General features: G+C 41.5%; 4 protein-coding genes across 4 annotated transcripts; 1 reads left to right on the forward strand and 3 right to left on the reverse strand.

The window, feature by feature from the left end:
• Nucleotides 1-7,140: 7,140 nt before the first annotated feature.
• On the reverse strand, nucleotides 7,141-15,025 carry LOC149282307 (tRNA wybutosine-synthesizing protein 2 homolog). Its single transcript, XM_089498368.1, has 7 exons — nucleotides 14,952-15,025; nucleotides 12,496-12,664; nucleotides 11,581-11,779; nucleotides 11,320-11,470; nucleotides 11,132-11,241; nucleotides 10,229-10,386; nucleotides 7,141-7,512 (listed from the first exon to the last, which is right to left on the reverse strand). The coding sequence occupies exons 1-7, from the start codon at nucleotides 15,023-15,025 to the stop codon at nucleotides 7,141-7,143; spliced, it is 1,233 nt and encodes a 410-aa protein (XP_089354494.1).
• Nucleotides 15,026-15,630: 605 nt separating this feature from the next.
• Nucleotides 15,631-30,330, forward strand: LOC149282308 (cleavage stimulation factor subunit 2-like). Its single transcript, XM_089498360.1, has 14 exons — nucleotides 15,631-15,688; nucleotides 16,393-16,471; nucleotides 17,165-17,334; nucleotides 17,509-17,645; nucleotides 18,724-18,843; nucleotides 20,288-20,404; nucleotides 21,175-21,283; nucleotides 21,769-21,855; nucleotides 24,357-24,416; nucleotides 26,734-26,875; nucleotides 27,831-28,000; nucleotides 28,929-29,059; nucleotides 29,869-29,946; nucleotides 30,208-30,330. The coding sequence occupies exons 1-14, from the start codon at nucleotides 15,631-15,633 to the stop codon at nucleotides 30,328-30,330; spliced, it is 1,581 nt and encodes a 526-aa protein (XP_089354486.1).
• Nucleotides 30,331-41,016: 10,686 nt separating this feature from the next.
• NOX1 (NADPH oxidase 1) lies at nucleotides 41,017-52,830 on the reverse strand. The gene is made up of 13 exons (XM_089498354.1): nucleotides 52,786-52,830; nucleotides 49,923-50,018; nucleotides 49,643-49,753; nucleotides 48,941-49,025; nucleotides 46,594-46,736; nucleotides 45,377-45,558; nucleotides 45,071-45,239; nucleotides 44,458-44,550; nucleotides 43,807-44,042; nucleotides 42,959-43,121; nucleotides 42,338-42,484; nucleotides 41,909-42,033; nucleotides 41,017-41,143 (listed from the first exon to the last, which is right to left on the reverse strand). The coding sequence occupies exons 1-13, from the start codon at nucleotides 52,828-52,830 to the stop codon at nucleotides 41,017-41,019; spliced, it is 1,722 nt and encodes a 573-aa protein (XP_089354480.1).
• A 7,349-nt stretch (nucleotides 52,831-60,179) lies between these two features.
• Nucleotides 60,180-70,850, reverse strand: LOC149282310 (XK-related protein 2-like). Its single transcript, XM_089498369.1, has 3 exons — nucleotides 70,531-70,850; nucleotides 62,112-62,374; nucleotides 60,180-60,907 (listed from the first exon to the last, which is right to left on the reverse strand). Exons 1-3 carry the CDS (start codon nucleotides 70,848-70,850, stop codon nucleotides 60,180-60,182), a joined length of 1,311 nt encoding a protein of 436 aa, XP_089354495.1.
• Nucleotides 70,851-144,179: the final 73,329 nt, after the last annotated feature.

Consider the following 144,179-nt stretch of genomic DNA (forward strand, 5'->3'; position numbering starts at 1 on the left):
TGTGCATGCAAAGAGTTAAAATACCAGCATTTAAAATACCCTGGGGTGTCTAGTTTTCAAAAATATATGGTTTTGTTGGGCACACTGAAATGGCCCGGCTCAAAGATGTACCAAATAGGGCATGGGCAGTGGATCCCCAAATGCCAAAGTTCAACATTGAAAAATGCGCATGTCCCAAATGTGGCCCCTTTTCCCCCAAACAGCCAGGCAAAATCATTCATGTGAGGTATCGCTGTACTCAGGAGATGTTGCTAAACACATATTGTGGTGTTTTGTGATAGTGACATATACGAGAACCTTTTAATTCATACCTGAAGTAAAATGCGTGTGACAAAACAAATGCAAAAAAATGACTACCACAAAGTTTGACAAAGACTGGTGGTAGATATGGTGCATGGAAAGAGTTAAAATACTAGCATTTGAAATACCCTGGGGTGTCTAGTTTTCAAAAATATATGGCTTTATTGGGCATACTGAAATGGCCCAGCTCAAAGATGTACCAAATAGGGCATGGGCAGTGGATCCCCAAATGCCAAAGTTCAACATTGAAAAATGCGCATGTCCCAAATGTGGCCCTTTTTCCCCCAAACAGCCAGGCAAAATCATTCATGTGAGGTATCGCTGTACTCAGGAGATGTTGCTAAACACATATTGGGGTGTTTTATGATACTGACATATACCAGAACCTGTTTATTCATACCTAAAGTAAAATGTGTGTGAAAAAACAAATGCAAAAAAATTACTACTATACAGTTTGACAAAGGCTAATGGTAGAATTAGTGCTTGGAAAGGGTTAAAATACTAGCATTTGGAATACCCTGGGCTGTCTAGTTTTCAAAAATATATGACTTGATGGGGTAAATTGCATTGGCCGGCTTCAAAGATACCCGAAATGGCACATGGGGGGAAGAATTACCAGATTTGGAAAAAATGGCTTTGAAATAGCAAGACGCTACCTGTACTTATTGCCCCATAATGTGTAGAAAAAAGCAAAAAAACATAAAAACATTGGGTATTTCTAAACTCAGGACAAATAGTAGAATCTATTTAGCAGGTTTTTTCATTACCTTTTATAGATGAGTAAAAGATTTTTCAACTAAAAGTTAGAAACAGTCATTTTTTCTAAATTTTTCACCATATTTTATACTTTTTTTAATAGTAAATAATATGATATATATATAAAAAATATATTTTTGTGAGCAAGTCCTAAAATTAGCACATTAGCTTAAAACAATTCTCGCATGGAAAGAGGTAAAATACTGGCATATTAAATGCCCATGGGGTGTCTACTTTTAAAAAATGTATGATTTGATGGGGTAAATTGAATTGGCCGGATTCAACAATGTCCCAATTAACACGGGGGGGAAGGATGGCCACACATCTAATTTCCAATTAGAAAAATGCACACGTACCAAATGTGGCCTTTTAGTTCCCCCCAAAAATGACAAACCCATGCATGTGGGGTATCACTGTACTCAGGAGATGTTGCTGAACACATATTGGGGTGTCGTGTGACAGCGGCATATACCAGGAGCTGTAAATTCATACATAAAGTAGGTGTGTGTGGGAAAAATACACACACAAAAATACTACTGCAAACTTTGAAAAAATGCTGGTGGTAAAATGTGTGCATGCAAAGAGTTAAAATACTAGCATTTGAAATACCCTGGGGTGTCTAGTTTTCAAAAATATATGGTTTTGTTGGGCACACTGAAATGGCCCGGCTCAAAGATGTACCAAATAGGGCATGGGCAGTGGATCCCCAAATGCCAAAGTTCAACATTGAAAATGTGCATGCCCCAAATGTGACCCTTTTGCCCCCAAACAGCCAGGCAAAATCATTCATGTGAGGTATCGCTGTACTCAGGAGATGTTGCTAAACACTTATTGGGGTGTTTTATGATAGTGACATATACCAGAACCTGTTTATTCATACCTAAAGTAAAATGTGTGTGAAAAAACAAATGCAAAAAAAATGACTACCATAAAGTTTTTACAAAGGCTTGATGGTAGAATTAGTGCTTGGAAAGGGTTAAAAAACTAGCACTTGGAATACCCTGGGCTGTCTAGTTTTCAAAAATATATGACTTGATGGGGTAAATTGCATTGGCCGGCTTCAAAGATACCCGAAATGGCACATGGGGGGAAGAATTACCAGATTGGGAAAAAAAGGCTTTGAAATAGCAAAACGCTACCTGTACTTTTTGCCCCATAATAAGCAAAAAAACATAAAAACATTGGGTATTTCTAAACTCAAGACAAATAGTAGAATCTATTTAGCAGGTTTTTTCATTACCTTTTATAGATGAGTAAAAGATTTTTCAACTAAAAGTTAGAAACAGTCATTTTTTTCTAAATTTTTCACCTTTTTTTAATAGTAAATAATATGATACAATCAAAACAATGTCATCTAAAGAAAGCCCTTCTTGTCCTGAAAAAAACAATATCTAATGTGTGTGGGTTCAGTAAACGGGAAAGAAGAAAATTACAACTAAACACGAGCAGCGCAGAAATGTTAAAACGGCCATTGTCACGAAGGGTACAAAAAGTAAAATCAGCCTTTGTCACGAAGGGGTTAAAAAAGCACCTAACTTTTAGGGTGCGGCCTATACTCGAGCCAATACGGTATGTCACAGAGCTGGATAGTCCGACCGACTACCTCTGCAGGGGACCTGGATTCCCCTCACTGTCGGCCGGTCTCTCACTTCCGTCTCTCTCCCCCTCCCATACACCCCTCTGACTCCTCCCCCCTCCCATGCATCACTCTGCCTCTCTACCCGGCTCCGTTACTGACATCATAGAAGCCTCAGCGTAAGTGAAGGGCAGTAACGGAGGCTGTCTGTGCGCATCGTTTAGACCCCCACCGGCTGACAGAGGATCATCCTCTCTGTCAGCCGGTGGGGGTCTGCATCGCACAGACAGCCTCCGTTACTCACCTTCACTTACGCTGAGGCTTCTATGAAGCTGCAGTGAAAGTTCCTGTCAGTAACTTTGCCGGGTAGAGAGGCAGAGCGGTGTATGGGAGGGGGGAGGAGTCAGAGGGGTGTATGGGAGCCACCCTCCCATACACCACTCTGGCTCCTCCCCCTCCCATACGGCACTCTGCCTCTCTACCCGGCTCCCTGGTGTCTTGTAAACCTCCGTGGCTGACAGGAGGCAGAGTGGAGTATGGGAGGGGGGAGGAGGCAAAGTGATGTATGGGAGGGGGAGGGGCCAAAGTGATGTATGGGAGGGGGAGGAGGCAGAGTGGAGTATGGGAGGGGCAAAGTGGTATATGGGAGGGGGAGGAGGCAAAGTGATGTATGGGAGGGGGAGGGGCCAAAGTGATGTATGGGAGGGGGAGGAGGCAGAGTGGTGTATGGGATGGGGGAGGAGCCAGAGTGGTGTATGGGAGGGGGAGGAGCCAGATGGTGTATGGGAGGGGAGGAGCCAGAGTGGTGTATGGGTGAGTTATAGTGGTGTATGGGGGGTATTATGAATTTCAGGGCATATAGGGGGTATAAGGCATATCGATATTAGGCATATCAGGGGGGCATAAAACATATCTGGGGGTAAAAGGTATATCAGGGGGCTCAGTTGCATATCACTGGCATATAAGAGGTATAAGGCATATATGGGGGCAGAGTGGCAAGCTGGGGGTCAGATGTGCATAACTGGGGGCAGTTTGGTAAATAAAAAAAATGTAAATAAGGCTTTTTTTCTCATAGTTTTTATTAAATATGAAAAATAGTTAACATATGAATTAATATTTACTAATAAGTTTGTATTAAAACCTAGTTTGAGAAACACAGTGTTTGGGTTCTTGTAACATTATTATGTCAGTAAAATAAGAAGGTGAATAGAGAGAGGCCATTGCAATAAAGAGATGAAATTTTTTTATCCGATTAATCGAAAAAATAATCGGCCAACTAGTCGATTATTAAAATAATCGTTAGTTGCAGCCCTAGTTCCGTCACAACATATATGATGATATTGGGACTCCCTACATCTAGAGCAACCATATAAGGTCATATTACCTTGGTTTATTCTAATTCACTTATAAGAGGCACAGCCACGTTATGGTTTTGTTTTAAGACAATTGTGAAGTTTGTCTGTGTTTTTTATGCACTTTATATCATTTGTGTTTATATTGGTTTCACTGCGCATCACCCACTTCTGTATTTTTTTTTTATTCTACTATTTGTCCTGACTTTAGAAATATCCAATGCTTTTCTGTTTTTTTGCATGTTATGGGGCAATAAGTACAATAACGTTTTGCTATTTCAAAACCATTTTTTCCACATCTGGTAATTCTGCCCCTTGTGCTAGGGCCACATTTGGGGCATGCACATTTTTCAATGTTAAAGTTTGACATTTGGTGATCCTGTGCCCATGCCCTATTTGGTACATCTTTGAGCCTGGCCAATTCAATGCGCCCAATAAAACCATGTTTTTGAAAACTAGACACCCCAGGGTATTTTTACTCTTCCCATGCACTAATTCTACCACCAGTCTTTGTCAAACCTTGTGGTAGTAATTATTTCGTGTTATTTTTTTCCACACACATTTTACTTCAGGTATGAATTTACAGGTCACACCACACCCCAATATGTGTTCAGCAACATCAGTGATACCCCACATGCATGGGTTTGCCAGATTGTTTGGGGGCTAAAAGGCCACATTTGGGACATGTATATTTTTTAAATTGGAAACTTGACATGTGGTCATCATTCCCCCCTGTGTTAATTAGGAGAATGTTGAACACAGCCAATTCAATTTACCACATGAAATCATACATTTTTTAAAAGTAGAAACCCCATGAGCATTTAACTCTTTCCATGCAAGAATTGTTTGAAGATATAGCGCTAATTTTAGGACTTGCTCATAAAAAAATATATACCGTATTTGCCCGATTTAAGACGAGGTTTTATAATCTAGGTCATCTTCTAATCAGATCTCAAATAGAGGTCTGACTATGAGACTAAGATCGGTGAAAGCGTGGTCAGCAGCGGAGGTTGTTTACGCGCGTACCTTTCCCGGGGAAGCAGAGTCGGTTGGGGAGATCATTGATCTCTCTGTGACTGGAGGAGGCGGGGCCTAGCGGGGTCACACAGCGTCATTGCATAATCCTGTGGGAGCTGCAGTAAGGGCCTGCTGAAGCATCGCAGTGAGTGAAATGCCTTAGTTGCTTGAGCGCGTGTCTTGGTTTGGAAGTGTGTCTGAGCGGGTATGTTAATGTCTGGGTAGGTGTCAGAGTGGGTAGGTAAGTGTGTATATTAGAGGCAGAGTGGCATATAGGGGGTTAAAAGGCATCTCATGGGGCAGAGTGGCATATAGGAGGGTAAAAGCCATATCAGGGAGGCAGAAAAAATTGTTTACATTAATATTTACTAATAAAACTTTTTTCCTATAGGGTCGTCTTATAATCAGGCTTTTTCTTTTATCCTAAATTAATATTCAGATTTTTGGGGTTGTCTTATAATCGAGCAAATACAGTATATATACACACGTTACCATTTTTCTATTTTTTTTTCTTATTATTTATTTTACTAATCACATTGTGATTAGAAAGCTGGTCTCCACTGACTTGCATGGTTGAGTGCAGTACCTATATTCAACCTGCAAGGAGAGTCCTCATAACTTCTTAATTTTTAAAGTACGCGCTATCTTGCGAGTGGCAAAATCTTTTAAGTGGCAAAGTCTCGCAGGGACAGTTGTGACTGTTGATCGCCTCCTAAAAAACCTTGGATATACAGTATATATAAAAACTACATGAACAGCTGAATTTTGGAAAGAGACTTACTTATTGGCTCTGCTGGCCCACTAATTACACAAAGAGAGGCTGCAAAATAAGGGGAGAAATTTAAGGTTTGGACTAACTACCTGGAGATAAATTTTTTTGGAAAACAGACTCCGAAGAGCAATAGAAAGAATGAAGGAGAGAAGCAAGAAAAAACCAAAGCAATAAATATATATTTACTCCTCGAAAGCTTTAACTAAATCGCAGAGAACTTCCCTTTCAACAACCACACAAGAAACACTCCGTTCCAGAATATCCGAGGGGAAAAGAACCTCCTATACTGGAATTGTCTCAATTCTGAATTCCTTCAGAATTGAAAAATTACGTTTCGTTGATCAAGGACAAGATATACAGACCTTAGAAAAACCGAAACAAAGCTAAAATTACTCCAACACAAAATACTACCCTTAAAAATCAACAACAACATTTGGAAATGAAAATAACAGAAATAGAAGACAGGTCAAGAAGAAGAAAACTTCAACTTAAAGGGATCTTGGAAGACACTATTACGGATAAAATTGAAACATACCTTACAAATTATTTATTACTATTTCAGAACCAACAACAAATAGGCCTGACACCATTTGAAAGCTGGCATACGCGCTAAAAGCCGACACGTTACAGACTCCGAACCTCAGGATGTGATAGTTTGTTAGAGATGCTTTGACTCAAAAAGTCAGATATAACAAACCTAAAGAAGCCTAAACTTTAACGGAATCACAGTCTATTCAGACCTCTTAATTGCTACTAGGATTAATCGTACTCCTTAAGAAAAATGAAATCCCCTATAGATGGATTTCCAACCAAACTGTTAGTGTTTTACAAAGGGAAAACAGTAATTGTTACTGATCAGTCTGAAAATCTGATGAAATTAGGAATTCCCATCAATCTAGAATAAATTCCTCTAAAGGGGAGGGAAATTTTTTTGGAAGTTACTGAGATGATATTTTTTATTTTTTGCTATTTGAGAAAATGAGAATGAAAGTAACATATAAGAAGCACAAGACATGAGAATGCACAAATAAATACAGACAATAACTGAAACAGTAGAATAAGCATCAGGACATAATAGTATGCACCCAGGTCATTTTAATCTGTAGTATTCTTATGGGTATTTGCTAAATAGAGCAGTAGCAATCTATAAATATGCTGGAACATGACTGCTAAAACAACTCTGTATCTAAGGTTATATTATGGTCTATATCAAGATTTCCAAAAAATGGGTAATATGTCCAACATATTTTTCTTGTGGCCAACTAAAATGTTGCTGAAAAACTATGCACAAAAAAACCAGTAGGTTTCTGTGGATCTATATACATACAAGAAACTTTTTTTAGCCTCTATGAAAATTTGGCTACTATTCATGGTTCAACCAAGGGGCCACATTCTAAGTCCAAAACAACATGGTCTATATGAGGGGCATAAGACTTAACTTTGTCTACACGTAAAATATTTGTTTGCCATGGGCTCCCCTTGATCTCTACTAGCAAGGCACGGACCTGAGCCTCAACGGCCTCTGCCCATTGAATCCAAGCCATTCTTCTTTGCTTTCTGGAATCCTCTTCGGTATCACATCTATTCTCTGCCATATGTTTAGTGAAGCTCTCCACATTGTGGTGAATATGTAGTATTCCTCCACTATCCTTCAAAACTCTGCAAGCCACCGGATATCCTGCTTCTGAGGAGGGGATAAGGCCCAGGTTTACTCTGTCAGCCACACCTTGCAACAACAACTAAAGAGAAATAAAGATGTTTTGTTTTTTCTTACTGACTTTACTCACACAAGTATGTTTTTAAATTAAGATATTCCAATAGAACAGTAACAGTAGTAAATATTGCATGGAGTACATTTTTGGACAGTTTTGCCATAAAAAGATAACAAAAAAGGACACACTTTTTGTAGACCACAGCTCAACTATGAAGGTTCTGTCATTGGTGAACAAGAGAAATGACCCCTTGGTAACCAGACCGTTGATGCAGATGACATCAAATTGTGAAGCACTATACATTTAGTTTACGATGGCAGAACGGTTTGTCATGCGTATCATTCATTTCAGGCCTTTTTTTAAGAGCTTGAGCAAGCTCCCATCGCTTTAGGGAGGAATGAACTTCTCTTGAGATGCATATGTTGGCACCCTGTGTATCTGGAGGCCTGTCACATTGAGTTACTTTTTCTTTCTGTACTTACCTTAAGGGTGTTTTTGCCCATTAACTGCAGGAATTGCTGCTGTGAGGTAGCCTAAACTTTTCATGGCATGTCAGATTCTGCAAACGTGAGACTGCCATAACTTCCAGACTTCCAATTTATATAAATCTTATTCTTTTTTGAGACATATGAATTTTCTTTGAGATAGAATTTAAAATCATGCCTAAAATTTGAGTCTCTCTTATAGACTAAAGATTTGATTTTCCCAATTTCTTAGCTAACCATGGAGAAATTGAATGTTTCTTAATGGTGCTTTTATGAGCCAGTTGTCAAGGTATACATGCATACCTTTGCCTTTTCAGCTTTGCTGCTAATACAATGATCAGAAACACACACACACAAACACCACAGGTGATGGATACCTAGAATCTAATAACCTCCTAAATAGTAAATCCAGCACTCTGCTGGGAGCTCATGCAGCACTCCTATCATAAACAAAATTGGGAACCAATTACATGAAGAGAAAAATATAAATAACAATAGTGTAATATCGTGACAGCAAAATATATCAAGGGGGAGTGATATTTATGCATTCACAAGTTTCCAGGATCAAACAGGGTTATCAAAAAAAGTTTCTTTAACTCTATGTTTCTAAAAATAAACAATAAAAACCCATTGGCGCTGTATCACTGAATATACACAATGATATTAAGACGAGACGCTTACACAATATATCGCACTCTAAAAAGTGCAAAATGCGCAAAATAGCAGCAGAACATCTGTAGAGCTGGAACAAATAAGAGTCCACCATTCAGAAATGGCAGTTTTCCATCCCTGAAAGCATTTCCCTAAATTGGCCCGCTTCTTCAGGAGGAAATTTTCAAAGTGTTCCACACAAATAAGCAATCTTCTGGTCCTCTGTCTTAATCATCACGGATGGAGTGCGGTGAGTCAAAATGGTAATACCATGAAATGAAGATGTAGTTTTTCTTTATCCAATAGGTGAAGCGAAGGAACTTTATGTCATTTTCCTGAACATGTAAATATGCATCATTTAGATGCAGAAGACCATCCAATATCTTTTGTTGATAGAAGGGCTGTGCGCCGAATAGACTATATACTTGAGAAAACTGTTACAAACAAATCATAGCTCCAAAATTGGTCTGAAGCTGCCATTTGATTTTCGAAGTGGAACTTTTCCTGGAAAACTTACCTTGACCTTGTTCTATCAGTGAAACAGGTTTCCCCAACAACTTTTTTGATAGGTTGTTCTACTGTTTGGAGCAATGCTCTATTTTGGTGGTCTAGGCTTGAAATGATAAACCTTGGGACTGAAGGCTTTAGCAATTTTATCGTATAACCATCTCTTATTGATTCAATCACCAACTTGTCTGTTGTTGTAGTTTTCCAGTCTAAAAAAAAAGACGACAATCTTCCTCCTACCGGTTGTAAATATCTGGCATCAGAAACATCTTGTTTTATCCTGGACCGGTGCCACCAAAATAAAATTGTTCTGTGGCGGTGCTATTTCATTATCTTTTTCAGTAAGATATCTAAATGTGATCAGCACAATGCTCTTTCTACAAAAGGAATGTTACAAGGGCTGCTCCTGGAAGTTGAATCAGCTGACAGCTTTGATTAGCTTGGTCACTTCCTCATCATGGAACACAGCCAATGCATCCTAAGGATGTTCATCCTTTGGGGATTTAGTATAATCCAAAACAACATATTCATCCTCACCAATATCAGAAGCAGATGAGACTTCCATAATTCTAGAGACTTTTTGCTTCATGGGGCAAGGGGGGCATATGATATCAGCTTGCTATCCTGAAAGGCTTTTTGCACAGTGCCCTGAAATGCAGAGCCATATCATGACCATTTCCCCTGGTGCATTTAAAAGAGGCAGCCCAGAATCAAGTAAAGGTGACATATATCACTTCATATCCTAAAAATAACCTCCTCTGCTCCATATGTTTACTGAACAGCATAAAAAAAAATAAAAAAACAGAAAATATAGATCCCGGTCCCGACAATAAACCAAGTTTGTGGAGACAAGGCCTGTCCTTCAGGATAGAAAAAAACACAGTGAGTAAAGGGAAGGGGTCCTCTTTTATAGTAAGTCATTATTGATTAATCGCAGACACCTAACTTGTAAGGGTGCCACATGGAGGCTAAGGAAATTGGTATTTCAACATGAGACAGTAACATAACCCAAAAAATAAAGTGGCAAGGGTGTGTAACAGAGAAACTTTTAAGTGTCTAAGAACACATCTTTAGCTAACAAGTCTGGCAGTAATTGTTACCTGTCTGTTATCACCCTCGTGGATCTGGCATTTCTCAGCCACCCCATTAAGCACCAGATTTTGCTTTAAAGCTTTTACAGCATGTGGATTCCACTCACAAGCATGGACAAAAGAGGCACCAGCATGGACTAGATAAGGCAGGGTAAAATATCCAATACCTAAAAAAAGAGGGTAGACAAAAGATTTGTTCTTAATATAACCAGTATTTTAAAATCCAAGTATTAATATCACTTTTAACTCCAACTCACTTCTCTCCAGTCTATTCATGGGGCGCACTTGTGACGCACAGCAAGGGGCATGGCAGGCTAGGCGCCAGGTTTAAAAAAACAAACAAAAAAAACCAACTGCTACGCACAGACACCCTTGTGTGGTCCTGCTTATCGTAAATTCTATATCCGTTCCTGAAATTTGATTCCAGGCTTGTCTTACTACTCCCTGCCTTAAGAATTTGTACTTTGCTGACCTGATTTGTGTACCAGACCTGGCTATCCTGACTACCCGCTCTGTCTGATTACCTCGTTTAGTGTGCCAAGCTCAGCATTGGCTAACTACCAGCTCTGCGCACCTGTCCTGGCATTCACCTGCAGATTACTTGTACATGTATCTGGCTACTCTTGTAGTGCTACCTAAAATCAGACTATTTACACCTGCCTATACATAAGCCTCCTCACTGTTGGGATAATCTAAGTCCATGTCTGCTTATTTTAGGACTCAACCCTTTGCTAGGTGCGTCAGGGTGAAGAACTTCTGCTGTCAGCAGTCCTGAATCACGGCAGTTGTGACCAAGATGTGATGATGCTAATATTTAGTTTGGCATGGCTCCATTCAGACTTTTTGTGTTATCCATAAAAACTTAATTCAATATTCTGCTGTCCCAGTTTCCTAATAGAGAACATACCTCACCTGCATAGAGATCCACCACTACTTCACCAGAGCAATCAAAAGACGAAACCCTCTGCTTCTCTACTATGTTCCCCGCAGAAAACATGCACTTGGTGACATCAAATGTATACCTGTTAATAGTGACATATGCCATTGGAGGATATACATGAGGAAATCGTTAATACCTGCTTATAACTCACACAACTCACCTAATTCCATTGTCAATATGCTCCACCCATTCACTATCGCCAAGTAGCAAGGTTACATTGGGAGATCTCACACCATCGTTCAGAACGCGGCCTTCTTTTGCTAAGCGTCTAACGCCCATTGAGGATGCCACATTCATCCAAAGCTCAGAGCCTTGCAAACAAAAGATACAAAAAGTAAGAGGTTGCTTACTTCTTGTTATAATCAGCAATACACAACTGCATTGTGCATAATACATAATTCTTAGATCTTAACATACACACCAAGTTGTTTCCAAAAAGGGTCGCTGAAGCAGTCTTCATTGAGAACAACCAGGTCCCCATGCACCTGCCATGCGTGAGGTAGGTCCCGCTCAAGCTCTCGTCCCCAGGCAAAACCATGGCTTTCTACAAGCTCATACAAGTCCTTACGCAACTTCTGGCCTGGTGACTTAATCCGGGCCCGCTTCGATAGCACCGGATTCTGAAAGTCATAGCCAAAAAATAAACACTACTGACTTCCTTAAACAGGGAAATGCTGTTACGGTGTAAATCTCATCCTGAAAATCCTCATCATCATTTCTTTTTGATTGACATTCTTTATTCTTTTAAATATAACAATGTTCTCATGAAGTATGCTTACCAATCACAGGGGGAATAGCTGCAGTTGGCGCACGGTTATCAGAAATAGACAAATGTCATTTATATATAATGGGGCCCCAATGAAGTACTCATAACATCATCAAGAGCCCCATCTAGTTGCACAGGAGATCCCTTGAGTCTATGCATGTTTTGGTGCATGTGTGACTTTGGTGGATGGTATTTAAACCGTTTTCAGTGATTCCTATGCAGCCGTGTGATTAATTCCATCTGTGGACACAATGTGTCACATCAGCCAATGTTGTAACTCTTGTGTGGTGGACTTTTAACACGTATTTATGAATCTGAATAAAGGTTTAGTTCAATTTGATGCTAGCCCAGCCTGTGCTTGTCTACCCTACAGGAGTTGCTGTGAGGGCATCTAAGCTTTTCTTACCAAAAAATTTCACTTAAAGCCTAATTTGTATTTAAATATCAGCATCTGCACCTGAAATGATATCCCATGTACAAGTTATTCTGCTTCTCACATAAAAATGTGAGTGAAACTGTGTTGGCTTCCACTGCTTAATCTCTACTACAAAATAAGCAGAGTGTTCTTACTTTTATCAGTGTTTCCTTGCATGAACTCCCAGGAGCTACAACTGTCATAAGCTCGTCCTGTATAGATGTGCTGAGTTTCTCTTTGATTACTGGAAGGGCCACGGTACCCTCTGTGAGTTTTTGTGCTCTGTAGCGTCCATCCAGAATTCCCGTCTTTTCTAGATGCTCTCTTAGAAAAACAAGATAGGGTATTTTTTTCTGTATTTTAGTCACATTAAATAGCATTAATTTACCACTAAGAGGTGTTCTATAATCCAGCCACACACTTAATAGCAAAAAGGTAATTTCATATTTAACAACACTCAGTGGCGTCGCTACAGGGGGGCAATCCTTGCCCCCCCTGTTGCCCCCCTGCCGAATTTGGAATAAAGTCGCAATGCGACTTTAAATCCCGTCTTTTATTTATTTTTTAATGCGGAGGAGAGAGAGGGTGCGGCCCGCGTAAGATCGGCAGCCAGGGCAACCGATCTTACGCGGGCCGCACCTCGAGCCCTGCTACTTACCTGTGGGAGGGTCTTCTGTACTGCATAGAGGAAGCGGAACCTAGCAGAGTTCACGTGACATCACATGACTCTGCTCCAGTCCTGCTTCCTGTGTGCAGTACCAGAGAACGCAGAGGGAGGCCGCGCCCTCTGCTGATGTCTGTGAGTGGTATCGAGGAGCTGCAGTGAAGGTAAGGGGGTGGGGAGGGTGTTTGAATGAGTATGCGTGATTGAGGGAATTAATCTGTGAATGAATGAGTATATGAATGAATGAATGAGTGTGTGTGTGATAGCATGGATGTGTAAGTGCTGGAACCTAGGCATGATGGGACTGTGATTGCTGTTAGCAATCACACTCCTATCATGCGAAGTCAGCCAGTACATGCTGAAACCTAGCTAGCTGCCCCCCTTGTGTATTGATGCTGCCAGCAGTATGGGGTCTACACATCACTTACAGCCACCCTGTACCAGCATGTACTGGCTGACCTGGCATGATAGGAGTGTGATTGCTAACAGCAATCACAGTCCCATCATGCCTAGGTACCAGCATTTACGTTGCCTAGGAGTGTGATTGCTGTGTGGGCAGTGTGGACGCCAGGGCTGGCTTTGGGGTGTGCAACCTGTGATCTATGCCTGTAATTTAGGGGGTTTTAAATATACCTTTTAATGACGTGTTTTTATGTGAATTCCAATTGATCTATACCTGCAAAGCTGGGTTTTTGCGTTATTCTGTAGATCCATATCTATATATTTCCATACATTATTTATGTATACCTGCAAATACAGTATTTGTATGTCTTATTCAGTTGATTAATACCTGCAATGCTGTTTCCATGTATTTATTTGATCTATACCTGCAATGCTACGTTTCATATACTATTGTATACCTGCAGATACAGGATTTGTATGTCTGATTCTGTTTATTTGATATATACCTTCAGTGCTGAGATCACAAGTGAATTTCAGTTGATCTATACATGCAAAGCTTGGTTTGTGTGTTAATGTGTTGATCTATACCTGCTATCGGCAACTGGGGCTAATATTAATATATATGGGCAGCAGGGGCATCAATACACAAGGGGCAAAAACACTAAGAGGGGTATAAACGACAATGCAGTGTGAAAAATCCATCCTGATGTAGACGTCTGTGACGTAGATTGTGTCCTGCTGTTTGTGTGTTTTTGGTTATCAGTGTAGCAGAGCCTGTCCTCGGGTGTGTGTGTGTGTGTGTATAGGTGTTGGTGTGGCAGAGCCTGTCCTGGTGTGTGTGTGTTCAGTTGTCAGTGTGGCAGAACCTGTCCTAGGGCATGTGTTTGGGTGTCAGTGTGTCAGAGCCTGTTCGGTTGTGTGTGTGTGTTTGGATGTGGGTGTAGCAGAGCCTGTCCTGATGTGTGTGGGTGTCTGTGTGGCAGAGCCTGTCCTGGTGTGTGTGTTTGGTTGTCGGTGTGGCAGAACCTGTCCTGGTGCGTGTGTCTGGGCATCGGTGTGACAGAGCCTGTGTTGGTGTGTGTGTTTAGTCATGTTTCCTGGCACTTACAGTAGGAGTTGTACTGACTTCAGGGGACAAAACGTTCAAGGCCCTGAAATCATTTAGTGGAAAAGTTATTTATTGTGTTATAATATTTATTTATTTCAAGGATTAGTCGCACTCAATTGTGGCTTCAGGCTTCCCATGTTGAATGATCAAGTATTATTTTAGCCCAATAACAAAAGTATAATTCCATAGCACATTACTTTTGGAAATTATGAATGCCCCCCCCAGTTTGACTGTGGTATCTTGTGTTCCCCCCTATATATTGTTTCTATGAGTCGCCACTGACAACACTAGTATATTGTTCAGTACATTTTACAGTCAATAAGCAATGATCTACAGTTTCTGCAACCCCATTGGCATGTTTGAGGAAAGTCCTGCTTACAGCCTAGACTGCAGTTTTATATTTAGATTTTACAAAAGAATTGAATCTGGTATTTTACCTGTATCTCTGTGAAAAGGCGGCTTCTGTGAGGACAGCTGGGATCTCTGACTCTCGGTTTTCTTCCGCCTCCATGACCCACCTGGCATTACATTGAGAACAAATCACAAATATATGAATGGCACATAATTGGAGTTATGTGATCACATATATCAGGAATCAAAACTCAGGAGTCACGTGTTTTAGTTTGCATTCTCATCAGCAATCACAGGAACGTTTTAACAATGCCTACATCGTGTGACTTCCTATTAATTCCTACATGGTTGGACTGCACTGCGCATAGTTTCTTGTGTAATTGATGTTGATTTCTGTAATATTTCCCATTTTGTCTTGTAAGCTTCATATAACCTTGTTGATTCCTACTCGCCTTTCATAACTCAAGCATTTATTTCCTGCCGATGTAAAAACAAAGGGGTTGTCTACAAATGGGGAAAATAACATACCCGCCTAAAGAGGAGAAGGAGCTATGGTATGTGTCAAAGAAAAAGAAATAACTCTCCAAAATTAAACGTATAAAACAAACACTTCGCTACTAAGAAAGCCTTTTTTTTTTATCCGACCGGAAGTCCACCAAAAGGAACTCAAAATGATGGCTATCGGGGAATTATAACGCAGCTGGACCGGAAAGAGAGTTTGAAGGGAAGGATTTGTAAAACGGGCATGAGTGTTTGTGTGTTGTGATGGCGGGTCTTGGTGTGCGAGATCCGGCGGTCGATAGATCCCTGCGATCTGTATTCGGTATGAAATTCAGTGAGATGTTTTGGTCACAAAAAATTACACCTCTTTATTTGTATGAGATAAGATAACCGCAATAAATAATTTCGAAGACGAGGCAAGATAGTACGAGTCTTAGTAAAACCGAATGTGCCTTTTAAATCTTGTGATCGGATTAGCGTGTGTGCCGTGTGCATACTAATATTAATTTTGTGGTTATTGATATGTGGAACAGCCTTCCAGCAGAGGTTAGTATAGTGGGAGTATTTAAGGGTGGGCATGAGGTTGTACTGAATCTGTATTCCAGATTAGACACGGATCAAATAAAGTTAAAGGTTTTTACAGCAGGATTTAGCAGACTAGATGGGGTGAATAGTTTGTTTGCTGTCAAAGTTACTTTTTATTTTTAGAATGCCAGCCGATGCGTTGTCTTTATAAATGATAATATTTACCAACAACATTAAGTTGATAAATCAATGACATGCTTGCATGTTTCTTTCTATATTGGTATGAACATACAGTACTTACAGCGCGGGTGATATAAAGGTAGGCGTCAAGCGCCTGATAACCATGTACTGGTTCCGTAATAATGTTTCATACCAATGTTTTATATGTGTCCCATCTGATGTGCTTAACCAAGAATCCAATACCTATTGTATAACATATCTATTCTAAAGCAATTTATATATTATGTATTCTGATTCTTGACTTGTATGCTATATCTTTAGTGGGAAACATACCATATGAAGCCACAGAGGAACAGCTAAAGGATATCTTCTCTGAAGTGGGGCCTGTTGTCAGTTTTAGGTAAGACTAGCTTACTTTTCTCTTCCCAATTCATGTTTTTATTTTCTTGTATGACCTCCTGGTAAAACACACACGCGCATACATACATACATACATATATATATATATATATATATATATATATATATATATATATATATATATATTACACAGACACATAGACGCGCACACACACAGAATCTGACCAGTATCAATGTTTTTGGCTTAGATTGGTGTTTTTGAATGGTTTTCACTGGGTATGCACTGAATTGCTTCAGTATACCAGTAGCCATGTAACCCTATCAATGTAAATCAGCAAACCACCAACCATAAAGCCACCCCTCTAGTCTTATGGTAAATTATATGTTGCTGATTTAGGAGTTACTTAGTTTTATATATGAACACCATGGTTTCAGATGCCTTGCCTATACTCGTGTGCCACCAAGTTTTAGCTGGCTGTCTGGGATTGTAAAAGAAAGGCTGTTGAATGAAGGAAAAAGCACGCAAGAAAATAGGCTGGAATAGAGATGCCTACGTAGGGGCCCAGTGTTACATTCTCACAAACACTATATGTGCATTAGAAGTCATTGGATTTATTTTTGCACATCAACATGCTGTGCACTTTTATTTTGTGTATTTTTTCCCCTTCCTGTATAGCTGCACAAATGTTTTGAGTGCTACTGGTTTTTAGTATGCATGTGTCTCTCTCATTAGGCTTGTATATGATAGAGAGACTGGGAAACCTAAGGGCTATGGCTTCTGTGAGTACCAGGACCAGGAAACTGCGCTGAGTGCCATGCGCAACCTAAATGGCCGGGAATTTAGTGGAAGAGCTCTAAGGGTGGACAATGCAGCAAGCGAGAAAAACAAGGAAGAACTAAAAAGTAAGAATTTTACTTGTTTATATAAACTGATCTTCTATTACGAAGAAGCGTTAGAGGGTAAATGTGTACTTTATGGATGACACTGCATTATTAAAGTCTGATATACTGCTAACGTTGTCCAAATGGAGGTGACAATTTTTTGGGTGTGTTTTTATTTATTTTTCTTCATTACAGGTCTGGGAACTGGTGCCCCAATTATAGAGTCCCCGTATGGTGATCCAGTGTCCCCTGAGGATGCACCAGAATCTATCAGCAGAGCTGTGGCCAGTCTACCTCCAGAACAGATGTTTGAGCTTATGAAACAGATGAAGGTATTGGCTTGCACAGGGCACTTTCCTTGTTTCCTGATAAACATGAGGAACAATCCCTTCAGGTTGACGGTTGCATTTGACTTATCAGATTCAGACATTATTATTTATCTTTGGGATATGGTGCCACCATTTGTCTTCTCATGATTTTTTCTCAATTTGTGAAAGTCGCTCCGATTTTTGCACTGAGCGACTTTCCTGCTAGTTTCCTGCTTCTAGGACATCAACTTTGATGACAAAATGTTAATTTGCTGCGTAATATATCCCACCCCATGACAGGTGACATAACAAGATTATCAGTGTTATTCACTTCACCTGTCAGTGGTCAGAATGTTCTGGCTGATTGGTGTATAACACCCATACACAAGTTTACATTAATATATTATCGTAGTATAGTGTGGACTGTAAGCTCGTTTGAGCAGGGCTTTCCTCACCTGTTGTCTCTGTTAGTCAATTTGTTATATTACATGCTACTTGTTATGTCCTGTCTACCCATTGTACAGTGCTACGGAATTTGATTGCGCTATATAGAACAATAAATAATAATACGTTAGCTCTTGTGGATTACAACTACCATGATCCTCAGCCAGAATGGGTGTCCTCTAAGCTGTAACCTAAACTTGTTCTGCATGCGTTTTAAAACAATACATGTTTGATGAATTCACTTCTAATGAAAGAGTCGGACCTTTTTAAGAAAAAAGTTACCTATTTTTCCTTATTTTGACTATTTGGTTTACCATATTATTGAAGATATCTATTTTGCATTAGTAACATTTTATTTCATTACCCTCATGAAGATTAAATGCCCATTGGCTCATCTAGTCTATAAGCTGTACCCCTTTCCTCTTTTATTAGATCTCAAACCTTTACTCGAACCTTATCTTATGTTCAGGAGACCCTTAATGCCCAACATGGCTTGTCTTGCATGTTTCAGTTGCTAAAGTTATAATCTCTTAGATGAAGTCTGATGAAGTTTTGTTTGTCATTGCTGCTATAAATCTGCCATGTATTGCTGAGTTTGCTTCTCTTTGCCTTTGATCTGTAGCACTGAAATGAATAATGTATATTTTGCTCCATGCAGCTGTGTGTGCAGAACAGTCCTCAGGAGGCTCGAAATATGTTATTGCAGAATCCTCAGTTAGCCTATGCCCTGCTACAAGCTCAAGTAGTTATGAGGATTGTAGATCCAGAAATTGCTGTGGTAAGTGCTCAATTTATTAAAGTGACAAAAATAAGAGCAGTAGTAAGATTGTGTCCTAGATCCACTATAAAAAAAACAAAACAACAAATATTTGACCATTAATAAACTAGTGTTTTTTTTATTTTATTTTTGACATTCAGTAGCTGAGGCTTTTTTTGTTTTTCAAGCATACTACTATGGAATTTTTCATTTGGTGCAGTGAAACAAGGTTAAGTTCATCAATTTCAATCAAGTAAAAACTATTACCGTATTGGCTCGGATATAGGCCGCCCCCGTATATAGGCCGCACCCTAAAAGTTTGGTGCTTTTTTTAAAGAAAGTTTTTTTTCTTTAAAGCACCAAAAAAACATGTTGCCACTCTGTCTCCCCCCCCCCCCGAGATATGCTGCCACTGTCCTCCTCCTCCGAGTGCTGGCAGGGGAGGCTGTCTGAGCGTATCAGAGAGTAGGATGCAGGTCCTCTGCACCGCTGCGGGGGATCTGTATCCTAACCCCGCTGCCTGCCCGGCGCTAGACCCCGAATATAGGCCGCACCCCCACTTTAAAGACTTAAAGTGGGGGGGGAAAGTGCGGCCTATATTCGAGCCAATAAGGTATGTTGTAACACTTCCTTGGTGTTTAGTTTTAGTTGATGTGTTTTTCTAACACTCTTCCATGGTATACACAAATTGCTTGTACATGGTCGTGCTTTGTAGATTTTCCATGAGCTCGTGTTTTTTTTTTGGGGTTTTTTTTGTTTTTGGTTTTTACGAAGTACTTATTTCATGTGACCACAACGTGTACTGTGACATGTTCATTAACTTGATTCTTGATATTTGGTTGGATAAATATTTCTTTAAGTCTCTTATTACATAATGTCCCACTTTACTTGGTGACCATTATAAAGCTTTCCCACTCTGGTCCCTTGCCGTGCATTCCTTTAAAAAACAATACAGATGGATGCAGGCCTGAAGAGCAACTAATCAGTACTTTAATGTTATATTAAAAGAGATTCTCTTGTGCTTATTGTGTTTTAGGTAGCTATGCAATTAATCTTTTTAGCATCATCTAAAAAATCTCATGTGGAAAATGTGGCATTAAAAGACCCTTGGACTAAGCCCCCGTTATGTGACACCATACTTGTAAAGCCTGATTATGTCAATAGATGCCTGGGGACATCCCCCAGACAGACCTCTTTCAGGGGATGACTTTTTTTTTTTTTTTTTGGATCCACATCCCTGAGACCCTTTATTTATTTTTTTTTTTTTTCTTTTTTTTTTATACCTCCAGTTTGTTGCCTGAAGACTGGAGAAAAGATTTGTAAATTACCTTTTCTTTTAGTCTTTGTAAGGTGCCATACTTAAGAATAGGGCTCTGCCTCAAAAAATTAGCATTAGACTACAATCTGTTATTTGTGAGTAAAAATAAGAAATTAATGTTGAAATATACTTTACTTCTGTATTCAGAAAATATTGCACCGCCCCACAATTGTCCCCCCTTTGGTGCCTGGTAGTCAACAAGTTCAAGGACCTAATGTACCCCATAATCCACAGAATGTCCCCGGTGGCCCACCGCAACCAGTGGTAAGTCCAGAGCCTTTGGGCAAATTCTGTTACCATACACTCTTTTAGAAATCATTAAACAATGCCATATTCATACCCAAATGGATACGCTGTATAGAGCTGCAACTAACAATTATTTTCATAATCGATTAGTTGGCTGATTTTTTTAAATTTTTTTTTTTATCATATAAAAAAATAAATGTAAATTTTCTGTTTATTTAAAATAATGTAATGAACAAACTGGATGTTAAAAACAAGCAGCGGAATAAAAAACTGAGGAAAAAAAACATTTCTTGTTTTTATTTCCAACCTTCCTCCCACCAGGTCCTCTGCAGAGCTGCGGCGGATCCTCCTTTCTGGCAGACGGCGGACGTTGCGCAATGCGCACAGACAACCTCGGCTGCTGCTCTCTGGTATTCTGTCGGGGCTTCTATGGTGGAGCACCGGAAGGACATGTCATGCTGGTGCTCTGTCACGTAAGCCCCAGCGGAAGCGGAGGACACTAGTGGAGGATGTCTGCGTGCATCGCACAGACGCCCACCAGCTGTCAGAGTGGAGGGTCCAGGTCCTCTGCAGCCCTGCGGGGGATCTGCATCTTAGTGTTATAGTCCGACCTCTATTTGAGGCCGGATTATAAAATGAGGGCTGTTTTTCAGAGCATTTTCTCTGAAAAAACCCTGATCTTATATTTGATAAAATCGATTCAACTTATCGATAATGAAATTCGTTGGCAACAATTTATTTGTAAATGATTAGCACTTACTGATCTTTTTTGCATGTCTTGTTGTTAGGGTGCAATGCACGTGAATGGAGCTCCCCCTATGATGCAGTCAATGCCTATACAGGGTGGTGTTCCTACACCCATGGGGAATCCCGGACAAGGATCTGTCCTACAAGGAGGTGTGTGACTTAGAGTATTGATGGTCCTTAAACTCTTATCGTAATGCTATCTGAACTGAGGTCTTCAGCCTAAACAAATGTTCGTAGTAACTGCAAGTGCATCATGTTTTCTTTTAATATATAAAAAAAAGTATTTTTTTTGGGGGGGGGGGGGCATTCACATTCTACACCAAAATAACATACATATAAAATACATACATATATATGTGAGTATGTAAATGTTCTGCAAGAATAGCTGAGCACGCAATGCATAATGCATAGTTGGTGCGGTGTCCGCTTAAGAAATCTTGCTGATTTAAATATGCTTGGGGCAGAAGCTCACTGTGTTCAGCCCTTGGTAATGCCAGTGAGATGAAACTGCAACTGTGCAACGTCCTCTTTATTAAATACACACCAAAATCCCTTGCTAAATATGTGTTTGCTGCTGGTGCTCCAATATCTGTAGACTACATATGGAATTATTACAGTTTTGGGAGAATGCCAAGATCCAATACCCGTCTTATGTTCTTCAGTTTTACAGCCACAGGTTGGAATGCCACCAGGAGGAGCCATGCCTTTGGAGAGATCTCAAGGTAATACCATATGTGGATAATGTTTCCAGAATATCACTTAACACTTGTGAATGATCATAGTAGTGATGTTTTCAGACATTAATATATTTACACATATATATAGATATCATACAGTTATAATGTACCCACTAGCTATATTTGAGCAATTTTTTTTAATTAAAAGTTCTTGACATAATTGGACTATATTTGGAGTACATTTCAAAAAATGTTACCATTCTAGCTTCTATGATGCAGAAAGTAAAGTCCCCCCCCCCCCCCCATTGTATCAAATCTACTGCAATATTTATAGCTATCTTTTTGGTATATGATAAAATACAATCCATAGTAATTAATGTAAATATGAAGGGACTCTGAGAGATTACTCTGAAGTATAATAGCAGATGTAATAAGCAGTACATGAAAGCATTTATTAACTTAATGGACAAGAAAAAAACTATTTAGATCCAAAGAACAGAAACCTAAATGCACGTATACACACACAATGTGAGTTTACTACACATATACATCTTTAACCTACATTATGTAGGCTTGGTGGGCTGAGCTTTTAAAAGTATGATACATGAAGTGACAAATTGACTTTTATTTTTGAATAGTGTGTGTATATACAGGAGCAATTCTAAATTCTTCTTCTCCTTTGGGTTTCACCAGTATCATTGCATGGAATGAAGTGTCTCCATTTAACAGTTTTAGTAACACAAATATAATTTGTTAATGGTTTAAGGGGAGGTCCATGGAAATAGAAATTATAATTTCAGCCTTAATATGTTGTATAGGTAGTCATTTGATGTGAGTGGAATTTGCCAGACTGAGGTGATGGTTTGTGGCAGTGCTACTGAAGTCCTGGTGTCTGATGTACTTTCCTAATTAGACTAAATCAAAGACGTTGGACTTGGTTAAACGGGTATGGTGTACTTTTCCCCATTAACCAGATCAGAGAGGACATAATGTGGCGAAATCACTAGTTTTACTAGGGTTGTTTCTGTGAGGGTGCTACTGTGAGATACAATATAAAAGTTTAAATACTTTGTATATGAAGTGTGATGTACTTCGTACATATGAGTGTTGCTGTGATATACCGTATTTGCCCGATTATAAGACAAGGTTTTTTCCAGATGCTCTGAAAAATACCCCTCGTCTTATAACCGGGGTCGTCTTATAATCAGACCTCAAATAGGTCTGACTAAGATCCAGATCCCCCGCAGCGATGCAGGAGACCTGGATCTTCCTCCTGTGTTATGCCCCCCCCAACTTACCGGTGCTTCTGAGTCCCCGGGGCTTAGTCCGGGCAGTGGGTAGAGCTCTACGCGATTCGTGTAGAGCTCTACACGCTGCCCGGACTAAGCACCGGGGACTCAGATGCAGGGGACCTGGATTCTCCTGTGTTACCCCCCCCCCCCCCAACTTACCAGTGCTTCTGAGTCCCCGGTGCTTAGTCCGGGCAGCGGGCGATTCACGTAGACAACTTCCTCTCAAGCGCGTAGAGCTCTACACCCTGCCCGGACTAAGCACCGGGGACTCAGAAGCACCGGTAAGTTTGGAGGAGGGAGGGAGTGTTAAATGGGGGGCATAAGGCATTTCTGGTGGCAGAGTGCTCTTTCAAATGCCTGTTAACCCCCTTAATGCCACTCTGCCTCCAGAAATGCCTTTTAACCCTCTATGCACCACTCTGCCCCCTGAAATGCCTTATACTCCCATATATGCCACTCTGCCCCATAATATGCCTTTTAACCCCCTAAATGCCAGAGTGGCATATAGGGTATAAGGCAATTCTGGAGGCAGAGTGGCACATAGGGGGGTCAAAAGGCATATCATGGGGCACAGTGGCATTTAGAGGGTATAAGGCATTTCTGGGGCAGAGTGGCAAGCCTTGGGGCGGATGTGCATAACTGGGGGGGCAGGTTGAAAAAAGGAAATAAAAACATATTTTTCTCAATCATAGCTTTTATTAACAAACAATTGTTCACATAGTTTACATGAACTAACATTTACTGGTAAAACTTTTTTCCTATAGGGTCGTCTTATATTCAGGCTTTTTCTTTTTTTTCCATAAATTAATATTCAGATTTTGGGGGGTCGTTTTATAATCAGGGTCGTGTTATAATTCGAGCAAATACGGTACATCTGTCTTTGTATATTTGTAAGAAAATTAATCTGATCTTTATCTTAAGCGGAAATAAATTTACGTTCAGTGCCCAGTGCAATAAATCCTGTCTGACAGAGCCTTTGTTGTGATACATAGTGCCTGGACATAATGTAGATGCCAGAATGAGACAAAAGTGCATGTATTTGTTTATACTGAAGTAATAGCTAAGTAGTTAGTGATTGTCTTTTCCTGCTTTTTTTTTTTTTTTTTTACTCTTAAATGTTTAACGCTTCTCATAATCAATGACCTCTTGTGTTTTCTGAATAATATGATATGAAATATTACTGACTAGTCTTTTTTTTCTTTTCAACCTTTTTTCTCTTTTATTTTTGTTTTTCTTCCATGCTGCCTGTTGAAGGGAGCCTACAACACTCTCCTGTGCCCACTCCAGTGCCTGCTCCAATAGAGCGAGTACCAGGTACCCCTTTTGCAAAACCACTTAAATGGGTACCATACTACTTTAGTCCAATTAACCATTTTTAATACCTTTTTATATATTGTAGCGGAAGTTTCTGATTCATGCGCATGCCATATTTTTTTTGGTGTCCTTTTGTCTGCTCTTAAGCCTTATTGCATGCTAAGTACCTGAATGCCCCTGAATTGGAATAGAGTGGATATAGCGTGAAGTATAGGATATAGTGAGACAGAGGACCAATTGCCATTGGAAACTATTGGAATGCTTCTGCTGATTGCTCTATATTTGCCAACATTTACTGAATACCAAATTAGATCCATAAATATAAATTATGCCCAAATAAATGGTTCAGGTCATATACCAAAATCACTATAGCTGACTCAGGTGTTTAAGGTGTTGTTCCACTTAGACAATATGTTGAGCTCCTTGGCATGATACGCAAACAAACCTTAACAAATCTGTATCTTTTTTTCTGTGCTCTGAATACATTATCAAACAGAAATTTTATCCTTTTTCAGCTTCTACCAGTGTCCCCTTTTATGTCATGACAAGCATTACATGATAACGTGGATCCCATCAGCCTTTTCGCAGTACGGGGGGGGGGGTGTTTGTAATGCTGTACACAGTATAAAAAAAAAATGTTTTCAGGTAGTAGATGGAACAGTATATTTAACCCCTACAGGGCCTGTGACATACCTGGTATGTCATATGTCAAGGGTTAAAATCGCTCCCACTTTGCCACGATCCATGCAATTGTGAGGGCATCGTTGCTGACAGCTTTACGTGGTCTGCTTACAGTTGACCACTTACATCTTGGTATGTGTGATTCCTTCTCTGCCTCACGGTAGTCCCAGACAAAGTGGCACCCCAGGCAAGAATAGAATCTTGTGCCTCCCTCATTTGTTTGCATAGCATATATATTTTTAAAGCCTAGCAGGATTGAACAGTGAAGAAGCTGTACCCAACAGAGCAAATGAGTTCCTGTGCAGGGACAGCTGTGCCTGGTACACAGACAGGACATGGATCTGACTCTATTCTATACAGCTTTGTCAGTGCTTTACTCCCTCCATATCACTTTGCGCACCACATTCTTGGCTCACACCAAATGCTAACAAACACACAGTCTAGAACTGTACACTGACACTTCACACACTCATTCTTACAATGTACACTCACTTCACATACACTCACTCATTCCAACACTGATACACACGCATAAGCAGACAACCCTGTGCACGCACACACACGCACGTTTCCCCTGCTACACACAGCTGCCTACTATGTGTGTAGCCTTTCTTCAGAGCAGGTCTTACAAGCTGCTGCACTTCTACTGTCATGTAATGCAATATTGCATGACCTGAACCGGTTTTGTGATCAATTCAGATGGATTAAGGGGCACCTGGATACAGAACAGGATGTTGTAATATATATTATATTATACTCGGGAGCCTGGTGGCTGTTTGGGGCAGCTGGATCAGAGGGGCCCTGCAGTGCCCAAGTGCATACAGAGTACTAAGACCGGCCCTGCTCTGCCTCCCTCAACCTGCTCTGATTGTGAGTTGGACGGGATTGTAAGAATAGTGACTTTGGGGACAGTGTTTGCCTGTGTCCCAAGTCGGGGGTTTATGCATTTTTATTTGATTTTCTATTTTTAGTTAGAGTGGCGAGTCATTAATTATAATAAATAGAATTCATATACAATTTGTCCGGATCAGACAAGTTAAATATATTTGATATTTTGTCCTATTTGCACTAGCTGTGTGTAAGTTATATACCTATAAAACGGTGTATATATGATTTTTTTAATATATACATTTTTATTCATACAACACGTTTACCATGTATGAATATGATACCCATGCTGGGGGAAAAAACAGTATAGAAATTGTGTTTGAGAGACATAGCAAAAACAAAAAAAATTCCCCTGGTCCTGAAGTGGTTAAAGCTTAAAAGATGCTTGTGGTGTAGAAAGTTTCACTTAAATAAGTTGACCATTCATAATGCTAATTTAGTGCAATGAAAACTAAGCATTCCTCTGTATAGAATGAGATTATATGACAATCTTGTCCATGCATCCAAATACATGCCATTTTTAATAAGTACGAATGAATTGCTTGATGCATTTTTCATTGGAATTTCTATACACACCTTAAACATATGTGCCCATAATTTAGGGTATGCGCTTACTAAAATGGTATTGCTAAGGTAAGTAACGTTTTTACTACATGATATTTGTTACTGGCTTGAGAGTGATCTAATCTGCTAAATTTTGGGTTTTTTTTCTGTGTTAATAAAAATGCGTGTTTCACATTTGTTGCAGTTCCAATTTCTGACCCCCGAGGCCCGGTTCAACGAGGCCCTCCAGCACCCAATGTCCCACCACGTGGGCTTCTTGGAGATGGCCCCAATGACCCACGTGGAGGAACTCTTCTCACAGTAACAAGTGATGAACAGCCTCCAAGGTAGCGCTGTAGTACTAAAAAGCCCATGATTTAGTTTTCCTTTTTCTCCACAGTGCTTACTAATCTAATATCAAGAAGATCAATGTAAGTACTATATGAGAAATGTAGCTGTGGTACAATTATTATTATTATTATTATTATTATCCTTTATTTATATAGCGCCAACAGTTTACGCAGCGCTTAATACAATACATAAATTCAAGGGATATGACAAGACAAGAATTGACAGACTAAGACAAACCGATACATTTGGTGGAGAGAGCCCTGCTCGCAAGCTTACAATCTAGAGGGAAATGGGGTGACAAACATAAGGCATAGAGAAAGGGTGAGAGGTATTGTGGGGGTTGTATCGATGACAAGGAAGTTCTAGCAGCTAAGATGGTATGCTTCTCTGAAGAAGTGGGTTTTTAGATGTTTCTTGAAAGTTGGGAGGGAGGGAGAATGCTGAAGGTTCCTTGGGAGTAGATTCCAGAGATATGGGGCAGCTCGAGTGAAGTCTTGTAGACGGGAAAAGGAAGAGGTGATGAGTGAGGAGGAGAGCCTTAGCCCATGGGAGGAACGTAGGGATCGAGTAGGAGAGTATTTGCTATTGAGGTCAGAAATGTATGGAGGAGCAGTATTATGGATGGCCTTATATGTCAGTACCAGGATCTTAAATTTAATTCTAAAGGTAATTGGGAGCCAGTGGAGGGTTTCACAGAGGGGGGAAGAAGAAGAGGAGCCTAGCAGCGGCATTTAGGATAGACAATAAGGGTTCCCCAGCACTGTAAATGTGTTAAAACTTTACCTGTAGCACATATTCTACGAGAGAAACATGAACGGCATTGTTGATATCGGGGAATATTTGGAAAAAACAAAGTGTGGGCTTTAAAGCAACATTACTGTATGAATGTGGCTCTATTCTATGTTTTGGAGGTCTCGAAATGATTTGTCACTGATCTTATTTCTCCATCAGTCGTGGATACATGGTACCCCCTATTCAGAGTGGTCCTCATCTACACCATGATCGAGGCCCGCCACCCCATGATATTAGAGGACCGATGGGAGAACCATCACGGTCCATGATTGGAGATGCCAGAGTTGGACCTATAATAGATCCCAGAGGGCCCCCCATGGATGCACGAGGTGAGCCGTTCTCACAGAGGTGCTCTGCTATTTCTTAAGCAGGTTTCAACAAAAGCGTATGGCATCATCTTACTGTGGATGCTTATTTTAACCATTGTTGTTTGAGACAAGCTCTATATCTCTGTCCCAAGGAATATTTAGATACAGGACCCAGATACAGGATCTTTTTTTCTCAACCACCACCGTAAAGATCAACATGGCAGCATTTACCTAAGTGAACTATATCATTATCTTTGGGTTAAAGAACATTATATTAGTGGAAGCATGAACTGTCGCCATTAAATTGTTGTTGTTTTTATCAATAACTTGCAGTTCTATTTAGAATTCTGTATTCCAGCTGGTAAAATTCACCTTGCCTCTTGAAGAGCAGTGGCTTAGAGGGGCCTAGTGCACATACTTAATAATCACAGGTCCTAGTTTTCACCAGACCATGCAAGAAGTCCTCCACAGGGTGCATGCACCATGCTCTCTCTCTAGTAATTTTTTTAGTCTTCTGCATCCCTGTATGCTGCATTATGGGCATTTACATGACCTTTTTTTGTTTTGTTTTTTTGCACGCTGAAGTAACCTTTGATATTGCACATTATTCAGTAGCATCATCTTGATAAAGACCTTGATAAATATACTTTTTTCTGTTTGTGTGTGGGCATTAAAACACCTCACAACCTGAAGTACTGAGCCTTTGTCTGTATCTTTGTCATTAAGGGCCCTGGGGGAGCCCGGCACGTGCACCTGTTTATTTTTTTGGTGCTGCTGACCACCTCTATTATTGCTACTTGTTTTGCATTCGACGTCTAAGGTCAGGTGAACGTTGACCATTACGTTTTCTATTTTGTCATAAATATGCGACACACTTTAACACAATAACATGATTTTATACTTTTTCTGTAATACATGAAATGTTACAACCCATTATTTAATTCTTTAGGTGGTAGAGATCCCAGAGGAATGGAGCCTCGACCGATGGAAGCCAGAGGGCCTGTTCCTGGCCCAGCTCCCAGAGGTCCTATGCCTGGGATGCAAGGCCCAGGATCTGTAGGACCTCAGCCACCAAGACAGGTCTGGAAACACATGCAATTTTCTCTTGGTTCTACATGGTAGATGAAACATAAAAAAGGCTATAACTGAATTCAGTTTAGTCAGCCTTAACTTGCCGTGTAAATGACATAATTAGTTATATGAAGTGAAAATATATATATATAATATATGTGTGTGTGGACTAGATGTGTCCAAAGAGAATGGTTCAGGAGAAGCTGCAAAGTTATCTGATGCAGTACCCGTTAAGTGTACCATCACCTTCTAGGTTGTAAATTAATTTGAGCCAACAACAATATATTTGTAAAGTATGCCCACTAGTGATGCTTCTGTGCATTACTTGGTGGGTTTAAGTTGTTAAATCTCCAGGTATCAAGAGGCTTGGCTAGTTTGTAAGGGCTATCGAGTTATCAGTACTCTCGTGAGCTGCTAAGTGATGCAAGTCACCAAGATGTGACTTTAGAATGATGTAGTTCACACAACACACTGGAGTACTGATAGATAGGCCCTAAGAGCCACAAAAATCTGCTTTAAACACTAGATCCCCCCCCTTGTGCATTAGAAATAGGTATGTGTGATTATATTGAGTTAAAGGGGCAGATATACCTTTTCTATTATTATTCTAAACATTTATTTTTATATTCTGTTATTGTGAAAATAATTCTTCTTAGTGACAGGTCAGTCGGTTATTGCAGTATATGAAATAGCATTTTTCCCCCCTCAAGTGCTAGTCTCAAACTTGATAATTCGCCATTGATTTTCCTGCTTTGTCTTGGATTAGGCCTTTATTCTAAATAAGTAAGAAATTGTTTTTTGCTTTTTTTTTTTTCCAGGTTCCTGGTATTCAAGCATCAACCCAAGGGGGATTCAGCCCAGGACAGAACCAAGTCACACCCCAGGACCATGAGAAGGTGAGTTTGTGTCTGGTAGATGGTTAATCTGCACAGTTAACATGGTAACGAGGACAAGTGGTATATATCCTACCAGATGCCAAGTTGGAAAAACATAAAACATTTTTGCAGTATTGCTTATGTTACTAAAAAATTTGCCCTTTTAATATTATTGGGTTTTTTTATATTTCGCCATCATATTCCAATTAACTACAAACATCTATGATTTGACCTTTTTTTTTTTATTTTTTTTTTTTTTATCCCCCCCCCCTTCCCATCTAGGCTGCACTTATAATGCAGGTTCTGCAACTAACTCCAGATCAAATTGCAATGCTACCACCAGAGCAAAGACAGAGCATTCTTATTTTAAAAGAACAGATCCAGAAGTCTACTGGTGCTCCGTAATGGTAAGTTTGCTTTTGGAGGTCCTTCCATGAGGTTGTGAGGTATGGGATTCCATACTAGCAAACATGAGACATTTCTCCAAATGCACATGAAGCAATGATGGTCATTCATTTAGAACCAATATGCATCATTCGTTGACTTTATTTGTTTCACTCTGCTTGCAAATGTTTTAACCATTTGCAGTCCTATGTCGGAATATATCCAACAAAATATTTTAGAGCTTGTGGTCTGCTGTCGGATTTACTAGTTGACTGCTAGGTGACGCTATTATAAGGAAGAATTAGCCATATAAGACGACTCCCCAAAATTTGAAAATTAATTTAGGTAAAGAGAGCCTGAATGTAAGACTACCCTGTAGGAAAAAAGTTTTACTAGTAAAGATTAATGTAAACACATTAAACTTTTTTTATGTTTAATAAAAACTATGATTAAGAAAAATAGCATTTTTTGTTTCCATTTATTTGCCACTCTGCCTCCCACATATGCCTTATATCCCCCTATATGGCATTATGCCTTCCTTATATGCCACTCTGCGCCCCCCGACTTAGCAATGCATCCTCAGACTTGTCCCCCGTGTTTCAGACTCCCTGGTGTCTAGTGGGGGCAGCCGGTGGACGTCTGCACGATGCGCGTAGACCACCTCTGCTTCTGCCAGGGCTAGTATGACTAAGCACTGGAAGGTCATGTGACACAGGCACTCCGTCATAAAAGCCCCAACGGAAGTTCCGGGCTGCAGTTGAGGTTGTCTGGCAGCTTGTGAACGTCTATGCGATGCGTGCAGACAGGAGGGGATCCTCCTCTCAGGCAGCTGGTGAATGTCTGCGTGATGCGTGCAGACAACCTCCGCAGCAGCCCCAAACTTCCGCACGGGCTTCTATGGCGGAGCCTCGGAAGGTCATGTCAGGCCGGTACACCATCATAGAAGCCCCGGCAGAAATGCATCGTGCAGACATTCCCCGGCTGCCAGACAGGAGGATCCAGGTCCCCTGCAGGGCTGTGGGAGATCTGGATCTTAGTCTTATAGTGAGACCTCTAGTTGATGTCTGATTATAAGACGACCTTGCAAATAAGACTAATATAAAACCTTGTCTTATATTCGAGCCAAAACGGTATTAGTGCATAGTAATTCTAAATGTGATTTTAGTGATGATTATATATAAAAAAAAAAATTTAGACTAACATAATGGTTTTAAAATAGCATTAATTGCTTTGTATAAGAAAATATAACTGTTTTATAAAAGTATGTTCTGTAAAATTAAAAGCGTGTTTTTTTTCCTGAAAATTAAATTGGACCTGCTTGGTGCATTTAGTGAAAAATATATTGGACCGCAAAGGGTTAAACCCCCTAAGCCTTCACACCAACTTTAATTGGCGCAGTATTAGAGTTACTTATTTGGTGTGCAAGTTGACTACTTGTTCTTTTGTGAACATAGTAATTTTCTGTTTACTTGTGAGTATGTGCTTTTCAATGTGTAAGTGTAATAATTAAATTATTACATGTATTTGCATTTTTTTTTTTTATGTAAGTGCTGATAACAGATGTACCCTATATTCTCTTACAGTGCTGCGGAATCAGCTGGCACTATATAAATAAATGTAATGTAATTCTTTTATGGGTACCATTTTTATTAAGGTTTTACCTTTGGTCTTTTCATAAACTAATGGAAAACATCTTGCATAATTCTGAAAACGGTACATGTTATACATGTAGGTTAATTGTTGCAATTTCTGTTTGATCGATACAGTAATTGATAAGACATTAGATACAGCAATGTTCTGGTCCTTGTTAAATATACACATTCCATTATTCAAAAAAATAACCATTTAATGTTTTCTGGTAATTGTTAATTTTTGTTTTTATGTTTAATTTTGTTTTGTGTCTGCAGGTCAGTGCCACGCAGAAGCCATTCCTCCAGTTTCCCCTGATTTGCAAATTGATATCAAACAAGAAAAATCCTACTGTTATGTGTTGTATTTGGCAAAGTTCAATGTTCTAAATAAACTTCATGATTTCTTTGTGTAATGTTTTTTATATATATTCTGTTTACCATTTCTGTCCAGATTGATTCAGTAGAGAACACTGCCTGTTGTTTTCAGCGGCTACCTTTTGATGTCAGGGTATCCTGTAGAAAATGCAGCAAGCTATTTATACTCCTACTCTATTTCCCTTTTAATAATGAAATCAAGGTCATGCTCTACACATATTGAGAAGTTTAGGCACTAAACTTGATATTTCTAATAGAAACTCTAAACTGTAGTACATGACTATTCCTGTAAAGGAGAACAATCCGCAGTTTAACTGTAGGAAGATGTAATTTAGTGAGGAGAAATAACCTTGCAGATCTTGAGAAATGGCAGTTAAGATAGCTGGCCCCGTAGTATATGATTAAAATAATACTTAATAGGGCTTTATTTAGTGCACAATATTACAATTTAGTGTTTGAAAAGAGAGACAGACTCTATTTAACACCTTAAGGGCTAAAGGGATTTTCAATTTTACACAGCACTGTAGGGTTTATAACAATTTTGCTATCTTGTTTTCAATCACAATTTCCCTATGTCTCATTTAGTTTACAAGCACACATTTTACGTATTTTGTTCCCCCAATAAATGTTTTCCACAAGATTTTGAAGTCTGCCTGTGGAAATGTACACTCATTCAGCCAAGAGAGTGTCTGTACAGTCAAGTACAGATGTTAAACGAGAAGGCATGGCTCCAAGTTGGTGTTTAGCGGTGACAAGGTCAGGTCCCTGTGCAGGCCACTCCAGTGCCTCCACACCAAACTTGTCAAACCACATCATTATGGACCTTGCTTCATGCACAGGGGCATTGTCATATACTGGATGTAGTCTACCACTTTGTGTCTAAATGGTTACCCATCGATGCTTCCACTTTACAATAATAGCCTTTACAGTGGACCAGGGCAGATCTAGCAGGGCACAATTTTCACAAACTGCTTGTGGCAAAGGTGGCATCCTACGGCAACGCCACATTTAAAGAGCTATTCAGTAAATCTAATCTACTGCCAGTGTTTGCTATAAAGATGGCATGCCTATTGTGCTTGTTTTTTTATACATGCGTTAACAGTAAGTGTGGCCAGGCCCGGACTGGCCATCGGAACACCGGGCATTTGTTCTGGTGGGCTGGGCTCTCCAGGGCTGGATTGACGTAGGGGCTGATGGAGCGGCAGCTCCAGGCCTCCTACCTTAAAATCGGCCCAGTCAGGACTGGACTGACTGGGACTATGTGGCCTCTACGACTGCATTAACACAGGGCAAAAGGGGCACCTGCCCCTTAAGCCCGCAGCAACTGTGACCGGGCCCGCCACTCTAGGGGTGGGACAGTCCTGATTTTGCCTATTTCTACCTCTGTCCCGCTTTGCAGGGGCGGAGGAAGGGTGAGGCGAGAGCAGTACTCACCTCGGGAGCAGCTGCGAGGGGGCACACAGCCACCCGATCAGCAGCTGAAGCCTGCGGGGCTAGTTGGGAGATCACAATCTCCCTCTAGTCGGCTCAACATTAGGGAGCGCGAGGTCTGTCACTACGCGCCAAATGTCGATGTACCCCCGCGCTCTGCATCAATAGCTGGCGCGTATGGAGGAAGAGGTAAGAGATGGGGAGAAAGGGGTGTAAGGGCAGTGTATGTGTATATAGTAAATGTGTGTGTTTGTAAGCTTGTGTGTAAGGGCAGTGCACGTGTATATGTGTGTTCATGGGCAGGTGTGTGAAAAGGCAGGTAAGGGTCCTGTTGACTACTCTTCCAATGATACTCAGCAGCATTATGGTGGACACCTGGCTGGCTGAGCATCATGGGAATTGTAATTCACAGCTAACATCTACTGCACTTCCCATGATGCTCAGCCAGCATCATGGAAGTAGTATGTCTGGCTGAGCCTCATGGGAATTCAATTCAATGTGTTGGTTATTTTTAATATGCATGACTGTGCTGACAAAAATTAAGCGTTTTTTTTAGTGGCAATGCAAGCGCGACATTGTAAACTGCAATTGCTTGTATTGGTGAATTCTGTGAGAGCGATTTAAAAAAAAATAAAAAAATCCCTCTCACATTTTTAAATGTTGGGAGGTATGCCATGGTAATGCATTATATAAAAATCTGAGTTGTAATCAATAATTAGGGAGTGTAGGGGTACTTTTGGTCATGTAGTGGATGTAAATCATCATTTGGTAGAGGAACAAAAATAGTAGGAAATATTAATAAAAATCAGCATTTGGTGGGGAAACATAAAAAAAAAAAAACCCCTGTGTTTTTCTTGCTTTTCCTGCTAAAAACTATACAGTTGTATGTGCAATGTACAGAAACAACCTTTGATTTGTATTCACATTCCCCAAAAATACAGTGCCTTGCAAAAGTATTAGCACCCTTGGCATGTTTTCTATTTTGTTGCATTACAACCTGGAATTAAAATGTATTTGTTGGGGGTTTGTATTATTTTATTTACACAACATGCCTACTAGACTTGTGCAAATGGGCCAAAAACGATTCAGATGGATTTTTGGCCTACTCGTTTTCAGGCAACAAATTTCGTTCCTTGCCCATTCGGTACCCCGCATGCAAGTTTCATATATAAAATACATGGGACCTTTTTAGTGTGTTTTTTTGTGATAGTTATTTCCTTTAAACTGAGATATCATGTGCCCGGTTATCGGTCCCTCAACTGACCCTGTATTTATGACAAGGCAAACTGTCTCACCTTCAGTATTAAATAGACACTATTTATATAATAATGTTAAGAATCCCAGCAAAAATAAATGAGAAAATGCCTCATTTTCTTCCTAGGCCTTTGTGACTAACGTCCTGAACAAGATCAGTTTCTACATATTGACATACCTGGGAACTTTTGGGCTACCCTTGCGGGTTGCGGCCAGGACTGCCCACTGGCGTTAGTGAGCCATCCTGCTGACGTCGGTGGGCCTTCCAGCTGTTAGTGGGTGTTTTTGACATTGTGGGAAACACCCCCTTTTAAGGGGGAAATGGGTGAGAGGGGTGAGAGGGGCGTGTCAGGATCCCCCTCCCTCGTCCAGGAGGGTTCTGTGCTTCTCCCGGCTTACTGCAGGCCAAACCCAGAGAGTTCCGCATATTGTACACTGTGACAAACCCTGTAGCACAAGGGCCATAAACATCACAGTTAGGGGTCTTAAGCACAGTCCTCTAGGGCAATCAGAGTCAGGAACAACAGATTGAAGCAAAACAGTGTTTTATTTTTAATCGCTCAAACCCCAAAACCAAATCATAAAAACAAAACCTAGCTCCCAATTGGAGCCCTCTCTAACTAAACTATGCTAGTCCAGACTGACCAGCATAATCACCCACTAACTCAACCTCCCAGCCAGACCCAGCTACGCCAGGCTCTGGAAAACCTCCCCAGACAGCACACAAAATGTCCAGGCAGGTATTGCCTCACTTGGCTCCGGGATGGTCCTCTTGTGTAGGGCCTCTCCTTGCCCTGGGAGCTCAGGGAAACTTCCTCTTCCCCCAACAGTCTGAGTATCAGGCTCCAGGGGTTTTTAATGCCCAGCACCTGTGCCTGACGCCGGCCCCATAGGAATCCCGGACAGGATCCTGCGGACTTCTTGCCTCCTGGAAAACCCGGCATGGAATTTCCACAAAATGGGGAAACGGAGCATTGGCCCACCCTGCTCTCCAATTGCTCCACCACAGGGACCCATATTTAAGATGTGGATAGCACCTGTACCCAAATGCCACACTAAGCATCTCCCTGGGGTTTACACAGTCACAACACCCAGAAGTGGTCCTATACATACTCAGAAACTTGTCGGATTTGGCCTGGGGTCTCCGGGTGAAACACTGCTACCTGGCATACTGTGCCTGCTTCTTTAATCTTTGGGCAGGGGAGTGATATTTGATCAAACCCAGTTTCCCCCATGCTGCTTGCTTACAAAAGTCTAGTTGGGACTAGCATTGTTGTGGTTCAGCTAGTCAAACCACCACCTCAGATGAGTGAGGGCATGCCCCAGGAAATTCTAGGCTATGATACTACCTGGTATATAATCACTTAATAACATAGTAATTGAGGTTGAAAATATACCATCAAGTTCAACCCTGAGCTATCTTTCCTGCTTTTGGTCAAAAAGAGGAAAAAACAAACTCAATTAAGCTATTTTTCTAATTCTGCTACATAGGGGAAAGCTATAAATTACCCCATTCCTCTACTTCCCACGTGTTTTTCCTGCCCTACCAGGTTGGGAGCAGGTTCTCTTTACCCTGCTTTTTATTTTTCTGGCCCTCGGGTGAGGACTGTATTAAAGCCCTAGAGCACTCTCGGAAAGGTGCGGGCTGTGCGCTCTTGCTCACTATACCCCAGGTGGGGTAGAGAAGAGTAGGGGCTTACCTGCTATCCAATATGGCAGTGGAAACAGCCATAGTTTCTCATTGAAGATGCGTCTAGCGTTGCCATGGTGATGCTGGGCATGCCATTTCTGGGATTTTGGCGCCAAATTGAAACTTCTGAACGCTGGTAAGGTTCTTTGTGGTGGTTTGCTATCCTTTACTTAGCATTTGTTTTCTGCTTTCTGGAGTTGGATCCTCTTCTGCTGCTTTACTCTCTGCAGTACCCCAAGTAAGTTTGCTATTTTGTCCTCTTGGGATATTGGCAGTAGGAACTGTTTAATTGCTCTGAGCCTGCAAAACATTTTGTTTTGCCTCATACCTTCCCTAAAATGCACATTAAGTTGTATACTTTCGGCATGTCCACTGACCGGAAGACCCTGGAGGTTGCTTCGGAGGACATACCTAAAAAGGACTTCTGCTAAGACAAAGCATGCAGCTACTCTTCATTGTGTAAAAACACCCTCTATGATCCGAAGAGATCTCTCTGTTCCTCGTGTACAATGGCTAAGGAAGTGGCAAATGATTGAAAGGAAGTTATGACAGCCAGGTCTTCTGCTCTTAACGTACTGGGCAGTAAGAGTAAATTATAGTCCATGCCCTTCTTGGGCAAAGACCTCTTTGAATCAGAACCGGAATCCTTGCTGAAGAGGACTACTGGAGACAAATTCTGGCTGCCCCATAGAAGAAGGTTTCCAAAAAAAAAAGAACATCTCCTTCCGTGGTTTCAGGCAGGAGCATCAGCATTGTTCAAGGTCTTCAAGAGGGAAGAACTACACGTTTAGGGGATGTGAGGCTCATGGTAGAGGGAGAGGTAGTGACAGGACCACTTTTCATAAGTTCTGACACCAGGTTCATTCCAGTTGGGGGGTCACCTGACTTTCTTCTGAGAGCCAGAATTTTCTCAGAAGATACAGAGGGACAGAGCTTTGGTGATCTTGAATGCCCCATATTCGCCAAGGAGACTCTGGTACTCGGAACTGGTCAGGTTCAACCATCACCATTTCCTCTGCCGGTGTGCTCAAATCTCATAACCCAAGGCCCAGTATCTAATCCAGAGTTTAAAACTGATGGCGACTGACACTTTGACCAAACCGGCTCACCGTTTAATCTTTCGAATTTGCACGGCTGTCCGTCTGAAGCTAAAGTTTGGGACATCCTCAAGTTAGAAAAAATTACCGCATATTTACATAACACGTCGCACCTATTTTACCTCACCTGGGATCCCCCGTCGCTATATCTTGGCTGTGAGAGTCGTCATTCCCTTTTTTTCTTTTCTCTTCCCTCTCTTCTTCCCTTTTCCCTCTCTATCTCTCTTTCTCCTTTTCTTTCTCTCTGTATCCGCGGATTTCCATTGTTATGTTATGCTCTGCGACAGTACCGGATGCGAACAGCATTCTATTGGCCTTCTCGTCTCTGTTCTGTATTATGCAATCGATGTTTATGTATCTTGTATTTCCCCATTATGTGGTTGTCACAGTCCGAGCTATGTCTGTTTTCGTCATATGACACATGATTGTTTACTATTCTTGTCATCCGATTTGATGTACTCATGTTATGTCAGCCGTGTTATGCCTCTGGTCACAGCTGCTCTGGAAATCTTGCCATGTTTTTCTGATATATATTAAAATAAAATAAAATACTGATGGCGTCTGAAAGGAACTTGCTAATTCAACAAGGCATATCTAAAAAGATTGTATACACCCTTTCTTACAGGAAGATCTTTGTTCCTCCACTGTGTTTTTGAATAGAAGACTTGCAATACATCCACGTGTCATTTGTTTTCTTAAGACTGTCCGCCAAATTCATCCTAGAAAGACGTCCCTTTTTTAGAAAGAAGTTTTCACATGGGATATAAAACTGGTCTTAGGAGTTTAACAGGCCCCCCTTTAGAGCCTTTGCAGAAGATCGCTGCCAAATTCCTGATTCTTTATATGGTTTTCTTGGCGGCCATCACATTGGCAAGAAGGCTGAATGAACTGCAAGCCCTATCTATTAGGGAGCCCTTTTTGAGGATCTCAGAAGACAGTTTCCTTTTCTCTTCCTCCAGAATTTCCACCCAAGGCGACATCAGATTTTTTACAAAAGACAGGAAATTTATGAAATTTATTTATGACAATTTGTACAGCAACCTTTTGTGTTGAACTTTATCAATTCCCTTAGCACAGTCCAAATAGATCAGAACTACTGCAACACCTATATCTATATTTTAACTTAATTCATAATTTGCAGAATGGTATATGTAATATCTGGACATTTTATAGTTAATCATAAAAGCAACTGTGCATTTTCTTCTGGTTTCTAACAGTCTTGACAGACTGGTTATTGTTTATAATCACTGCTTCCCTTTATCCATTTTTCACAAATCCTCCTGAGAAAGTGGGCAGCTAGTCAAATCAAATTTACAATAAATATACTGAGAAATACTATACATCATCAGAAAAAGGTGCAACTAACAACAGGCAGATTATACTTGCGAGGCAAACAGTGTATTGCAAGAATGGGTATGAGGCATGGAGGGCGACACACGGACATACTTATAATGCCCACACTGAACCTGAGAATTAAGATAACAACGCCTACTCCCAAAGTTTCGGGTGTCGTCAGAGGGATCACCTAATACCTGAACGGCCACCCAACTGAGGAACTCCCTAACAGGCAAACAGGACGTGTGGTCAATGTTCATATTGCAGGTGGAAGAGTGTACCAATTACCCACGGCCTTTGTATATTTGGATTGGGGACACGGGAATAATCCTCTCATTAACAGGCTAAGATTGCTCAAGACCTAACTCTATCCCATTACCTTGACAGTGCAGAGACTGGAGAAGTAGGTTCTGATAACATAATTTGGCAGAATGCTCTTATACAGTATCCCTGGCTTAGTAAAATAAAAATGGTGTTCCTAGGGCAAGAAAAACCTGAAATATATAGTTTGCAAAAAACATGGCCATGCCTAACCCTTTGACAATAAGTACATTGTGCTATATTGAAAGATAAACAGGAATATCCATGAGTGCCATTACAAAGAATGCTTTGTAGGAGGAAATGATCATAGTAAAATGATCATGGTAAAAGCTTAATCCATTACAACCAAGCTTAACAATGTACAAGGTAAATAGAACAGTAAAGCTATACATAATCTAGTGTAATGATATTTGAACAAATGAGTAAAAAAACAGATGAAGGAAGTTCAAAAGACATACATTTGCACTTTACCCCGTTGTGCAAGGTAACCCCCTTCTGGATTGTAAGCTTTTCAGCAGGGCCATCCTCATCCTTTGGTTCTATAAGTAAATATTGTTATGCCAAGCACTACGTGTTATATCCTGCTGATCCATTGTACATCTTTGATAATATGGTGGTACTATTTAAATCAACAAATTATAATAATATATAGAATTATATAACCTTTGTAACTGTATCTATTAAAAAAAATTCCATATATGTTAAAGGGTCAGTTTTTTTAAGCATTCTGATTATATACTGCACACAGGGTAGGTGCAATACATCACTTTATTAACATTTATAAAACAGTGGGACAAAATACATATTTATTTATAAATTATGTGTATAATGTGTTACAGTACAGATATTACCTGGTAAACATTTAATAATTTGCTTTACCAAACAAAAGTATGCAAGTAATCTTGTTAGAGTCTACAGTGTTATCAATATACTACCCACAAGTGTTTACATGTGCACAAAAAAATGTAAGTGTGACTGACCTCCTAATGCATTATATAATAATCAGTGGAATTGACCATGTTCATGGAAGTTAGTCTCATTTAAAAATCAATGTATTCATGCATTGATTTTTTTTAAATCTCATCTAGTGAATTAAAAATAACAATGGGTTCAATGGGGTTGAAGGAAAGGAAATTGGATTATCCACATAAACATTTCTACACAATCCCATTCATTTTTTTGTATTTGCATTCCTCTGTTTCCTTAATTTGCTTAATCCAGTCTCCAACCCATCACTGTGTTTAACCCTCTTCATCAAAAGGGAAGAGGCAGAATTGAGAAAGCACCAGTAATCAGTTCCACACGTCAGTTCCTGGGGGCACATGGTGAGTCCTGACAGGTGAGTCCAGCTTAGCCTGTGCAATGTTTGGCATGCAAAGCAAGGGGTCTGGCACCGTTATGATAAGTCATTTTATCATATTGTAGATTGTTTATCTAATGTCTTATTCTTGTTAAACAATGGTTTTAATGTATTAGACCCCATCTAAAGTTTCACATATGGTAGGTATGTTTCCATGTTTCAAGCTCCTGTGGCACAGTAGTCCTTTATTTGCCCATGTAATATCATTGCAGCTCAGAAGTTTTCCTTATTAAAATAGAATTGTACTTTTCTTGGGTCCAAGCTAGAGAACTGGTGACAACATTGTTGCAGATTTGTTGCCAGTGCTTGAGGGCCACAAAGGAACACCCCTACTGTGGATCTGCATTAAAAATAAATGAATAAATAAATACATTACAACTAAAATTAAATCATTATGCTGCAAGAATGGAAATGTTTTTTTTTTTATTGTTTTTTATGTTTTTATCACCCTTTGGTGTTCTGCAAAAACTCACTATTATAATCTCTATTCCTGCTCCTTTTAAAGCAGCTTAGAACCTTTAAAACCCTTATTTGGAACTTCAAGACTCTTCAACCCTGCTTTCCATCACATATTTCACTTTACACTTGCGTTATTCGATGCATAGCAGATGCCATTCAGCTCCTTTAAAGTATGCTGCTCCGCCATGACTAAAGGCTTTCTCCCAACTCAACGTTCACCAAGCTACAAACCCTCTACAACATCAGAACCAAACTAACAAAACAAACCAATATAACTTGCACTTTAACTGAAACAAATTGTGCCTGCTCTGCCACATCCTGATTGTATCTGTGTGTCTTCCATACATACAAACCTCCCCTATCCTAATGTTTATATAACCTACTTCAATCCTTTTGTTGTATAATCACTATAGTGTTTCTTATTGTGCCTCCCCTTTGTTGCACTGTACACTTTACTTTAAAGTGTAAAGGTGTAAAGTACATGTGCTGGAGATAATTACTGGTTGGTCAGTGTCGCTATGTAACACCATAGATTAAGTGACAATGTCCAATATGTTCCTATAGTATATGTTACTTTATAGTTTGGCAAATAGATCCATAGCTAACATAATTTCTATCTTGAACCCTGTCCATTGGGTAGACTAACCTTGGGTGGGCTTCTGAAACGTTGGAAAACTCGTTGTCCCACACTGGTCGTCCATAACTTGTTTTCTGTTTCAATCCTGTCACTGCATCTGTTGGCCCATCAAAATTAATGATAGCATGTCCAGCCTGATGGAAAATGTTAATATTAATTATATTTACATTATATAGACATATTAAGTAAAACATATTTCATAGTTATGTGATAACATATATATTAGTTTGTATTTAGAAACATTTTTCTCTTAAGGCAGACTTTACCTAGGTGTCATTGTTTCTTGCTACAAGTAACCCATTTTCATTTTTTCGATCAACTCGGCAAACTTGTACATCAATTTTTACTTTATTTTTTATTGTATTTTTCCCTTTTTGGTATTCTACCTCTCAGAATCACATTAGATACAATTTACTTTATGGCAAATTTCAAACTTACAATGTTACTATCCCAGCTGGTGAGGAAGAGTCGGTAGTTAAGAAATCCGTCCTTTCCGGAGGAAACCATCTCATGTTCAAGAGAACGCAGAAGATCAGCAAACCAGGCAAAGGCTCCTGTCTCCCTACAGATCCAATAGAAATAAATCTGCAAAGTAATAACGTGAGGTCAGAACTATACAATTACATTCATTTAGTAGTCTTTTACAAATTGAAGTATATTTCTTGTTCATTTTTTTATGTGAACATACGTAGCAGAAAGATGATTCTTCTCCTTTACCAGTACATCTTATGTCAATGTTTTTTTGTTAATTTTGTTTTCACCCATATTGTAATAGTGTCTGAGAATCTACTAGCATGCTTTAAAAAATAATAATAGTAATAATAAAGCTAACTAGAACATGTAATTTTTGTTATCTAGTATAATTGTTTTGAATATATTAGCTTTAATAGAAAGGGACTATTTTATGCTGAGCAAAAGTTGGCAGAATTAGCCAATTGGTTTTCTTGTCCTATATCCACCTTTCGCCTCCTCTGTGCTATTATGATATGTTTTTGGCTTGAGAATAATGATCACATAGCAAAACGAGATTTAGTGCAATGTACATGCTGGAAACAATACCTTCTTTGTTTTTAAGCGCTGATCCTCATTTTGAAATTTGTACCAAATGGATTTCAAGATTGATGCAAAGGGAGTGACTCCAATTCCAGCTCCAACCAGCATGCTGACCTCATACTGAAAGACATCCTCACTTGCTGTTCCAAAAGGACCATCCACTTCAAGCCTGATTCAAGCAGAGTTAATAAATAAACAAATAAATAAATAAATAGTGAAGGACTTTACAACATATTCTTAAATATAAACAATGTACAGTATGGGATTTGGAAGTCCCATGTAAAAAATTTTCTTCAGGAACATGAAGTCTGGTGATATATACATTAGTAGGTTGGCATTCACAAAAAAAAAGTTTTATTCCAATAAATGCTATTTATCTGTAGACCTAAAGGTATCCATTGTTGTCAGTTGTTATATTCTGTGATACCTTTCCTGCTGTAACAAGACACTGAGCTGATTCTTTATGGCAATTCTGAAGAAGTCCATTCCTCCACAGACATTCTTTACTCAGTGTCTATCTGGGTTACTGATAATAAGCTATTTACCACAGGCATTATGATAAGAAGTGTTTGTCTAGTAGATGGGGTTAAGACAACAGAGCTAGAACACATACATTTGGCTAATATGCAGCTGCATTAAAACATCGTAATAATGGTAGTAGTTCCCCTTTAATGTATTAAACTGTAGCCAAGCCTAACGACTAACGTGCACTATATCACCAAAAGTACGTGGACAGCAAACTCATATAGGTATGATGGTCAAGTTTCCACATACGCTTGGTCATATAGTGGATTTATCTGATATAGTTGTTATATAGTTAATAAATCTTTAATGACTCAATGACCATATCTCACCGTGGTGGGTGATTTGCTTGCTCCTGAAAGACCTGGATGAGTTTTTCAGTCCAGTCACCTGCAGAGCGGACATGCACTGAAAAAAAATCTTCTTCTGGTGCAGAGGTGAGTGTGAAGGGATGCCACTCCAGAGCAGAAATGGATGGGCAGTTTATGAATATGTATTGCCCTACCTCCATTCTGAATCCTCGTTTTTGCATCTGGATTTCAAGGACTTTGGAGGGATGGCTAACAGCCTGCATGGCATAGAAAATGTTGGGTTAATGAACACTTTGTAAAATTTTGTTATCTTATAATACTGATGTGTTGTAATATGTAGCTGTCTTCTAGTTAACACTATCTAAAATCAACATAACCAGGATCTGGGTATAAAAATTGCTCATGTAGTTTTCTTTATGAGATTTTTGGGTCCCTGACATACTGTATATAGTCTAATCCATTTGAGAGAGGTATCGATTTTTATATTTTTCTCTTGCCATTTTTTTTAAATATTATTATTTGTGGGTGTGTAGACACTATTTGGTATTGTCTGATTTTTGGTGAAAAAAAATCTAGTTCTTTGCAGCACAGAAGCAAAGATTCCCTTAAACAGACCACAATAAGCAGGATATTCTACCTTGTACCATTACTCAATGTTCATGTTCCACTCACCTTTATCACAACAACTCTTTGCTGTGAACGATAGAACCTCAGGATCCTTTCAAAAATATATAGAATGATTGGTGCTAGAATCCATTTCCAAGTCTAGAAAGATAAAGTTCATTCAAAACAACTCCTGATGTTGAAGGAATTTCAGAACATTTTATATTTTAGAAAAGCAAAAATAAAATCTTGCATAGACCAGAATCTATATATTTCTGTAACATAAGTGTTTGTGATGGGAATTCTGTGAAAAATATTGGTTAGATATTTTAATGATAATATCTTATTTAGATTGTTCACAGTAGCTGTAGCTTGAGGCTGAAGAAAATTATGAATTTATTGTTCATTAAACAAGTTTCATTAAGCAAATTTGGTAAAGATCTTTATTATGGTTTCCCTACCTACATCTTCTCCCTTGAAGTAAACACCTACCTCGTCCCTCCACTCATTTGATGATCTTCCGTCTACTGCTGTAATGTCTACCACTCTAATATACCACATGCTAATATACAACACTTTTTTTTATTTCTTTATGTTTTTCCTATTTATATCCTCTTTACCCATCGTGAAGCTCTGTAGAATAAATGAACACTAGATAAATCAATAAATTAAGGTTTCTTACCATAGGCTCATTGCCTTGGAAAGCTGGCATTGGACATTTGTTCGTATCACTATCGTCATCGTCATCATCATCATCACCAGCAACCTCCTTCCATTCAGAAAATTTGTTGTAACAATCAGAATAACTATGGTGATCCATACTGTCAAGCGTCTGGCCTCGCACAATCCGACTGAAACAGAGGAAGGCCAAGTCTAAATAAAATAATGGACTATGTGGCTGATGAAAAAATAAAACACTACTAACATCTGGTAGAAAAGTAAGGTAAGTTAATGTACACAGCGTATTACAGTAAATGTCAGTACCTACCCAACTCCATGAATCAGAAGACCCGCAAAAAAGATGATGAACAAGTGGTGTGTATACCAGAAAACCTCAAAGTAGCATCTTCGAATGAACTCAGTGGATGAAGTGATCATAATGATTAGAGCCAAGGTGATCACCACTCCAGTTACACCCGCAATTGTTGTAAAAGCCACATAAGATGGTGTCTGTGGGAGGAAATGTGTTATATCATTATGACAACTAGTATATATTTCCATGTATATAATATATACGTACAACACTTTCATTACATCATGATTAATATGGATATAATTTTTTTTTGCTTCTTAATATATATATCCTTATAAACACCCATGCATAGCCATACTCTCTTTATATTGATACTTATGAGCTGACAATGAGACCCTTTAAATATTAACCCTTTAGTGGCCCATCATGCAGAGTCTATGCAGCGCTTCATCAAATGTGTTACCCAAATTACTTTAATACGTGTCCTTATGGAAACCTTGATGTGTCACTATTTAAAGACATGAGACAGGGAGGTTTATACCCTTGAAAGCCTGTCCTTAAAATGGAATGTTAGTCCAATAAAAAGATAGTATTTTATATTTGTTTCTTTTTTAAATTTACACTACTGGGCTAACACGGTCATCTCCATCTAAATAACTATGGAAGATAACGCATTTGGCTGAATAAAAAAGCAAATCATCAAAATGACCACAACGGAAAGCAAGCTTAATAGTGACCACTACATTCTCACATGCTATCTGCCCATGTCTCATTTAGATGGCTGTGGCAAGTATTGTTTTTGACTTTGACAAAGGGAGGTTTATATTCTTGAAAGGTTGTCCTTAAATTGGAAAGTTAGTCTAATAAAAAGGTATTATTGTATATTCCAATACTCATTTCTTTTTTTAAAGATACACTTAATTCAGTAATATATAATCAAACCATGCCAAACCATAACATGTTAGTAGCAAGGCAGCAAGTGGGAGTCTTAGATATCATCAGGTTAATGTGAAGTATGAATCAGTAATCACAGCAAAAACCTTCAGAGTTTCCAGGTATGGATATATCCAATAAAGAATGTCTTTAAATTCACATTCTCATATCCTAACACAGAACTGCAGCTTCATTGGTGCACAAAGCTGCCCTTTGACACTGACACTAATGATTATTTATTACCAAATACTCAAAGGTGTTTTTTTTAGAATCAGAAATACTCAAACAACTGGTATTACCTGTTCCTTAGAACGAATAGGGTTCAACCAGTCACCCTCTTCATCACCTATGCTTGATAACATTCCTTTCAGTGTAGCTTTGCCATCCTGTGCCCCGTTGTAGTATCGTTCAATATTAAATAAGTGTGCAATTGTGTGAATAGCTAAAAGTAGAAGAAAATGAATTTAAAGACATTATGGTGTAGGGTGTTTCAATATTAAATTCTAAAACAGTATCATTAAGTTGCCATGTCATTTTTTACAGATCCTACATTTTATAATTCTGAACACTAAATAAACATAAGGTATATACAGTACATAAAGCTAGTAGATAGGTAGGCCAACTTGCAAACACCACTGGCCCAAATGAGATAAGCGGAAATGCAGAAAATTCAATAGGACTGATGGGACAGGAGCTCAGGTAAACAGTGATCGATAATAGTCCAGAGGTCAGGACTGGCAGCAGCAAACAACATAGATGATACAAGCCAGAGGTCAGTGGGCAAGCGCCAGAGAGGGATGTTGAAAAGAGCAAAGCAAAGTAAGGACTGGGAGATCATATAACTAAACTTGGTGAAAATATCCAGAAAGCCCAGTAGCACTGAGAGAGGACCAGAACAACAGAGCACTAGCAGATTAGCCCAGGGGGAATTTATAGGGCTGTTGGGAGCAAGGTGAGATAACCCTGCCCTCCTAACACCTGTTTCACACCCCTGAGTAGCATTACAATATCTCCCTGCACCTTCACGACAAGTGGTCCTGCAGGGGGTGTGCATGAGCGCCAGCTGTCCCGATGGCTTCCTCGAGCATACAGCTGTAATGGAGGCCCCCCTTGACAAGCTGGCAAGACACCTGCCATCATCTTGTGGTCGGCAAATGCGTGTTCGACAACCAGGCACGAGTAGAGAGAACAGACAGTGGGGATCCACATCGGGATGGCCCGATGCTGGAAGGCGCCACAGGGACCTCGATGTAAGTCTCGACAGTATTACCTGAATTTGTGGCAGGGGCTGGAAATATATTTAAACCCCTCTAATCCAGCCCTCCTAAAACGTTGTGTCATTCCACCAGAGACCCGATGTACCTAGGTTTATCATCGCTCTAACCACAAATATGCCATAATGTTTAAAGTTTACAAAAAGCCATATACCGTATTGGCCCGACTATAGGCCGCACCCGATTATAGGCCGCACCCGATTATAGGCCGCACTCTTAAAGTTTGGTGATATTTTAAAGCTAAAAATTCAATTTGTGGAATGGAAAAACAGTATTTTACCTAATAAACAGGAATACAGGTATTTTAACATTTTTGGTATCTGTTATGCAGTTAGTTGGCATATGCAGTTAGTCAGTTATATACAAACAGAAATTTGGAAAACCAATACCCATTTTAAGCCCCCTCCCCTTAATTCATAATGCACTTTACTTATAGATATGCCACTGCCCCCCAAGAGTTACCAATGCATCCTCAGGCTCCGCCTGGGCTTCATTGACAGAGCACCGGAATGTGCCGGCGGAAGTGCTGGCAGCAGTGGAGGTTGTCTGCACGCATCACACAGATGTTCACCAGCTGCAAGAAAGGAGGATACAGGTCCCCTGCAGCGCTGCGGTGGATCCTCCTCTCTGGCAGACGCTGAACGTCTGCACGATGCGCTCAGACAACCTCCGCTGCTGCTGGCCGGTACTTCTGCCGGGGCTTTTGGTCTGGGCGTCGGACGATACAAATTGCACATCCCTGTGCTAAATCTCATATATAGGCCACAGCCCCACTTTAAAGACTTAAAGTGGGGGGTGCAGCCTATAATCGGGCCAATACGGTATAACTATGCATTAAGAACCAATATTATGTGTATACCATAGGGAAAGGTCCCTTTAGTTTCTGCTCTCTCAACCTGCATGATTGACCCCCCCCCCATTAACCTATTTCATTTCTATTGCTAAGTTGCTGATTGTTATTGATTGTTCAGTCTGCCTATGTAAGAGATGGTGAGGAGAAGGAGGTTGCTTCAGGACAACAAGCTGATTTAATGCTGTCTCAGACAGATCTCAGCGAAATATACCTTCCAAAATCACACTTATTGACAAATACCTAAACTGTATGTAACTTAAGTGATTAAGGTTTAAGTAAAATTTATGTGTATATTTATTAAAGTGGCCCCTGCTATGGGCCCTAAGGTAAACCGGGGCTCCAGGGTAGTTGCCGCAGTTGCCCCTCATTAAAGGCAACCCATCCAAATGCGGCTGTTTTGTTTTGATTTATAGTCGAGCCAACCAAATCACTGGAGTACATCAATCTCACTCTAATTTTTACAGTTTAAACATATCAGTTTAAACATATCAGTTTAAACATACAGACTGTCCAACATACCTGTCATTAAAGCAATTGTATATCCAAGGAGTTTATGGAAGGCCAAATTATTATCAAGTTGTTTCTTCATGGAGCGCCTGCAACACTGAAAGAAAACAAAAAAACACAAACTAATTTTGGGATTATAAATACTTTAATTAAGTGTTTGTTTTTGATGCATTACAGTGTGTATGTGTGTTAATGTATGGTTTTAGAATGTGTGGTCTTACAGGGGAGGGTTGTCAAAGAAATCCTGCACTCAAGTGCCAATACCCTACAGGTCACAGATGACTAATCTAGGCCCCTGTTGTTGTGCCACCCTGTAACCTCTGTGCCAATTGCCTACATGGCCTCTATGTGTTAGTACTACATTGACTGTAGGTTGTATATTGTAACAAATGGTGAAAACAGCACAAAGTATCACAACACACTGACAGATCCATGAAGACAAAGCTGTCATTCTTTCTCCCTATGGCTATTTTCCTATTTGTCCAGGTAATCATCTTTTCCCCTTAACTTCCTACTACCCTGGGAACCAAAGTCCATTTTACAGCTTATATGGTAACCACTCACTCTAAGACTTTCAGAACATCTTTGCACTCTTCTTTTATGATTAGATAATAGACCTGCAAACCTTTGGGATTCAAAGTTAGGTATCAGTGTCGCTTCATGATACAGAGTGGTCACCTGTCATTGGGTCCCGAAATACTGGGTCTTACTCACCGAGCATGTCCCTCGTAAAAATGAAAGAAGGTTTCGGCAAACAGGTAACAGAATTAATAGACAGTTGAAGTTGAGGCAAGCAGCAGAGCCCCGAGCCCAGGCAAGAGCCGACTGAGGAAATAAAAATACAAAGAACGATTGGTATTTTGGTAGACTTTGTGTAGACAGAGCTAAATAACAAACAAGGTTGCATAATGTTTAATAGTCAAGAAACCCTTTTCATATGTTTTATGTAATTTATAATGTGCCCATATTTTATTTTTGTTGTTCTGATACTTACCCCAAGAAGTTCTCTTGTATAGGCATACTGTTGCCCCTTTTCATATATCATGAAGAAATAAACAAATAAGAAGATATTCAGTCCCAACCAGGCACCCTGCAGAAAATGTACAGTTAGGAATTAGAGAGAAGAAATGCATTGCATTGTAAGAGCAGTTGAAACAGTAGCAAATGGGAGTCAAGGTAAAGACAGATCAAAGTATGTAAAAAACAAAACAAAACAAAACAAAAAATACTTGATGCATTGATGGAGTTTGGAAATATTTAAAAAAATGTAAAGTTTGTCTACTTAATTTTATTTCACAATAAGTCCCTTAAGTCAATCCTTGCTCATTTTCACGGTTGGCGTGCTAATGCAATGAATATATAAAGTTTATATAGAGTAAGGTAAATGCCTGTTATTATAATAATGAATAGTTTATACTGTTATTATTGTCCAAGTCATTCAATTATCCAATTCATCTCACAGTTAAGGTCAGGGCTCTGTCCAGACTACTCGAGCTGCTCCCCAACAAACTCATCAAACAATGTTTTTATGGACATTGCTTTGTGCAGAGGGGCACACTCATGCTGGAAGAAGAAAGGGCCTTCCCCAAACTTGTGCCACAAAGTTGGGAGCATACAATTGTTTAAAATGTCTTTGTATGCTGTAACATTAACATTATCCTTCACTGGAAAAAACAACCCAGAACATTAACTCTCCTTGACCAAACTCTACAGTTGGCATTATACATTTCAGAAGGTAGTGTTCTCCTGGCATCTGCCAAACCAGAATTTATCCATCAGACTTCCACACTTTCACACTACGTACTTCAGCACTCGATGGTCCCAATCTGTGAGCATGCATGGTCTACTACTTTGTGGCTGAGCTATTTTGACACCTAAATACATCCACTTCCCAGTAACAGCACTCACAGTGTACTGGAGCCAGAGGTGGACCATTTGGCACATCGGACAAATGCCTGGTGGGCCGCTGGCCAACTTTACCCCAAAAAATGGAGCAGCAGATTGGGTGCAGTAGCTGGATGTGCACTGCCACAGGCTATATACTGTGGGTTTTACTTTGCTGATCAGAAATGCTTTTGACTTGATAAAGACTCCGGAAATCTTATCATTACAAAATGCTATTAATCCACTAAAAAATGTATTATAAGATTCCTCTATGTTCCTATGAACATTGTAAAATATGATTGTAGTTTTGGGTTTTATCACTTATTCAAGACAACATTACTTAGATTTCCAGTCTATGCCAGATAATTACTGAGCAAGTGCAGGCATGCGGTCTTACGGCTGCTTTAAAACTTGCAGCCACATCGGCTGCAATGGCATCTCGATGTGCTGCCCCACGGACTGGCTGGCCCACCGCGGGTGCTGCAGGCTTTTGGCCCGCATTAAAGACGGCCCTGGTGCGGTCGAATCGGCCACAGCAGTGGCCGGCTGCGCAGCCGTTTCATTTAGATTCAGATTTAAAAGCATAAAAGGCATACACATTTAGATTCCCGGGTAGCTGCTAGAATCATAAAACAAAGCAAGACTTTAGCACATACCCAGTGAATACCAATAAAAAAAAAAAACACCTAAGGCATAAATATTGGGGATTCTGTCACACTATATGGCCATATGTTGCTTAGCCCGGCACTAAGTTGTTTTTCTGTCTATTATTATTAGGGTATTGTTGGTAGAATACTAATTTACAGTAATATTAATTTCCATGTTATAAACTATGTTAGCGTTGTCTGTGTGCTTCTTCTACACACTCTCCAAAAATAAAAATGATTACTTGTTGGTATTTTCATTTCTCCATTAATTACACTGCCATTAAGTAGACAGGGATAAGGAAATTTCCTTGTCCTGGCTATATTCTATGGCAGAATTGGGTTCAGTCTCTTGTACTTGTATTATAGGAGAGCTAAGGATTAGTGCTAAGGGTGTTGGTGCATGGTAAGTGCTACCTATTAGTGGTGCTGCTATGGAGTGTAGCAAGGGAAATAAAATTATGTGAAATCTAAACATATATGTTTCTGTAATCATTGAGCCAACCTTGATTGTGAGATTCACTAATTTTAGTCATTAAAACCACAATAGAAGCAAGAATAGAATGTGCAATCCCAGCTAGATCATCTATTATGGACAAAGTGCACCCCTAGTAGTGTAAACATGGACCCCAGTTATGTCACTCACTATGACTATTACAAAGTGTTTGATAAAGAGCAACACAAAACACTAAAGTAGAAAAAAAGGAAAAGTGTAATAAATAAAATATTGTTTTCTAAGTATAGAAAGTTTCCAAAAATCAACCATATAAATAAAAAAATAATGTGGTTATTTACAGTTTACAGTTTGATTAGTATATATTGTTGGTGTTGATTAACAGTGGCCTTAAAATGCCTGCTACTGTATGGTAATATTTCTAAATATTGTGTGTAACAACGTGGTTAAAAACAGAAGCATTGAGTGTCATGTGTCACGCAAAAAACCCCACAATATAATTTGTGCAGATACACCAAATCAGAAAGGGTGAAATTAGGGTTAAACAAAAACAGGTAGAAACTGCTCAAATGTAATGATCTGGCTTCCAATCTTAGCCCATTCCTTCATTATTTATCAGTCAATGCATAATCTACGCCAGAAGCGATAAAAACAAAAAGTAAAAGGCACTGGCTAGTTGTTGCCCTATGAACAAGTGTTACCTGAAAGTTTGGTGGTGTGTTTAAAGTTTCATGTGATTAAACTTTTTTCAGGATACAATAAAACTCCAGATCTAATTAAGATTCATTCTTAATATACTGAAATACTCAATGTCAATATATATATATATATATATATTCATTCATATAGTCATATAGTAATATAAAATGTCTTACCAGAACCACAACAGAAAACCAATGATTAGCAATCCAGTTTCCCATTCTGCTCCTTGTTAAATATTCTCCTTTTCTTAATTAATATCTTGATTTCTTGTTTATATATAAAAATGTATATATATATATATATATATATATATATATATATATATATATACACACAATATATGTGCCTTGTCTCTTCTAATTTCCAGCGTCACTTGATGTGTACGAGTTGCTTTCTGTGTAACTCCCTGTATTCAGTCAGTACCTGCCTTTAAGGTCTCTCCCTGGTAAATTCCCTTCACTTCTCTATGAGGAAATAACCTGAACATTTTATTCCAGTGTACTTCCTCTGAACTTGTTATATCACAGTCTGAGATGTGACACATCCACTTAATCTACTGGGACTGGTTTAACAACTAGAGCACATATTACACGGCATGACCTCATTTTGGGAAATTCAAATGTCAGAACTTGCATAAACTATAATATTATTTTATTTAACAGCGCAGATGGAATAAACACAGTGTACATTACGCAAAACACAAACACAAACTTGTTTGTTTTCTTTTAGAATTTCCAACAAAATATCAATTTAAAGCCAATTATGGGGAAAAGGTGTACAAAATAGTAAAATAAAGAGGTACTTTCTAGCCATTCAGATATTGGCTTGTGCCCAGCTGGGCTGAGTTAATTCTCACTTTATCATTATTACATTTTATTGAGTGTCAGCAGATTCTGTATCGCTATTCAAGAGAGGAGAATATAAAATTTACAATGATATAAATACAGAAGACAACTTGATCCAAAACACTGCTTTAGCTATACATCATAAAGGACACTAGGGCACACTAGGGCTCACTAGGGTCGGTCTGCGGTAATGCACACTAATATTAAGTAGCTGGCATGTTCCAGTTTCATGAACAGTCACTCCTAATGAATTCCCCATTTGTTTGTGTAGTACTGCAAGCAAAATTACGTTACACTGGAATACACAATTCTGTATGTTTTAGAACCAGTAAAACTGGAACAGTCAGAGAATCAAAGTGAACAAACGGTTTCATAGGTTTCAGTCATCCCAAAATATAATGTGGTTCCTTCCAACCACAAAACATTTATTTTATTGTCAGTAGGTCAACAATGAACCAACAAATATACTTTGTATTAGCTTTAAAAGGTTCCAATGCAATCCCCCACACACACCAAATTTGGAACACCCAGCTGCAGGACCAAATGGCACTCTGCCATCTAAACGTATTGCCACACTCGGCAGTTGCCTAGGGGCCCCGTGTTCTATAGTGATTAGGGAGCACAAAAGCAGTGGTCTGAAATGGCAGACCCCAAGCTCCCACAACTGGATGAAAGATGGAAGATGGGCATACCTGGGAACTCTCCAGGTTTGACCTGGAGATTGCCGGGTGAGCGCTGCTCCTCCGGTTCTCTGGGTCAAGATTCGAATCCTCCGGGTCGCGGGAGCCCATTTTTTCCATTAAATGGGGGTGTTTCCCGTTGCCGTCAGCGGGAATGCCCCCGACGCCAGTGGGAACTCCCCCAATGTCAGCGGGACTACCCACCGACGTCGGCTGGACCGTCCACCAACATCAGGTCCAATAGAGCACCTTTGGGATGCTGTGGAACGGGAGATTTGCATCATGGATGTGCAGCTGACAAATCTGCACCATCATGTCCATAAGGACCAAAATCTCTGAGGAATGTTTCCAGCACCTTGTAGAAAGTATGCCACAAAGAATGAAGAATCTAGACAGTTCTGAAGGCAAAAGGTGGTCCACCCGGTACTAGCAAGGTGTACCTAATAAAGTGGCAAGTGAGTGTAATATATATATAATATTGTGATGCTACAGCCCCAAGGAAGTGCTTTGTGCAGATTTTGTGTATGCCTCCATGTCATCTTAGGGAAACTTCAGGTCGCGGAAGTGGTGTTGAAACTTCAGGTCGCGGAAGTGGTGTTGCTGCATGCCCCACTCCCCACTGACTTCCTCTCCAAAAATGGCTTGTTTCCCACTGTGTCAGCAGGGCAACCAATTGATGACAGCTGAACTTCCTACCCGCACCCCCCAGGTATGCCAGTATTCTAGCTCCAGGTTTTGCAACAGACTGAATGTCTGCATGATCCAGTCAGGGATTCTTATGAAGCGTGCATCAAATGCAGTAAGTGGCTGAGAAATTCTTTTGTGGCAGACCCTGAAAGACGTGAGGCACTCCCAAACACACATTCATGCTCTCATGCATAAACTCTTACACATACACATTTATGCTTACACTTACATATATGCATCAATGCTAACACAAACACTCACATATACAACCATGCTAATACACAAACACACATACACACTAACACATATTTACTAGTCCACTTGTATACTATTGTAAAAATATTATATGATTCTCTATATATATATATTTGCCTTGTAATAAAATTTTATTTTTGTATATTTTATGTATGGGCATGCAGCACTATTTGTATATTCAATTCCAAAATTACATTAAAGAAATAAAATATTGATAAGTCACTGCTGGGGAAATCACTGAGAGACAAAAAGGAAACTCATGAAATGAGTCCACATGACTTTTTTTTTGATTTTTTTTTTTTATTACTCACCTCTTCACCCTCAATGGGGCTATGAAGGCCTAATAATGCAGCCTTGTGGGTCTGCGGGGCTTACAAACATCTGGAGTATTAATTTCTTAGAAATAATTTGTTAGAATTCCCTTAAAATCCTTCACTAAATCCAGGACAGTGATTATTACCTTTTATGAAGCAGGTATGAAAATATACTGTAAAGTAAGAATGCTTTCAAAAATAGACATGTTAATAGTTTATTTTTATCATTTAACAAAATGCAAAATAGGTGAAAAAACTTGCAGGTAGGTTGTGCCAAACCTCGTTTTACTGATCTAATTTCTCAATTTTAGAGAGACCATAATCCAATTATTTTTTTACCAGCCCTTCTCTTCCATAAATTTGATGCCTAACCAGCCTTTATGGTCTTGTTAGCTCTTTCCTCTACTCCCGCATCGTATTCTCATTTTCCCATTATACTTTCCTCCGGGGCTCAGTGAGGGTTGCAGATGCTCTCTAGGCTTGTTTACTGTATTACAAGTATTGCAATTAAATATCATTTAGTCCATACGTCCATACTTGAGCTTAGGAAACCAATATTTAATTTATGTAGGTATACTAAACATGAAAATGGACATTATGGTTACATGAACACATAGTTAAAATAACAAAAAAAATATGTTTAGGGCAGGAATCAATCTCTAACCCCATTCTCTTAATGAAGGGGTTAGAGATTGTTTCACAACAACAAAAAATGAGGATTTTCTTTTTAACTATATTGTCTACAATGCCAGCAGTAAATCATGATTGTAGGCTTTAAAATACATTCTGTTTAATTCCACCCACATCCCAGCCCAGTTCTGGAATTTCCTTCATCGTTGATAGTTATTTTAGAAGAGGTTGAACCAAATATAAGAGCTCTTGAAAAAAAGAGCACACAGTTTGTGTACACTTTGTTATGTGAATGTAAGTAAAAATAAAAAAATTGAAAAATATGAATATTTAGTTTCTATTTCTGTGACTACATCACAATGTAACACAGCAATGATTGTTGTTTAAAAAAGTGTGTTTAAACAGCAGGCAGTTTTGGCAAATGCAATACTTGTTCTATATTACCTTCCATGCATCACTCCTCATAATCATACCTGGGAACTCCTCCGGGTAGGGGGAGTGGGGTCTTGACACGCCCTGCTCCTCGCCAATTTTTCCTTTAAATGGGGGTGTTTCCCGACATCAGTGGGAACGCCGCCAACGTCAGCGGGACCGCCCACCGACGTCAGTGTGCATTCCTGGCCACGTCCCGCAAGGGAAGGCTCTAGGTAGCCGGAGCCCAGAAGTTCCCAGGTATACTCATAATTGCTTGCCTACTAGCCATTCCACTATCCAGGCTGTCTATAACAAGCTTCCATCTCTTACAGGTGATCATGACGCATTTAGAAACTATAGCATGAATGATCTATGTTTCTTGCCAACTTCCGTTTGTGAGTCACGGATCTTCCCAACAAAATGTTGGTTAATAATTTCTATAATATTAATACGTTTTCTAACGTTATCTTCTCCAGATCTCCGTAGTATAAAACCTGTTTGATCTGGGTGAAGTTATCCATCATTTTTTTAATCTCATTGCCAAATTTTTAGAAAAGTACATTATCGCATTCCCTTCTCATTTCATTAAAGATTCTTTCCAATATAGGTGTAATTAGAGGTGCTGCAATATGAAAAAAACAAAGCTGAAAATCCGTCGGGCCTGGAGATTTATCTTTTTTCATTACGCTTATAACCAATCTCATCCAATGTGAACAGCGCATTTAGTATTTCCAACGTGTCTGAGGACATAGATAGCAAATTTAGCTTAGTAAAAAAATTCCTATATTCTTCATCAGACAAGTTAAGTTTTGGGTAAATTATATAATACTTTAAAATAAGAAGCATTTCCTGTGTAGACAAATAAGTTGTAGTCTTTTTAAAGACTTTCTTGTTTCGTCATCTAATTTCAATTTAATATCTTTTTGTATTATTTTTATTTTCTCACTTAAGGTATTAGAGGGGTTTAGTTTATTTTGATTTCCTTATTTGGCCAGTTCCCTTTTTAATAAAATAGCCCCTCATAAAGCATTTTAATGAACACCATAACGGTACTGCTGTACTCAAGAGATGTTGCTGAACACATATCGGGCTGTTTGACAGGGACGTATACCAGGAGTGGTAAATTTATACCTGAAGGAAAAAAAAATATTTTTTTGACAAAGGCTGGTGGTAAAATGACTGCATGGAAAGGGTTAAAATACCAGCATTTGCAATACCTAGTAAATGTCTAGTCTTCAAATAAGCATTTTTTTTTTCCCTTTTGTGACCAAGTTTTAACACTTTTGTGGTGCTAGTGTTCAGCTGCAATTTTCATCTCTCCCATTCAGGTTTATAGTTTTTTCTCAGGACAAGAAAAGTTGTTTTTTTAATGAAAAATTGAAAAAAAATAAAATAAAAGAACTCTAGGCCTTCTGACCTCTTCCCTCTCTCCATTCCCACAGTACTGCTTCTTCTGGATTCTTAGTCCGCTTGTCACTGGTTTCAGCTGTGTTGGCCAGCCCCCCCCCCAGAGTACTTCCACCAAAGGGCAGAGCAACAAGTATGGACAGCCTTTTCCCCATTCCTCCAATCAATATCAAGGACGTTGATGTACCTTTCTTCAAACAGTGATTTATTGTATATTTTCTATAGTACAATGTATCTGCCTGTATATTATGGTAGGTTAAATGATTTCTGTATTTTGCAATATGTACAACTGGATATAAAGCATGATTAAACAAAAGACTGGCTAGAATGTTTGACCAATATATAAAAATCACTTTGGTGTCCATGAGCAGTAATATCTAAGCCTGTGTTTAAGCATACCACAATATCACATCAGGCTCCTCACTGTGTAAAACCATCCAAATTCATCATTTTTGGGTTTTTTTTAAATTGTAATTAATCAATCTGATATTGCTATTCAAATTATTATGAACAGGCATTTTAACATTTTTTAAGCACAATGAAAACCTTTTATAAAAAGCTTTAGGCTAGGTTTCCACTTGGGTTTTTGTCCTGCGTTTTTTTTCTTGATGAAAAACGCCAAGAAAACTGCCACTGCGTTTTGGCGTTTTTTTCTGGAGTTTTTTCTGGCGTTTTAGCCTTTCTATGGAAATTGCTTTTTTTGACCTTAGGCAGTTTTTCCAGCCTTTACAAGTTAGAGGTTTCACCCAGCTAAAAGGGATTAGGATAAATGGCAAGTATCTGCCCCCTGATGTCATTTACTTGGTTGATGCGTTGCGTATGTTTGTTTGTAATGGCATGTTTGTTCCAAATGGTGTAGAATTCAATATGAACTTTGTTTTGTGTGAAACTGTTTGTTTCCAGCCTATTTCTCGTAGTTCACACAGATACTGGGTCCATCCTCTGCATTGTAACTGTGGAAAAAACGCCATAAAAAACGCCAAGGCAATAAACCCACATGGCTTTTTCATGGCGTTTTTTCTCTCCCATAGACTTCTATTGGAGAAAAACGCCAAGATTTCCTTGCAAAAAACGCCAGAGTGTCAACATGCTGCGATTTTGAAAAACTGCCACAGAGCCCAAAAAAGCAGAAAAACGCCAAAGAGGACTGAAAAAACGCCGAACAGAAAAACACCAAGTGGATATGGCATTCTGCGATTTCCTATTGAAGAACAGCTAACATCTGGCTGCAACGTTTTTTCACTAAAAAAAACGCCAGGTGGCGCTATTGGCGTTTTTATGGGCGTTTTTAGCAAAAAAAAAAACAAGTGGAAACCTAGCCTTACAGAAAAAAATCTTCAATAATTTAACAAAAAAAAAAGTTTGCGCAATAAAGATAAGAAAACCCTACTAAATTGTCTCTTTAAAATCACATGTGAAAATACCAAAGCAAGATAATACTGGCAAGGGTAACAGCCATTTGTTAAATATAACATTTGCAGGGGTTAGTGTCCATTAAAACACATACTTGATATGGCTAACCGCAGCAGTGAAGCATGCTCCTGTGGCTTGTAGTTATGTATATCAATTTCACAGTCTCTATTGTCAATAGTTTCTCAGCATAGAAATCAAAGATTTACCTTAAAGCAACCAATCAGTGGGTTTCTACACATGGGCATTGGGTCTGAACAAACCTCTGCCCACAACTTTCACCTAGCCAGTTCTTGAGCCGACTGGAGGTAAGCATATCACATGCATGATCTTCTGCACAGAAAATAGTGGGAGAGTGCGGAAAGGGCCATACGCATTTAAATGTTAATTTAAAGAAAATTTTAAACAGTGTTCCTTCTAGGCCTTGTAGACAAGCAGTACAAATTTATGCATTCTATTCAAATTTGCATTTGATTTATATTAATGTTTTCAATTATTTAGATGGTACCATCGTATGCGGCCTAGGCATGCAGGGGGACCCGGCTTCCATGATCTGTCACAGGCCACTGTTGAGAGCCCTGCCCTAGCAGGGCAGAGGGAAGAGCATGTTGCGGGTGGGATGTGCAGGAGGGTCCTAAAGAATGTCCCATAAATGTAATTGGCAGGCTATGCAGTCACTTCTTCCTCGTAAAGTTGATATTCAGGACCAACACTTAATTTGAAACGCATTCAGCAACAGTTTCAAATCGGACGCTTTGGAGCATACCACACATCCATCTTTCCGAAATATATTTCCAAAATATCGGTGCATGTCACAATGTGGTGAACAAATACAATTCCAAAACTAATCCACCAAATACAGTGGGGGCATTCCAACTCAGTACAGAGTTGGAAAAGTAGCACTTTTTCACATGATACTTTGTGCTTACACAATACTCTCCTTGTTGCCATTCTTTCCATATTTAAATCCTCTGTTCTTTCTGCAACAAACACACATAAGGAAATCGGACACATTGTGGCTGAAAAGCGAGCGACAGGGGTGAAAGTACTGATAGAAGAGGAGCATGAAGGCAATGGCAGTCAAATATCCCACTAAAAGTTGTACTACCAGGAAAGGGGAGCAAAAATATTCAAACCCATCCTCTTTGTAAAAGTACCATAGTAAGATGAGGGCTGCATTCTCCATCAACCGTAGGGAATAGTGGAGACTTAATCTCCCCCAATTTTGGGCCTGGTCAATAAGGTCCCTTTCCGCTAAATTGAGCTGAACAGCAGACCAGCAGAACATATTGATTGCTGAATAGAGCAAGGTTACTGTCCCCAGTACAGTCAATGTGCCAATCCAGCTAAAGTTCTTCTCAACGTTTTCAGGTAACCGTGCCCCAGTTCTCCAGAAGCGTATCCATGGCATAAAGAAGAGCACTACTAAATTGGTCAGTATCACAGCAGTGACCCAAGCTTTTAGGGCTGAGCAAAAAAGCACTAGCACAGTGACACGCGTGGCAATCTCCAGGCATCTCCACAGCAAAACGCACAGAATGGCTGTCACACTCAAATGGAACTTGTAGTCATCATACTTTATCTGGATAGCTAAAACATTAAGGACTGAAGCACCATACGTCGTAGAGGCCAGAGACATGGCCATAAGAACAGCTGAGAAGTAAAAGAAATGTAAAATTTAGTATTACAATACAATGTATCATTCTTAGATTAATGCTCATGGTCCTTGTTTATATTTTGTATTTATGGTTTAACAGCAGGTGGTAGTATAGCCACCTCATTTATACCAACTTCTTATTACCCACACAGCCATTTACGATCATAAAGGGGAGCTGTGTGTTTTGTTTGTTTAATCGATGATATATTCCATGTTTAACCCCATCGTGACGGGGCTTACGTAAAACAAATGGAGCTTTTTTTTACATTTTTAGCATATCTTTGTTCAAACATGATTCCCCTTTTCCATGTTTTGTGTACCCACACAAATTATATAGTTGGGTTTTTTTGCCTCAAAAGGACAGTTTTGCTTTCTCTTCTTACCACTTTTTTATAAATAAAAAAACCATTTCATTTAATAGTAAATCCTCCTTACTCACAAATTACTTAATAAAAACGACCCACATTTATGTCTACAAACATCCCCTGAGTAGAATTATGCCGCATTTGCATACATTTTTAATTTTATAATACATGTTTTTACTTAAATTTGAATTTTGGATTGGGTCATTATTTTTAATGTATTTATCTAGTTGGAGGGGTAAAAGTTAGTTGTTGAGAACCTGTTTTTTTTTTTTTATTGAAAACCTTTCGAGGTCTTTAAAGACCTCAGAGTTCCCTCTTTGAACTGGATGGTACCTTATGATGTCATTGTGACATTACTGGAAATGTATTTTTAATATAATTTATATTTTTTAACCATTTTTATTTTTCAAAGATGAAAATGGACAGACCCTCTGGGGACCATTTTATTTTCAGTGTTTCTGGTGAGGACTGGACTGACACTGCAGTTATTCTGGTGTATTCTTGTGTCAAGCACTGTTCCATGGGATCACTAAGCAGGAATCTAGCAAAAGACCCTCTGATCTCCCATGTTTCCTCAGTGGTGCAAGAAGAATGATACACTATTATGTCCTATAAAACAAGCCATAGATGACCAAGGATATGTCTTAAGGTCACAAAGTACTTAACAGAGCACACTATGCTGTAGTTTTGTGGTGGTGGGGGGTTATGTACACCTGTCAAATCAACTCAAGACATATCAAACTTGGACACGTTTATTTTTTTTCAATATAGTATAATTTGAAGCCCCACTTGCTTTTCTTTTTAAAGGTTTGCATACTGCCCGTTAATGGCTCACCTCGTGCTGGAGGAATGTACCTCTCCAACACACTGACATACAACTGGAGGGTAAGCTGTGGAGTGGAACCCAGGAACGCTTGCACAACAGCTGTACGTTTGAAGGCATTGCGATGAGTAGCCATCCTCCTCAAAGAATGCCCCACTTCACGCTCTTCTTCTTCTATTATACCTGAACGATGCAAATGTTTTTTCCGAGAGATACTCACGTAGGGCTCCTCCTCACGACCCATCTGAAAGTAAACTACTAAGGCTTCCACACATCTAGATGACAAGGGAAAAATATTTTTACAAACCATTCTTTAGATTAGAAAAAAACAGGTTAGGCAAAATTAGGACACAATTACTTTCAGAAATGGTGTTTTGCTAAGAGGCAAACACAAAAAACAGGGCTGAACTGGCTCAGCATTATACATGTAGTTGTAAGGGATATTGTAACCAACAACGTATCCTTGTATTGTAAACTTGAAATAAAACACCATACTCGAATTGGAATAAACAGGCCGTGTACTTTTATTTAGCTTATAACAAACATCACCACTTTAAAGAAACTCTTGGCCCAAACCCAGAGTCTCACCTCCAATAACTTAAACCATAAATATATATATACACATATATAACCAAGCCATCCGCCCTAGAAGCCAGACGGCATACACCATTACACCAGTCCATCCCTAAGAAGGGACAACTTTTACCCTGATAAAAGCACACGACAGATATATAAAATAAAGCATCATAATATTCATAACAGGGAGGGGGGGATGGGAGCTTTTCAAGAAGAAGTTCCATCTTCGCCCGCGGCTCTCCTGCACCACCGAAATACCAGCCTTACAGGTAAGTATTCACAGCTTAGCAGTTCGCCTTGTGGCATGACTGCTAGCGCTCCCACAGCTCCTATTTATAGCGCGAATTCGCGCCTTTTTGCGCAGCGCGAGGCGTCTCGCGGGGCACCAAAGGTGCCCGCGAGGCAAAGGCGACGAATCACTAAGCGGCACGCGCACATCCCGCAAATTCTAAGTTATATAACCCAGGCTATTTTTTTTTTTTTTTTTTTTAAACTTCTGACCTGAACTTTTGACCCTGCCTATTAAATCAATAGCTGACCTCTAGATGAACCCAACCTCCTATCCCCACAACTACATGCCGCCCCGCGCTATTTAGGCGGCAGGGCTCTTCATGTAGTTGTAAGGGATATTGTAACCAACAACGTATCCTTGTATTGTAAACTTGAAATAAAACACCATACTCGAATTGGAATAAACAGGCCGTGTACTTTTATTTAGCTTATAACAAACATCACCACTTTAAAGAAACTCTTGGCCCAAACCCAGAGTCTCACCTCCAATAACTTAAACCATAAATATATATATACACATATATAACCAAGCCATCCGCCCTAGAAGCCAGACGGCATACACCATTACACCAGTCCATCCACCAGCCACAAATGGATAATTACATTTGTGGCCCTACCCCATAAAAGACACGGCCTGTTCCACCATACTTTGCAAATTAACATTAAAAATATCACACCCTATCTCAGATAGGTGCACACCATCCCCTCTGTATAACCCCGAACAACCTCCTTCCAATTCCATATGCCTAAAACTGATAAAACCTTCCATCAACATAAACTTTTCCATAGACCTGTTCAATTTCCTCCTCACTCTCTCCAAAGCTTTAAACTCAGGTCTAGAAGTCCAGATTAATCTGGGAATAATTTCAGACCAGACCAATACTGTATCCTTAAAAACACGTCTAACATTCAAAATTAACTCTTTAAACAGCAACAGCAATTCAACTGATTTCGTTTTCCCCAAATCATTCCCCCCACAGTGTATAACTATAACATCTGGTAACGGCAACATATTAACATAATCCAATAATATAGCTTCCATTTGACAAATATTCAAACCCCTTATACCAATCCAAAATAACTGAACTTTTTTACTATCAAAGCCCAGATTTTCCCCGTAGCTCCTCCGTGCCGCTCTGTTCTGGGCCCAATACACGAAGGAATGCCCGACTATCCATACTATAGCTGGATGTTGACCTGCAAGAAAACAATGTTAGCACCTTATAACAAATTAGGTCTAATATAACCCAAAAAACGATTCGACTCCCATCTCCCAATCCGCTTAATAATAGACTTGTCCAGACCCAACATTGCAGCTTCAGTCGCTGCCCCAATCCTGAATGAATGCGAGGAGTAATCATAATCACTCAAACCCAGCGCTGCAAAAGATTTTTTTAGTACACTTCGAAATTGGAAAATGGTCAATGGAGTACCTGAACTATGCACCAGCCAATTCTCTCCACCTTCCGGTCTGATGGCATTAAATAACTCCGCATTCAGCACCGGGCACATCTGGGAATCCATTCTAGATAACTCTATCCAACAACCTTTACCCAATTTATCGGTTTTAGAGGAACGTAAAAACATCCTCAACTTTTCACCACAAATTACATCCACTTTCTTTAAACCCGAACCTCCTTTCTTGTTAACCGCTACTAATTCGCTAACGCGAAACGCTCCAAAGAATGCTATTATAAAGGCCGTCCTAAACAAACGCCTCTCAAAGTCATTCCAACAAACTTTGTTTAATATGCTAACCAATTTACCCAAAATTTCAAACGAAATCGGTTTCCTAGTATCTACACATCTGTTAACCTTACCATAACCTTTTAAAACTTGTTTTATCAAAAACTCCTTAAAAGCAGATCGCTTACCCGCTAATTTAAAGAAAAAAGAAATACCTAACACATGCCTCTCTATCAAAGCCCTAGAACACCCATTATTAATTAACATCATAACAAAACCCAGCGCTAAATCCTGCCTATCATCAAACTCATCTACTCCCTTACTAGTCACAAAATTACACCAACATTTCCATGCTTTCGTATAAGCTCTCCAAGTCCCTTTAGACAAAGATTGCGAAATAAAGGAACTTATCTGGGAGAAGTTATTTCCCAAACACTGTCCGGAACAATCACCCCTTCTTCCTCCGCTTGCGGCGCCAACCGACGAAAGCTCTTGAAATCAAAACGTGAAAGGGCATCAGCCAACACATTCTTCTTCCCAGCCACATGCCTTGCCTTTAACCATATATTATAAATTAAACATAAATAAACCAAACGCCTCAAAACACTTATAACCGGCAACGACTTTGCCTTCAACGTATTAATAACCCATACCACCCCCATGTTATCGCAATTCAATAGCAACCTCTTATTCATCCATAATTCGCCCCAACATTCCAGCGCCACAACCACTGGAAATAACTCAAGCAACAACATATTCTTGGTCCAACCAGCTTTTATCCACTTATGCGGCCATCTGTCCACTGCCCACCTACCCTGCCAGTAAATACCAAATCCTGTGGCTCCTGCCGCATCTGTAAAAAACTGCCACTCATCACTACTGATAAAATCCTCCTGCCAAACCGCAGCACCATTAAATTTATCCAAAAATAAACTCCAAACGAACAAATCTTCTTTAATCTGTCTCGACACTCTCACTCTATGATAAAGCTCTTTTTTACCTGCAATCCCTCTACCAATCAGCCTTGAAAACACCCTTCCCATTGGAATTACCCTCGAAGCAAAATTTAACAACCCTAACAAAGACTGAAAACAATTAACTGTAACTTTTCTTAACCCCAAAACCAAACGAATCTTCCCTTTCAACTTCCTAATCTTATCATCCGGCAGCCTAAAAATCATTTTAACAGTATCAATTTCTATTCCCAGAAATTGCAACTTAGTTGTCGGATAAACCGTTTTCTCCGCTGCTAGCGGAACACCAAAATATTCTGAAATAACCATAAACGAACTAAGTAACTCCAAACAATCCGCACTACCTGCCTTCCCCATAAATAAAAAATCATCAAGATAATGGATAACCTGAAACAAACCAGAAACCTGAACTACCACCCATTCTAAAAATGATGAAAACGCTTCAAAATAATAACACGAAACCGCACAGCCCATAGGCAAACATTTGTCAAAATAAAACTTCCCCTCAAATTGAAAACCCAACGAACAAAAACAATCCGGGTGAATAGGTAAGAGCCTAAACGCTGCCTCTATATCCACCTTGGCCAACAGAGCCCCTCTCCCCAAAAATGTAACCAATTTCAAAGCATCCTCAAATGAAGTATAATGCACCGGATACTCAAATTTCTTTACCTCATCATTTAGCGAATTACCCTTAGGATAAGACAGATGATGAATTAGCCTAAATGCACCTGCCTCCTTTTTGGGCACCAAACCTAAAGGAGATAACCTAAAGTTAACGAATGGTGGCTCAGCAAATGGACCCTCAAACCTACCCAAACTTAACTCTTTCTGAATCTTCTCCTTAGCTACCTCCCTATTATCCTCCAAAGTCTTCAAATTCCTCACAAACACACATTTCTCACCTTCAAAAACTGGCACCTTAAAACCCTGTGAAAAACCTAGCCTCAACAACTCAGCCTTCTGCCTGCTTGGGTACCGATCTAAAAAGGGGAGCATTCTTTGCCACTTCACTGGCGTCTCCGCCTTTCTGAACCTGATCCTTTGCCTGGTTCCTTCGAAAACACCGTATTGCTGGGTGATTACCCGCACAAATTGTGCACTCATGTTTGAATTTACACGAATTGGGCCATTTACACTGCGAGTCATTAAATGCCCAACACACTCCTTTCACCCGCTGCTGGCTTAAAACATTCTGAGACCTTACAGGCGCTGCCGTTCTCTGAGGCAGCATAGTACTGATCCACGTACCCACATCCTTCATACCCCAATCTAAATTTTTGTGCACAGATAACTTTTGCCTAAACACCTCATCATAATTGAACCAGGCCAACCCGCCAAAATTCTTGTAAGCTTCTAAAACTGACTCCAAGTGATGAAACAAACCAGAACTCTTATCGCTATGTTTTTCACAATAAACACTGGCATAAATGCAGAACGCTTGCAACCAATTATTGAAAGACCTGGCCACCGGTCTACGCCTGTCATCCTCTTTATCATGCTTAGACAGAAATTCTTTCGAAGCGGGCAATAAAGACAGTATATCAACATACTCATTGCCCCAAATCTTTTCTTTTACGGTACTACTCAAATGAAAACCCAAAGCAGAAATTTCACATGACATAGATTCTTTCATACATGATTCATTTATAACATTCCTCTTCTGTATATTAGCCGACTTATCCCAAGCCTGAGCTGGACTAGCACCCTGCAATTCCTTTAAACAACCCACTAAAGAACCCACTAGCTCATTCAATTTATTAAAATTCCCATCAATGTACTCACCCCTGCTAGCCCCAGCTCTGCCTCTCTCCTGTTCAATCATATTCTGCACTCCCTGCTGCTGTCCAGAACCCGGTGCTGCCATCCTGCGATGCCCATAACGGTCCTGGCAGCCTCCTTCCTCTTCTTCTTTCCTCTGGAGCGTCTGCTGCTTCACCCCTATACCTCCACTACTTGGAGAACGAGGCAGGGGCCGCTTCTTACCGGGAACCGGCTTCTTACCACGGCTCCCTTGTTCTTCATCCTCTGCAGACCTCATGCATTTTCTTCTGGCAGAACGCCTCGCCGCTCCTGACGAAAATTTCGCCGCTCCGGACACTTCCCTCGGCGAACCGGCTATTTCTCTTGAGGTACCGGCCACCTCTCGCGATGTACCGGCCACCTCTCGTGACAAGCCGGCAAAATCCCGCGATGATACCGCCAAATCTCGTGATGACGCGGTCAAATCCCGCGATGATCCGGCAAAGTCCCTGAATGACTCCTCAAACGCCGACTGGACCGCCAACGGAGTTGCAGCATTCTCAAACTCCGCCTCCGTGACGATCTCCTGCTCACTCCCCGGCCAGTCTTGATTGAAGTCTTCATCCAGATGGGCGCCGATACAGCTCTGCAGCCACGCTTCTCCTCCCTTCGCCAATGCCTTCTCCCGGAGCTTTTCAAGAAGAAGTTCCATCTTCGCCCGCGGCTCTCCTGCACCACCGAAATACCAGCCTTACAGGTAAGTATTCACAGCTTAGCAGTTCGCCTTGTGGCATGACTGCTAGCGCTCCCACAGCTCCTATTTATAGCGCGAATTCGCGCCTTTTTGCGCAGCGCGAGGCGTCTCGCGGGGCACCAAAGGTGCCCGCGAGGCAAAGGCGACGAATCACTAAGCGGCACGCGCACATCCCGCAAATTCTAAGTTATATAACCCAGGCTATTTTTTTTTTTTTTTTTTTTAAACTTCTGACCTGAACTTTTGACCCTGCCTATTAAATCAATAGCTGACCTCTAGATGAACCCAACCTCCTATCCCCACAACTACATGCCGCCCCGCGCTATTTAGGCGGCAGGGCTCTTCAGAACATACTTTTATGATTAACATCTAACTGACCAGCTCAGACATCTTTGCAAGTGAAGCCCTTTGACCTTGGCCTTTTTTAACGCATAGAACACTGAGCAAGCCTGTATGTGATTTCATCCTTTTGACCTTTTTGGGTTATAATCATGCAATAACAAAAGTATTACACATAGTCATCAAGAGTATGGCTAGAGAGTGAATAGGTGTTGGCACATGTGGAAACCCTAATACAAATGATTCTTTGTTAATTCTATGACTTATCCATTTAAAATGTAGTAACAAAATGGGGAAATAGCAGTTGCATTTTTAATGCCTACTATAGGCCATCAATAGTTATTATATTTGCAATTAGAGTATTTTAGTACTATATGTAGATGCCAGCCAACAGATGTACTCTTTCATTCAAACAGTGTTTGTAGTTTGTACATTTTAAGCAACATAAAACATGTTAACCTTGCAAAACAATTAAGCGGATGCTCCTTCACAAACTATCACCATCTTGAGTCAGTACTCACGGACATTGGTGGTACTTTGGGTCTGTAATACAAGAAACTTCTGGCATTTCTGCTCCTTATAATTACAGCTCTCGTCATGCTTACGCAGAGCATGATAACTATTGCCAACAGTAGGCGACGTTGCCACTGGGATTTTTCTTTTTTGCACATATAAAAACATGAAATACGCCAATATATACGTAAATAGATAAATACGTTGAATGCAATTACAATTCCATGTTCCAACCAGTAAGCTTCCTGGAGCCTTCCCTGACAGGATGCGGCCAGGACTGCCCACTGACATAATTTAAAACGGAAAATGGGTGGGTAGAAGGTTGCGTCAAGACCTCGCTCCCGCGACCCAGAGGATTTGGGTCTCAACCCTTCCTTGGGCTACTTTTGATTAGTGCTGACAGCTGCATCCAACAAGTTCAGACGCTTACGCTTGCCCATTTTTCCTGCTTGAATTGGCGACAGGGTCATGGGCGGCCAAGGATCACTGATGGACTTTGACGGCGAAGGCTGGCCCGTGCGGTCAAATTCAACAGATGAGCTACTGTAGCCCAAATTGCTGAAAAAGTTGACGCTGGTACCGATTGAAAGCTGTAAGAACAAACATCACAGTTTGTTGGACCCCTGTCCACTGCTGAAAGCGCCTACAATGGGCCAGTGAGCATAAGCACTGGACCACGGCGCAATGGAAGAAACCAGCCAGGTCTGATGAATCACGTTTTCTTTTACATCACGTGGATGGCTGGGTGCGTGTGGGTCGCTTAGCTGGAGCATCTGTGGGATATGCAGGACAAACAAGTCCGATCCATGGAGGCCACACGTTGCAAAACAAAAAGAATCTGCTGCTAACCTCTTGGTGCCAGATTCTAAAGAACACCTTTGGTTGTCTAGTGGGGCCTTGGCGGATCAGGGCTGTTTTGGTGGCTAAAGGGGGACCTACACAATATTAGGCAGGTGGTCATAATTTTATGGCTGATTGGTGTAGAAGCAGTTTTAAGTCTGGCATTCACAAACCATGCACTCTCCCAGGAACCACTTCAGCTCATGTGCAGTAAACATAAGAACACTGCATGTTTTTGCTAGAGAGAGGCATGGGGCGAAGGAAAACAAGACAGAACAACACGTGCCAATTTGCGTAAGTTTTAAAAATGAACTTCAATAGAAATGTGTTTAAAAAAATAAGTATAGGGAATGGACTTGTATTATTAACGTATCTGGTAAAATATCTGAGACATATGCATACAGTCACATATTTCCTGACATCATATATAGTTTAAAAAAAAAACATGGTCATGAGGGGGTTAATCCCTACGTATTTACATGCAGCGTTACACTGACGTGGGAAGAGTTTGCATTTGTTTATTGTACTCTCGATGACAGACACGCGTGTACATCGTGTATTGTGATACCAGTCGTGTTTTGGGAGAGTGGGGAGATTTTTTTGTTGTTGTATCTATTCATGTGTCCGCAATTAAAACACAGATAGATCACTCATCACATAGCTGCACGCATTATTGCTTCATGTGTTACATGTATGTCATTATATATATACATACCTGACGAGCGGCCCAAGTTGCAATAGGTGCATAAACAGAATAAGGGGACGATCTCTCCCGAGGTCTCGGTGGATGAAGGTCAACGTAAGCTGCACCATGACTGAAGGAACCAGCAGGAAGACAATGGTCAAAGACATCCAAACCACATCTTCCGTTCGGCTGTACTCCGCAGCTACTACTGCAGCAGCCACACTTTCCGCACAAAACAGGACCGTAGATGTCAGGATACTTAAAGGAGGATGGGTCTTGGATCGAACAGCCACATAATCTCCATTCTGTACAGACTTGTCGGTGTGTGGAGTCTCGTACACCGCGTCCATCCTGCGACAGACTTAACACCACGTCAAAGCGAGCCTGCTGTGGCAAAGGGACCTCAAAAAAAAATATGCAGAGTATACGGGGCCAGAAAGACGGCGCGGGAATCGGCAAAAAGTTCAAGCAACAGCTGGTTGTATTGACACAATCAACAACTTCTCCAGAGACATGTTCATCAAGAAGCAGACAAACTGCCTTGTTTTACCGTCTTTGGTTTCCTTTTTAGGCACTTTAGGGTGGAGACCAGTGAAACCAGGGCTGTAGTTATCGTGCTAGATTTCGGTCCGGGCTCCCTTCGCAGCCGGCGTCTGTCTGATCGCTAGCAGCAGGTGTGTGCACTTCTCTGCTGGGTGACAGATCCCACCCATTGGTTAGTCTGCGCCTGTGTGAAACTGTATTAGGAAATTTGTATGAGCGAAGAAAACATATTAAAATAGTTACTTGGTAACACTTTCTATGTAAATGTGTTTTGTGCCATCAGGACGATCGCGGACATGCATATTCTGTATTTAACCGAGTAGACGCAAGTTAAAAGAAACCTTTCCCAGCTCCTTGTACAAACACTTTGTTTCCCATTAGGGGTTAAATATAAGGCGAAAACCCCTTAGTCTTGCGCGCGTGCATTTAAAGCAATTTACCATTAATATGTGTATTTTCCACACGAGCGATCGCAGTGACACGGCTCCTTTAACAGGGCGATGGCTCGCATTCGTGTACACAGATGCGGCGCCTCCTTACCTGCGTTCCTCTCACGCTCTCGTCTTCAGCTAGCTAGCTGCTGTATCCCTCTTTGCTTATTTCTAATTTCCGAGTATATTTCTTCTCCCCCAGGGATTATTTTGCGGAGTAACTATGACCCCGTCCTCTCTTCAGGCATAACCCATTGCCTAATATAGCCACAGACCGACTATAGACATTGCTTGTCGGTTAACTCTTTGACTTCCTGTTTGCATTGCTTGCTTCTGGCAACAGCTGACTTGGAAGCAAGCAAAGCAAAGTATTTAGAACCCTGCCCAGGCAAATTAAGGCAAGGTAAGACTTGTATAAATAGGCGACAACATGCCACAAGACATTTTTTGCAGTCCCTGTCCTTACTCACTTGTCTTGTCGTTTCTATTCTCATTATTATTTCACATAGGGTCAATTGAGTGCTTACGGCATATTGTATAATATAAATATCCTTACAATAAGGCATGTGGTAAATGTTAAAAATATACTCAATTGTCCAGAGCTATAGCATCCATACTGTATTTATTCTTCATTGTTTATATCCTTATCATTAATATTAAGGAATATGTTTTATATCTCACTTTAATCCTTGTCCTTCTGACCAAGTAGTATTAATTAATTAATTCATGTTTTTATAAGGCAGGTGAACTTGTTTGTTGTTCATTTAATTATCCTGGGGCCACATTGTATGTATATCAGATTGTAACCATGTTTGTGTGCACACATTTTCACATTTTACTAAAGCTAAATTGCTTAACTGCTAAATAATTCAGAAATCCCCTGGATTATATATATATATATATATATATATATATATATATATATATAAAAATCACCAATACACATAAAGAGAAATATGGATTTGACTAATTCAATGATTAAAGTCAGTGTATGAATGGAAGAGGATTGGAAGCAGATGATACTTGGTACATTTTATGAATGAATGTACACATTGTTTTGTCTTACTAATAAAAATGAGGCTTCTGTAGCTTCTTTCTTAAGGCCTTGCATTACATTGGTATGGGAATTCAATTTCAGGCATTTGGCAGACATCCAACGGGATTACATGTGCTAAGGTTTCTCTTGTTCATTGAAATACTCACATACACATACATTTGTGTAGTGCACATTAAAATGTACTTTATTTCTGTAGTGAATGAACCTAAGTCAGTATGTTATTTCTGTAGTGAGCATATCAATACAACTTTATGTCTTTGGTATCAAGGGAGATTTTAAACTAGCAGTGACAACCAAAACTACTAAGTGGAATTCAGACTCCCAAATCTGTGAATACAATATCCCTCCATTCTAACATGTATGTGTATATGACAGTCCCCACAGTCCCCATCACTGCCCTACTGTTATTTATGTAATAAAATGAAACAACTCAATACACTGTTGACAGCTGCTTTGACTGAGACCCATCACCATCCTTTACACATATCTTTTTAGCAAAGTCTAATATGCTTTATAGATCTTCTGCTTTTATTCCTGTTTTACCAATCCCAATTCCTGAGTTGCTACCCTGACCATTGCGCTTGTAAATGTCCAATTCAGAAATGAGTGATCTATTATCAAACCAGCGGTCTTTGGGAAAATTATAAACATTGCCACCATCTATCCAAATTCACTAGTGTGTAGCGGAGTGCTCATCTTATGCTAGAAAACCTTATGGGAACCAATAAGGAGGTAACCCTTATATGCCTTCCATGGACAAAATGTAATGTAAATAAATATATATACCGGTATATCCCAAACCAGTTAATCTTTCTTAAACTAAGTACAGTAGTTCACAGGATCTTGAAATGCTTTTTTTATGCACCTACCATACACTGGTAATAACCTTGCAAATGAAGTTTAGTAAGCCCAAGAATGACTGAACTTTGATTAGTTTGTTCACTGATAAAGCCTATCCAACCAACACCCAAGTTTTCTATAATTGTTGGCATTAATAGTTACCAACTATTTGTTGGGAACAAAAGTTTACCTCTGTTAATCTCATGTTTAAAGGTAAAAAATACACTCATTGTACCTTCTAAGTCGCATCAGGTTTACATCTAACTCCTCTGTGGGCAAGTAAGTTTGGGTGGTAGGTAAGATCTTTGGCAGTTGTGTCATGGGTGGCATCAGAGCACATCAGTAAGAGATCATGTCATGGAAGGGACAAAAAGAGTTAAGTAAAAAGCCAGGTCAGCCAGTGTGAATTCTGAAGGCTAGAGTAATCTGCCAGCTGAGTTGAGGGTATGCCAAGAGTCCAAAAGGGTGCATGGGGTAGGCTTGGTTAGTCCAGTGTCCATCCATACACAGGTGCGGTGGTACTTATAATAGGTTAATTGTAAATAGTCAACCATAGCACCCAGTGTTTGTTGGTGGTCCTGTAATGACACTACTCAGGTATGCAAGCGAATGTATGCAAGGTATGTAATTTGAAACTTTACATTTTTGTCTTTTACTCTTGTAATACTATATTGTAAGTGTCAAAGAGTCAAGGCATTTGTCTTGTAAGAGGAGAGTTATACATTTTGGTATTATAGGGAGCATAGTTTAAATTGTGCAGGAGGCCATCTAAGGTCTTCCTGCAGAAGGGTTGTGCCAGGTGCGGTCTCAGAAGGACACTCAGGGGCAGTCTAGCTATGAACAATTTTGAACCAGTATGAGGAGGCAGAAACGTAGCAGGGTCATATAATGCAAGGTTACATGGCCTTGCAGTGAAATACAGTGTGTCGCTGGGGTAAGAAGGTGTGTAATACATTTTAATTACATGACTCCTTGGGTCCGGTCACGACAGGGTTAATTAGCTAATTATAGTTAATGTCTGATGCCTAAGTTACAAATCATGTAACACATATAGATCGCTGTGTCGAATATATAAGGAAACTCACAAGCACATAAGAACAACATGGCGAAGGACCTCTGTTTAAGGTGCCTGGCCAGCATCATAGAATAGAGGGCCATCCGGGGTCACAGAACAGAAGCCACCTAGAGATAACACCATGACGCCCATGGAAAATTTTGGAAAGTTCCCCCAATGGCTGTAAAAACCCATGGCCGCGACCACAAACTTTGAAGCCTTGCCTGCGGTGTTTGCAAGAAGGTGCACGGGCAGCCCGGGACAGATCCATGGATCCTTGTGTCCGAGACAAGTGGCTGTTCGCAAAGGATTTTTCTGAGGGGTTTCCCAGTCCCTGCAGAGTTGCGAGTTAATTAGTTAGAGGAGTGATAACTACTTGGCTCGATGATGTATTACTGTATTGACATTTGACATATTTGACAATATAGCATTGATTGCTGTCATATTGATTTTTTACACACACATATATGCATACATTTAAGTTTACACACATAACTACCATATTTGCTCAGCAAATGCTCTGAAAAATACCCCTCATCTTATATATGAGGTTGTCTTATAATCAGACCTTAAGTAGCGATCTGACTACAAGACTAAGATCCAGATCCCCTGCAGCGCTGCACAGTGGAGTCTCCAGCTTTCATACTTGGGGGAAGCAATTATACAATGCTACATATACACTATATATATATATATATATATATATATATATATATATATATATATATATATATATATACACATGTTAAACATGCATTTTTAACTACATAATATGTACTTATCTCTTTGAAGTAAATACCTTGATTGAAATATGATTAAAAATAGCAGCTGAACTGGCAGTTTTTTTTCATTCTTTAATATTAGACCCTTCTGCCGATATATACTAATATTAGACCCTGCTGCCAATATATATTATTAGACCCTGCAGCCAATATATATATTGATATTAGCCCCTGCAGCCGATATATATTGATATTAGCCCCTGCAGCTGGTGTATTTTAATATAAGTCCCTGCTGACAATATATATTAATATTAGCCCCTGCAGTCAATATACATATGTATAAAATATTAGCCCCTGCACCCAATATATATAAATATTAGACCCTTTTGCCAATATATTTTAATATTAGACCCTGCTGCCAATATATATTTTAATATTAGACCCTGCTGCCAATATATATATATAAATATTAGCCCCTGCTGCCAATATATATATAAATATTTGTCCCTGCTGCCAATATATATATATATATATATATATATATATATATATATATATTATTAGACCCTGCTGCAAATATATTATATAGTGAAAAAATTGGACCCTACCCAAGCATTTCCTTGGGCCCCGCTCCACGCTCCCTAGCATGCAATCACTCCCTCCGCTACCAAAAAAAAAATAAAAAATTGCCAAACTGACTGCAGGGGAAGACTGCAACGTGACATTGAGAGGTCCTCTCCCCGTAAACATTCCAGAGTCCATTTGTCTCCTCATTCACTAAACCACTCCTTTCTCTTACTTACTCCCTGTAGTTCAGGTATAGATGAAATGAAAAACACATGGAAACAACACGTGCAACTGAATAAGACATAAAACTCTGTATTTGCAGGTATACATAAATAATGTATGGAAACATAGCAGGTATAGATCAACAGAACACACAAACCCAGCATTGCAGGTATAGATCAACTGGAAATCACATGTAAACTCAGCACTGAAGGTATATATCAAATAAACAACACATGGAAACAGCACTCCAGGTATTGATCATCTGAATAATACAAACCCAGGTTTATATAAATAACGTATAAAAACATAGCATACCAGATATGGATCTACAGAATAATACAAAAACCCATCTTTGCAGGTACAGATCAATTGGAATTCACATTAAAAACTCAGCATTAAATGTATAGATAAAACCCCCAAAATTACAGGCATAGATCACAGCTCGCACACCAAAGTCGGCCCTGGCGTCCACATTGCCCACATAGAACCTAACCAGCACCCAAATTACACACACATAGGATGTGCCATCTTTCTCCCCAAACAGCCCAGCATAAGTCAACATTGTCCCCAAACAGCCGAGCGTACACCATCTTTGTCCCATAAACATGCTACCTGCCATCTTTGTCCCATAAACACCCTGCCTGTGCCATCTTGGTCCCCAATGCTTAAACACCCTGTTTATACTATCTTTGCCTTTTTCACAAATCAATTATACACCTTTTGATCCACACAAACACTTTTACAGTCACTCACTAATTCCCTTTCATTCACACAATTAATTCACACAATCATTTATTCTTTCACTATTTCACACAAATTATTTACACATATTTATTAATGCATTCTCACAAATTCGTTAATTCTCTCACTTATTCACAAAATTCATCCACACATTAATCCATTAATTATCTCTCTCATTCTGACCCTTTATTTCAATATTCTTGCTACCCCCTTTCTCCCTATCTACCCCCCTCTCCCTCCTTTCTCCCTATCTACCCCCCTCTCCCTCCTTTCTCCCTATCTACCCCCCTTGTCACGGAAGCCTACGTGCTATGGGCTGCTGGAGGAGCCTGAGTGCCAGCCTCCTCCCTACAGACTATGGGCCCTGATAAGGAGTGCCACATTATCGCAATCATAAGAGACCTCTATGGCCAGTATTTGCACCTGGAACTGATATCCAGCAGGTTTCCTGGAGCCGCCCGTATTTACCATCCTCTCTACCCAACAGACTACAATAGAGACCCCCTACTGGGCTGAGTGCAAATACTGAGTCGTATGCAAAGGAGAGCATGATGAAGAACCGTGTGTGTCTATTGGATGTAATTCCCTTGTGTGTCTATTGGATGTAATTCCCTTGTGTGTCTATTGGATGTAATTCAATCCCTTGTACTGCTTAAATACCCCTGTGTTTCCGAATAAAGAGAGTCCTGTTTTCACCTCAACATGAGTGTTGCCTGCTGCTTGGGGTGGGCTGCTATGATCCTTTTCAGGACAATAGCCACACTGTGTAGCTAAGCTTCGGATAGCCACAGTGTCAACCTAGCTTCTATCTACAACGCTGGTTCTGCCTGGAGCTGAAGGGGTTAATTGTTGGTGTCCCGGCAGGAGCAAGCATCGTTTGGCGGGAGTACCCAGTCGGGGTACAGGGCGTCCCGTCACACCCCCTCCCTCCTTTCTCCTTATCTACCCCCCTCTCTGTCCTTTCTCCATATCTACCCCTCTCTCCGTCCTTTCTCCCTATCTACCCCCTCTCCCTCCTTTCTCCCTATCTACCCCCTCTCACTCCCTTCTGCCCTATCCACCCCCTTCTCCACCCCCTTTCACCAGACATACCACTGCTTACCGTTTGGGAGGCGCATAAGTGTGTGGTCCGAGGTCAGCTTATTAAGTTGAGTGCAGAAAGGAAAAGGGAATATACCCAGAAACTGAGCACTTCACACACAGATAGAGAACCTAGAAAGAGTACACAAGGATTTACTGCAGGATAGCGACTTCAGACAACTCCTTGCACTCCGCAGAGAACTCGCTGCCATCCTTAACGCTCAAGCTCAGGGACATTATGTTAGACTTAAGGCTATTTATCATGAACAAGGGAACAAACCTGGGAGGTACCTGGCTAGGGCCTTATGCAACAAATGCCAGCAGTCCTACATACCCCAAATCCACTGTCCTAGAGATGTCATGCACCACCTGCCATCGGAGATTGCTAGGTAGTTTATTTCCTTTTATTCTAACCTCTATAACCAATCCCCCACCCATGCCTTCCCAGCGGCCGCAGACGACCGCAAGATGGCTATTCAACACTATTTGCAGCAACATTTGACGCTTAAGCTAAGCCCCATTTTAGGGCCCCACCTGACGAATGTGTTTAACTCCATATTAGGGGGGATAGTTTTCATCCACATACTTTGGCTGCCACAATCTCGGTGATTCTGAAGGATGGCAAGGATGCGGACCTTTGTGGTAATTACAGGCCTATCTCGCTGTTAAATGTGGATCTGAAGCTGTTCTCTAAGATTCTTCCCATGCGTATAGGTCGGTTTCTTCCAGATCTGATCCACCCAGATCAGTCGGACTCGTTTCCCATAAACAATGGCACAAGGCAGGGTTGCCCTTTGTCCCCCATGCTCTTCGTTTTTTGGAGGCTGTCCGGGTGAATCCGGACATCACAGGGATGATGGGTGCTGGTACACATCATAAAGTAGTGGCCTTCGCAGATGAGATGTTGTTTACACTTACAAATCCTCGTGTGTCACTCCCGATGCTCCTTAGGGAGTTTAAGCAGTATGGCCGGCTTTCTAACTTGAAAATTAACCTGACGAAGTCTGAAATTTTAAACCTTACCCTCTCCCGGGCTGAGACGGACTCCTTGGCTTCTTCTTTTTCTTTTAAGTCGTGCACCCACAAATTGAAGCACCTCAGTATTTGGCTGATGGATGATGTGACTCTCTTGTATCAACTTAATCCCCACCCCCCTCCTCACGGCAGTACAAAAGGACCTCCTTGCCTGGAGTCCCCTGTATGTCTCATGGACCTGTAGGGTTAATGCCCTCAAGATGAACGTGCTCCCTCTTGTGTTTGTATTTGCTCTAGGCTCTGCCTATAACTTTACCTCAAATGTTCTTCGCATCGTTGAGGTCAATGTTTAACTCATTTATTTGGGCACGCAAGCCTCTGAGGTTGGCCCTATTACCAAAGGCCCAAGACTACTGGGGGATTGGGCTTGCCATGTATGCATACCTACCACCTCGCGTGTCATCTGTTGTGGACCTTAGAATGGAGCCCAGGAGGCGGAATCTGCCGCTGTCCCGATACAGATCCTTGCCTGTCTCGATCCGCGTGCGGCCAGGTTACCCATTTATTTTAGCCACCTTGGAGATGTTGCATAATGCACATCACAAGCATCGCCTTACGACTTATCCTTCCCCCCCGGACTCCCCTGAGACATAGTCCAGACTTCCCGCCAGGATGGCCTTGCCATCGCATGGAATCTCTCTTTTATATAAATCTCTTATTCATTCTGAGGATGACCCACTACCCTCATATGTGGGTAGGTGGGAAGAAGCCTTTCAGATGACGTTATCTAAGCCACAGTGGTAAAAGGTTTTCGTGCTGACGCATGTGAGTTCCATAGGCACTAAGACTCAGGAATTGTTTTATAAGCTCCTCACACAATGGTATCGTACACCCTCTAGGCTTAATGCCATGTTCCAGACCACCCTAATGTGTGTGTGTTGGAGATGCGGGTTATTGGTGGCGATGGTGGTTCATATCTAGTGGGACTGTCCTCTTATTGTCCCATTCAGGAAGGCAGTATATGGCACCCTTCACAAATTTACTGACCATCTGCCATCATTCCATCCCGCTAGCTGCACCACACTTCCTTGCTGCTTTTACATAGTTATATAGGCTGAAAAAAGACATGCGTCCATCAAGTTCAGCCTTTCCTATATCTGGTAATTTGTTTGTTGATCCAAAAGAAGGCAAAAAACCCCAGTTTCACTCTTTCCAATTTTGCACTAATCAGGGAAAAAAATTTCTCCTTGGATCAATAAGCTGTTTCCCCATAATTAAAGATTATATCCCCGAATATTATGTTTTTCCAAGTATCCATCCAGCTGCTGTTTAAACGTCTGTACAGACTCCTATAAAACTACCTCTGCAGGCAGAGAATTCCACATCCTTATTGTCCTCGCTGTAAAAAACCCTTTCCTCTGCCTTAGACTAAATCTCCTTTCTTCCAGTCTAAATGCGTGACCACGTGTCCTATGCATAGTCCTGTTTATGAACAGATTTCCACACAATGGTTTATATTGGCCCCGTATATATATTTATATAATGCTATCATATCCCCCCTGAGGCGCCGTTTTTCTAAATTAAACAGATTTAAATTTGTTAACCTTTCTTCATAACTATAGTGCTCCATTCCTTTTATTAATTTTGTAGCCCGCCTCTGCACCCTTTCTAGTGCTATAATATTCTTCTTTAGAATAGGTGCCCAAAATTGCACAGCATATTCAAGGTGTGGCCTTACCATTGATCTATACAGAGGCAAAATTATATTTTTATCCCGCGACTTGATGCCCCTTTTTATACACCACAATACCTTACTGGCCTTAGCAACCGCAGACTGACATTGCACAGTGTTGCCTAGTTTGTTGTCTATAACAATTCCCAAATCCTTCTCATTTCTCGTTACCCCTAATTCACCACCGTTTAGGGTGTAGGTTACTTGTGCGTTCCGTACCCGGAAGTGCATAACATTTATCTACATTGAATTTCATCTGCCATTTGTGTGCCCATTCCCCCAGTCTATCTAGATCCCTCTGCAGCACTGTGATATCCTGCTCGCACTGTATTACTTTACCTAGTTTAGTGTCATCTGCAAACACAGAAACATGACTTTCAATGCCTACTGCCAGGTCATTTATAAATATGTTGAATAAAATTGGTCCCAGAACAGAACCCTGAGGGACACCAATTACCACTTTTGATCAGCTTGAAAATGTACCATTTATAACAACTCTCTGTACTCTTTCTCTAAGCCAATGTTCTACCCAAGAACTAGAATAGACAGAAACAAGCTTTCTGTCTATAAGAAATCAGTGGTCAGACATTTGTTGAATAAGGCTACGGCTCTGATCCCCCTGCATTGGGGCAAAGCTTCCCCGCCTTCTTTTCGGGAGTTTGTTGTGAGAGTAGAGAGTGTAAGGGTCTTGGAGGATCTGGTCGCCAGATCAGAAAATCTTAGTGGAAAAACCCACTACACAGGCCCAGCTCTTGCCCTCACCCCCCAGTTTGATGTGATTTGTTCACAATTTTATTTCATCAGTATTGTTTTCATGTGTGGGGTGAATGTGGGCCTACGTATTTTAGATGAGAATTCAGCTTCTTACTTAAATTTTTTTTTGGGGGGGGGCTGGCCTTGTTTTTGTGGCTTCGTAAGAATCACAGAATTAACCAAAATTTGGTACATTTGCAATTCATACGAATCCAAATAAATGAGTCTATAATTTAACTGATTTTTATTGCGTAGTATTATATGTAAAACAAAAACATGTAGCACAGTTGAATTTTGCAAGGGAGAATAAAAATGTAAGCATTACATGGAGCATTCATAAACCCCAGCATATAAAGGAAATTTCGGTTATAATGGTGAATCAATGTGTTACAGGGTCACCGTACCCAAGGCTGGGTCCCCCTGTTTGAGGGCTGAGGAATCACCAGTCAGTCCCTCATACGGATAGCACTCAGCTATCCACGGATCATCCAGACCACCATTCGTAGTAAACCAAGAAGAACTCTCTTTATTACAAACACACAGAACTTTATACAATCTCAATGCAATGTGCACCGAACCCAACCCCCAATCCCATCAGCCACATCCCATCACAAATCCCATCAGTATACAGGGGATGTATCAGGTGAGGGGATTACAGAATACAATGGGTTCCCCCACCTGTGTTATCCCCCCTGTAGTGCGGGTGCTGTCTGGGCAGACAGGGCTGTGTTGGCTGGTTAAGAGCCCCAGCCAGATTATAGGATTGTTCCTTTGAAGGCTGGAGCTGAAGCCACATCAGTCTCTGGGCCGGTTACACAATAATACACAATACAAAATATTACCGGGTCACGGTATACGGAACCGGACACAAAAGTGCTCCATGACCCGGCTAAACTTCATATGACACATGAGCCAGCTAGCCTGGCCCTGTCACACAATGTAAGTTAAGTTTTTCTTCATGCAAATAAAATTTGAGAAAATGTACAATTGTCGTTAACTTTAACCCCTTGATGACAATTGACCTGCTCGGCACGTCACAGAAATACATCCCCTTAACATCAATTGACGTGTCTGGAATGTCGGGGTTAAACAAGCCTAGAAAGCGAGCAACTTTTTGGGAAGTGCTGGCAAGGGAGATTGTTAAAGCACATCAAGCAGCGGAGGTTGTTTACGCTCATCGCCGCAGCTGGCAACCTCCCGGGGGAGGCTGTCGCAGCGCATCGCGTAGACATCCACAGCTGCCGGAGAGTAGGATCCAGGTCCCCGCAGTGCATGTTCTGGGCGTCGGGCGATACAAATTGCCCATTCCTGCGCTAAACCCCGATTATAGGCCGCACCACAAATTGCTGTAACCATCACTCTACTTTAAGATCCTTCCAAAAGCACACCTTATGAGAACAGGGCCAAGCCTAGGGTTAGTGGCATCTGGGTACTGGGTAACATGCATACATCCTAACACGCAAACTCGCTTTAACACCCACTCACTCTACCACTGTATACTTACATACACACACTACCACTATACACTCATGCACAGGCATGTTAACCCCATACACACACACATTCTAACACTACATGCGGAAATAGATACTAATGCTAATTCCATACAGTAACATACACAATACCATACACACAGACAAGCTAACATCACACTCATATTTACATGCACAAACTATCCAATATATATACCGTATTTTCCGGCGTATAAGATGACTTTTTAACCCATGAAAATCTTCTCAAAAGTCGGGGGTCATCTTATACGCCGGGTATACTTACTTACCGAGCCGGACTGGAGAATCACGATTCCCCACGAAGCCCCTAAAACGTAGCGTATCTCTAGGGGAGGGGCGAGCGGAGAAGCCGGCTCCCCTGGGCCGGTCTTCAGGGCCGCGCCGAGGTAGGTGCAAGATCGTGATCTCCCCAACTAGCCCTGATCAGCGGGCTCCCGATGAGCAGGGCTTGTTGGGGAGATCACGACCTCCCTCTAACTAGCCCAACATTAGGGAGCTCGAGGTCTGGCACTTCAGACCTCGGCTTCCGTGCTCCCTAATCACTACGCGCCGGCTATTGATGCCGAGCGCGGGGATGACGTCATATCCCGGCGCTCGGCATCAATTGCCGGTGCGTAGTGATGAGGGAGCAGTAACGCAGAGGTCTGAAATGACAGACCTCACGTTCCCACAACTGGATGGAAGATAGAAGATGAGAAAAGGTAAGAGATGGGGAGAAAGGTGTGTAAGTGCAGTGTATGTGTATATATGTGTGTGTAAGGTCAGTGTATGTGTATGGTCAGGTGTGTGTAAGAGTAGTGTAGGTATCTGTGCGTTTGTAAGCTGGTGTGTGTGTGTGCGTATATATATATATATAATATATATATGTATATATATATAATGTGTGTGTGTGTGTAAAGGCAGGGGTGTGTGGTGAGGGCAGTGTATAAATGTGTATGTATGGACAGGCGTATGTTAGTATGTGTAGATATATATATATATATATATATATGTGTGTGTGTAAGGGCAGTGTATGTATGTATATGTCTGTGTATGGGCAGTGTATGTGTATATGTGTGTTTGTAAGATGGTGTGTACGTGTATATGTGTGTAAAGTAAGGGGTGTGTGAGGGCAGTGTATGTCTATACATGTGTGCGTGGACAGGCATATGTTAGGGAGAGCTGACCCACCCAATCCAAGCAGGCTTTTTATACAACAACCAGCCAATCACCGGTAAGGTACATCGATTGCCGTGATTGGCTGGTTGTTGTATACTGGGTAGAGGAGTAGTCTTATACGGCGAGTATAGCCCAAACTCTATATTTTAACTGGAAAATTTGGGGGTCGTCTTATACGCCCAGTCGTCTTATACGCTGGAAAATACGGTATATATATCATACCTTCCAACATTTCAAAATGTGAAAGAGGGACACTTATTTTTTTTTTATCACTCTCGCAGAACTCATCAATACAATTGCACTTTACAATGCCGCACTTGCATCGCTACTTAAAACACGCTACATTTTTGTCAGCACAGTCATGCGTATTTCATGATGCTAGCTAAGCATCATGGGAAGTGCAGTTAACAGTAGATGTTAGCTGTGAATTACAATTCCCATGATACTCAGCCAGCGAGGTGTCCACATGACTAGGCATTGTGGAAGTTTAAATTCACAACTAACACCTGTCATATATTCTGCTGTTAACTACAGTTCACATGAAAAAAGGATAATGTTAGCCTCCCTCCCAGGACCCTTACACACTGCCTTTACACACACCTCCCCATAAACACACATATACACATACACTGTCCTTACACAAACACATATTAGGGTAACCACATGTCCCGGATTGCCAGAGACAGTCCCTGCCAGAGACAGTCTGAATGAAGGAGGTCTCAGCCAATCAGGAGAGACTTCTCAACTCTCCTGATTGCTTGAGAGTTCAGAAGCCACACCAACTCATAATAAGCTGCAGCACCAGGTATGTGTGTGTGACTGTGTCAGTTTGTCACAGTATTGGTTTGTGTGACTGTGTGTGTAATGTCTGGTAATAGAGGAGTTAATTCTCTGAATCTACTCATGCCTGGTAGAGGGGTTAACATTCTATATCTACTCATGTCTGTAATGAGTGTATGTATATTATTAAATCTGAAATCAACATGGTTTCCAAGACTTCTTAATAATTAATATATAATAGTATATGTGAATCTGGGTGATATATAATATATAAAATTTATTTTATGTGTATGTGACAGTGAGCATATGTGAATCAGTGTATAAATATATATATATACCTGTGTGTATGTGTGATCTCATCTGCTTCACAGTGTGTCCCTGAATGGCAGAAAAAATGTGGTCACCCTAACACATATACATACACTGCCCTTACACACACCTGCTCATAAATACACATATGTGCCTAAAGAAAGTGATGAAAACCAGTGGGAAAAGGGATATTCAAGGAAAAACAGGAATTAATATAAATACTTCCCTTCTTACGTTGACCGGATACCCAGCTGCAACCCGTAAAAAACACTCTCCATGTGTTTGAAAATTGCAAGAAAGACCACTAGGGGGCGCTCGAGTGTACCGGTAAAAAAATAAAAATAAAACAAGAAAAAACACTAATAGTGTAGTAGTATTTGTGAACAATCAAATTATATAGCTATTGTATGCACTCACAATGTGTGTGTATATATTCAAGCCTCATGTACATCAAATCCTCCGGGTGGCAGTATGGGTTATATATAAAGGAAGCAGATCCCAAGAGATGATAATATAAGATAAAATCTATTTATTCAGGGCTACAAGCCCAAATATACTATAAAAACAATAAAAGATCTGATAAAATGTGATAACAAGAGCTCTAAAGAATGTCCTCAACGCGTTTCGCCAGGTTTGTGGCTTCATCAGGAGTAGTTGCTGTGCCGGTACGCGGTCCTTTTAAACCATGCGAGGCGCCATCTTTGTTCTTAGATGCCCGTGCGTCTTGACGTCCGTGCGTCTGACCTCGATGTGTGTGGAGTCAGTCCTCCTACGTATTAGTGGTCCGTGATGCGTGCGGCAGGTCTCCGAGGTAAGTGAAAAAGTAGAAATGATTAGTAACGGATATCGGGTCTCTCGTTTAAAGATATAACGAGGATCTCAGGTCCGTATTGATTAAGTGGATGTGGCTAAAAATATGTGGTTGCCGATATTCATTTAGTGGGATGGGGCACGAAGAAGGCTATTATCGATTACCTGTAAGTCACAGGAGATAGTGGTTGCTCATACTAGAGAAGAAAGTCACAGCAATATAATATGTGGCTGGCACCGTGTGGCAAAGAGTCAAGGAATGGGTACTCACATTTTTCGGGGACTTAAGCAATTAGTCCCACAAAACTTGCATGGGCGATACAACCCTCGCCTGAGGATATCTTTGGCAGCAGTCCTGTGTAGTTCTTTTGTTTGGTTCTCAGGATAAGGTGCACATAAAAATTTAAACAGAAATAAGCATAGTGCTTTCTGTATATATAAAATGAATAAAACAAATAAAAACAGTTCACTATATACTCACAATATGGTGAGCAATAAATGGATTGCTCACACCTTCTGGCGTAGGTGGAATGATCCCCACCAAGGATATCAGGAGCAGAAAAGAATGGTTTTTAAAAAAACTTATTTATTTTCAGCTTTCTGGTTAAAAACCATTAAAAAGTCAATAAAAATAACACAAACGCGTTTCACCTACTAAATAGGCTTCCTCAGAGTGTCTAAAAGAGCTCCTGGCATTGAAATCCTTATATAATAAATTCAAACAGTGTGAAATTGCACCAAAATTACATCATAATTAAGGGGTGTGGCTGATGGCATCATCAGCAACAATCCACATGTTTAAAAACATAAAGCACAATAAAAATAACGGGAAATAAAATAATTCACAAAGTATATACACATCTAATATATGATGCGCATGGCAAAAAACTTAATTTTGAATAGTCAGCAAAAAACGAACCATTTACATTTTCAAAGATAACTCTCAATGTTAACAAACATAAAAATATGTTTTTTTTTAAAAATATGATTTTTTTAATTTTACAGACAAGCAAGACCCAAAACAAACTCAAATCTAATAAATAATCCCCAAAACTAGCAAAATTAAGCAAATTTACTAAAACTGCCATTTTTTGTAAACACAGCAGAGGATCTTGGGAAATGTCATTTTTTAAATTTATTTATTTATTTTTATTTTTGGGGGGGGGGATGAAAGTAAATTAATAGTATTATGACAACTCTGTATATAAGAGACAGGTGGTTATTACTTAAAATGACAAAAGGCAATAAAATAGTGAAACCTGATAAAAACTTAAAGGAAGAGATGTAGATCAAAATCTACATTTAAACCGTTTGGTGTCAATGTTTTTAAGGTAAATATCCAAAACATCTCATTTTTACCCAAAATTTTACTCATATTGCCTCCTCTCCAGGGGATAGGTATTTTTTTAATCGCTGAAAATTGAAGATTGGGGTCTTTGTTATGCTTTAAAAAATGTTTAGAGACACTGTGGGTAGTGACGCCATTTGTAATGTTTCGACAATGTTCCATTATTCTCACTTTTAAACATCTGGTCGTCATTCCCACATATTGTAATCCACAAGGACATTCTAATAAATAAATAACATATTTAGTGTTACAAGTTATACATTCATTTATCTTGTATTCTTTCTGTGTGATATTAGATTTAAAAGAACCGTGTCTGCGTTGTGTTTTATTAGTTGACTTGCAGGCTAAGCATGTATTACTTGAAAAAACCTTTTTCTTCATTTAAAAATGTCCCTTTTATTTCTTTTGTGTTACCTGTGTAATTTTTAGTTAAAAGCTTCTTTAAATTTGGTGCTCCTCTAAAAACAATTTTAGGTTCATTAGGGTTCATATATTTTTTATTGATTATCTACACATTTGTTACTGGTTGATTCATACCTTTTTTGATTCACAGCTATTCATCTAGCGGTATAGAAAGATACATTTCATTAAGATATCATTTATTTAATACACTTTTATTTAGATTATCTTTATATAATATAAAATAATATTCTTTTTATTTATTTATATATTTTTTTCTTAGTTCATATATTCTTTTATTTTTTAACTTTGTTCTTAGACGCACGGGCGTCTAAGAACAAAGATGGCGCCTCGCATGGTTTAAAAGGACCGCGTACCGGCACAGCAACTACTCCTGATGAAGCCACAAACCTGGCGAAACGTGTTGAGGACATTCTTTAGAGCTCTTGTTATCACATTTTATCAGATCTTTTATTGTTTTTATAGTATATTTGGGCTTGTAGCCCTGAATAAATAGATTTTATCTCATATTATCATCTCTTGGGATCTGTTTAATTTTACCTACTGGATACACTTCCACACCGGCTGAAAGCTAGGTAATACCCTGGACATCTGGAGGCAAGCAGAGGAGAAAGATCTGAACTGTATGGGCAATACATTCCTACACTAAGTGTAAGTGCACATCTACTCTGGCGTGTTCCAGAATTTCTTGATACTACACCATTGTGTTCCTATGTGTGTTTCTGCTTCCTTTATATATAACCCATACTCCCACCCGGAGGATTTGATGTACATGAGGCTTGAATATATACACACACATTGTGAGTGCATACAATAGCTATATAATTTGATCGTTCACAAATACTACTACACTATTAGTGTTTTTTCTTGTTTTATTTTTATTTTTTTACCGGTACACTCGAGCGTAAATACACATACACTGCCCTTACACACGCCTCTCCATACCTGCCTTTACACACACCTGCCCATAAACATACATATACACTTACAGTGCCCTTATACACAACTGCTCATAAACACACATATACACATACACTGTCCTTACACACACAGGCCCGGACTGGGACAAAAAATAAGGCATTTAAGACTGAGCAGCCCATTTGTATTTATTTATTTATTTTTGGTTAAACCAAATTCTGGCAAATGTAATATACCAATTCTTGTTGTTTGTTAGTTATATTTCAGCATGCTTTTGTCACTGTAATCAATTAGCATTACATAAATATATAATAAATGAATCATAACGTCATGCAATTTATAAAGCGCTATATCTTTAATGAAAGATTCAAAACAGTAACTAATCTTTGACCATTTAGTTGGTACTTAAAAAAAACAAAAAAAACTAGTGGCAATGTGGCACTCCTCGGGCCTTGGCTGGTCAGATCACCCTCACAGCACAGCAGGGAAGAAACTCAGACCTCAGACCACCCCAATCGAATTGCGGCGCTCAGCCAATCCTCCAGGTGGAGCAATGTGACTTAAAAAAAAGTCATCATACACAGGACCCCTGAAGCCACAATTTAGTGCCACTAATCCTTTTTTAATAAGATACGCAGGTTGAAATAGAGTAAATAACACAATACCTTTACTTTTGCTCTCACTGATTTCTGGGCCTAGAATGCTTTGTCCTCTGAAGTGACTACAAATTCAGGAAGGCGTTTTATCTCTGGATAAGTAAAAATTAAATAGTTCCGCTTATTCCTACAGAAAGTAAAGGGCCAGAAAACAGATGACTAAATACACACCAGGACAGGCTCCCCCACCCAGACACACATCAGGACAGGCTCTGCCACCCAGACACACAACAGGACAGGCTCTGCCACACCGACACACACCAGGACAGGCTCTGCCACACCAACATTTCCTTGGGCCCTGCTCCACGCTCCCTAGCATGCAATCACTCCCTCCGCTACCACACCAACAAACAGTTACTCACTCATTCACACGAATCATTTACACATATTCATAAATGCAGTCTCACAAATCATTCAAGCAATTCATCCACACATTAATTAATTCATTCTCGTATGCATTCACACAATTCATCCCCCTCTGCCCCTTCTCACTATCTATCACCTCTGTCCCTTCTCACTGCCTTCCCCCCTTTCTCACTATGTACCCCCTCCCACTATCTATCCCCTCTCCCCCTTTCTCACTATTTAACTCCTCTCCCCCTTCTCACTGCCTCGCCCCTCTGCCCCTTCTCATTATCTACCACCTCTGCCCCTTCTCACTATAACCACCTCCCCCTACTTACCTTGTTGCCAGAGTCCTGCGGTGGGGGCGTGAGGCGTCCGTCTTCCCGATCTGCCACAGTGCGCGCTTCACAGCTGAACGCTGGCACCGCAACGGAGTCACGGAGAGTGGGGGTGCCGAGCGGTTGCTGAAAAGTTCACGAGCGACTGCTCGGCGCCCCTGCCCGGGACTTAAATTAAAACAACGTTTTTTTGTGTGTGTTTTTTTTTAAACTTTATTTTACATGGAGGATGTTAAAAAAGGAGACTGCTTGTTACTCTCACTCTGTAAGGACGGCTGTGCCTACATGGCTGCCCAGATCCGGTGTTACATTTGATTCTGTACTGCCTTTGCCGCCGTTTCTTGTTTGCTCCTGTCTGATAAGACTGATTGTTATTCCCACTCTGTAAGGACCGCTGTGCATACATGGCTGTCCAGAGGCCGGTGTTACATTTGATTCTGTACTGCCTTTGCCCGCTGCGTCGGGTATTTGTGCCCAGTTTTATCTCCTTGTGCTCTCTTCCCGCCCGTCCTATCCACCTGTACTCCTTCGCCCTATTTCCCTTTTTGCCCTCTCCCCTTTTTTTCCTGTCCCTATGTTGTTTCTTGAAAACTAATAAAAATTATATTTACAAAAAATAAAAAATAAAAAAAAAAAAGGAGTAAACCCCCCCCCCAATGTTTTAATTTAAGTCCCGGGCAGGCACCCCTGCTGCAGTGGCACCCTGTGCGGCCGCACACCCCTAAGGCTGGCCCTGGTGGGGGTTGCCTGGCCCCCTAGAGTGGCAGGCCCGGTCGCAGTAGCTGCAGGCTTAAGGTGCCCCTTTTGCCCTGCGTTAATGCGGCCGTAGTGGCCGCATAGGCCCAGTCAGTCCGGTCCTGACTGGGCCTGTTTTAAGGTAGGGGCCTGGAGCTGCAGCTGGATCAGCCCTTACGTCAATCCGGCCCTATAAACATATACTGCCCTTACACACAACTGCCTTTATACACACATATACACGTGCATTGTGTTTACACACACATATACACATACACTGCCCTTACACACAGCTTACAAATACCTATACTGCTCTTTCACACGCCTGTCCATACACACGCCTGTCCATACACACACGCAAGCTTACAAACACATATATACATATACACTGCCATTACACCCCTTTCTTTCCATCTCTTACCTCTTCCACCTCTATACGCTACTCTGCCTCCTCAAATGCCTTATACCTCCCTATATGCCATTCTGCCCTATAATATGCCTTTAAACCCCCTAAATGCCAGAGTGGCATATAGGGGTATAAGGCATTTCTGGAGGCAGAGTCGCACATAGGGGGTCAAAAGGCATATCATGTGGCACAGTGGCATATAGAGGGTTAAAAGGCATATCATGGGGCACAGTGGCATATAGGGGGCAGATGTGCATAAACTGGGGGGCAGGATGGAAAATAAAAGGAAATAAAAACAAAAAAAATATTTTCCTCAATCATAGCTTTTATTTAAAAAAAAATAGTTTACATGAATTAACATTTACTAGTAAAACTTTTTTCCTATAAGGTCGTCTTATATTCAGATTTTGGGGGGTCGTTTTATAATCTAATACGGTATATATATATATATATATATATGTATATTACACTATATAGACAAAAGTATTGGGACACCTGACCATTATACCACCAGGGACTTTTATGGCATTGCATTCTAAATGCACAGACATTAAATGTAGTTGCCCCCCTCCTTTGCAGCAGTAACAACTTCCACTATTCCGTGAAGGCTTTCCACAAGGTTGTGGAGTGTGTCTGTGGGAATTTTTACCCATTCATCCAGTTGAGCATTTGTGAGATCAGGCACTGATTTTGGAAGAGTAGGCCTGGCTTGAAGTCTCCTTTTCCAGTTCATCCCAAAGGTGCTTGATGGGGTAGAGGTTAGGGCTCTTTGTGGATCAGTCCAGTTCTTCCACACCTTACTCATCCAACCATATCTTCATGGACTTTGCTTTGTGATCTGGGGCATAGTCATGAATAGTCTGGAATAGAAAAGGGCCTTCGCAAAACTGTTTGCACATAGTCGGAAACATAGCTGTCACGATCCCGGCCGGAGTACGGTCCGGGGGGACTCACCGCGTCGTGCTCCCGTGCGGAGTGCATCGCCCGAGTACCCGCGGCGTCACAGCCCCGTCCAGGACGCGTCGCCCGGGTGCTCGTGGCGTCGAGCTCCGGTGCGGAGTGCATCTCCCGAGTACCCCCGAGTGGCGGGTACTCGGTACTTACCCCTCCCGGGACGATCCAGCGGCACAGGGTCCTCTTCCGCTGCGGTTCACAAGAATGAACCGCCGCACAGTGATGGACACCTACGGTGTCACAGGACACGCCCCCCTGTCAATCCTCTACCCCTATGGAGGAGAAACACGTCCATTGGACGTCATCATAGTTGGGGGCGGGATCTGGAAGGGCGGCAGGTTTAAAAGCAGAGCACTGACACCAGTTCAGTGCTCAGTTGTTTTTACAACTAGCTGCTGTATCTACCTGGTGTTTACCTGTCTATGTTGATTCCTGTTACCGACCTTGGCTTGTATTCTGACCACGTTACCCTCTCAGCTCCTGACCCGGCTTGTTTTGACCATTCTCTGCCTGCTGCCTTTTACCGACCTTGGCTTGATTCCTGACCACGTTAACCTCTCAGCTCCTGACCCGGCTTGTTTTGACCATTCTCTGCCTGATACCTGGTACCGACCTCGGCTTGATTCCTGACCTCGTTTACCTCTCTGCTCCTAAACCTGGACTATCTGACTAAGAAGAGACAGGTCCGTTTGTTTCCTGCATCCTGGTTTCCACACCTTTGCACACGTAACATAACAACTGAGCCCACATGGAAACCGCAGGATTAGCCGATGCTGTTGCTGCTCTCGCCCAACAGATGGCGGCGATTACACAATCCCTTCATGAGATCCAAACTGGACAAAATCAACAGCAGCAACAGATCGTACAAATTCAAGGTGCTCTCCAGGTACCCGGCAACCCGCCTCCAGTACCAGTCGAGGTGCCTGAACCACCAGTACTGCAAGGAGCAGCAGCGCTGGAACCACAAGTGCCCCTGCCAGACAAATACACCGGAGACCGTACAAAATACCAGACCTTTATAACCTCATGCCAAATATTGTTTGGTCTCAAGCCTAGAACTTATGCTAATGACTACATCAAGATTCACACGGTCATAGCCCTCCTGTCCGAAGAACCCCAACTCTGGGCCCATCATTTGATCCATACCAATAGTCCGGTACTTGGCACATGGAACACCTTCCGGCAGGCCATGGATGCACTATACGCCGATCCGTTCCAGACCACGTCCGCCACCAGTGCCTTAAGAGCCCTTCGTCAAGGGAAACGTCCGGTAGAGAACTACATAGCCGAATTCCGACGAGTCTCCCTCGAGACAACATGGAATGAGTCGGCTTTGCATGACCAGTTCCGGCTGGGCCTGTCGGATCCGATACGAGATGAACTTGCTCGTTCCGCTATCCCGTCCTCATTGGAAGACTTTGCCACTTTGTGTATACAAATCGACCGGAGGTTAAGGGAAAGAAAGGCCGAACGCTTAGCCTCTCCTTCTCACACCTGGTCCACCGCCAGACCACCACCGAAAACCACACCCAAAGAAACCCAAGAGGAACCTATGCAGTTGGGACTCATCCGAGGTCCTTTGTCAGGTGCCGAGAAGGACCGACGTCGGTCTCTTGATCTCTGCCTATATTGTGGTACCCAAGGCCACTACGCCAATGAGTGCCGAAATAAGAGACGACCATCCCGGGGTAAGCTACCCTCATTATCTATTCCGGCCACCCATGGTGTTTCTCCACATTTACCACATCATTTGTCCCTCTCCATTACATTACAGTGGAAGGGGAATACCGTCGCTCTCGCAGCTATGATTGACTCGGGTGCCAGCAGTAACATACTCGACACCGACGTGATCCGTCAACACGGCATACCGGTCCAGAAGAAGACAACACCTCTACTGCTCCAGTTAGTGGACGGACGACCTCTACAGTCCGGTCCCATCACCACAGAGACATCACCCTTGCACATGCACGTCGATCCTGATCACACGGAGCACATATCGTTCGATGTTATACCCTCTCCTGTGTTTCCGGTCATCTTGGGACTCCCCTGGTTACGGACTCAAAACCCTCACATTGACTGGACATTCAACTCCGTGTCGTTTCGTATCAATAAAGACCCTTCTTCACACAAACCGCCTCCGTCCATCAATGTAGCACACGACTACAGCTCCCTTCCGATACCCACGATTCCGAGTCATTACAGCCGATTTGCCGATGTGTTCGAGAAAAAAGCAGCCAACAGGTTGCCACCCCACAGGGAGTACGATTGTCCGATCGACTTGTTCCCAGGAGCCCCTATTCCGTTCGGTCGTTTGTATCCTATGTCCGAACCTGAACTCGTCACCCTCAAGGCCTACATCGACGAGAATCTAGCCAAAGGCTTTATCCGACCATCCACTTCCCCTGCTGGAGCAGGGATTTTCTTCATTCCCAAGAAGGACGGGGGATTACGTCCTTGTGTTGACTACCGGGAACTGAACAAAGTGACAGTAAAGAACCGATATCCTCTACCGTTGATCCCAGAACTTATGGAACGAGTTGGCACTGCCTCCTACTTCACCAAGATCGACCTGAGAGGCGCATACAATCTGGTGAGGATAAAAGAGGAGCATGAGTGGAAGACAGCATTCAGATCCCGGTATGGACATTACGAGTACCTAGTAATGCCATACGGACTATGCAACGCCCCAGCCACGTTCCAGCATTTCATGAACGACGTGTTCAGAGACATGTTAGATCGTTTTGTTGTGGTCTATCTCGATGATATACTGATCTACTCACCATCGCTGGTTGAACACAGAGAACATGTTTCCAGGGTGTTGGAACGTCTCCGAGAAAATGAACTATACGCAAAACCCGAGAAGTGCGTGTTTGAAACACAGACCGTGGAATTCTTGGGTTTCATATTGACACCTACACGAGTGGAAATGGACCCAAAGAAGGTACAGGCTATCCTACAGTGGCCCGCCCCGACGGACCGAAAGAGTGTCCAAAGGTTTGTCGGCTTTGCGAACTTTTATCGGAAGTTTATCCGCAACTTCTCTAAAGTCATACAGCCCATCACCGCTCTCACGTCCGTCAAACGAAAATTCCACTGGTCTGAAGACGCACAGAGAGCCTTTCTGTTTCTGAAGGAACGATTCACGTCAGCCCCCATATTGATCCATCCGATACACCAAAAGCCATATACGTTGGAGGTTGATGCCTCTGACATCGCGGTTGGTGCTGTTCTCTCACAAAGGGCCGATGGCGACAACCAACTCCACCCGGTGGCCTTCTTCTCGCGTACTATGACCCCTGCAGAATGGAATTACGGGGTCGGAGAAAAAGAAATGCTAGCCATGAAACTAGCACTGGAAGAGTGGAGACATCTGTTGGAGGGGACGCAACACCCCATTACCGTTTTCACCGACCATAAAAATATGGAGTATTACAGGACCGCCAAACGGCTGAAACCTAGACTCGCGAGATGGTCCCTGTTCTTCACCAGATTCCAACTTCACATAACCTATAGACCAGGCTCAAAGAACACCAAGGCGGACTCACTGTCCCGCATGTGTGACGTATCCTCGTCTCATCAACAAGACGAGGAGACCGTGTTAAGGCCCGGGCATTTTTTGGCTGTTACCCACTCTTTCTGGGACTTGTTCCACTTCCAAGCATCTGACACCGTCCCTCCAGAGCACCTCCAATTACGCAAGAAGAACGGGTACTACTACCGTGGAGACTTGCTTTATGTACCTCCTGGTTCTACAACACTGCCATGACACACCAGCAGCAGGACATGGTGGTATGACCCAGACCATGGACCTGATCAACAGATCGTTTTGGTGGCCCACACTACGCAACGACGTCCTTCGGTTCGTTCGATCCTGTACTGTTTGCGCCAGGGCCAAAGGCACTCGGAACAAGCCGGCTGGTCTTCTGTGCCCACTCCCGGTTCCCGCGACACCCTGGACAGACCTGTCAATTGACTTCATCACAGACCTACCCGTGTCGCATCATCACACCACCCTCATGGTGGTAGTTGACAGGTTCACGAAAATGGGCCACTTCATACCAGCCAAACGCTTACCCTCAGCTACTGAAACAGCCTCTCTTTTTATACGCAACATATTTCGTTTACATGGATTACCAGTGACTATCGTGTCAGATAGGGGAACTCAATTTACGTCAAAAGTGTGGAAGGCCTTCTGTGACACACTCCACATCCACCGCTCCCTGTCTACATCATTCCATCCACAAAGCAACGGCCAAACGGAGCGGACTAATCAAACGCTAGAGCAGTACCTCCGCTGCTTTTCCACCCATCTCCAAGATGACTGGTATGAGATGCTCCCCATCGCCGAATTTGCGTACAACAATCACATCCACTCCTCCACACGTTTGTCTCCTTTCTTTTCGATGTACGGACTACATCCATCCATGCTTCCTGGTTCTCCGATCCGCAGTGCGGTCCCTTCTGTGACGGAACGTGTAAAGAACATACTCGAGACACACAAGATGTTACGCAACACCCTCCATAGAGCACAAGAGCGATATAAGGCACAAGCAGACAGACGGCGTTCCGCTGCCCCAGTTTACAAACCAGGAGACAAAGTATGGTTATCAACCGTTCATCTCAAACTGTGCTGTCCCACTAAAAAATTAGGACCTAGATACGTAGGACCGTATGTCGTGGTAAACACACCCTCATCAGTGACTGTCGAACTACAATTACCCCCGACGATGAGGATCCATCCTGTCTTTCACGTATCTTTGCTGAAGCCTTACCACGCTAATCCTTTCCCGGGACGCAGTCCCGATCCTCCAGCTCCGGTTACCATAGACGATACGGAGGAATATGAGATAGCCAGCATCTTGGATTCCAGGCGACATCGAGGACGCCTTCAATACCTCATCCAGTGGAAGGGATATGATGTCAGTCACAATTCATGGGAAGACGCCCGTGGACTACACGCGGAAGACCTGATAAAGGCATTTCACTCTGGTCATCCCAGTCGCCCTGGACCCTTGAGGGGCCAGAGGCCCCTCCTCAGGAGGGGAGCCTGTCACGATCCCGGCCGGAGTACGGTCCGGGGGGACTCACCGCGTCGCGCTCCCGTGCGGAGTGCGTCGCCCGAGTACCCGCGGCGTCACAGCCCCGTCCAGGACGCGTCGCCCGGGTGCTCGTGGCGTCGAGCTCCGGTGCGGAGTGCATCTCCCGAGTACCCCCCGAGTGGCGGGTACTCGGTACTTACCCCTCCCGGGACGATCCAGCGGCACAGGGTCCTCTTCCGCGGCGGTTCACAAGAATGAACCGCCGCACAGTGATGGACACCTACGGTGTCACAGGACACGCCCCCCTGTCAATCCTCTACCCCTATGGAGGAGAAACACATCCATTGGACGTCATCATAGTTGGGGGCGGGATCTGGAAGGGCGGCAGGTTTAAAAGCAGAGCACTGACACCAGTTCAGTGCTCAGTTGTTTTTACAACTAGCTGCTGTATCTACCTGGTGTTTACCTGTCTATGTTGATTCCTGTTACCGACCTTGGCTTGTATTCTGACCACGTTACCCTCTCAGCTCCTGACCCGGCTTGTTTTGACCATTCTCTGCCTGCTGCCTGTTACCGACCTTGGCTTGATTCCTGACCACGTTAACCTCTCAGCTCCTGACCCGGCTTGTTTTGACCATTCTCTGCCTGATACCTGGTACCGACCTCGGCTTGATTCCTGACCTCGTTTACTTCTCTGCTCCTAAACCTGGACTATCTGACTAAGAAGAGACAGGTCCGTTTGTTTCCTGCATCCTGGTTTCCACACCTTTGCACACGTAACAATAGCATTCTCCAAAATGTCTTGGTATGCCGAAGGGGACAATACTCTGCTTTCAACTTTGTGGAAACAGTTTGGGAGCCACAGACTCATTCAAACCAAACATCCTAAGAATACTGCAGAGCTTAAGCAGTTCTGTAAGAAAGAAACAAAATTCTTGTGCAGGTCTGATCTGCAGCTACTAGATAGCTGCCAAAGGAGGTTTGACCAGTTATTAAAAACATGGGTTTGCTTACTTGTTCCAGCAGCACTGTGGATGTTTAATGTGTGTTTAATAAAGACATGAGAGATCAATAGATTTGTGCGCCGGCCAACTTTTCGTGTTTGTCTTTGTGTTCGTGAGGGAAAAAATGTTCGTATTCCACGAATATTCGCCCGTTCGGTATTCGTGTACATTCTTCGTGTTCATTTTTTTTTCTTTGTTTTTTTGCCATTTTTTGTATAAGGGGTTAATACAGGGTTAACGCAGTTAATGCCAGAGGAGGCCCCTGCAGGCGACCAATAGACTTTTAAAATCCTGGTGCCGCAACTTGGCTCAAAGAGTTAAAAGTCCGTATGATCGGTATTCGGGCTGAACAACGAAAACGCACCCTTTCTTGTTCGTTTTCATGTTCGCCCGAATACGAATGCACAAGTCTAGACATTAACATTGTTTATGGGTTATTAGGTTAAGCACATTGTGTTTGTTTACTGTATACTTGTGACTAAGATGTAGGTCAGATCACATTTTATGAACAATTAATGCACAAAACTAGGAAATTCCAAAAGGGATCACTTACTTTTTCTTGCCCTTTTCTTCCCTTGGTGATCCAGTGCTATCTCTGGCCTGGACACCGGACTTATGTTTTCTGAAGCTATCCCTCAACCTTTGAACTACTGACTTCTGCTGAGACGTTCCATGTAGCACCTCATCATCCTGGGTTCCACAGATCATCTTTACTACTGCCATTCTCTGGTATACAAAGCAGATGATGGACAAAAAATCATCATATGCCAAGAGTTCTGGTTTGGTAATACCAAAGCTTGAAGGGTTGATGAGGAAGATCATTGCTAAAGGAGATATAGACCTTGTGCTCAATCACATAATGGGTAGGGTTGAGAAGAGCTGCAGGCCCTTGAAACTTTGTGTCCTAAGAAGAAGCTTAAGACACAAGGTACTTACTAGTACTTACTTGCCCCTAGAGGTATACCATCTGCACCCCACTGACGAAGCCCATAAAATGTAAATCTGGGGTTGTTGTTTCCTTTGTGCAGAGTAAATTTGCCAGACTGATATGTTTATGAAGAGTTATTTCTCTGTAATGGCACAAATAAACTAAAACTTATGATACTCCTTAGTGAGGATCCACCATAGGGTGAGTGCAGTCCTTGGGTCCAGGCATCCTCTTTTCAATATGGAATATGACATTTGCTTGCTTCCCATTCACCTGTTGGGTATGGGTCACAGAAACAGTAACATTGATTTTCATTTTTAATAGGGTGCATCCAGTTAAAAAAACACTTAAATATTAAAATTATTATTATTATTATTATTATTATTATCTTTTATTTATATAGCGCCAACAGTTTACGCAGCGCTTAATACAATACATAAATTCAAGGGATATGACAAGACAAGAATTGACAGACTAAGACAAACCGATACATTTGGTGGAGAGAGCCCTGCTCGCAAGCTTACCATAGTGTGTTAACAAAAATCAATAGGTTTTGCATTAAGAGATAAAGGCACTCAAAAAAGCCATACCATATTGTGCTCTTTTTTGTGGGCAAAAAAGACTGAGCATTTGACGTTCTTACTCTTGGTGTTTGTGAGTACATTTATTACTTAAAACACATTTTTGTAAATACACAGTATTACAGTATGTTAGTTTAATATTTATTGGCTTTTGAATGTGCCCTGTTAAAAGTGATTTTTGGTTCAAGTCACCCAGAAGTAAAGGAGTGTGGTTAGTTATGTATACCATAAAAGGTGCGTTTATTTTGTGTTGTTATTGTAATCACTTTGCTAATTTTTTTAAATGTGTTTATATGTTGATTTTGCCTGCTCATTGGTTGCTCCATATCATGTTTTTTATAGCATTCAGCACATTTATGGAATGGATGGTGAAGTAGCTGTCTGGGCTCAATTCACTATCTATTACTTGGATATTTCCTATGTATCAGCAGTTTCCTAATATCGCTGATTAACTTAAATATGAACTGGTATATATGAACACACGTGTCTTCTTTATGCCAATGTGCTTCTTTATAGACATTCTAGACTTTATCTGTTCAGATAATTAGGTCAGTCTTTAGGTTCTTGGGTAATAAAGCCACAAACAGATCTTCCAATCTACTAAAGACCCTTCTCCTCCTCCTTGCCTGGGATTAGTTTCTCTCAAAGGCAATTAGTCTGGATTTTGGATTAGCAGATGATGCCATGGAGAGAGCAGTGTCGACAACAGGAACTAACTCACTGTGAGTTATATGTTTAATGTTTGTCTTCATATTAAACTATCCATTTAATGAGATACAGTATTTGATTGACAGAATCTTTTATGATTACTTGTGTTTATGTCTTACCTGTTTGCATGTAATTGTTAACCACTAAATGTAAAAAGTACATTTTAGCCTTATCCCTTATAATAGGCAATACCTAACATTTTGCATTGGCTGAAATATACTTCTGTACTTTCGTGTAACTTTATGACTTTATATATATAAATATATATTAATGTTTTGTTACTATATATAAATACATACAGTATATATGTGTGTGTTGTACTTTCTGCATGCTTCAAAATATAATAGGACTATTCTTTACATATTTTGTGACTTTATGTATATATATATATATATATATATATATATATATATATATGTGTGTGTGTTTTGTAATCTCACATAACTATTTAGTCTCCAAGTCTACAACTTCTAATTTTGCCCCTTCTATTCCACATTTAATTTTGTTTCTCTCTTAGTGCTGTAACCCAAAAAATACACAACTCTGTAGTTACTTTAATATCAATCTCAAAGATATACCTACAGGAAAAATCCATCTTTTAGCAGATACAGGGCAATGTTCCATCTCTTATCACACTGCTGGCGCTGGGTAAAGATAAACCAAGAACCCATAAGGTAAGACACAGCGGCTGAACTCAAGTAAACAAGCTTATAAAATATAAACTGTAATCATCAATATTTTTCTATTCTTAGACAATACATATATGAACTATTAAAAAAAAATAACTAAATGTATAGATTAATATACGGTAAATAGTTTTTTTGTTGTTGTTTTGAATGGAATTTAACCCCCGCAATGTAGTTAGATTAGTTGCTGCCAGAAGAGGCAGAGAACAGAGACAAAGGCAGTGCTTACAAGTATTGCCTTTCTCATCATTAACTGTACATGTGATTGGCTGTAAAATTGATCACATCCACAGAAATCAGGTAAATTGGCTGTAGAATGACCTCTCGGGTCATCGAGCTTTTAGCAACAAAGGTACCCCCACAATCAGGTGAGAGTGATTTTAACTGTACAAGTTGAAACATGTATTTTATTTTTATTTAAGTTAACAAACAATCGTATAATTTGTTTTCATACACATATATGGTCTGTAATAGGAACAGGATTAACAGCAATGTGCCACAAGCATTTGTTTCCAGAGCTAAATTCTCCCTTAGAAAGCCTCTGCTCTAAATCATACACTATATGACCAAAAGTACATATACACAACTCCTAATATTGGGTTTAGGTTCAGCCACACCAATTGCTAAGTGGTGTATAATATCAAGGCAGCCATAGCCATCTCAATAGACAATTTTAGGCAGTAGAATGGGTTGTAGTAAAGAGCTCAGTGACTTTAAACATGGCACTGTCATAGGATGCCACCTTTGCCACAAAGCAGTTCGCTTAATGTCAGCGTAGGATGTAAAATTCACTTACTACAGTGTTTGCAACTGCCGCAGGAAGCAACACCTGCAAAAGCACTGTCCGCCAAGAGCTTTATGAAACGTGTCTCCACGGTTGAGCAGCTGTACACAAACTAAAGATCACTATGTGCAATGCCAAGCGTCATTTGGAGAAGTGGAAATGTGTTTTCTGTTGCGATGAATCACACTTTACACTGGAAGTCTGATGGGCGAACTTGGATTTGGCAGATGCCAGAGAACACTACCAACAGAAATGCATAATGCCTACTGTAAAATGTATTTCAGAAGGGACAATGGTCTGAGGCTGTTTGGGGTCTGGGGCTAAGCGACATAGTTCTGGTAAAATATATTGTTAATGTTACAGCATAGAAACACATTTTAGAGAATTATATGCTTCCGACTTTGTGGCACGAGTTTAAGAAAAGGCCCTTTCCTTTTCCCGTGTGACTGTGTCTCTACGCACATAGCAAAGTTCATAAAGACATGGTTTGATGTCAAGGAACTTAAGTGGCCTGCCCAGAGCCCTGACCTTAACTCTATTAAACAACATTGTGATGAAATGGAATGAGGATTGAGACCCAAACCTTCTCTTCCAACATCATTGACGGACCTCACAAATGCTCTTTTGGCTGAATGAGCAAATATTAGCACAGACACACTCCAAAATTTTGTGGAAAAACATCCCAGAAGAGGGGAGGCTTTTATTGCTACTGCTCATGGTTTTGGAATGGCATGTCCAACATTGTCTCTTATAGTTGTGATGTTCAAGTGTCCTTATACAGTACTTTTGATCATTAAGTGTACAGACCTTTTCATGTCACTGAACTTGATATATCCTATTTTGAGTTCCAAAGAAGACAACAGCTGTCAAGTACCTTGTGGCTTCCTCAGGAGGAAAAGGGGCATCTTTCTTTACATGTTTAAGCATGATTCAGGGGGGTAATAGTTGTTTTTCAAGACATTTGTTTCATGTGTTTGTTTATTTTTCTTTGCAATTCACTTTATGCACTAAATATTGAGCATGGAGCATTGAGCATCACTTATCAACTACAGCATTTTCCCAACTTCCATCTGGATTTTGCATCCTTACATTATCTCCAGCTGCAAGTGGCCTTACTGGTTTAGCTTCATGACCATAGAAGAATTCCTGTTTGGTTTTAAAAGAAATCATATTCTGACAAATTACAATGGAATTCTGCACTTTTCAAATGACAGCCGATTAACGCCTGTGCTAGTGATACCATTCCATGTATTGGTGTATTATAGTAGATTAAAAATCTCAATAAAATACTTTTTAGTATGTATTTTTGCAATCTGTACATACAATACCATTTGCTTGTGGATAATAGGGGCTACTGTCAGGGACCTCTGGATGAGAACTAGCTTCCCTGAACATGGGAGATTATTCTCCTGCCTATGTTTCTACTAGAGGGCTCTGTGATCACATCATTCCTGTCTCCCCATGTCTTCTGTCATCCTTGTTAAGGACACACCTCTAGCCAATGGGCCTTTTTTATACCAGTCTTCCTCCCAGTTTCCCTTGCTGAAGCATTGATCTTGCCCTGAATTGCTGGTTACAGTTTTCATATTATTTAACTGGTTCTTGACCCTTTACTTGGATCTGGCTTTTTGTGTTTTGTCCTGTTCCTTTGGTACCGCATTGCATCCTGACAGATTTTGGATATTTACCCGGCTTGCACCTTGACTCTGCTTTGCTCCTGTTTACTTGGTATTCAACCTTGGCATGGACTTGGAATATCCCTTGCTTTATCATTCTGTTCAGTGCTGTGATCCATGTATGACCTTGGCTGGTCTAGCCTGACCCTGATTTCTATGCAGTCTCCAGTTCCCATCTCAAATTCTGCCCTTGTCTCTCTTGCCAGCCCTAGTCGATCTGTTGAACCTTTAAGGCAGAAGGTGCCCAAGCACAGAGCTAAGGCTGTAGTTGTCATCCATGAACAGCCTAAGGTGTCAGCTTGTATCCCTACACAGACACTACCACCGACCCAGTACCCACTTTGTCTATCAAAGACCACTCTTTTGAACAATGCTTGAATTTCACTAATCCACACTGTGGCCCACTTGAGATAAATTCATCATATATGCCATGACTGACTAGTATAGACTTCATCACAGAAATGACTTTTGCATCTCTGAGCTGAACAATTACAAAATACTGGCTATAGGGATCAACAACTATGAGGAAGCTGTGTTGATTGCATTTAAACAAATCTGATGCAATTCTTTGCCATGCCCTTTCAAGGTGCTCATCTGCTCTTTTTTGATTTGCCCTTTGATTTTATTAACAGGGTTCACAATTGTTCACCACATCTTCAACATGAGAAATAATTCCTGGCAAATATAGACGATCTCAAGCATGCCTCATACACAAAGCTATTCCAAAAATTACTAATATCTGTTTTCCCTAGTATATCCTTTTTTGATTTCTAATGCAATTATGTTTTTATAAACAACATTTTATTCATTAGAGATGGCTCTCTTTGTACGTTCCAAAATAGCTTCAAATAACTAGAGTGTGCTACTTTTTCTACATAGTCATCCTTGCCTTATGCATGGAGTATCCCTTTCTGTTGCTGGTCTTATTTCACTAAACCTTTGCATCACTTACTGATTCCTTTCCATTTTGACCTGATTGGAGTGTTCTAGAAAGCCACTGGAATGTCTTTCCAGGTACATAAACAACCTGTATATTGTTTCAGCTTTTTAGTAGCACAGCTTTTTTATTGTGGATTGTGATCTGTCTCAATTGTTGCAGATCTACCAAAGATGCATTGATGGAACTTGTCATAGCCTACGACAAGGCTATGACATAGCCTGTGTTGTGTAGGAGTCATTGACCTGGATCTATATGAAACAGGTTTGTCATTTTATACAAGCATCAACGTGAATAGTAACTAAACTTGTGCATTCATATTCAGGCGAACGTGAAAAGGAACACGAAGCGTGTGTTTTCGTTGTTCAGCCCGAATACCGAACATACGATTGGTTGCTGCCAGAGGAGGCCCCCGCAGGCAACCTATAGACTCACTTGCACGGCCCTTTAACTCCTGATGGCAGAACTTGGCCTAGGGAAACCATGGTCTCCCCGCTCCAAGAGTTAAAGGTTTGTGCGAGTGGCTCTATTGGTCGTTAGTACGGACCTTTAACTCTTGGAGCGGGGAGACCAGTGGGCAAGTTGCGGCACCAGGATTTTAAAAGTCTGTATGAGCGACTCTATTGGTCACCAGCAGGGGGCTCATCTGCCATAAACCAGTGAAGTACAGGTGCATTTCATTGGTTGATGGCAGAAGTGGCCCCTGCAGGCGACCGATAGAGTTGCTCGTACGGAATACGAAGATTTTTTCCCCCACAAAGATGAAGATGAACATGAAGAGTTGGCCGGCGGCCAAGTCTTATAGTAACCTCATTTGCAGGATCAAAATATTGCAGTGCAGAGAGCCCCAAGGGCCATGAGTAAGCGAAAGTGCGGCATGACCGGCCTGCCAGTTCACTCCATGTAGTGGAGACAGGGAGGGGATGAACCTTAAGGGGTGGTCCAACAGGGCTATTGAAAAGGAGAGCATGGCTGTCTGGGCTCCCTTTTTCACAGAAAACTGCAGTGAGGTGACAGCTTTGGGCCATCTTTTAACATTCATGGCAGATGAAGGGCTAGAGAGCCTGATCTCCTAGATTAGGGCCTCAGGCATGGGACATGGAACCCTATGGCTTAGGAATCAATTGTGCAATTAACAGCCAGATAAACTGTGGATAATTCTCCTGCCACTACCCAGAGCACAGAGGACCAGGCCGCCAGTCTGTTTGAGCCCCGAGGTGGTCACACGGGTGCATGGAGAAGAAGCAAATGGTTCGCAGAAGAGGCCGTCATTACTGGAGGAAGATATGAGACTTGTTGGAAGATGTGGTGCAGAGAAAAGGAGTGATGGTGGCTGCATCAGCTCTGAAGATGAGGTGCACAGTGGATGTCATTTACCCAGAGCTCAGTAGCTGGGAGCCACAGGAGCCAGGGCAGAATGCCCAAGGCTGCCCCACAGGGGGATCGGCAGCTAGGGGAATGCAACAATCCAAAATCACAATAAGTACAGCAAAATTTCCTATAATCAATATATATCAACACCTTCTAGTGGAATAGAGCTGCAAAAAACACAAGAACAAACTCCCCAAATGTCATAAAAACAATCACAAACAAAAACATGTCTGCATACACAAGAAATTAATAATAAATATACAGTATCTAACAAAAGTGAGTACACCCCTCACACTTTTGTAAATATTTTATTATATCTTTTCATGTGATAACACTGAAGAAATGACACTCTGCTACAATGTAAAGTAGTGAGTGTACAGCCTGTATAACAGTGTAAATTTGCTGTACCCTCAAAATAACTCAACACACAGCCATTAATGTCTAACACCTTTGTTTTTTTGTCCTGGCTGTTTGTTTCGCATCAGCGCTACCACGAAGAAACACTGTATCGGTTCTCTGGTACACTTCCGCTATCCTAACTCCTCCAATGTCGTCAGCATGCAGTACGCATTTTGCTTGCCATTTTGTCTGGTGCATGGTTACAACAATCCGCCTACTGTTTGATATAGCAGCCAGTCTGATCTGATTAGTGTGAAGTCGATGTGGAAATCAAACTGGTAATGCCAGTAGTCCACCTTATTTGTGAGCTAGGGGAATGTGCTGGGGAATACTGATGCCATGAGGACAGGCCAGAACAGCGCTCATTCACGACAGGATGTTAAGAGGGGTAGGGGTTACAGTCATACACATTTCTTTTGCTTAGTTTGCCAGTTTTCATGAGCTATGGCAAACATGTGAAGCTTCATTAGCTGGGCCTAGTGGGTCACAGACAAGGCCAGCACCAGTTTGAGACAGCTGCAGGTCAGCAGCTTCACAGTGAAAAGTTAGTAGTAAAGGTAAGCCCTGCACAGGTGATGGGGTGGCCGGGAAAAGTAATAAGGAGACCGAAGAAAAGGTAGCAGATGGTGCAGGTGACCAGGCAGCTACAGAGGCAGATAAGGGTAACAATGAAAAAGATACAGTTAAGGTGTCTGACTTGGCATACAGCAACATTTACAACTGTTTTGAAGGTCCCTTGGGAGCACATCTAAATTAGAAGGTGAAGGACAAAATATGCATGGCAGCACACATGGGAAAAATTTCCTGCCCCTGCTCCACTTTGTTACCTGGATAGTATAAACAAAGGAAACTGGGTGTATGGATGGGGGGGGGGGCAGGCATGACTTAGCAGCTTAGAGAGTGCCAGGCTTGTTCTGGGATTATAAGGATTTATCATTGCTTTATGGCATAACGCTATGGCCCTGGTTAGAGCAGCCCTTTCGGGAGGAGTCAGTGGGGGTATCTTTGGCTATACCCTAAAAGGGATATAGCTGGCAATATAATGAGGGCATGTGCAAGTGTGGATCCTCTTGCAGATACAAGCACGAATGCTTGGGGTGCTCAGGATTCCACCCCATGTCACATTTTTTAATGTTTTAAGAAAGGGAAGGCTGATAAGGGACATTGAGCTTCTGTAAAAGGGGAAGACTCCAGTGAACATAAGTGCGATATGGCCGTGGCTTAGATGCTTAAAGTACATGGGTTTGTTAGTTGAGAATGGTTTTAATGAAAGTTTTATTATTCCACTTAAGAAATCCCCACATGGTGGGCCCGTTCACCTCCCTGCCTATGGACAATCTGAGGGCATCTCAGTGTCTGTCCTTTTGTGCTGCCTTGTGCTACCGTTTGCTCCATTTTGTTTCTACACAAAACTTCTAAAAACTGTATAAAAATACCCAGCCAAGTTCCTTCAACCATAAGCAATGATACTCATATTGATTTGTATCTATATCCTAGATTAAATAAGGCTAGGGACTAATGAAAGCACTCGGAATTTGGACTAGATGGCCCAACTGGTCCTTATCAGACAACACATTCTATGTTTGCATGATTTACATCTAGGGGGGTTGTTCTTGCTCTTTCACAAATTAATTGTGTGATACATATCACAATGTGACACTGTTATCTATTGCTGTCTTTCTATTTAGCTAACTGAGCATGCAGACATTTATTTAAATATTTCTAAAATGTACCTTTCTTTTGCTGGTAGGCAGGTAACCATTCTGTTCTTAGGGCTGGAGAATACTGGAAAAAGCTCAGTGATAAGAGTCATTCAGAGAGGTAAGGACATTAATATGTGATTATAGATTTACGAGGAGCCAAAAGGTAAACATTAATTACAATATCTATTTTAAAAAGACAATTTCAAAACAAGTTGACTGGGATGGATCTGTATATGTTAAATTTAATAAACAGGCACAAATTACTAATTTCGATGAAAGATGCATCTAAGATGAGGCCTACATTCAGCAACTAAGTCAACATCACTTAAAATTACATATACACTCAGTGCAAATTTAATATAATTTGCGTCATGTTTCCATAAAGTATTATTTAAACATGTAGAATTGGAATAATGGTTGCCAGGTAATGTAGTGGTGAAAAGAAGTTGCTTTGTTGGCACACATAATTGTAATTTTATGGCAAGACAGGAGGCTTCATATTTGCTGGCCTCCAGGTGAGCACCCTCCATTCTAGTGTGCTACACAGTTTTCATTGTCCTTTTACAATATTAATTATTTTCATTATTTTGCCTTTATTAATTTTCTATAGTAAGTTAGCCTTGCTATACAGTGTTTTCTGTATTTTTTGGTCTACAGGGATTGCCTTTTAGGTTTCTCTCCTTCCCCTGTTTCCTCCTATTTCTTCTACGTCTGGCCTATCTGCTTCTTGGCCTTTTTTCTTTTGAACCTCTACTTGACTTTTCCTCCATCCTCCGCGCCGCCCGCGCCGCGGCCTACCTTGTATTTTCGACCCCTCTCACCCGCGCTTCTCGCGGCATCAGTGGGCCTCCGCTTTTCCCCGACTTCTGGGGGCCTTTTCTATTACTGGTGCGGCTATTCCGCCGTTACCCGGCTCCCCGAGCCCATCCCCAAGCGCAGGACTTACCTTTCCTCCGTTCCCGCGTTTCGGCTACACGTTGCCGTTCCGCGCTGGATGAGGGTGACCCCCTCTGCTGGTGAGAAGGCCTAGTCACCACATGCGCTGCGGCCGCCGCGCCGTGCAGCCAGGACCACTTACCGTGCTTATTCATTGTACACGGTCATTAAAGCCCATTAAAAAAAAAAAAAAAATATTCATTGAACTCATACACATTGGCTCATATATTTGATTGCTGTCTGTTCATGCAGCACCACCCTGTGGCTCACCTTGTTGATGCAGTGTTTTCAAGGGATGCTTTGGTCCTGTGTTCTAGTCCAGGCAGTGACATATGTGTATTGGTCTTAAATAAACTATAAATTAAAAAAATAAATAAATAAATAAAAAAAATATAAGGCACTGTTACACAGTTTGTGTACCCTTGAGGTTGGATTATACTTATGTGCCGCAGAATCTGTCACTGGCTGACAACATATATAAGGAAGAGAAATACAAGTCCTTACCTGACGTATTTCTGGCCCTGAAGGAGGGGGACATCCCTCTGCCTCTGAAGACCGGGTTTCGATATTGATAGCGTTGTGCCGCCGAACTTTCCGGAAACCGGGGCCTGTTGCCGCGGAACGCGGCCCTGCTGGTGACTCGGCCCCTCTGTCGACCAGCCCGGGATAAAAAACGGTCCCCGCCCGGAACACTTTGCGCAGTGAAGACTGAGCCTTATTCAGGGACGTGAATATAGTAACGTGTTGATTGAGTTCCTTCAGGAACTTGTCCCCAAACAGCAGACCTTTTGCCTCTGGACCCAGCTCCTTAGTAGCCAGCTCCGCCAGCTTACTGTCCAGCTTGTAAAGAGCCGCCTTCCTCCTCTCTGCAGAGATGGCAGCACTAGCGTCGCCTAGAAGACATACGGCGCGTTGCGCCCACTCCCTAACCAGGTAAGGATCCAACTGGGCGCCATCAGTCAAAGCGTCATCCGCCATGGAGAGGACCTGAGTGAGGGGGCCTGTCACGTCCAACAGTTTGCCCTGCGCAGCACGAAGACCCTGTTCGAGACCTTTACGTGGGTCCTTCCCGTTCCTGGTCATGAAAGTGACAAACGAGCTGTCAAACTCGGGAGTGTTCGCCACCTTGTCCGGGACTGTAGGCCTAGGGCATTCCACGCGCAGCTTCTGACGAGCCTCCTTCTCCAACGGGCGCCGAAGCCAAAAACGGAGGAACTCCGCAATGTGTGATGCGGGAGCCCACTCAGAAGACCTCGGGTGCCTGAGGATGCGAGGATCAAACATGGGCAGACCAGCCGCGTCCAGGATATCCGCTTCCACCGAAGTAGAGGGCTGGGGATCCGTGACCGTTTCCCTGATGTAAGAAGGGCCGGCCGTTGGGGAAGACGGTCTGGATGTCTCAGCCGGCCACTCGTCCACAATCTCATAATCCCCCGCCAGATCCTCAGCTTCCACAGGGTGTGAAGATGGTTGTGAGTGGTCAAGAAGCAAGGCTTTAGACCTCTTCAGGGGGGCCTTGCCCTTGCGGGACACCTCACCCTCAGCCCACTGACGCTTACGTGGGTGAACTGGCTCAGCTGCAAGCTGCGACTCCTCAGAGTCCGACATCCCTTCTCTTGAAGGTCGACTGACAGAAGGTGGCGCCGCCTGGGAAGGGGTTGTACGATCCAAGGCAGCCAGGGCTGTTGGAAGGGATTCCTGTAATGCAGCCTTCAGCCATGCTTGGAGGGCCGATGACATGGGAAGATCTGCCTCAGACATGATGGATCGTTTTATCCCGTATCTGCAATCGTATAGAAAATAGATCAGTGAGACCAGACACAGTGGCGGGGGTCATCCGCTGGCACCAAAGAGGGTCACTCAAAGGGCTGGGTGTCAGGGCAGAGCCTGTCCCTTATAATAAGGGGGTGTTCCCTTACATCAAGCAGTGACCAGGCACCGCACAGCTCCTATATATGTTGTCAGTCAGTGACAGATTCAGCGGCACATAAGTATAATCCAACCTCAAGGGTACACAAACTGTGTAACAGTGCCTTATATTTTTGTTTTTTTTTAATTTTTAATTTTATTTTTATTTTTTTATTTATAGTTTATTTAAGACATATGTCTGGACTAGAACACAGGACCAATGCATCCCTTGGATTTTTAATGGGCTTTAATGACCGTGTACAATGAATAAGCACGGTAAGTGGTCCTGGCTGCACGGCGCAGCGGCCGCAGCGCACGTGGTGACTAGGCCTTCTCACCAGCAGAGGGGGTCACCCTCATCCAGCGCGGAACGGCAACGTGTAGCCGAAACGCGGGAACGGAGGAAAGGTAAGTCCTACGCTTGGGGATGGGCTCGGGGAGCCGGGTAACAGCGGAATAGCCGCACCAGTAATAGAAAAGGCCCCCCGAAGTCGGGGAAAAGCGGAGGCCCACTGATGCCGCGAGAAGCGTGGGTGAGAGGGGTCGAAAATACAAGGTAGGCCGCGGCGTGGGCGGCGCGGAGGATGGAGGAAAAGTCAAGTAGAGGTGCAAAAGAAAAAAGGCCGAGAAGCAGATAGGCCAGACGTAGAAGAAATAGGAGGAAACAGGGGAAGGAGAGAAACCTAAAAGGCAATCCCTGTAGACCAAAAAATACAGAAAACACTGTATAGCAAGGCTAACTTACTATAGAAAATTAATAAAGGCAAAATAATGAAAATAATTAATATTGTAAAAGGACAATGAAAACTGTGTAGCACACTAGAATGGAGGGTGCTCACCTGGAGGCCAGCAAATATGAAGCCTCCTGTCACACCAAGGCTAGAGTAATCCCCAATTGCCCAGTTATCACTTAGTGTAGATAAGATTTTGGAAATCTAAACACATGCTATTTTATGAACCTCTGCTTTGGGCTTAGTTCTCGATCACATGTATTTATACAGCCTTCCTAAATGGTCAACATACTGAAACTGTGCCAACCTTTGTTGCAACCATTTATTTCAATAGAAACCTAACCTTGTAGTCACATACTGGGATGTTGTCATATGAGGGAATGGGCAAAAAAATAAATAAAAAGGAAGCTCCCATGGAATTTTCCATAGGGCATTAAATATAAAAGTGTATCCTGCAATGCAATGTTTAACTAAAGAAAAGGTTTTTTTTAAGTTTTTTTTGTAAAAAGCTATTATGATGTCAGCTAGTTTTTAAAATTCTTATTATGGCACAATTTAGTATTTCTGTTGTTTGCCACAAGCCTGCATGATAAAGCTATAAAGAGTTTGTCTAGCAGATTAGCCTAGGATACCATACAGTATCTCACAAAAGTGAGTACACCCCTCACATTTTTGTAAATATTTTATTATATCTTTTCATGTGAAAACACTGAAGAAATTACACTCTGCTACAATGTAAAGTAATGAGTCTACAGCATGTATAACAGTGTAAATTTGCTGTCCCCTCAAAATAACTCAACACAAGTGGAAATGTCCAAATTGGGCCCAAAGTGTATTCAGTTCTTCCTTCTTTAAAGCACAGTATTTTTACTCTTTATTCTTCATTAAATCTGTTCTTCTCTCCTAAGTCCCTCCATGCCGAGTTTCCTCTTCCTCTTCAACCAATCCACTCCGGACTGAACTACGCCTGGATCGTTTCAACCTTACTCTTCTTGAGCTTCCGGGCGGACCAAAAACTAGGGCATACTGGAGGCTGCATTACTCTCAGGCCCATGCACTAGTTTTTGTGGTGGATTCAAGTGATACTGTACACATGCGTGAAGTGGAAAGTGTGCTTGCCAGTGTCCTAAGACATCCTCAAGTGGCTGGGAAACCACTTTTAATGTAAGACCCTATAAACTTTTTGCTTTGTAACCAATTTATCCTACACTATTAAAATCTCACACTGTACTCATTGTTCCCCTACTAGCATTCATTCACGTTATTTAATGTCCCCTGGATAAATGTGCACCCTTGACAACCTACTCTGCTAACTTTTAGCATCCCCACTTTAATCCATCTCATTCTGTTCTTTAATGTCTCTCTGCCAATGGTAGTATTAACATATACTGTAATTATTAACACATTTCTTCCTCTGCACACATCTTTTGTCTTGGAAAACAAAGCAATGTTGTGTACTTTTTTGGCTACCTCTACGCCTCTCTAATTTGCATTACTGGTATATTTCCTTTGCATATCTCCAAAAACTGCACATGGTTTTTTTTGCATTATCTGACAGAATTGAGGTACACAATATGGACAAAAGTATTGGGATAAACCTATTAATTGTTGAATTTAGATGTTTCAATCAAACCCATTGCTATAGGGGTATAAAATCAATCACCTAGCCATGCAGTCTGCATTTACAAACATGTATGAAAAAAATGGGTCATTCTGAAAAGCGTAGTGAATTCAAGCGTGGTACCGTGATAGGATGCCACCTTTACAATTAGTTTATTGCAAACTAGATTACTCACAGTCAATTATAAGTGGTATTATTGGAAACTGGAAGTGTTTAGGAACAGCAGCAACTCAGCCACGAAGAGGAAGACCACATAAAGTCACAGAGTGCTGAGGTGGATGGTGCATACGAGTAACCAATGCTCTGCTGGTTCCATAGCTAAAAAGTTCCAAACTTCTAATGGCAATAATATCAGCACAAAAATCGTGCAGTGGGAGCTTCATGGAATGGGTTTCCATGGCCGAGAAGCTGTATGTAAGCCTTACATCACAAAGTACAATGCCAAGCGTCAGATTAAGTGGTGTACAGCATGCTGCCGCTGGAGCAGTGGAAACGTGTTCTGACTGCATTGTGCCAACTGAAAAGTTGAGGGATCATAGCTGTTTTTGAGGGATTGGACTAGGCTCCTTACTTCCAGTGTCTTCTTGTCGAATATCAGTGTCTGACCTCACAAATGCTCTACTGGATCAAAGGGCAAAAATCCCCACAGAAACACTCCAAAATCTTGTGGAAAGCCATTCCAGAAGGATGGAATCTGTTATAGCAGCAAAGAGGGGGGCCAACTACATATTTAATTTCTAAAGGTCCCTGGTGGTAAAATTGTCAGGTATCCCAATACTTTTGTCCTTAAGAAGAGAATGGGGGGGTGCAATAGAAACACTTAAATACTTAAAGGGATTTAACATAGGTTACAGGAGGCAAACTTATTTGAAAAGATGAGCAATGTTATAGAGGTCATGGCCTAAAACTAGAGGGTCAAAGGCTTAGATGTAACGTAAGGAAGTTCTACTTTACTCAGGGGGGAGTAGATAAATGGAACAGTCTCCCAGCAGAAGGCTAAAACAGTGAGGGAATTTAAACAGACATTGATAGACTTACAGCTTTCCTAACTATAGGACCTGACCAAAGACTGAAAGGGGTTTAAACCCCTTAGATCAGGAAAAATGGACAGACTAGATGGGCCGAATGGCCATAACAGGAGCCTGCCTTTGCGGGATGCGGCCAAGGCTGCTCAGGAGGCATTCCCGCAGAAAAAAAAACATTTAAAGGGGAAATGGACAGGGAGCGGAGCTTCTCAAGACCCCATGACCCGGGGTCCCCCCAATAGGGGGAGAGGGCATCAATGAAAGGACCCATATTTTGCCTACAGGTGAGCTGAGGGCAATATGACAGCGTTTGCGCTGACGTCCTCTTCCCTTACTGGAGCATTGGGGACAAGGCCGGCCCGACAATGGAGCCGCTCCAAGCCCTTTTTTTTTTTCTTTCTTTCTAAAGCGAAAGAGAGAGAAAGGGGCGCCGAGTGGTTTTCGCTTACCAAGCTGTCAGTACCCGCTCGGCGCCCCTCTCTCTCTCCTCTGCGGCGAGTCTTCCTGTTCGGTCTCGGTGCCGGCTTGTAATGCTGAGTGCCAGAAGATTTCCGGCGCTCAGCATTACAAGCCGGCACCGAGACTGAACAGGGAGATTTGCCGCAGGACTGCTGAAAGGTAAGTACAAGGGGGGGAGGAAGGGTAGATAATATGGGGGGGGGGTAGATAATGGGGGGGGCGGCAGGGACGGAAGGAGAGGAAGGGTAAAAAAGGGGGGGGCGGCATTTTAAAATTCGCCCCAGGCGGCATTTTGCCTTGGGCCGGCCCTGATTGGGGAGGACGTCACCACAGGGCCACCATTGAAGATGTGGAAACAAGCAGATTAAGCATTGAATATTGAAGATAGAATAGAGAAGAAAAGGGAAAAGATGCGGAAGATGAAGCGGAAGTGGTCAGCAGAGAAGAAAGGGAAATGTTTAGAGAACGTGAGAGTGCGAGTGAATGTGGACCCACAAAAATTCTGAGCTTTTTGCTTTGTTTTCGTCCGATTTGTAGGGGTCTGGCGCGTTTTGGGGGCTTTGTATGAATTTGCAGAATTTACCAAACTTTGGTAAATATGCAATTTGTACAAATCCAAAGGCACAAGTCTAGAAAATATCCTATTGATAATACTTGCTTATGTTATATTTTATTTTATCAGCCTTTAAATGCCTCACCAAGTCACACCTTGTCTTTCTGCATCCTTATTGCAAAATAAAACTGTTCGTCAGTTGCAGTGCACAAGGTGAAAAAGAGGTTATGTAAATTAAATGATATGTAGAGTACATTACTGTGAACCTTGTCCCATCTAGTTGGCAAACCTATCATTGTGTTATAACAAAACGGAGCATCTTGAAATTTGCTATAAATTATGCAAGTGAGTATTTCTTCACACAGTAAACAACATTTTTATATAGCGTTGACACTTGGCTGATTGACCTAAAGCATTTGTGTTTAAACTGGCTGGGAACTATTTTATAGATGATAAAACTATTATTCTTTATTCTGATGATACTACATTCTAATTAATGTGATTCTGTGTTTCAGACTGGCTAACAAACAGGATAAACCATCTTCACTTGTTCCCAGTGAGATCATAGAGTTGCTGTCTCTGGAACCTCTAGTGAATGAGAACAAGACTCTCTGCAGAATTGTATGTCTGGTTATATTTTTGTCTGTTTACATGGGAGGGACAAGTATTCAAATTATTTAAATTTAAAGGAGGCTGTTACATTCTAGACCACCGCTGATCCTAATCCTTACAATATGCAACATATAAGTTATGTTTTCTTTCGATTTTTCACTTAAGTATTAGTATTAAAAAAAAAATCTATTGTGCTGTATATCAAAACTGTCATCGTATGGCTTCATAACGCTCTCGCAACATGCAGCCATGCATATTGCATATTCAGATTGAGCAGAGGTATGAGTAATTATGCAGCTATATAAACCACAGGCCCATCAGGCCAAATGGTCAGTCCAGGCCTGGTTGCAAATAATCTCTAGCATTAGGAATGCATAAGTAGTCTTCTAACACAATGCAGCTATAGCATAGAAATACTATTACAATTTCCTACTTGGCACACAATCCAATTTCCTACATAAAATTAAAAAAAAATTCAATAAAATATGTATCGAAGGGAAGGTTTGCAAGAAATCTGAATAGCTAAAAATGGAATAGTAAATAAACATTTAACTACTTGATGGTTTTTGGTGCTGGCTTCAGTTATATATTTCATGTGTAACAATTCCCCCTTAATATGCATTATCTGATGTTTGATGTACTCTGGATATGTTGGTACTAATCTTGTGCTTAACAGGGGAGACATTTTCAATATATACACATTAAGTTGCTACCAATGTCTCTAAAACATAACCACAGCTTTAGCCTTTATCCTTACTAAAATTAACACTATAAATACAACAAATGTAATAAAACTTTAAATAAAAAGGACTAAAAAGAAGGGAGCACTAAAAAATAAAGATTATTTCCTAATGATTTATAACACAAATATTGTAATGTGCACCTCAATTAAAATGAGGGAGACATTTTGTGGATAGAGCAATAATATAATGGTGACAAATTAGGCAGAGGAGGGGCATTTACCAGGAATTCACATCTTCCCTAACCTGCCTGCCTAAAATTTGATAGCAGTAATAAGAGTTAGTGCTATCTTTAGGCTGTAGTAGTAAAGTTATCATTGGTTCAAGCGAAGAATGAAGTCACTAACTCAAGTATGGAGCCAGTGGCGGAACTACCGGGGTCGCGACTGCGACCGGGCCCCGGCGGCAGGGGGGCCCAAGCCAAGGGGCCGCCCGAAATCTTTTTTACGTTTTTTTTTTTTTTTTAAATAAGGCAGGGGCGTCCAACATGCGGCCCGCAGGCCAAATGCGGCCCGCGAGACCTCGAGGTGCGGCCCGCGAGACCTCGAGGTGCGGCCCGCGTAAGATCGGCAGCCAGGGCAACCGATCTTACGCGAGCCGCACCTCAAGCCCTGCTACTTACTTGTGGGAGGGTCTTCTGGACTGCACAGAGGAAGCGGAGTTCACGTGACATCCTACTTCCTCTGTGCTTTAGCAGAGAAGGCAGAGGGAGGCCGCGCCCCCTGCTGAAGTCTGTCAGCGGCATCGAGGAGCTGCAGTGCAGGTAAGGGGGTGGGGAGGGTGTTTGAATGAGTGTGTGTGATTGAGGGAATGAATCTGTGAATTAATGATTATATGAATAAATGAGTGTGTGTGTGTGATAACATGGATGTGTAAGTGCTGGAACCTAGGCATGATGGGACTGTGATTGCTGTTAGCAATCACACTCCTATCATGCCAAGTCAGCCAGTACATGCTGAAACCTGGCCAGCTGCCCCCCTTGTGTAGTGATGCTGCCAGCAGTATGGGGTCTGCACTTACAGCCACCCTGTACCAGCATGTACTGGCTGACTTGGCATGATAGGAGTGTGATTGCTAACAGCAATCACAGTCCCATAATGCCTAGGTTCCAGCATTTACTGGATGGATGTGTAAGTGCTGGAACCTAGGCATGATGGGACTGTGATTGCTGTTAGCAATCACACTCCTATCATGCCAAGTCAGCCAGTACATGCTGAAACCTGGCTAGCTGCCCCCCTTGTGTATTGATGCTGCCAGCAGTATGGGGTCTGCACATCACTTACAGCCACCCTGTACCAGCGTGTATTGGCTGACTTGGCATGATAGGAGTGTGATTGCTAACAGCAACCACAGTCCCATTATGCCTAGGTTCCAGCATTTACTGGATGGATGTGTAAGTGCTGGAACCTAGGCATGATGGGACTGTGACTACTGTTAGCAATCACACTCCTATCATGCCAAGTCAGCCAGTACATGCTGAAACCTAGCTAGCTGTGTAGTGATGCTTCCAGCAGTATGGGGTCTGGACATCACTTACAGCCACCCTGTACCAGCATGTACTGGCTGACTTGGCATGATAGGAGTGTGATTGCTAACAGTAGTCACAGTCCCATCATGCCTAGGTTCCAGCATTTACTGGTTGCCTGGGTATGATAGAAATGAGATAATAATCATATAATGTTACAATTTTTAGTGGATTTTGCAGAGTTCTCACAAAAATATATCTCCCTGCAAAATTAGATACGTTTATTAAACAAATTAAAGGTAAATATCCGCTCATATCTAGCAAATTACCTTTTATAACATTTCTGCATATATTACAAAATTCCACTGTTGGACCAACACATTTACACTGCACATATCTCACATACACACCCCTATATAATATCTTACAATATGGTGCATTTTTACTGTGGAAATTTAAAGATATAGCACCCCAAATAGCAGCGCAGTACTTGATAAATGTCATATTTCAACATTCTACATGGGGTTAAAAAAAATTCCCCCATTGGACCAATACAGTTACACTGCACATATCTCAAACACAACCCCCTCTATTATTTCTGAGAATATGGTGCATTTTTACTGTGGAAATTTAAAGCTATAGCGCCCCAAATATCAGCCAAGTAGACAGCAACTGGCATTTTTCAGCATTCTACAGAGGGTTAAAGAAAATTCCCCCATTGGACCAATACAGTTACACTGCAGATATCTCAAACACATGCCCCTCTATTATTTCTGAGAATATGGTGCATTTTTACTGTGGAAATTTAAATCTATAGCGCCCCAAATATCAGCCCAGTAGACAGCAACTGCCATTTTTCAACATTCTACAGGGGGTGAAAAAAAATTTCCCCATTGGACCAATACAGTTACACTGTATATATCTCAAACACAACTGCCTCTATTATTTTTGAGAATATAGTGCATTTTTACTGTGAAAATTTAAAGATACAGTGCCCCAAATATCAGCCCAATACATAGCAAATTGGGTTTTTCAACATTCTACAGAGGGTTAAAAAAAATTCCCCCATTGGACCAATACAGTTACACTGCAGATATCTCAAACAGATGCCCCTCTATTATTTCTGAGAATATTGTGAATTTTTACTGTGGAAATTTAAAGCTATAGCGCCCCAAATATCAGCCCAGTAGACAGCAAATGGGATTTTTCAACATTCTACAGGGGGTTAAAAAAAATTCCCCCATTGGACCAATACAGTTACACTGCAGATATCTCAAACACATGCCCCTCTATTGTTTCTGAGAATATGGATCAGTTTTACTGTGGAAATTTAAAGCTATAGCGCCCCAAAAATCAGCCCAGTAGACAGCAACCGGCATTTTTCAACATTCTACATGGGGTTAAGAAAAATTCCCCCATTGGACCAATACAGTTACACTGCAGATATCTCAAACACATGCCCCTCTATTATTTCTGAGAATATTGTGCATTTTTACTGTGGAAATTTAAAGCTATAGCGCCCCAAATATCAGCCCAGTAGACAGCAACCGGCATTTTTCAACATTCTACATGGGGTTAAAAAAAATTCCCCCATTGGACCAATACAGTTACACTGCACATATCTCAAACACAACCCCCTCTATTATTTCTGAGAATATGGTGCATTTTTACTGTGGAAATTTAAAGATACAGTGCCCCAAATATCAGCCCAATACATAGCAAATGGGATTTTTCAACATTCTACAGGGGGTTAAAAAAAATTCCCCCATTGGACCAATACAGTTACACTTCAGATATCTCAAATGGAGTCCCCACCGAGATCGTCTCCGATCGTCTCCGACCGCGGCACCCAATTCATTGCACGTTTTTGGCACGAGCGTTGGGGGTCACCCTGGGATTCTCTTCTGCGTGTCACCCACAGTCTAACGGTGCAGCGGAGAGGGCTAACCAACATCTTGAACAATACCTGTGCATCTTTATCAACCACCATCAGGACAATTGGGTTGACTTGTTGCCCTTAGCGGAGTTTGCTCGTAACAATGATGTGCAGGAGTCTACGTGAGTGTCCGCCTTCTACTGTGTTTAAGGCCTTCATCCACAACCCTTCCCTGGAGCATTTCCGAATTCTCCTGACCCAGCGCTGGAGGAGAGGCTGGCTACTATCCAGTACACTTGGGCTTCGGTGCGGAGGGCCTTGGAGCTGGCTGGTGGGCGACAGGAACTCTAGGCCAACAAGAGATGTTCTGGTACTCCTGCTTATTCTCCTGGGGACAGAGTATGGTTGTCCACTAGATACCTGCGACTCAGAGTACCCAGCATGAAGCTGGCGCCACGTTCCATCAGCCCTTTTCCTATTGTCCGCAGGGTGAATCATGTAGCCTATGAACTTTCTCTGCCAAGAACACTCCGTATTCCTCAAGTTTTTCATGTCTCCCTACTGAAGCCTCTGGTTTGCAATCATTTTTCTACTACTAGGTCCTCTGCCTTGGAGACTTCTGCCGGAGATACTTCCGGGCATATTCCTCAAGCTATCCTGGACTGTCACAGGCAACAAGGGCGTCTACGATATCTGGTCCATTGGAGGGGACTTGGCCCAGAAGATCGTTCCTGGGTTCCTGAGGCTCGATTTCATGCTCCTCATCTCGTGCGTGCTTTCCTCACTAGAGGTCAGAGTTGCCCTTTGAGGAGGGGTACTCTGACATACCTGGCAGGCAGATCCTCCAGGTCCCCTGTTCGGCAACCGCAGCCGCCGCGAAGAAGGGGGAGACCCCCCGCTTCGGACCAGCAGCCGCATCCGCTGTGAAGAAGGGGGAGACCCCCGCCTCTGCATGGCAACCACAGCCGCCACGAGGGAGAGGAAGACCTCCCGCCTCCACACAGCAGCCGCCGCGAAGAAGGAGGAGACCACCCACCTCTGCACAGCAGCAGCAGCCGCCGCGACGGCGAGGGAGACCTCCATCCTCCACGCTGCGTTCCCGGCAGCCGCAGCCGGAAGACAGGTCCTGCTCCGGTGTCCGGACTCGCTCCTGTTCACACCACCTAGCAGGAACTACATCGGTTTATACTGGGAGGTTACATATACGTCACACGCAAGATGGCCGCAGAGGAAGTGACGTAACGACACTTTGAATATTTGGCGGGTCATCTCTAATTGACGCCAAACTCCTGTGCCTATTTAAGAGACTCTCAAACATACAGCCATTGCCTTCTGATGGTCGTGCCTATCTCGGTAGTGCCTATCTCAGTACGCGTTCCAGTTGTTTTCCTGTTATTGACCCGGCTTATCCCACGACGTTCCTGTTCTCCGGTATCCTGACCTCGGCTTATCCCACGACGTTCCTGTTCTCCGGTATCCTGACCTCGGCTCTCTGGACCATCCCTTATTAGTCCTACCTGACTTCGGTGTCTCCTTCCTACGCTGTGTCGTGACAGAGGGTATTATATATTTTTACAGATATGTGCCATATATTTCAATATTCACTTGTGTTTAAATAAATGTTACTAATTTTGCATAAAAGAATATAAAAATATTTATATTATTTAAAAAGTAAACATTAAGATACATTACCAATTTTAACCAATGGGCTGATATTTGGGGCACTATAACTTTTAACTTCTACAGTAAAATCTTTCCATATTGAAAAACATTTTAAAGGGGGGTGTGTGTGAGGTACATGTAGTGTACATGTATTTGTCCAAAGGAGGAATGTTTCTTAACCCCATAGGATATTGAAAACTGTAACTTTGCAACCAATGTGCTGATATTTGGGGCGCTACATCTTTAAATTTCCACAGTAAAATCACACCATATTGTAAGATATTATAGAGGCACATCTATGTGTTAGATACATCTAGTGTAAAAATATTGTTCCAATGGAGGAACATTTTTTCGCCATATATGATATAGAAAAATGTCTGTTTTTAACCAATGGGATAAAAATGTAAGGCTCTATATCTTTAAAATTCCACAGTAAGCTTTTCCATATTGTAAGATATTATAAAGGGGGGTATACGTGACACTACTGCACTGTTAATATTTTGGTCCAGTGGGGGAATTTTAATACCTTCTAGAATGTTGAAAAAATGACAGTTGATAACTACTGTGCTTATATTTGGGGTGCTATATCTTTAAATTTCCACAATAAAAATGCACCATATTCTCAGAAATAATAGAGGGGGGGTTGTTTTAGATATGCGCACTGTAACTGAATTGGTCCAATGGAAGAATTTTTTTTAACCCTCTGTAGATTTTTTAAAAATCCTATTTGCTATGAATTGGGCTAATATTTGGGGCGCTATAGCTTTAAATTTCCACAGTAAAAATGCACCATATTCTCAGAAATAATAGAGGGGCATGTGTTTGAGTTATCTGCAGTGTAACTGTATTGGTCCAATGGGGAAATTTTTTTTAACCCCCTGTAGAATGTTGAAAAAATGGCAGTTGCTGTCTACTGGGCTGATAATTGGGGGCGCTATAGCTTTAAATTTACACAGTAAAAATGCACCATATTCTCAGAAATAATAGAGGGGCATGTGTTTGAGATATCTGCAGTGTAACTGTATTGGTCCAATGGGGGAATTTTTTTTAACCCCATGTAGAATGTTGAAAAATCCCATTAGCTGTCCACTGGGATATTTGGGGCGCCATTGCTTTAAATTTTCACAGTAAAAATGCACCATATTCTCAGAAATCATAGAGGATGGTGTGTTTGAGATATTTGCAGTGTAACTGAATTGGTACAATGGAGGAATTTTTTTTAACCCTCTGTAGATTTTAGAAAAATCCCATTTGCTATGTATTGGGCTAATATTTGGGGCGCTATAGCTTTATATTTCCACAGTAAAAATGCACCATATTCTCGGAAATAATAGAGGGGCATGTGTTTGAGATATCTGCAGTGTAACTGTATTGGCCAATGGGGGAATTTTTTCAACCCCCTGTAGAATTTTGAAAAATGACGGTTGCTGTCTACTCGGCTGATATTTGGGGAGCTATAGCTTTAAATTTTCACAGTAAAAATGCACCATATTCTCAGAAATAATAGAAGGGGGTGTGCTTGAGATATGTGCAGTGTAAATATATTGGTCCAACGGGGGAATTTTTTTTAACCCTCTGTAGAATGTTAAAAAATGCCAGTTGCTGTCTACTGGGCTGATATTTGGGGTGCTATAGCTTTAAATTTCCACAGTAAAAATGCACCATATTCTCAGAAATAATAGAGGGGGGGTGTTTGAGATATGTGCAGTGTAACTGTATTGGTCCAATGGGGGAATTTTTTTAACCCCATGTGGAATGGTGATAAATGCCGGTTGCTGTCTACTGGGCTGATATTTGGGACACTATAGCTTTAAATTTCCACAGTAAAAATGCACCATATTCTCAGAAATAATAGAGGGGGGAGTGTTTGAGATATGTGCAGTGTAACTGTATTGGTCCAATGGGGGGACTTTTTTAACCCCATGTAGAATGTTGAAAAATGACGGTTGCTGTCTACTGGGCTGATATTTCGGGCGCTATAGCTTTAAATTTTCACAGTAAAACTACACCATATTCTCAGAAATAATAGAAGGGCATGTGTTTGAGAAATCTGCAGTGTAACTGTATTGGTCCAATGGGGGAATTTTGTTTAACCCCCTGTAGATTTTTGAAAAATCCCATTTGCTATTTATTGGGCTAATATTTGGGGCGCTATAGCTTTACATTTCCACAGTAAAAATGCACCATATCCTCAGAAATATTAGAGGGGCATGTGTTTGAGATATCTGCAGTGTAACTGTATTGGTCCAATGGGGGGATTTTTTTCATCCCCCTTTAGAATGTTGAAAAACCCCATTTGCTATATATTGGGCTGATATTTGGGGCACTATATCTTTACATTTCCACAGTAAAAATCCACTATATTCTCAGAAATAATAGAGGGGGTTGTGTTTGAGATATGTGCAGTGTAACTGTATTGGTCCAATAGGGGAATTTTTTTAACCCCATGTAGAATGTGGAAAAATGCCGGTTGCTGTCTACTGGGCTGATATTTGGGGAACTATAGCTTTAAATTTCCACAGTAAAAATGCACCATATTCTCCGAAACAATAGAGGGGCATGTGTTTGAGATATCTGCGGTGTAACTGTATTTGTCCAATGCGGGAATTTTTTTTAACCCCATGTAGGATGTTGAAAAATGCCGGTTGCTGTCTACTGGGCTGATATTTGGGGCACTATAGCTTTAAATTTCCACAGAAAAAATGCACCATATTCTCAGAAATAATAGAGGGGTGTATGTTTGAGATATATGCAGTGTAACTGCATTGGTCCAATGGGGGAATTTTTTTTAACCCCATGTAGAATGTTGAAATATGACATTTATCAAGTACTGCGCTGATATTTGGGTTGCTATATCTTTAAATTTCCTCAGTAAAAATGGACCATATTGTAAGATATTATATAGGGGTGTATATGTGAGATATGTGCAGCGTAAATATATTGGTCCAATGGTGGAATTTTGTAATATATGCAGAAATGCTAGAAAATGTCATTTGCTGGATATGAGCGGATATTTAGCTTTAATTTGTTTAATAAACGTATGTAATTTTGCAGGGAGATATATTTGTGTGAGAACTCTGTAAAATCCACCCAGAATTGTAACATTATATGATTATTATCACGTTTGCAGCTCTAATGCACCTTTTGCTAATCTAAAGAAAAAGCGTCTGATGGCAAGACCACTGATTTGAAAGTGTCTGATAGCTTGACTCCAGTTCAATATGGCCGCATACTTACTGTGATACTGCCCTTCTAGAAGCAGACCGCATGAGCACACTGCAAGAATATAAAAAGTGAGGGGCAGCCTCAGTGTCCAGCTAGCACATACGGTCATGTGAAAAAAGTACTCTACTTCGAATTCTATATCAGGACATAAAAGGAATCATCTATTCCTTAGCAGGTCTACAAATTTGGTAAATACAATCTTAGATGAACAACAACACATTACATATTACACCATGCCATGATTTATTTCATTGGGCTCTCACTTCATTGTAGTGATGTCCGGATCATGAACGAATCTTTTTAGTGGTCCAGATGAATCGGTTCAGTAGACTGAACGATTCATTTGTAGCAGTTCAGTCTCTGAATCATGCAGTTGTAACCTGATCCTAGAGCGAGTCATCTGCAGAGCACTCAGACACAGACTCTGGGATCAGGTTACAGCTCATTAATTCACAGAGGAACAATGACTCATAGAGTCAGAGAGTCATTCAATGATTCAAATGATTCAAATGATTCATATGATTCAAATGATTCAAATCTTACAAGGATCCGGATCTTACAGGGATCAGAATCTTACAGGGATTCGAATCATTCAGAGAATATCACCATACTTTTATAAATAAATACATTAATAATCACTGCCCCCAGGATTTACATTCCCCTTTACCTCTAACTGCACCTTAAGTTAACGTTATTAAATTAACCCTAAACACCCCGTTAAGCATAACTGCCCCTAAATTAACGCTAAACACCCCATTAAGCATAACTGCCCCTAAATTAACCCTAGACACCCCATCAACCATAACTGCCCCTAAATTAACCCTAAACACCCCATCAACCATAACTGCCCCTAAATTAACCCTAAACACCCCATCAACCATAACTGCCCCTAAATTTACCCTAAACACCCCATTAACCATAACTGCCCCCAAATTAACCCGAAACACCCCATTAACCATAACTGCCCCTAAATTAACACTAAAGACCCCATCAACCATACCAATTTATTAGGTAATGTATCTGGAGTACATGCAATTAATTTAGGGGCAGTTATGGTTAATGGGGTATTTAAGGTTAATTTAGTTATGGTTGATGGGGTGTTTAGGGTTAATTTAGGGGCAGTTATGCTTAATGGGGTATTTAGGGTTAATTTAGGGGCAGTTATGCTTAACGGGGTGTTTAGGGTTAATTTAGGGGCAGTTATGCTTAACGGAGTGTTAAGGGTTAATTTTAGGGGCAGTCATGGTTGATGGGGAGTTAAGGGTTAATTTAATGCTAAAGGTTAATTTAATTAATTTAATAAAGTTAACTTAAGGTGCAGTTGGAGGTAAAGGGGAATGTTCATCCTGGGGGCAGTGATTATTAATGTATTTATTTATAAAAGTATGGTGATATTCTCTGAATGTTTCGAATCCCAATGAAGGCAGTGTGTCGTTCAAAGATTCGGATCTTACAGTGATCCGGATCACTGTAAGATTCGGATCCCTGTAAGATCCGAATCTTTGAACTACTCTCTGCCTTCACTGACATCACTTGAGTAGGCAGGCAGGAGGGTTCATTGACTAATGAAAGGGGCGGGGCCAATCGTTAGTGTGCCTGCACAGAGGGACTGGGAAACAGTAACTCCTGTGAGTCACACTGAGTGATCCGAAGATTCGGATCATGAATCGGATCATTTCAGTGAACGAGTCGAAATGATCCGATTCACTTTCATGATCCGAACTTTCCATCACTACTTCATTGTGGAGGAATTTTTTCCCACTCCTTTTTACAACTTTGCTTTAGTTCATTGAGGTTTGTAGGCATTTGTTTAAGCACAGCTCTGTTAAGGTCTCGCCACAGCATTTCAATTAAGTTGAGGTCTGGACTTAGACTGGGTCATTGATTCTTGATTCTTTTCTTTTCCAGCCATTCTGTTTTGCTGGTGTGCTTAGGATCATTGTTCGGTTGCATGACCCAATTTCAGCCAAGCTCTAGCTGTCAGACAAATGGCCTCGCATTTAACTCTAGAATACTTTAGTATACAGAGGAGTTCATGGTTGACTCTGGGGTTGTATTTACGTGATTTTTAGACCTGCTAAGGAACAGATGATTGATATTATGCCCTGATATATAAAACCATAGAATTCAAAGAGGGCGTACTTTGTTTTTCACATGACTGTACCTCATTCATCAAGTGACATGGTTAAATATGAATAATGCGCATCACTGTTTCCAAAGTAGATTTTTTAAAAATGTGAAATGCTGGAAGTTGGTCCCCAGTTGGGGGTAGAAAATAAAAACTGCTTAACAAAAGTCTATGTTTTTTGAACGTTGAGAATCCAAGGTATTTTACTAGTGAAATCTCAGCACCAAAGTATTTCAGTAGGTTGCTTTTCCATGGTACATAATGAACTTGTATTTAGCACTGCAATTCACCACATGGATTGGTATAGCATTTTTCCGGATGCTGCTGGGTCAAAATTAGAACATACTCATTACATGTTTCCAACTTGGAATTTTGACGGATCATTTTGCTATGCCCATATCTCATTTTAAGGCACATTAGATGCTGCCTATGTCAATTTAACCACATAAAACTATATATTTAAAAAAAAAAAGCATTTGATTCGGGGCATATTAGTGTGTCCAAAGCAGCTGATTCCATATCAACACCTTTCAAATTTGGTGTAAAAAAAGACAGCATTTCCCACATCCACAAAACTGCAGTTTCAAATGTTGTTTTTTTTTGCCTATGTTATTTGTATTCAGCAACACGTCCCGAGTACAGCAATATGCCATATGCATGGGTAAGTCATGTTTTTCAGAAATGGACCATGTCTCATTTGAGGCCCATATTTTAATGGATCCCCATAAGACTATATATTCCTTAAAAGCACTCCTTGAAGGCATCCTATTTACCTTTGTAGATGGTTTACTGCAACCTGGTTCAAATTGGGCTACCTGGAATAAGAAATAAAACACAGAAATAAATCTCCTGATATGGCAGTGGTACACTGTCACAAGAGACCTCCAAATTATGAGAGTGCAAAGGCATTTTAACTTTTTGTTTTTAAAGCTGAACCAGGAAGGCACAAGGCAGTAAAATAATTATGGAAAATAAAAAACTTAATAAGAAAAACTCACCCACCTAAGGATATTGAATTTTTTAAATATCACATCATAGTTCCTTCCCTGGGTTTTTGGGCATATGTTTTTAGTGTCTGGGAACCAACTATTGGTTAGGAGTAAACTGATCATCTTCAGTCTGATCTTGAATTGCTGCAGAGACTTAACTGACTGCAACTGACCTGAAAGAACTGGCTCTTTCAAGGGTGGTGCTCCACAGGAGAACATTAACTGTGATTTGGTCCTAAAAAGCATGTAAGGACTAAAGACACAAGCATTAACCTCTAAAATGCCTCTGTTGCTTCTATGACGCGATTATGGCATCGAGCGATCATGCAACAGGAGAGAGCTGGGGCTGGTCCCTATGAGAACCTAAGGTTTTGTCCATGAACCTGCCTATGGGGTTAAGCCTGCATGATAACTCCAGACTCTTGGACAAACAGCAGTACAGTGCATCCACGATTGTGATGAGTGTAGCGACGTAGGAACATTTTTACCCATGATTTACCAGGTAAGTCACTGATCCTATAGGGACACCTTCTAATGATGTATCTGGTACCTTATTAGTCATGAAGTGGTTACGTTTTTCATAATTGTATAATATCATGGATTTGTAAACTCTAGATATTCATCTCTCTTTCTCGCTGTTATTTTGGATTTTTCTAGCTGATGTGTATTATCCACGCTTTTTAAGACATAATCAGGCTATCTAATTGGATTTTTCTAGATATATATATATATTCATTATCACCCCTTTGTTGGTGTTATTCATTTAACAAAGCTTTAAGGCGCTCTTGCAAGACCAAATGGGAAACATGAAAACTATTTTTCTGTCCTTCCCACATGTGGTGTAGGAAGGGTTTATTTGCCGGAGGACATTTTAAGGCAAGACAGGAGGCTTCCTATTTTGCATATCTTCCTTTACTCCCACCAGTAGCAGCAAAGAAAGAGTTAACAATATAAGTGGAAACAACCAATAGAAAAACAATACATAGGTGGTATATAAACCCCTAAACCATCCTCCTCTTCCTCTTTCGTTGCTGCTCACCGTAGCTGCAGGTCAGTCCTCTTCCTTTTTCATGGTTTCTTATTAAAATATTTTATCCTACTGTACATTGTTTGGCATTAATTCTATTATATACATATATATATTTTCTGGTACTGTTTGTATAGGGTTTTCTCCCCCGACGCTATCGGTCCGTTGGGGGGGGGTTTCCCTCGTCTCTCCCCATTCCCTGGGTCTCCCTTTTACCCCCCCCTCCCTTCGTCCTTTCCCTGGTCCCTGATACCCTTCCTTGCTCCAATTTTCGGTTTTCATCCTTTCGGCTACCTTCCGTCCTACAGTACCTTCTTTATTTACCGTGCATTCTCTGTACCGGCTATCCTCCGGTGCCCCTTACTTGTCTTTTCCGGATTCTCCCGCGGGAGTTCCAATCACATGGATCAGCACATCTGCCTTCTTGGTTTGACGGCAGGGTCTCGTATCGTGAGATCTCGCCGCCATCTTGCTTCTCCGTTTTCGTGCGTTCTCGGCGGCCATGTTGGTGCCCTCTCCTGGTGCGGCTTAGTTAGTGGCCATCTTGGGAGTGGCGGCCGGGTCTTGCGACGTTTATGCGAGTTCCGGTCGCCATCTTTGCTTTCGTTTCTACGGACACATGTAGTGTATCCTTCATACAGAAGCGGATTTTCGGATTTCTGCCTTTGTGACCATATCGGGTGAGCCCCTATCTATTTATCTTTGGTTTTATACAGGCTGAGTCCCTGTTTGGCAATATTTTCGGCAGGCTGAGCCCCTGCTTTGTCCTCTCACTGCTTTAAATTGGGGAATTATCGGCTATACGTTTCCCAGTGTCCCAGAGTCCCTGTGGATACAAAAATTTATTATAGTGTGCCTTATTGCCTCTAACTGCCCCTTTACATTATCCTCTCTTTTTTCTCTCTGCAGACAATATGTCTCAAGATAACATGCCCTCCCAGGATGCCTTTATGGCCTGGTTAGAAGCAAAATTCTCTAATTCAGTGGAGTCTTTCTTTTCAAAAATGTCAGCTAATATACCCCAGGGACAACCACCTGTCCCTCCAGGCCCCACTACGGTTCCATCAGAGTCAGAATCTGACAAATCTGAGGGGGAAGTTTCTGGCTGTAAGCTCCCCTGGAAGGGCAGTAGTATTTCAGCCGGCAAGGGCAAAGAACCTGCAAAACGCCCAAAAACCTCTGGCACTCCTATCAATGACCCACTATCCATAGTGGATGAATGGCGGGCAGATTCATCTAACGAATCTGATGTGTCAGCTAATCTTGTCTCGTCCAGAGATTTTGACTCCGGGTTCGTCCGTGAGTATTTGGTGGATGAGCCCCACCTTGCCGATCCCCAACAAACTCATATGGCTTCCACTTACACTGACCTCCCGGTCCTTGACCCTACAGGGTCTTCTCTCTTTGACCCCACCACCATGCGCCACCCTAGGGCCACCAAGTGGGCTCCCCCTGAGCATATCGCTCTCTATTTACATAAATGGTTATGGAAGCCTCTCCCCAAGGAGGTCCGCAATAAACTTGGGGCCGAATGCCCTCGGCCGTGCATCCCTGATAAAGTTGCTCTTACTCCGGAGTTCGATCCTAACGTGGTCGCTTTGTTATCCATAAATAAGAGAGATCCTAGAAAAGGATTAGAGCAAGACCTTAAATCAGCAAAGGATAAACTCCTGGACCTAGTGGGGCGGGTCACCCAGATATTAGCCTGAATTAGGCACTAAAGATCTAGGGGCTGCCGCAAACGGCTTACTTTTTGGAGATGCATTCGTTAAAGAATTGAATCGCCATGTACCTCTGATGACGTCTTGGAATAAGGCCAAGCTATCTATGAAGAGGGTTTTTCAAACAAGTCCCCGTTTTTCTGGGAGGGCTGGACGACCGCGGGACCGGGCCGCCAGCCGTTCATCATCCCAAGGCTCCCGGAATTTCCCTCAGACCCAGTCCTCGTACAGACCACCATACCAACAGAGGACCTTCAACCTACATGGAGGAAGTAGAGGCAGAGGCGCTCAAGGATTCCCCAGAGGACGTTCCAGTTTTGCTAAGTCCAATTGTTTCCTATCCTTTTTTCAGGCTCCATTGGTTTCCTCATTTCTATTTTCCTAGTACGCAAGCGCACCGGAGACTTACGCCCCGTGATCAATCTCCGGGCTCTCAACACCTTCGTAGTTTATCGCCATTTCAAGATGGAGGGCATCCATCTCCTTCGGGACCTTATGTCGGAAGGCGATTGGTTCACCAGGTTGGACCTCACGGACGCATACCTCTCCGTCCCGATACACCCAGATCACAGGCGTTTTCTTCAATTTCGCTGGGGCAGGCAGGTTTGGCAGTTCAGGGCTCTTCCCTGCGTCCTCAGTTCAGCCCCTTGGTGCTTTACAAAGCTCCTGAAGCCGGTCATGGCTTTTTTCTGATCCAGGGGTGTCAGGTGTATAGTCTACCTGGACGACATCTTGCTGTTTTCAGGCTGCCGAGAGACCCTGATCACCCAGACGGATTTTGTAGTTCGAACCCTTCACTATCTCGGTTTCATCGTCAATACTCTCAAATCCGAACTCGTCCCGAGCCAACGCATCCTCTTCTTGGGCTTCGAAATAGACTCTCAGGAGGCCATGCTTCGACTCCCGAGGTCCAAAATAGTCTCCATTCGGAAAGAAATTCGGGCTCTTCTTCGCCAGGATTCTTGCTCCCTCCGTCTCCTAGCTCGGGTGGTAGGTCTCCTCTCGTCCTCCATTCAGGCGATCTTCCCCGCTCCTCTCCACTATCGGGCTCTTCAGCGCCTCAAGGTTCACCACTTGAGGAAGACTCCTTCTTACGACCAGGTGGTCCAGCTAACCCTAGAGGTACGTCAGGAGCTTTGTTGGTGGCTACGCCACATGGAGGCTTGGAACGGACGAGCGATCTTCGGCTCTCAGCCGGATTTCATCCTCGAGTCCGACACCAGTTTACTAGGTTGGGACGCAGCCTCTGGCTCAGAGGCGACCAGAGGTCGCTGGTCTCCGGAGGAACGCTCGCTCCATATCAACTGTCTGGAGTTGATTGCGGGTTCGTTCGCGATCAGGAGCCTGGCCAAAGACCGTTCGGATTGTTGTCTCCTTCTGCGCATGGACAACATTTCAGCAGTGCGATATATCAACCGTTTGGGGGGCACTCGATCCAAACGCCTCACGGAAGTAACGAAGGACATCTTCGATTTCTGCCTTGCACGCAATATCACTCTGCAGGCGGAATACCTCCCGGGCGTGGAGAATCTCCTAGCGGACTGGTTCTCCAGGCACTGGCGGGACGCGAGTGACTGGAGGCTCCACAGTCAGGTCTTCCAGAATCTCCAACGTCGGAGAGGCCCTTTTCACCTGGACTTGTTTACGTCCAGGACGCTTACGCGTTTCCCCCTTTTGCCCTCATTCCGAGGGTTATCCATCACCTGTGCCGCAGCGGGCGCTCTCTGGTTCTGGTGACCCCCCCTCTGGCATGCGCAGCCGTGGTTTCCAGCCCTGTTACAGTTATCTGTCCAGGACCCTCTGGCTCTCCCGTCCTTTCCTACTCTACTGTCGGGCTCGGAGGGCCAAGTCCACCCTCTCATTCAGGAAGGACGTCTCCTCCTGGTAGCGTGGGCGATTTCGGGGGACTCCAATCAGGCTCGGGCCTATCGGACGCAGCTCAATCCCTGCTGCGCAAATCCTGGGCTCCAGGTACCCGAAAGGCGTACCGGGCAGCTTGGCGAGTCAGGGCTGCTTGGTGTTTGGGACGGCAAGTGGATCCCCATTCGGCTCCTCTAGATTACGTACTCAGTTTTTTGGCAGATTTGTTTTCCTCCGGAAAATCTTACTGCACGATTAATGTTTTCCGGTCTGCCATTTCATGCAGTCATGTTGGTGTCTCGGGTGAACCGATCGGTAGGGCTCCCTTGGTCTGCCGCCTTCTCCGCGGCATTCGTTTATTCCGTCCTCCGGCCCTCGCTATAGTTCTCTGTGGGATGTTGCTATGGTGCTGGATTTCCTGCGGTCCTGGCCAGACAACGATTCCCTTTCTCTCCGTCAATTATCAGCGAAACTTACCCTTCTTTTGTGTCTTTTATCCTTCCGCAGGGTGTCAGACGTTAAGGCTCTCGATGCTCACGCCATCTCTTTTTTCCCCGGAGGGTCTGGTCTTCCCCGGAGGGTCTGGTCTGGACTAAGACTTTCTCTTCATCGATATCCTACCCTTATTTCCTCGAGGACCCGAAGATCTGCGTGGCCAGATGTGTTCAGTCGTATTTGTCTCGCTCTGCACTGGTACGTCCGGCCTCGGTTTCCCAACTTCTCATCTCTTACGTTAAGCCTTTCAATGTCGTCTCTTCCCCTACGTTAGCCCGTTGGGTTCGCTGGCTTCTCTCTCTTGCTGGTGTGGATTCTGGTTTTAGGACCCATTCAGCATCGTGCGCCCTTCGGGCCGGGGCAGCTTTGGAGGACATTCTGAAGGCGGGGGATTGGTCCCGGGCCTCAACTTTCCGGGCGTTTTATTTTCGCCCTGTATCTTCCGCGGCAGAATCCTCCGGGAGCAGGTAACGCCGCACCGTATTCAGCCAACAGAGCCCAAACAGGTAGCCGAGTCACTAACACGCGGAGATAACATCACGCTGAAACAAAGAGAAAAACAAAACAGGACCAGATCCTTCCGAACACGCTCGGTGCCCCTCGCTCTCCTCCGCGAGGCCTCTGTCTTGGTTGCAGTGCCGGCGTTTCATACTGTGCGCCGGAATGTGATGTCATATACCGGCGCTCAGCAGTGAAGCAGCGTGCACCGCAGCAGCGCTCCCACCGTGAGAGAAGGAATGAATTAATGTGTGTATGAGTTGTGCGAATGAGTCAGAATTAATTTGTGAGAATGCATTAATGAATGTGTAAATTAATTTGGTGAATGAAAGTGTGAATTAGTGACTGTAAAAGTGTTTGTGTGTATCATAGATGTAAAATTGATTTGTGGAAAGGCAACGATGCCACAAGCAGGATGTTTAAGCCTTGGGGACCAAAATGGCACAGGCAGGGTTTTTATGGGATAAAGATGGCACAGGTATCATGTTTAGGGGACAAGGTGGCACAGGGCAGGCTGTTTGGGGAAAAATTTACTCATGCTGGGCTGTTGGGGGACAAAGATGGCATGTCCTATGTGTGTAATTTGGGTGCTGGTCAGGTTCTATGTTGGTAATGCGGACGCCAAGGCTGGCCTTTGGTTATGCACCCTGTGATCCATGCCTGTAATGCCGGCAGTGGCATTGATTTCAGGCGTTAAAAATGCAAAATAGGAAGCCTCCTGTCTTGCCTTAAAATTTTACATTTTTCTAGCCTTGGTGCATGAATAATCATAATTTTAATAAAGACAGGAGGCGAGTATTTTCCCTCCCGTCCCTCCCGAATCTTTGGGTAAGTTGATTGGGTTTCCTTCTGATATGTTTGCTTAATGCTTGTCTACTCGCTTTTCACTCTGATACGGGTGTACCCGTTTACTGTGTTTCGATGTCATTTACCGTGTTCGGAAGGATCTGGTCCTGTTTTGTTTTTCTCTTTGTTTCAGCGTGATGTTATCTCCGCGTGTTAGTGACTCGGCTACCTGTTTGGGCTCTGTTGGCTGAATACGGTGCGGCGTTACCTGCTCCCGGAGGATTCTGGTTCCGGTTCAAGTTCCTGTTCGGCGTTCTTGTTGGTTCTATGCTGCCAGCCAGTTTGGAGGACGTTTCTTCAGTCCGGTTCACAGCGACTAAAGAGGAAGAGGAGGATGGTTTAGGGGTTTATATACCACCTATGTATTGTTTTTCTATTGGTTGTTTCCACTTATATTGTTAACTCTTTCTTTGCTGCTACTGGTGGGAGTAAAGGAAGATATGCAAAATACTCGCCTCCTGTCTTTATTAAAATTATAATTATTCATGTACCAAGGCTAGAATAATTTCCAATTATACCCCAAAGGAAGCGTCTTTCAGTCCAGTTTCCCATGTCTTTGTCACCTAAAGTAACAGTAAAGTGTTATAAATTTGATCAGTACTTCCTTTCATTGTAGGGGTAACAGTTCAATTTAATGGTGTCTATATAGTAAACCATAAGCGCATGTGAAAGTTAAAAGCAGCAAGCTTGTACAATTTGGACAAATCTTCAGCTTTCAAATTGACTAAAGATAACTCAGTTGCAATAACTCTTAACATGCATACACTCTACCCCCCTCTATTCCTATTCCCTTTCTTTATTCTCTCCATCTTTTTTCTCCTGTCTTGCTCTCCCTCTGTTTCCTTCTTCTATAAACCCTCTCCACTCTCTCTTGCTTTCTTATCTGTTCTGTTTTCTCTTTCACCACTATTCTGCACACCCACACATAACAAAAATTAGAAGCCAACAACATGAATTAACAATCCCCCACTAAACCCTGTGCTGGGTGGAGAATAAAGTAAAGAGCAGAACAGAATAAAACAATTCAGCAGCTCATTAAGGCAATTGCTGGTCATGCTGGGCTTACCTTAAGCTTCATCCAGTGTGATTGACAATTCCCATGGTGACGGTGCTATCTATTTAATGGGGAAGAGGTAATGAGTTGCACACTGTACCAATCAAAGTAATCTCCACACATTTTAATTTGTGTTAAAATAACATATACATCCTACTGAAGTAAAGCTAACTAGTGAAATATTTCTCCTTATTTCATTTAGTTATCGTTCTAAGTTTATTGTTAGGTATCTTAATCATTGTTCAGTATCATTTGTTTACATGCAAGTTCTTCTCACAAAGTGTGTGGCAAAGTCAGAGGCAGTAGGGTTAGTGGAAGGGTAGTTATGATAGGGCGAATCAGGGAATTGAAGGCATTGAAGAGAAGTTTAGGGTTATGAGACAGGGGGAGATAAGGCAGGTGAATAAACTAAATAATTTGTCATCCACTATTTTCTTTTTTTCTTCTTCATACATTACCAGTCATACTTCAATGTTCAGGTTTCTTATGTGAGCAACATTATAAATTGTCTTTTATCCAACAGAATTGCACATGGGTATACAGTAGATGGCCCATTATGTGCAAAACCCACAGATTATATGATATTACTGTACCCTCTTTCCTTATCCTCTTAGTTCTGCCATATCATTTAGCATATAGCTCTGTTTATTTGTTTGTGTCATTTTGTATGGCTTTTATCCCTAAGGAACCTTGCTCTGCAGCAGCTGATTTCTGCTCTGAACATGATTGGGCAATACTGAAGAGCCTCAGATGGGTCCTCAGATCTGTCGCCCTCAGCTACCCCATATTGAGCTTACGTGTGCAACAAGATTGTGCAGAACAGCAAGATAGCCTGCACCTCAGAGTATCAGGGAGGACACAAAATAATAGGTGAGACGCCGCTACAATAATTTTATATTACTAATCATAAACCTCACAGAGTCAGGTACAAGGGTTGTCAGAGGAATAATTACTGATGTCAATAGTGCTTTTATGCCACTGCAAATATCTGCACATTTTATTGCAGGGTTCTTTCATACTGGGATGTGCCTCATGACAACATTAAAGACCTTGTGGAGTATAAAGAATTCCCAGGTGGAAAAAAGAGACCTTTGAAACCAATTCAAAACATATTAACACAGGTATAGTGCCTATTAAAGTTAAATGTATATTCCTCGACACAAAGCCTCCTTAGAGGTTTCTAAATCGTTGCATACCTACTTTTACTGTCCATATCATGTTTGTTATCAGTGGCATCGGCAATTGAAAGGCCATCTTTTTTGTTGTTTTTTGCAGTGATGGCTGACGCAGAGGAGAGAGGGGCGTCAAGCGGTTGCTCATGAATATATTTTCAGCAAACGCTCGGTGCCCCTCACTCTCCTCCGCGAGGCCTCTGTCTTGGTTGCAGTGCCGGCGTTTCATACTGTGCGCCGGAATGTGACGTCATATACCGGCGCTCAGCAGTGAAGCAGCGTGCACCGCAGCAGCGCTCCCACCGTAGGACTTCTGCAAGGTAAGTGAACTACAAAGGGGGGAGAGGGTAGATAGTGAGAAGGGGGTTAGAGGGGGTAGATAGTGAGAAAAGAGAAGGAGGGTAATAAGAATATTGAAATAAATAAAGAGGGAGAATGAGTGAGAGAAGGAATGAATTAATGTGTGTATGAGTTGTGCGAATGAGTCAGAATTAATTTGTGAGAATGCATTAATGAATGTGTAAATTAATTTGGTGAATGAAAGTGTGAATTAGTGACTGTAAAAGTGTTTGTGTGTATCATAGATGTAAAATTGATTTGTGGAAAGGCAACGATGCCACAAGCAGGATGTTTAAGCCTTGGGGACCAAAATGGCACAGGCAGGGTTTTTATGGGATAAAGATGGCACAGGTATCATGTTTAGGGGACAAGGTGGCACAGGGCAGGCTGTTTGGGGAAAAATTGACTCATGCTGGGCTGTTGGGGGACAAAGATAGCATGTCCTATGTGTGTAATTTGGGTGCTGGTCAGGTTCTATGTTGGTAATGCGGACGCCAAGGCTGGCCTTTGGGTTATGCACCCTGTGATCCATGCCTGTAATTTTGGGGGTTTTATCTATACCTTCAATGATGAGTTTACATGTGATTCCTAGTTGATCTATACCTGCAATGCTGGGTTTGTGTGTTATGTGCTATATCTGCTCTGCTATGTCACCATCCATTATTTCTGTATACCTGCAAATACAGGGTTTGTATGTGTTATTCAGTTGATCTATACATGCACATGCTTTTTCCATGTGTTTATTTGATCTATACCTGAACTACAGGGAGTAAGGAAAAGGGTGGTGTGGCTTAGTGAATGAGGGGACAAAGGGACTCGGGATGATTATGGGGGAGAAGACCGACTCTCACGGTCTTCCCCTAATCTGCACTCAAGTGATTGCATGCTAGGGAACGTGAGTGGGGCCCAAGGAAATACTTGCCTAGGGTCCATTTTTTCAATATATAAAAAAATGTTTTTGTTACAAAGATAAGCTGTTTCTTCCTATATTTAATGTATTAAACATACATTTTTTTTACCAGTGTTTCAAGTTATATATTATTGTATGTGTTTGCAAAAAAAGAGATGGGGAGAAAGTGGGTTAGGGGATAGTGAGGAAAGAGGTATCTGATGGGAAGAAATGCTATCCGCCCATATTTTTAGGGGTTCCTACGCCTATGCCTGGAAGAAAGACATAACAAATATGATAGAAACATTTAAATACTTAAAGGGAATCAACATGATAAAGAGAGTTTAATTAAAAGAAGAAATACTACCACAAAAAGAACATATCACCACACATTTGCAGTACTTGCCAAGTCTTTCTTATAAACAAAGATCGAAGATAGGTTAACCCACCTTTGATATTTAAATAACTGCCTTTACCTACCCATGTACTCAAATATTTACACAAATCTTTTACTATGTATTACCCCTTACCTCTAAACAACTGTAACCATCTTCATTGTTTAGTCCCAGATATTTTATCCTGATGGTATAATTATAATATAATCATGTTTATCCTATCCTGTCTATCCAGACAGGTAACAATCTGCGTACACTGAAAAAGAAAAAGAGGGTAAGAGCGAAAGAGCCCACTATGCCTCAGATAGCAAAGAAGAATGAAGATGAGATGGATGAAGAGGATAAGTGGGCAGTCGGACAAAAATTATCTCCTTCTGGTGCAGCCCAAAACACCCATCTAATCGGACACAGAACAGTAATTCAGCCAGAGACACAGCACAGTAACCGGCCCACTGGTAAGAGCAGCATGCAAATACAGATGAGATAACTGAAGCAATGCCTGCCAAGTGTGAACCCGCATAGGAAAACTAAATTATTGAGAGGGAGGATGGAATGAAGACAGTGATGCATTTACCTTCAACACTAGGATCAACCTAGGGCAGCGCTCCTCCTCGTCGGAGTCTGCAGTACTTTAAAAGGTGCACCTTGCCTTTATAAACAGAGTGCCTGGATATGACCTCATATCCTGCACTCTGTGTCTTAAAGCCACACAGTCTTCTAATGCAGATTATAGGGGCAATGCTGAGTCCTCACAGCCTCTATAGTGTAAATGCGCCAGTTGAGGAGATCAAAAATCTCACCTGTAATGGGATATTTGAGCAGGGGGATACTGGGGGCTTGATCCCCCAAGGGGGTGATATGTCTCCATGGTTTGGCAACATGGGGGTGGCCTAGGCCAGCATACGTCACTGAGTGGAGGGGCAATTATGAACAGGAAGATAAAGCCACACAGTTTGGTGACAGAGTTACACAATCACCAGTCTCAAGAACCACAAAATACAAATAAACATTGTCAGGAGCCACAGGTGACAGAGCAGATAGAGACATAGTCTCAAAACCATAAGGTCCTTGGAACCTCTATGGGAATAGGTATGAATGCACACCTCAACACTACAGTGGTGTGACAGTAACAGTGGAGATCATGTTCGTCATCATCTCGTTGTTACTACCTACCTCTATTGGCTCAGTGGTGTATTTACCTTGGGTGCTGCCCTAGACCTTAGGCAGGGCCCCCTTTGTGATCACCTCACTGCTGAATGTCAGCATATGATGCTATATCCCTGTGCTTTGTGTCTTAGGCAAGCAATGCCATTTACATCCTGTAAATGGGCAAGTTGGGGAGATCTTATTTCTTCCTTGTAACCGGCAAATTAAGCAGCTGTGCACCAGAGACCCATGTGGGCCTGCAGCCCCAGGCCAGGGCCTTTTGACCTAGGCTAGAATACACAGCTGAATTGAATCACAATATTTTTAATTTTGTATTTTTATATTATTTGTTATATTGCATTTTTCCCAGAAATTTTACTTTTACATGTCACTGTATGTATTACCTGAAGACTGTAGACTATATAATTTCACAGAAATTAAATCACTTACTTAACTGCATGGTATCATTGGTTAGAAATATGTGAAATATTTTAATAGCAAAAACAAGTCAATTGGTGGCAATCTTGACAGTGACACAAAACAAGCTGTCCAAATGACAACATTCATGATAAGTTGTAAAAATGTAATGGTTTTGTATTCAGGATCAAGGAAGAGAAAGAAAAAGAGAAAAGCCATTTTGAAGAACCAAATAAAGTCACAGGAGATTGGAACCAGCTCCGGAGACATGAGTAATACATTTGGTGAGAAGATCCAAGAACTAAAGGGATACGAGCAGGGACTAAATAGGCAAAATACATTATAGTGAGAAATTATATCTGTACGATAGAAAAGGAAGCAGAAACAGATTTACTAATTGAGTGGGAAATATGTGAAGCCTAGTAGCCATATCTCATATTTTAATTCACTTGTAAACTAAAAAGGTATTGTGTATAGCTACATTACTATACTCCATGTTTATTAGCACATACATGCACAAACTAAATATGTTTCCCCAGTTGAATGGTATCAATCAAAGAACCTCTACACACAAAAAGGTGAAAAGAATCAAACAGAAATGTATGGTTTTGATGTGACTAGGTTAATTAAACTTCTTTTGTCTCCTAGATTTGTACAGAAGAGCTATGCAAGCCCTAAAACAGAAACAAGAGCAACAAAGAGAGAGGACAATTTGCAGTAACCAAGTCAACGCTGACAACTGATATTCAATATTTATGATATCACAATTACGCTCTTAGAAGACATCTTCCAAACCAGAGGATGTGTGAATGTTAAAAACGATGTGGTATATACAAAATGTAGCAGTCTTTTCTTTGCAGAAAAAGAGGGCATAGGCAATGCTTCCACTAACAAAATATGCTCCTCCTTGGCCACTATCCTTTCGACTGAGTACTGGGCTATGTGATATACCTGGCACATAGCACCTTTTAAAGCATGCAAGTCCTCCTGCAAAAATCAGAGATTACTCTTGTTAGCGGCACATTGAGCAGTTGGACTATTGCCCATAGAGAGCTCTTAGGCCTAGTCAGAATCTTGTCATTATTGTCAACTGCATAACCAACAAAATGAACCCATGAAGCTTTAGGTAAGTGTTAATAATACCTGGTCCTAGTTGGCCAAGGCCTGTGCCTGATCGTGGGGAATAACAGTCCCATGCCATTTTACCAATGCAGGTCCAGGGGTTAATTGGTAGGAGGTTTAATTGCACCTCCCCCAACACATTAATAAGGTTTTGGTAGCAGTATAAACTGCTTTGTGTCCCCACTATGTAGGAGTTGAGAGTGGGCTCTCACCCTATTGAGAGTGTGCCTTGCCTTGTGGCAGGTGAGCTTAATTATGTTTTTTTAATTTATGGGAAAAAAATCCCATTTTCCATTTTTGGGAGAACATTTTTTTTGTGGTGGACAGTGTAGAACTTTATTCTACAGGGCAATATATAATGTACTATTGCAATAAGTAAATATATATATTTAAACTGAAATATTGTGAAAACATACCACATTATTTAGCATTTGCTGGCCAAACACACAGGGTTGTACAAACTAATGCTTGAAGATAATTACGATTTTCTTGTTTTCTTTTAATAATTCTTTTTTAGGTTAATTTGAGGTTTACTTTAAAAAGTGCATTTTCTAAATGTTCACCTAGTCATTTATTGTGATATTTAGTTATTTTGGTATTCAGTGTATATTTTAATAAATGGCAAGTTTTATAATCAACACATTTATCCTCCCCCATTGTGAATTTTATTTACTACTATGCTATATAAAACTCAGCTGTGCCCTTCAAGTTTAGGGAATGTGAATATGTGGCCTATATTTGTGTATGCTTTTTTATACCTACCCTATGGCACTGGCTGCAAATAAAATTGTCACCTTTGAAAAAAAATAAAGTTGGCACAGATAAGCCTCAATCGTTTGCATTAATATATGTTCTAATATATACTAATATATATAAAAAGACAGAGGCCTCGCGCTGCCCACCACAGGACTGCATGGTAAGTGACCCACAAAGGGGGGCAGGGAGAGGGTAGATAGTGAGAAGGGGGTAGGGAGAGGGTAGATAGTGAGAATGGGGGCGTAGGGAGAGGGTAGATAGTGAGAATGGGAGGATAGGGAGAGGGTAGATAGCCTGAGAAGGGGGGAGAGGGGGTAGATAGTGTGAGAGGGGGTAGGGAGAGGGTAGATAGTGAGAATGGGGTAGGGAGAGGGTAGATAGTGAGAATGGGGGGTAGGCAGAGGAAAATAGTGAGAAGGGAGGGAGAGGGGGTAGATAGTGTGAGAGAGGGGGTAGGGAGAGGGTAGATAGTGAGAATGGGGGTAGGGAGAGAGTAGATAGTGAGAATGGGGGGTAGGGAGAGGGTAGATAGTGAGAATGGGGGTAGGGAGAGGATAGATAGTGAGAAGGGAGGGAGAGGGGTAGATAGTGTGAGAGGGGATAGATGGTGTGAGAGGGGGTAGATTGGGTTGGGACCCTTAACAGATTCTTGCACCGGGGCCGTGAGGCTTCTAGTTACGCCCCTGAGCTCATCTGTTGGATTTGACCACATGGGCCAGCCTTCACCCCCCCTACGTGCATCAATGAGCCTTGGCCCATGACCCTTTTGCCTGTTCACCTCTTTTCCCTCCTTGGACCACTTTTGGAGTTTTGGAGATGTCTCTTTTCCCTCCTTGGACCACTTTTGGAGTTTTGGAGATGTTCCGACCATCTAGCCATCAAAATTTGGCCCTTGTCAATGTTGCTCAGATGCGTATGCGTGCCAATTTTTCTCTCTTCATAACTAGTATCTCCCAATACCCTTATTAATTTTGTAGCCCGCCTTTGCACTTTTTCTAATTCCATAATGTCCTTTTTAAGGACCGGTGCCCAAAATTGTACCACCTATTCAAGGTGAGGTCTTACCAATGACCTGTATGCCAATGCCAATGCCAAAACCTTATTGGCCCTTGCAGCTGCTTTCTGTCATTGCGCACTGTTGTCAACCGTTATTCCTAAGTCCTTCTCATTGGTAGTTTCCCCCTTTTAAAGAATAGGTTGCATTTTTATTATTTTTACCACAATGTATAACTTTGTAATTGTAAGGGCCGCTCTAAGTCAGGCCCCATTCAGGCTGCAGAGCTACACATCTCTGGTTTCCTTGCCTTGCTTCAGTTTCCTTGCCTTGCCTCTGTTCCCATGTTTTGCTGTAATCTGTTCCTTCATTTCCGTATGCTCTGTCCTGAACCTCTAATTCCTTGATTCCGGTTTTGCTCTTAGCTTCAGCTCTGTTTCCTTTACAAGGTGTGCCCCAACCATTTGTTATGTTTGTCTCAGTCTGCGGTCTAAAGGTATGTCCTTCTTGTCCTTAGCATTTGTGTGTTTGGGTATTTTAGTGTGTGAACATGTTTCTTTGTCTGTTAGTGCGTGTGAGTGGGGGTATTTTAGTGTGTGAACATATGTCTGAGTATATTATGTGTGTGACTGGTTGTGTTCATTTCACATCTGGGTATGTTTCTGTGGGTATCTGGGTGTGCATGTTAGCGTCACGTTTCTGTGTGTGTTAGTGCGAGTGTCTGGCTGTGTGTTAGTGTGAGTTCCCTCCCCGAGGTCAGGCTCTAGATCTGCCCTTTTTACTATTGTGTCAATACATCAGTAAGGTAAACATGCTTGACAAATTCTGCTTCAAGATAAAAAGAGACAACCTTAATTACCTCATCATCACCACAAGCCAGTTATATTTCTGTTATGTCTTGATCAACCCCTCAAGGACAGAGCTGTTTTTTAAATTTTTTGTACCCTTTGTGACAATCGCTGTTTTAACATTTAATACTTGTTTACACTTGTTTTGCAGGTTATAGAGCAATAAGTACAAATAGAATATTGTCATTAAAAAAAAAAATTCAATACCTCTAAACACCCCAATATGTGTTCAGGAACATCTCCTGAGTACACTGATACTACCCAATGTTGAACTTTGTCACGTGGTTATCCTGTGCCCATCTTTGAACCCGGCCAACTGAAATTGTATTTAAATTGGTAGTATTTTAACCCTTTCCGTGCACTAATTTTACCACCAGCCTTTTTTCAAAGTTTGTGGTGGTATTTTTTTCCCATGTACATAGTACTTAAGGTATGAATTTATAGCTCTAGGTATGTGCACAATTTGTATTTATTTTTGGATTTTGACATCTGGTCAGTTTGAGCCTATGCCCAATTTGGGATATCTTTGAAACCGGCCAAATCAGGTTACCCCATCAAACCAGATATTTTCATCAATGTAGATCGTGGATTGCTTTCTACGCTTGTTTAACCTCATGATGTGCTAGGCAAGTCAGTTGTCGTTAAGGGCATGTATGTCCATAAGTTGTCATCAAGAGGTAAAACCCAAAAAGTAAAAAGGCTCATAAACAGAGATTTATTTACCTCAAGCACTGCCCTGGGCCTAATCAAAGGCAACACTCTCAACCACCTATTTCTCGGCCTCTTGCCTCACTGCATGATCCTGGTGATCCCTGTGACATAAAAGTGCACAACCTTATAGAATAAATAGGCCAGAGATCTCTCTTGCAACCAGCCCATTGAGCACCCTGATTTTGCAGTGGCGGCCTAGACTAGAATACTTTGCTAATCATGATGCTTATTTTCATAC

The sequence above is a fragment of the Sceloporus occidentalis genome, unplaced genomic scaffold (assembly GCF_023333645.1).
Source record: "Sceloporus occidentalis isolate IW3139 unplaced genomic scaffold, rSceOcc1.0.p SCAF_119, whole genome shotgun sequence".
NCBI lineage: Eukaryota > Metazoa > Chordata > Lepidosauria > Squamata > Phrynosomatidae > Sceloporus > Sceloporus occidentalis.

Coding starts and splice junctions, on each gene's coding strand:
- LOC149282308 (XM_089498360.1), top strand. CDS start 15,631: ATGGCGGGTCTTGGTGTGCGAGATCCGGCGGTCGATAGATCCCTGCGA. Junction 18,844..20,287: donor TAGATCCAGAAATTGCTGTG/GTAAGTGCTCAA, acceptor TTCTGTATTCAG/AAAATATTGCACCGCCCCAC. Junction 29,060..29,868: donor GACCTCAGCCACCAAGACAG/GTCTGGAAACAC, acceptor TTTTTTTTCCAG/GTTCCTGGTATTCAAGCATC.
- NOX1 (XM_089498354.1), bottom strand. CDS start 52,830: ATGGGAAACTGGATTGCTAATCATTGGTTTTCTGTTGTGGTTCTG. Junction 44,043..44,457: donor AAAGAGTTGTTGTGATAAAG/GTGAGTGGAACA, acceptor TATGCCATGCAG/GCTGTTAGCCATCCCTCCAA. Junction 41,144..41,908: donor GTTTCAGAAGCCCACCCAAG/GTTAGTCTACCC, acceptor TTTTTAATGCAG/ATCCACAGTAGGGGTGTTCC.
- LOC149282310 (XM_089498369.1), bottom strand. CDS start 70,850: ATGGACGCGGTGTACGAGACTCCACACACCGACAAGTCTGTACAGAAT. Junction 62,375..70,530: donor CAACTTGGGCCGCTCGTCAG/GTATGTATATAT, acceptor CTTGTCATCTAG/ATGTGTGGAAGCCTTAGTAG. Junction 60,908..62,111: donor GTACATTCCTCCAGCACGAG/GTGAGCCATTAA, acceptor TTTACTTCTCAG/CTGTTCTTATGGCCATGTCT.
- LOC149282307 (XM_089498368.1), bottom strand. CDS start 15,025: ATGGAGGCGGAAGAAAACCGAGAGTCAGAGATCCCAGCTGTCCTCACA. Junction 10,387..11,131: donor AGTGGTGGATCTCTATGCAG/GTGAGGTATGTT, acceptor CTCTTTTTTTAG/GTATTGGATATTTTACCCTG. Junction 7,513..10,228: donor ACGAGGGTGATAACAGACAG/GTAACAATTACT, acceptor ATTTCTCTTTAG/TTGTTGTTGCAAGGTGTGGC.